The sequence below is a fragment of the Amborella trichopoda genome, chromosome 8 (assembly GCF_054954075.1).
Source record: "Amborella trichopoda isolate Santa Cruz 75 chromosome 8, AtrichopodaSantaCruz75HAP2 v2.0, whole genome shotgun sequence".
Taxonomy (NCBI): Eukaryota; Viridiplantae; Streptophyta; class Magnoliopsida; order Amborellales; family Amborellaceae; genus Amborella; species Amborella trichopoda.
The window spans coordinates 18,291,270-18,435,448 of record NC_142343.1 but is presented as its reverse complement, the minus strand read 5'-3'; the positions used below and the strand labels follow the sequence as shown (position 1 = coordinate 18,435,448).

Here is a 144,179-nt window from a genome sequence, read left to right as displayed (position 1 = left end):
ACATGATTTCATTCTCCTCTTACTTTGCTGCACCTCATGTGATCTTTTTGAATGCCTCTAGACATATTTATCGTCTCATGGGGCTAATACCCTAAGCCTTGTTTAGTCCCATGACGGGCTATCGTGGCTTGGAAAGCTTCGAAATGGGGAGTCATTGCTTTTTCTCCTCTTAATGTTTGATTGGCGAAGGGCTCATAGTTCATTTTCCTAATCATTTGCTGAGCCTGCTCACTATAGATAGTCCAGTCAAGAGGGGCTTTGGCCTCCATTATTGGTGCATTCACTTCAAACCCATCATAGCTTTTGGTCTCAGGCACGTACTCCTTGAGATGTTTTGAAGCAATACACGTAACATCCAATTGGCTCTGTAGATTGCAAACTTCACTTCTTAATTTGCTAGGGGATTCAGCTCTTGAGGGGAAGAAGGTTGTCCTTTCTCAAACTGCTCTCCTCCTGCCAGACCAGGGAAGAATAGAACTTGTTGCTGATCACTGGTGTGAGGAGCATCCTTAATGCTTATAGCAATCGGATTTTGAAGAATCTTTTGTGCCGATTAGTGTGCCACTTCTGTTTTCAAGGCTGCAATAGGGACATTAAGGAATTTTTGAGGGTCCGGCATATAAGTGATGTTCAGAGTTGGGAACTCTATCCCCATGACTTGCTGAATATCAAAAGGAACTTCTGATTCGTCTTTCTCGTGAAGGTGACTCAGAAATGGGGGTAGAGGGCGAGAACTCCACTTAATGAGGAGGGAGTTTCTTCAGGGATGACTGCTAGGTGTTTACTGTGAAAATCAGAGAGATCTTGAAATGAAGGTCTCTTGGATCTATCACCTTAAAATGATGAAAAATGAAGGAAATAAATGGTCAAGAGTGTGGGACAAATCGAATTCAGATCTAAGGCCAGATCTGCCTAAAACTAGCAGATCTACCATCAGATCTATGGCAGAGCCAGCATGATCCAAAAATATCCAAGATATGATTTTTAAGAAGATTAACCAAAACAAAGCAAAATAAAATTAAAGTAACGAAATAAGAATAATAAAACAATAGAGATAAAATAGAAGAGAAGATGATACCGAACCAGGCAAACTCTCGAGCCTTCTAGGGCTCACCCGTATCAGAACTGGTCGTCCTTTGCCTCTCTGATTCGGATATTCACCAGCAAGACTCTGGTTGAAGAAGGGTTGATATGCCCTAAGGGTAGATCTAGGGTGGTTGTGCCCTAGCCTAAGTTTTCTTTTGCTTTGGGGTTAGAGTCTCAGGAAGGTGAAAAGACAACTTGGAGGCCTTTTAAGCTCTCACGATCCCACAAGGAAATCCTTTCATCATCTTTGGGTATAAACTTGATAAAGAAAATGACCACCAAAGGGGCCACAGGTGGCAAAACTGTAAGGCCCGTCCCTTTTGAAAATGTTGTTTCAATTTGATTATTAAAATCATCCATTTTCAAAAGATTTCTCTTTTTATAAGGGACTTCCTCCATCACTACAAGAGGCTAAACTGTTAGTCAATCTTTCCTCATTATCAAAGCCAACTTCATACGCCTGTTATGAAGGCTTGAAACGAATCAGGCACTCCATGGTTGTATCAGTATAACTACCACATATCAGAGATGAGTGAACCTCACAAATGATAATATTGGCTAGTCTGGGAGCGTTTTTCTCTCGACTGGATCTCCTGAGGCAAGCTCATCCCTGTGTGTGTGTATGATGACCCAATAGCAGGAAATTCAAGAAAAAAGACCCTACAACTAGGGGACTGAGTTTGTAAAAATTTAGTTTGAAAAGTGTGTGCAAAGAAAGTATTCCACTATGCTTCGACGAATCAATAGCACATGCACAAGTTAAAAGACCCCCAAATAGGGGCAATAAAAAAAGAGAGGAGGGGAAGGATACTGAGCAAGAGAAAGAAAATGAGGTAGAATGAAAAGTAAAGCAATACATACATATGAAGTTCCAAAGTAGTCCCTACAGAAATAAATTAAAAAGAGCGACGAAGGTAACTTCTTTGATACTGAATCCTCCTCGAGCCCTGTTGTACGACTGCTCGCCTCTCCCTCCAATGTCAGTCGAACTTGCCTCTGACCCCTCGTCATCTGAGTAGACGCCCGAGACTGTGACTGACTCCAAACATAAGATGGTAATGACACCCTCACATAAGGACTCACTTCTGCTAAAGAAGGGTTGCCACCTGCAACCAATAGGAGTCTTGACAGTCTACGACACCTGTCCATATGACCCTTCACGTCCTCCTTAAGCTCGTGACATTCATCTCTAGCCGAATTCTGTTGAAACAACAACATGAAATGAGAGATGTTTAAATATATATATATAAATATATATATATATATATATATAAACAAAAAAAAATAGAAAAGAGATATAACAGCAAAGCATACCATCTCCGAACGGTAGCAGTCTACGCGTCTCTCTAAATCTCTAATACGGTCGAGAGATGGTCCAGGAAGCGTAAGAGCAACAAAAGAGAAGGATGGTACTGATCGTACTCTCTCCAGCTCGTCCCTCAAGGAGTCATGCTCCGCCACCATCCTATCAAAATTCTGGCACAGATTGGCGAAATCCTCTGCTATCGAATCCCACTCCTCGATCGCTGAATCACGCTCAGCACAAAGGAAAGTAACTTCATCAGTAGACGATCGGCCCTCATCAAGATAAGTAGTCCTCAGTTCCTGCATCACCCCCTCACCATGTTCGGTCAGAGTGGCTATATCTCTCAAAAGAGACCTATATCTATCCTCATACTGAGACAGAGAGATACCCTCCTCTTCCTCCTCGCCAATAACTCGGGCAGCCCTACTCCTTCATTCCTCTATTCAAGGAGCCATCTCTCTCAGATAGGCATCCTCATTGGCGGTGCTAACCATAATGGGAGTCCAGAGCAGGGTAATCTCACTGAACCTCTGAGGAAGGCCAAGTTGACGGCGGACTCGACCAAGGAAAGTGGGCATCACTAGAAATCAGATGAACCGTCGTCCTGAAAGCTTGAGAAGAAGATGTGTAAAAAACAAGGACAGCTCAACTCTCATGGGAGTCCAGTCGATCTGAAAATCAAAAAAAGATATGTCAAAGTCAAATAAGAAGGAGAAAGGGGGGAAGAAGAAGAAGAAAACGAAGAACGAACAGATAAAGCACATAACTCACCTCCCCTACGGCCTGAGTGTCCAAGAATAGCGAGTAATACAACCGCAAACGGATCTTCTCAGAATCCCACATTCCATATGACCAGCAATGAATCGTCGAGAATGATGGCACCAGTCAATCGGGAAGAGGACGAGGAATGGTGATGTGCTCCCATGCCCAGACCTGTAGGATGATCGAACAACCCCCCAAGTAGTGGGCTCCTCCGACCACACTACAAAGGTGATGATGCAGCCAACCCACGATTGTTGGACCCCACGCCACTCGCTCCAAGTAGTCTAGCCGTCTGGTCGCCCAAACCATTGACAAATGCGCTCGACCCTTAGATCGATCCACAAATAGAAACTTCCCGAACAAGTACGCAAGGAAGGCCCGTAAAGAATAAATCTCACTATCTGAAAGAGGACCATGATCAATGGTCAGATCCACCTCCCCCCAGAACACCTCCAGCTCGTCCTCGATCATAGCCCGCTCATGCGCATCCCGGATCCTCTCTCTCTCTCTTGTTCTCGCCACTCCACATCAGTAAGCAACGCTTGAGGAGGCACCGTATCCTCATCAAAAATGCGCTCCCATCACCAAGATAGGGGATGTTGTGCCCGACTCCCTTTGCATCCCCTGATGATCGAGCAGCACCTCTGGACGAAGGGCGATTATACTCACCCTGCACCGACTCACATGACCCAACGCCACCCTCTTCCACAGGGGCCTTCCCCATATGGGACGGTCTCCTACCCACAGCAACTGAAACTTGGGGAGCACGACCACCCATCATCCTCTTTGCACGGTGGGGTACTCCAGTAAATTCCCACCTTATCTTCCCAAGGTGGATCTCTTAATCATGCCTTCCCCTGATCTTTTCAAAAGGAATACCTAGTAACTCCTTGTAATCAAAGGCATAACTGGTAGACATCTCCCTGGGGAATACTCAAGAAAGGCTCATCCTCACTCCGAACCCCAAGAATCCGGGTAACATCCTCAAGGGTAGGGGCATGCTCGCCACATCGCAGTGGAATGGAATAGGTCTTCGGTCTATATCAGAGATATAACTCTGTAATAAAAGCACGATCTAAGCTAAAAGGCCTGATCCAACAGACCTCACTTGAACCAATCTGGGCAAGAGCATGTCTCTGCTCAGGAGGCAACAACACCGCCCATTTGTGAATAGCCAATAGATGAGATCTATAGTCAACAAAGAACCCCTGCAAAGATATATATATATATATATATATATATATATAAGAGGGGCGGGGGGGGGGAGTCATCAAGCTCTAGCCATCAAGTTCTCATGCTTCATAAACAAAGAAAAAAAACAAAATCACCTCATTACAAGGGAATTTTCATACATGGGAATTTTGCTCATTCTGAACTCGGGAGTATTTTACACTCAGAAGGGCAGTCTAGTCATCTACTATCCGTAGTTTATGGGGACAGAAACAGTCATTCAAAATTAACGTCAAAAAATAGAGTTCACACTCAAGGGTATTTTGGCCATTCTGCACTAGAGAGTATATACACCCAAAAGGGCAGTATGGTCATTCTATTCTCCCTAGATTATGGGGTCATAGACAATTATTCAAAATTACCCCAAATGGTAGAGTTTACACTTAAGGGTATTTTGGTCATTTTCCACTGAGGAATATTTTGGTCATTTTACACCCAGAAGCACAGTATGGTCATCCTACCACCCCTAGTTTATGAGGGCAAACACAATCATTCAATATTACCCCCAAAAAATAGAGTTCACACTCAAGGGTCTTTTGGTCATTTTGCACTCAAGGGTATTTTGGTCATTTTATACCCAGAAGCACAGTATGACCATCATACCATCCCTAAATTATGGGGGTAGAAACAATCATTCAAAATTACCCCGAGTATTGTTTACACTCTGGGGTATTTTGGTTGTTTTACACTCAAGGGCATTTTGGTCATTTTACATGCAAAGGAGTAGTATGGTCATCCTATCATCCCTAGACTGGGGGCAGAAACAGTCATTCAAAATTACCCATAAAAAATAAAAGTCACACTCAAGGTTATTTAGGTCATTTTGCACTCAGGGGTATTTTGGTCATTTTAAACCTAGAAGCGCAGTATGGTCATCCTACCATCCCTAGATTATGGGGGCAGAAACAGTCATTCAAAATTATCCCCAACGGGTAGTGTTTACACTCAGGGTTTTGTTGGTCATTTTGCACTCGGGGGTAGTTTGGTCATTCTCAATCTTAGCCAATTCTGAACATGTCCACATCCTTGGCTAACCATCCTGACCAAGGCTATCTCAAACCATCTCAACCTAGCTCCTAATGATCTGGGCTTTTAATCGAGCAGTTCACGTGCATGTCAGAAGCATTTTCGAATTAAGATTCCCGGCATGTCTGTGCATCTTTTTCGAAAGAAAATTAATCACAACAAAAGTATTCCATGAAATCTTTAGAAGTCATCTTTTATTTCAGAAATTGGAAAACAAGATCATTGTTTTTGAGGCCCTTGTGCAACCCTCAAAACTACCAACATCCATTAGAGCATTTCATCAAACATTTCAAAAGCTGAAGGCTCACCTTCTCTTGCCCCTTTGTTCTCGAAATATGACCCGATCCGTGTGTCCACTGATATTCCTCCCCGTCCATCCTCGACAATCAGTCCGATTTCCGTATGAAATGGAATTTTGGCAAGAAAACCCAAGAGGTGTAATGGTTGGAAAAAAGGCAAAATGGGGGAGGGGCACCCCCTTTTTAAAAACCCGCTTGGACTTGGCGGCAACCCTCGTGCCACCCGGGCGACACGGTCCGTGTCGCCGGTTGAGCGGCACTAGACGTGCCGCCCAAAAACTTGTTTAAAAAATAAAAATAAAAAGATAAAAAAATTTACATGGGCGACACGATCCATGTCGCCCACTCTCGTGCCGCCCAATTTTTATTTTAAAAAAAAAAAATTAAAAATAAAATATGGGTAGCACGTGACGTGTCGCCCAATTTTTATTTTCATAAAAATAAAATAATAAATAATATATATATATAAATAAATATATGGGTGGCATGTCTCGGGTGACACGGTCCGGTCGCCCAACCCTGGGCGACAGGAGACGTGCCGTAGAAAACCTCACTTAATAAAATAAAATAATTTTTTTTTTTGCATATGGGCAGCACGTCTCGTGTCGCCCAGGCAACACAACCTGTTACGCCCACCTCATTTAATCAAAAAAAATTAAAAGGAATTTTTTTTGGCGGGCGGCACGTTCCATGCCGCCCTGCTCCGGGTAACACGGTCCATGTCGCACAAATCTTTTTCGCAAATTTTGCACAATTTTTTTTGCAAATTTTGTCCTGGTCTGATCCCAGGACATTTTAATTACAAAAAATCATATTTTTTATAAAATGACTTTTTGAAATAAATTGTTTTCAAATGATTATTTTAATAAAAAAATTTCTGTTTTTATAAAATGACTTTTTGAAATAAATTGTTTTCAAATGATTTTGAAGCACATTGGTTTCGGACCTCCTGTCAGATGCTCCATGGTGGCATGAGCCTAAATTGCCAAACAATTTTCAAAAATAATAATTTCAAAAAAAAAAAAAAAACGCTCCTCAATGGCATGAGCCTAAACTACCAACCAATTTTCCAAAAAATTTCAAAAAATTCAATTCAAAAAATAAAAATAAATGGCATGAGCTTAAACTACCAACCAATTTTCCAGAAAATTTCAAACAATTCAATTCCAAAAAATAAAAAAATAAAAATGCTCCATGGTAGCACGAGCCTTAACAACCAACCAATTTTTCAAAATTGTAAAAAAGAATAAAAATGAAAAAGACAATGCTCCTTGATGCCATGAGCCTAAACTGCCAACTCGTTTTCGAAAAATAACAATTTAAAAAATTCAAAACGAAATGGTCCTCTGTGGCATGAGCCTAACTACCAACCAATTTTCCGTAAATTTTGCTCCACGGTGGTATGAGTCTAAACTGCCAAACAAAGTCCGATTCAGGGCACAACCACTCTGTTTCATTGAAAAAACGTCAAACCCATGCGATGCTAAAGAGCCGAGACAGGAAAAACATCAAATTCATGCGACGTTAGAGAGCTGAGATTGGGAAAACATCAAACTCATGCGACGTTAAAGAGTGAGACAGGAGAAACGCCAAACTTGTGCGACGTTAAAGAGCCGAGACAGGATAAACGTCAAACTTGTGCGACGTTAAAGAGCCGAGAAAGGAAAAACGTCAAACTCGTGCGACATTAAAGAGTTGAGACAGGAAAAACGTCAAACTCATGCGATGTTAAAGAGTCGAGACAGGAAAAACGTTAATCTCATGGGGATTTAAAGAGCCGAGACAGGTAACGTCTAGCCCCGTATGACGTAAAATGTCGGATGTGTTCAGGGCACAACCACCCTGTTCAATGTGTTCAGGGCACAACCACTCTGTTCAAACGTCTAGCCTCGTACGACGCTAAAGGTCGGGTTTATCCAGTTCAATGTCAAACTCGTGCGATGTAAAAGAGTCGAGACAGGTAACGTCTAGCCCCGTATGACGTAAAATGCCGGATGTGTTCAGGGCACAACCACCCTGTTGAATGCGTTCATGGCACAACCACCATGTTCAAACGTCTAGCCCCGTATGACGCTAAAGGTCGGGTATATCTAGTTCAACGTCAAACTTGTGCCACGTAAAAGAGCTTAGACAGGTAACGTCTAGCCCCGTATGACATAAAATGTCAGATGTGTTCTGGGCACAACTACCCTGTTCAAAATTGTTCAGGGCACAACCACCCTATTCAATGTGTTCAAGGCACAACCACCTCATTCAAACATCTATCCCCGTATGACATAAAAGGGTTGGGTGTATGGTCCATCATTGCATGACATTAAACTACTTAAAGGCCTCTATGGTTGCAAGATTTAAAACTGCTAACCAACCTTGTTTTTCAATATATCTTTTTCAAAACCGCTCTTTTCAGAATTTTCACTAATGTCTTGTGATTTCAAAAAATTTAATTCCTTTATTAAAATCGTAGCCTATCCCTGCTCCGGGTTCTATTTCAAAATTCCTTTAAGTATTTTAAAATGAAGGAGCTTGTACACCCGTATATGATGAATACCGCGATTGTCGCGTTGCTGCCTCGTCTCTCACTTCGGATTCGGCCAAACAAGTCTCTTCCTGTAGAAAGCCTTTCCCTATAGACAGCCTTAGGAAACCCTAGTGGGATCAAAGAAAACGTTAAAAATTCAAATTGTGAAAACCCCTGAAGTTAAGTGGTATGGTAAGAAAATCTAACTCAAGTTTCAAGCTTGTGTAACTCGTCGAAACCCTAGGAGGAAAAAGTCCTAGGTGGGTGAGCTCGGTGGGCACAATGACTTGGAGGGATAGTTGATTTTCCCTCTGACCACATGATGTCAAGACAAAATTTAAAATGTCTGCTTCATCTTTGACGTTCACCTGCCCCTCGATGGACAGGGAAGGCTAGAGTGTCTACTTCTTTGCCACTCACCTGTCCCTCGAATGACATGGAGTGTCAAAGAGGGGCAACTGTAGACACCCCATTTTAAAACTGGCAAATTCTACTGTTTCTGGACTCTTATGACCACACGTAACCCAAATCCACAGTTCACATAGCCTACCTTGTGATCCGGAACCAGTTTGCCTACCCGGAACCCTAAAGAAACCCTGTTTTGACCAGATTTTTGTAAATTCCCTATTTTACCAAAAACATCATTAAAAATAGTAAAAAACTCCGTTTTGAACCAAATTTTTTCTGAGATCTTCACAAGAGGCTGAAGGACACACCTGAAAAGAAAAAAAAAAAAATCAATTTCGACAAGTTTTGGTTTGGACGACACGGGGCATGCCACCCAGGCAACACGACCCGTGCCGCCTAGATCTGAGACCCTAAAAAACACGTTTTTGACTAAGTTTGATGGTTGGTTAAGGGAAGATATTCTCCCAACAAATTTCCCCTCCCTTTTAGCATCTTTTCGGGACCATTTTGAGGGGGATGAAGAGAGAAACATGAGGGATGGAAGAAAAGAAAACGCTAGAGAGAGAAAACCCTAGCAAAGAAAAAGAAATAAAAGAGATAGACATGGAGAACCTGAGGGAGTTATAGGGGAGAAAACCCTAGAAATTGCATCAGGAAGCCTTAGTCCCCTGAGAGAAACCCGGATATACCCTTAAGACATAGACCAGATCTACCCTTAGGACACAAAACCCTAAATCAAGGCCTTCACACCAGAGACATGCTGATCGACATCTGGACAAAAAGGGAAAGAGAAACCGGTTCTGATACGGGCAAGCCCTCAAGGGCTCGGGAGTCCCGGGCCAACCGGGACGGTCCGGTACTCATTCTCCCTTCATTTATTTTATTTTATTTTATTTATCTTGTTCTGATCTGATTTTGATTTTTTTTAATTAAAAAATCTTATTTTAAATACTTTTGATCAAGCAGGCTCAGTCAAAGATCTGAGAAAAGATCTGCTCATTTCTGGGCAAATCTGGCCTCATATCTGAATTCGATTGTTCCCACTTTCTCTACCACTTGTTTTCTATTTCATATTTATCAGTTTAAAGTGTCAAATCAGAGTGATCTACATTCGCAGATCGCTTCGATTTTGCGCTGTAAACACTTGCGAAATGCTCTAGGCTCGAAGCTCTAGTCACGAAGAAGGTACAAGAAGGCCACATTGTTTGCACCATTCTCCTAGAATGCTTCCAAGCCATCACTCTCGTCAAAACCAAAATCCCACTCCAGGTCCCCTACGAGGATATCTCAGACCCTTCAGAACCCTCGACTTCTCAACTTTGGGAACTCTACCATGAGCAAAGTAGGCTCAAGTCCCTGAAGCGTGAGGCAGTCCACCAAGCTAGGGCTACATATCAGCTCTACGTTAATGGTGAATTACACTCCTGCCCTATCAACCGGATTATGCGGGATGGATGGTCAGCAATCAAACTGATCCCAAGAGGGATCCTCACTCGAATGGGATTATGATCTGGCGACCTCACTCCTACCCACATCACTATGCAAGAGCAACCAATCAGGACAGTTCATCTTCGCCTCAAGATCGGTGACCTAAATGATTGCACCAGTTTCATGTAATCAACACCGATACATCTTACAATATCTTGCTCAGCCGCCCTTAGCTTCATGATCAGGGGGTGGTCCCTTCCACGCTCCACCAATGCTTCAAGTACAGTGGAAATGGGAGACAACACATGGTCTATGCTGATAAGAGACCTTTCCATGTAGTCGAGACTCACTATGCTGATGCTAAGAACTATTTCATAGACCTTCCAGCACCAGAAGGGCCAAAGGATGATGATTGGAAGCCTGTGAGAGAGACAGGACCCTCCTCTCATGAGGATGTTGAAGACCTTCGGCGAATGATTACAGACATGTTCAAAGAAGAGGAAAGACAAGGAACGATCCTCCCCTTGACTCTTATCTACCCAAGTATACCTTCCACCTCTCTGACGGCATGGTGTCATCTCCCGAAGATGAAAACCTCTACTTCTAATTCGCAAAAAAAAAATGATGAGCTTCAAGCAACTCCTAAGACTGAGGAAGCCCTAGAGGTAGACCGTCCCGCATCAAGGGTTACATATATGCCAGACCAGCAAAAGGTCCTGCATGTCCCCATTGCTCTTCTAGAAGCAAAACTGACATACCAACCACCAAGGAAGGTACTCCAAATCCCATCCTCTTTGAACAAGGAGATTACCAGTAGCCAAAAGAAGGCCATACACTTCTCAGAGGCTCTCAGAGAAGTACAGGTGGACAAGAGTTAGCCCTTCGGCTCTTAAGAACAAGCCCCCATGGCAGAGCTGAGAAGTGAGGTTCGCAGCCTCCAGAATCAATTGGAGGTTATGCATGTCGCTTCAAAGCACTTGAAGGAGTTTGTCCCTGAAACTAAGACCTATGACGAGCTCAAAAGCAATGCACCTCGAATCGAAGACAAGGCTCCCCCAGACAGCGAACAAGCTCACCGAATCATGAGAACCATGGATTATGAACCCCTTGTTTAATCAAACTTATGAACCCCCTGTTTAATCAAACACTAAGGGGCGAGGAAGTAACTGCTCCCCCATTTTGAAGCCACAATAAGCTGTCAGACAAAGCAAGGAGTGGGTTATTCTTCTTCATCTCACATTGTGAAAGGGCAGAAGCAATAAAACAGAAAGAGAATGAAGAATAAAAGAGCCACGCATCACACTAAAGCAAAAGAAAGAATTTTATTCATAAAACAAGGGGATATTACAAGTGTAAAAAGTATGGGAAAAAGAAAAGAAAATAAGATGACACTTAAAAATTGATCAATCAATTCATTGATCTTCCCCCTATATGTTGCAGCTGATGCCCTTGCTCGCTTGATTTTGGCTCTCAGTTCGGCCACTAGCTCCACCTCATGCTCCATCAAGGCGGTACTTTCTTCCAAGGAGTACTCGAGGGCCAGAATATCATCGGCAAGCACCTGGTCCTTTCCTTCCCAAGTCGCAATCTCCTCCTCCATCTTGTCAAGCTTTTGCGTCAGTACTAATATCTTCATCCGCAGGCTCATCACCTTATGGTGACGAGCGACAGATTTCTCCGTAAGGTCGGATCTCTAAGAGACTACAGCATGTGCTACAATTGAGATTCTACCTGTTCGTAATGGCACATAAGGGAAGACGCCAAAGGGGGTAACTGCGAGCTCTCCAGCCACTGCACAGTTGTTTCTTCATGCAAAGCCTTTATTCTCCACCCTTCTAGCTCATTTACGACATAATCAAAGTAAGGGACGACCTATGGTGCACCCCCTGCGAGGGCGACCTGCCTCAACTATTGGATTGCACCATTAAGTTCAGTAAGAGGTAGACCCTTCCATCTTTGGGCGCCCAAATGAAGCATGTCCATAATTATGCCGGACATCCCACTCAAGGTAGGCCTAAGCAATGCTGCTGAGGCTGCTGCAATGGAAGGAGTATCAGTCTCTGCAACAGAACTCGAAGGGATGAGAGCCATGTGAGTTACTGGCTCTTCCGAGGGACTGTGAAGCCCAAGCCCTCATCATTTGCTGATGTGAAGGGGGCCCTAGTTTCAACCTGCTTGGCCATCACAGCGTCCTCACCTGGCCTGTCAGCCTCACCATTGACAGGCTTGGTCCCTCCAAGGCCGACCTCTTCTCCTTGCCCCTCGTTTTTTAGAGCAGTTGCAATATGCTCCAAAGTGGCCTCATCTCTTTTCAAGTCAACCCCTTCTCCCTTTTCCCTCTCTTCTTGAGCCCCCATCTCCGTCTCAGCAGGTTCGACACCTTCCCCCTCTTCTTCTTCGCCCTTGTCCTCCACGGCAACCATTTCAGCTAGAGGCTCTCCCATAGGGCCCTCCTCCTCTACAGCTAGAGGTACCACCTCTGGGCCCTCAAAGTCTAACCCCTGAGGATATCCCGCCTCTGCATCCCCTTTAGCTACATCACTTGGGACAGTAACTTCCTACTTCTCGGGTGGTCCCTCTTCAGCCTCTGGGGCACCAGCCTCTTCTATGACCATAAGCTCTACCAAGGCTTCCCTTTCCTTGGTATGCATAGCAACCTCTTAAGCTCTAGAGGCCCTTTTCACCTCGACTGCCTCATCAAGGCCGACCTCATCAACCCCGTTCAAATCCATCGGGACTAGGCCCTCCCCTTCAGCCACGGACGTCACTTCCTGGTCCGAAGCAATTTTGATCAAGGCAGTGGGATCTGAGGCACTGACCTGAGCCTGTAAAGGGCCAAAAGAAGGTTCAATTGAAAGAGAAGGTGAATCCTCAAGAGTAGAGGGCGATGTAGAAATAGCAAGAGCCACGTATGACTCCGAAGAAGCAACAGGCGAAGAGCCATCTTCGGCTTCCGAACCACAAGATGCTTGAGCCCCTTATGGTTCGAAGCCTGATGAGCAGGTGCACGAGGAACGGTCGGGGCAGCCCGCTTCCTCTTTTTCCCCTTCACTTGAGAAGGTGCAACAGTCTCAGACCTCCTCGAGAGGATCCGCCAGTAAGCTTGCTGTGATGGTCGCTCCCTATCAACTCGTTCAAATCCTAGACCAGCACCCTTCACACCCTAGAACCTTATGGCCTTCCTTCCATAGGAAGATAACAAAGAGCTTGTCAAAACTTCTCTCTGTCTTCTCCTCCATATTGAGAAACTGTGGTAGAGACGTGTCCACGACAATTTGGCGAGGCCACCCAACGACGCGCCAATTTCAAGGGAAGCCCAGGGTGAATATCTCCCCCAAAGGAGGAGTCATCGCCATTTTCCTATGCCACACGTCCTGGTTCCAGCGGGTGTTATCCCCTTTCCAAGAGTGGTCGACTTCCCATTACCAAAGTTCGTGGGCCTCAGTTGCTTGCACTATTCTGTCAAAATATGGAATCACAATCTTGTTGACCTTTGAGCATGTGGCCCATGCTGTGAGAATGTGCCTTGAGAGCCAGGTCTCACGATAGATCCCTAGCTGGTCTTTCTTCCTACGGCTGGCTTTATTATGTCGCTTCTTAAAGAACATCGAGAATGGACACCCTTGGTCCAGCCCGTGTTGTTGGGCAAATCGACGATAGAAATACCCCTCAAGCTTGGCACTATGAATGGTACAGTAAGGGATCACCCCGCAGTTTTAGCACATTTTTCAGCACCTTGGTCCCTGATGCGGAATAAAGAGGAAGCAGGTAAATAAAGCCTACAAAATAATAGAAATTTCGACAGTCTTATAATGGCTCCAGAATTGTCAAGATCTACATCAGTATTCCAAAAGGCCATTTGTTAAGTTTCATCGCGATCAGACATGTCTAAAGAAATGAACACAAAGAAACAATTTCAAAAAAATTACCTCTAACACCCTTAAATGAGCCCCGTAACTAAAACTATATTTTAAGTGTGTCGAATTACTGTGAGACCATTGCCATTAGATCTGTCACAGTCGAAAACCCCTATGGGTCAAGTTTCAACTTAATTGGGCACTCCAAGATAGAGTTATAGGTAAGATACCGAAAAGGGGAGGGTTGCACACTATTCCCATGTGGCCACATTACACCAAAACACCATTAAAGGTGGATGGTTTTACAGTTACGAGCAGTGACTTTTGGGGCCCATATCTCACTTGTTCAGAGTCAGATTGCGCTCAAATTTTATGAGCGTGTTCGTCTCGTCAAGACGAGCGATTTGATATGTGATACGCCATGTGATGATGCCCGCGTAGGGATAAAAACTAGAGGGAAGTTGCTGATCCGTGAAGTAAAGTTGCAGAAAATTCAGCAGCAGCATGCCCCACTCCGATGACCAAATCACGATGCTTGCTACCCAATCGGCATGAAACCAATTGCATTATGTGTGTAAGGTCTGTGGCTATCTTTGGCGTGAACCTTGTGTACGATGAACAGTTGGATTTCACACATGAAGGCAACGAAGCTGATGTAAATTTCGGATGTCAGATTTCAAGATTTCGGCCAAAAACTCAAGATGACAAAATCTTCATCCGGACATGAAATTGAGCTGCGTTTGTTGTAACGTGATCGTGACGGAATTCTCAGTGTGCTTCAGCAAAGAAAATGAAAAAAAACATCAAGGAATGAGCACACTATCGATCCAAAGTTTTCAAGATTCATCCAAAATTCAAGTCTCATGGTCGTGGCTTAAAAACAAGATCCATGGCTGAAAATGGTATCAAAACGATCACCATGCCGAGCCCTATAAGAAATAATCGTCTTTCGATCAAACGGGCAACAAAACAACCCCGGATCAGTCATGGAAGATCACGCAAGTTCTCAAGCAGCAGCAGGACTGTTGTGGAATTTCACACATTGTTAGACACGGGCTAAACAGTCCTTTTGCACCCTTTTTTAGAATTTCTTTTAATTCAATAAAATTGTAATTATCTTCAATTTTAAGTATTTTTTGGGCGTCCACCCATGTTTGGTCCCAATTCTATATAAAAATGCAAACCCAAATTATAAAGGGACATTGGATTCATTTCTTCAATCAATCAATAAAGACTTCATTTTTTCTTAAGCTCGTGGGTGCATCTTGGAGAGAGAGATAGGAGAGAAAAGAAAAGGGTCGATACCCTTCGATAAGGTAATTTTTTCTCTCCTCCCCTCTTTCTCTCTCCCTTTCTCATCTCTATCTCTCTTTCTCATCTCTATATCCCTTTCTCTCTCCTCTTTCTCATCTCTATCTCCCTTTCTCTCTCTTCTCTCTCATCTCTATCTCTCTTTCTCTCTCTTCTTCTCATCTTTATCTCTCTCTCTGCTCTCCTTCTAAACACAACCGGTGATGTTAGCGTCGACTGTGTCTTTTTTTTCTCTCTTCTCTTCCTTCAAGCACAACCGGTGATGCTGATGCCAACTGTATCTTATCTCTCCCCTTTTCTTAAGCACATTCGGTGAAGCCTAACGTCGACTACATCTTCTCTCTCTTCTCTATCTAATACAGTTAGTGAAGCCTGGCACCAACTACATCTTCTCTCTCTTCTCTATCTAATACACTTGGTGAAGCTTAGCGTCGACTACATCTTCTCTCATCTCTGTCTAATACAGTCGATGAAGCCTAATGCCGATTGCATCTTCTCTCTCTTTTTTGACTAGCACAGCCGGTGATGCTTAGTGCTGACTGTGTCTTCTCTCTCCTATTTTCTCAAAACACAGCCGCCAAAGCCTAGCATCGATTGTGTCCTTTTTCTCTCTTCTCTTTCCAACCCAGCCAGCGATGCCCAGCGCCGACTGTGTCTTCTCTCTCATCTTTTATTAAACACAGTCGATGAAGCTTAGCACCGACTGTGTCCGTCTCTCTCTTCTCTTTCCAACCCAGTCGGTGATGACTAGCACCGATTATGTCTTTCCTTCTCTTTCTTTTTCCAAAAGGCTAGGTGAGGTCGACTGACCCACCTGTCTTATAACCTTTGCCATATATGTGTGATTACAGAAAACAGGAGAGTACAAGCTAAGGGAGGCGATTCTGAACCAGTTTTATTACTAGTGGGCTTTCTTTATGATCTAAGAGGGCGTCCACGGGAGCCAGTCCTAGTAAGCCTCGAATCCACCTTAAATTCCTCTCTCATCAGTTGGAAATACCTACCCTTGTTCTCGATCGAGGTTCCCGAGAGAGCAATCTCAAAAGTCTCGGGTCTCCCCTGAAACCTGAGACACGTGCCGCCCGATCATCCAGATCCGAAAGGCGAGATCGAGGCACCTAACCAGCTTGGCGACTCCACTGGGGACTTACTACCCTTAATCAGATTGTTCTTGTTTGGCTAGTTTGTTCTTTTATTATCTGCTTTAATTATCTTCTCACACATTACCTATGGCTTGCGGGTTTTGTAACCCATATATCCAGATTGGGGATTTTCTTATCCCTGCATTCGTGAGTGTCCCTAGGGAACAAGCTCCTCCAACTTTATTCCCGACCATCCTTTTGAGTAAAGACCCCTTGTCTACCTCTCAGGTCTTAACCAGGACCAGTGTGAGGTGGGGCTTAAAAGTGCCTCACTCCTCATCTCCTCGCTCTGGTGGAAACTCCACCAAGGCACCCTACATTGTTCTGTTGCCACACATAGCGTGCACCCAGCCACTGGCAAGTCACTTGCAGGTTGTATTCCCGAGGTACGCTGGAAGGCTGCCCAGTCCCTTTCTGTAATGGGCAAGCAAGTTGTCATTGCTTCTGTGGGTCACCACTAGACTACCCCTCACATTCTTGCACACCACTAGTCTCTATCCCTAAGGGCTCGACACATAAAGATGGAGGCCCTGTCCTCCACCTCTTACACACACCACAAGGCTCATGGGTTACCCACTCAAGTCACACCTCGGGGCAACCCTTCTATTACCTCGAATTTGTGTCCAGAATTGAACCTTCCAAGGCCAGGTCCTGCGCATGCTACTCATATGCATCCCAACACTCGGGGCAACGCCATTGCTTCGCCAACCCGAGTACACAGGAGACGACCTCCTCATCCTCCTACTCTGAACGCACAAGCGTACCCTATGAGGGGGGCAGGCATCTATCTGTTCTCTTATAGACATCTGCTCGCAGTTCTCGACCTCCTAAGGCTAAACCACTTGCTCGAAACTGGGGCTCAACCCCAGGTCACCCGTGGCCCTTCTTTACGAGGTGCACACGCGTTGCCACCACAGACAGCCCCTCGCCATCGACTCAGGCCTCCTCATGAGTCAACCCTTCTCTTGCCTGCTCCTACTTCTTCAAGCAAGCATCTTCAACCTTGATATTCAAAGACTTTCCCCAAGAGTACCATCCTGAACCAGCCCCATTATTTTGGTCGTGTCTCTAGAGCCCACAAGAGAGCTCAAGGGAAATACCTGATGGAAGATCCAGTCCTTCATCCTCCCCGGCCTAAGATGGCCTTAGTCCAGGGCCCCCATCCCTTGATGCAGCTGATGGAGACGGCACTCTCTCGTGCAAGAAGATCCGATCAGCCGCAATCCCAATCACAGTTTTGGTGAGATGTCTATCAAAGCCTCAAAGCTAAATGTGACAGAGGTCTGCAAATTTTGACTAAGAAGTAACCAACGCAATCAAAACAATCAGTTTTGACGGCCCTCGTCACCTGAATCCCTTCTACCCTCTATAGACGATGAAGCCTGAAGAAGAGCTCCATGAGCCCCGCACTGTGGTTAGTGTCGTAGAAGATGACCCAGCCACTCAATAGCCACAGTCCCAAGGCCGTCGAGAACTGGTCCTAACGCGATCGATATACAAGAGTCGAGTCGACTCCAGTTGGGGCACGCTGGCCCCCTGCTGATTGACCTACCACGCACGACCCATCAAGTTTGCAAGCCCTCAGCTGCGACTAACACTGACCTCCATAAAGAAACAGTTAATGTAATGGTTGTAAGCAAGCCTGGCGGTGCGTAGGAAGAGCGCATGAACAAATTTGAGGATATGGTGCGTGCGATGATGGAAAAGAACGATCGTATAGATGCTGCACACCAATCAGCTAACCACGAGGTCAATTCCCATCACGCAAATGGTGCACCTCCAAGTCAGCCCCTTCCTTCTTCCTCACAAGACAATTCTACCCCGCACCCCGTCTCTCAGGCGGACATTGATGCTATGGTGACCCATAGCCTAAATAACAGACAAATTCCATGCATACAAAGTGTGACTCCTTAGTAAAGGTCGTAACCTTCATACATTGACCAGGTCCTGTTTCCCTCAGATTACAAGAAAGGGAAGTTTCCTCTATTCAACAAAACCATGTCCCCGAATCAGTATATTGCCCACTTCCAGGCAGCATGTTGAGAAACAGTGGCCGACGAGAGACTTCTTCTTAGTCAGTTTGTTGAAAACCTTGATGGCCCGGCTTTTCAGTGGTACGCTCAACTCTCTAAAAACTTAGTACATACATTGGAGAAAATGGAGAAACTGTTCTATCAGCGCTTCTATGAGGTCGAGACAGAGGTCCAAACCATCGAGCTTCTCACCTTGACTCAAGACCCCAATGAGTCTGTACACCAATTCATATCAAGATGGAGAAATTTAGCTGCTCGCCATCCCAATCTGATGCTTGAGAAGGAAGCAATCCAAACTTGTGTGCAGAACATGCAACCTGAAATTGCTCTACACATTGAGGCCTCTACTCCGACTTCCACGTCAGAGCTGATTTCCAAATCAGTCTGCATAGAAAGTCTATCACACCACCATGGCAGATCATGACAACAGCCTGCAAGCTCTGCAAATAACCGGAGCAATGGTAACCTTAGGCTAACACCCGGGGCAACCAACGAAAAGGAGTAATCAGTGCAGCTGTCACAGTCACTGATCCCAAGAAGGCTCCCTCCCAAACTTTGGATCTCTCCAAAGGGATGAGCACATCGAAAACAATGCCCCAGGCATGCAAGCAACAATAGCCGTACAATCGAGTACCCTTGTTAGTGAATCTTGGTCGGGATGATTATGTCACCATGCATAGGAACAAGGTCTACCCCTTTGAGAAGGAATGGGTCATGCACTGTTGTGGTTATTATTGGAACATAATATGATTTAGCTTCCAAAAGCCAAGTTCCTTGAGTAAGCTAGCCTCGACACTCAGGCAAATTATTCTGCTTCCCATCGAGGGATTAATCATCCTACATATGACTCCTACACTCTAAAAGATATTATCGAGGCTCTGATTCATAATGGTCAGATAAAGCTTGAAGATTTAAAGAAGGCCTTCAAGGCAACAGAAGCCTCCCATGTAGTAACTGTTCAAGAGGAAGACAAAGCTCCTAGTATCCATCATGCCTTCTTTGTTATACTTCTTCAGGAAGGCATAATTGCATCGAAGCCCGCAAGGCAGTCTCGACGCCTTGCTCAGTGGACTGATGATCGTTGGTGCTCATATCACCAGGTATGAGGCCTCTACCTATGGGAATGCACCAGTTTCCATGATATATTCGCAAAGAAAATGCGAGAATTTCAGGATTTTTACAACATCTCAGTACGCGATCCCTAAGCCACTACTCCATCAGTGCAAGAGGAGAACCTCCCAACATGAGACCTTCTCAATAATTATTCAGACTTTGTTGAACCCTCGACTTCCCATCCATGGATAGTTCACCACGGGCAAAGCAGACTCAAGTCTTTAAGGCAAAAAGCAGTTAGCCAAGCTAGGGCTGTTCACAAGCCTAGTGACACCAATCAAGTACCATCCCAAAAAAACAAAAGGAGACGGGCACTGAAGGCTGCTCGTCGAAGAAAGAAGATGGCTCAACTGCCAGTCGAGCAGGAATTTCTCAAGCCCCTTCCCCCACTGCCAACTTTACAGGACTTTCACCCTAGCACGCTCCTTCTTCCTTCCCATCGAGAGGACCTCCCAGAGTCCTCTGCCACTTATAACACGTCCAATGAGGGTGACGACGTTAAAAGCACTCCCCAACGGTCTAGGCAAGGGAAAGACCTAAAAGACCCTCTGCACTCGTCCAACCCTGACGATGATGTAAAAAGCTTCCCAGAGCGGTCTGATGAGAAGAACGACCTTAAAAGTCCCCTACCATCTAACCCTTCTCCTCCTTCTTCGAGGCTCTTGACAGAGAACTTGAGGGATCAAACATAACTAAAACGTAATGGAGGTGGTTGAAAAAGACGTTAGCTCAGAAAGCAGGATTCTTGATAATTGTTGATGCCCTGGCAGCTCGTGCTAAAGCACAGCCATCCTCTTCAAAGAAGAACAAAAGTTCAAAACCAAAGAATCCCCAGTGGTCCCCTGAGCCTGACTTTGAGTAGAGACTGAGAGAGTCAAAGGGGCAGAGTTTTTATTCTCAGGAAGCCTGCCACATAGTACAAGTCCATGAAGCACCAGCTAGAATGGGGCAAACACTGCAAACACCCTTGCAAATACCTTGCGATTCATACGAAGATGCTTTTTGCCCCATCATCATTGAATCTCAATTTCCCTGTAACCTTCAGGACAAGCTCCTACAACCTGATGTGTGTTCCATGTTTGAGGTTGACCTTTCTATCCCTTGGTTCGAGAAAGGCACATAGAGCATGACCTACCCTAGAGACCTATTAGAGGCAGAGATGTCAAGGTCATGGGTCTCCGCACATGAAGTTGATGAAAAGACCTCTGAAAACAACGAGGAAGTGTTGCAAGCAGCCCCAGAAGAATGGAAAGAAGGCGGTCAGGCTACTGCTACCGAACTCGAGGAAATAAATCTAGGGGATGAAGCCGACCCTAGGCCTACTTTCATCTCGGCAAATATGTCTCCTGAAAAAAAAGAAAATTTCACTACTTTCTTGGAAGCAAACGGAGATGTCTTTGCTTGGCATTACCACGAGATGTCTGGTTTTGACCCTCAAGTATCCGTTAACCGTCTCGACATTGATCTGACTGTCAAACCTGTCAAGCAGAAATCAAGGAGGTTTAGGCCTGACCTCGAAATACAGATAGATGCCGAAGTGACCAAGCTTAGACAAGTAGGTTTCATTCGTGAAGTCAAGTACCCGAAATGGCTCGAAAACATTATGCCAATCAAGAAGAAAAATGGTCAAATCAGGGTTTGCATTGACTTCCGCGACCTCAATACCACCTGTCCCAAGGACGACTTCCCATTGCCATGTACCGAGATGCTCATCGAATCTACGACTCACTGTCTCCTTCATGGATGGATATTCTGAGTAAAATCAGATATGGATGATGCCTGAAGATGAGGAAGCTACTGCAATCTTAACTCCAAAAGGGGTCTTTTGTTATACAATGATGCCTTTTGAATTAAAGAATGCTGGTGCCACTTACCAAAGAGCAATGACGACCATCTTCAAAGACATGATGCACAAGGAGGAAGAGTGTTATGTAGACGAATTGGTGGTAAAATCCGAAGAGAAGGATTCTCACATGAGTGACTTTGAAAAGGTGTTTGAACGATTATGCCTTCACCAACTTGAAATGAACCCTCTGAAATGAGCTTTTGGTGTGCGTTCAGTAAAATTCTTAGGGTTCATTGTTAGACACCGAGGGCTTGAAGTGGAGCCAGTCAAGATCAAGGTGATTGAAGAAATGGCGTCACCAACTACATTGCAAGAACTGCGCTCTCTTCATGGACAGCTTGGCGTACATTAGCCGGTTCATCTCAAATCTTTCAGGTCACTGTAAAACCGTTTACTCACCTGTTAAAGAAAGATACCCCGTTCATCTGAGATGAAGCCTGTCAAGTAGCCCTTGATGACATCAAACAATATTTACTGAACCCTCCCGTGCTCTCTACACCAGTGTTGGGAAGACCTCTTATCCTATATGTGACTGCTCTGGACGAGTCATTCGGGGCATTGTTAGCACAAAACAATGACAAGGGAAAAGAAACAGCATTGTATTATCTCAGCCGCAGGATGCTAAGGGCTGAGAAGAATTATTCCCCTATTGAGAAGATGTGCTTGGCCCAGATCTTCGCAGTACAAAAACTTCGCCATTACTTGCTTAGTCATGAAGTGAAACTTATATCAAAAGTAGATCTTGTGAAATTTCTCATGACACGCCCATGCTTGTCGGGATGCCTTGCTAAGTGGGCATTATTGCTGATGGGATTCGACACCACGTATGTCCCACAGAAGGCCATCAAAGGCCAGGCCTTGGCTGAATTTCTCGCAGGACACTCTGTACTAGCATAATCTCCTCTATCAAGCGACTTCCCTGATGAAGAAGTGTTATTTGCTAACCTTGCTTATGTGTGGGAATTGTACTTTAATGGAGCCTTCCAATCAAATCGAGGAGGCGCTGGAGTAGTATTCTTGAAACCGAGAGGAGGAGTATTGCCACTTTCTTTCTCTCTCGCTCAAATCGGTTCTCATAATGAGGCAAAATATCAGGCCCTTATAATCGGGTTGGAGATAGCCTGCAACGTCCACTTGGAGCAGCTCAAGATATATGGCGACTCTGGGTTGGTTATCCGACAGCTCAAAGGGATCTATAATGTGAGAAAAGACACTCTCAAGCCTTATAACAATAATGCAAAATCATATATGGTCCAATTTAAGGATGAATCCTTGAGTCACATCCCTAGCTCACAAGCTGATGCACTTGTGAAACTCGATCCTACAATTCAGTTATCCTCATCAAGACCCACGCTTGTTTGGGTCGCAGAATGGAGACAAATTGAACTAAGATTTGAGGTCGACACGGATGACGAGAGAAATATCTTCCCAGAGTGTCCTCCTTATCCATTTGGAGTGCTTCAATCAGCTAAGTAGTTAAGACTGAACAAGAAATGGCATGGAGTCAAGGGTCGAAACCAAAAACCATAATTCTTTGACCCAATATACGCAGAAATTGAATAGGTAGAAGATTGGAGAGAGCCCATCACTAGTTTCCTAAAACATGGTTGGCTCCCAGAAGATCGTGCCAAACGCAACAGGGTATGTCAAATGTCTACCAAGTATACCCTCCTTGAAGGAGATGCACTCTTCAGACGGTCATTTGACGGTATCCTTCTTTGATGCGTGGACGTCCAAGAAGCAAATAAGGTGCTAGAAGAAGTCCACTCAGGCATTTGTGGACTACACCAGTACGGTCCAAAGATCAATGAATGAACACGCAAGTTGGGATACTATTGGCCTTCCATGATTGTCGATTCCTTAAACTATGCTAAAAGTGACAAGTGTGCCAAATACACTCAAGCCTTGTTCACCAACCTCTAGAGCCCTTACACCCTACAGTGGCATCATGGCCCTTCTCACAATGGGGTATGGACATTGTAGGGCCTATTGACCCTCCTTCGGCAATGGGGCATGTTTTCATTCTAGCTGAAGCGGCCCCCTAAGGCAAGTTCCCAGGACAACAGTGACTAACTTCATTCAACATCACATTATATTCCGGTTTGGGTTCCCTGACCAAATTATATCTGACAATGGTCCCCAATTTCGAATCCACCATATTGATCGTTTGGTCAACCATTTTGGTTTCGAATGGAAGTATTCAACTATGTACCACCCTCGAGCGAATGGATTAGCTGAGGCTTTCAATAAGACTTTGTGCAATGTTTTACAAAAATCTATATCAAAGACGAAAAATAACTAGCATGAGAGGCTTCCTGAAGTGTTATGGGCCTATCGTACTACTATAGGAAATGCTACTAGGAAATGCTACTGATTCTACTCCTTATTCTCTGGTCTATGGGGGTGAAGCAATTTTACCTCTCAGAATTCAAATCCCTTCACTGCGAGTCACTATTCACCAAGGAATAATCAAAGATGAGAGAGGTAAGCTCTGGTATCAAGAATCGGATGCACTCGATAGAAAGAGGCTAGAGGCTTAGCTGAACCTTCAACTAGTTCTAGCCAGCCAAGGGAGAATGAAGAGGGCCTTTGATAAGTCAGTCAAGGTCCACTCATTTGCCCGTGGTGATCTAGTTCTAGCCATTAAGAGACCGATTGTTATGCATGGACGTCGTAAAGGGAAGTTTGAACCCAAGTGGGAAGGTTCTTTTATAGTAAAAAAGGTCACACCAAATGGAGCCTACATATTGGCACATCCTGATGGAGAGGAGGCAACGCCCCCTATTAATGGGCGATACTTAAACAAATATTATCCGTGATATATATTCAAAGGAGAAAGGCTCAATGCAAAAGTACGCAAGATAGTCCAAACAAATTCTAACTCTTTTTATTGTAGTAAAAAGAGTTACAAGATACGAGCTTGGAAGCCCATTATTAGGGAGGTTACAAGTCTCTTGCATCTGAGGATAAGAGGATAGTTACAAACCAAAAACCTGCACTGTGTTTCATGCATCTGAGGATAAGAGAATGGTTACAGGCCCAAAAGAATTTCTCTCCAAGAAGAAGCAAACCCAGGAAAGAATTCCTCTCTTAAAAGAAGCAAACCCACTAAAGAAGCACCCTCATCATGAATAAGAAGAAAAACCACTTAGAGAGTCAGCTTCAATTCATCTGACGAGTGCCTCCATAAGAGGACAGTTACAAGTCAAACAACGTAGCGAAACCAGTCGAAGAAGTTAGCTTTAGTTCATCCGATGTGTATATCAAATATACAAGCCAGAGTTCTCATCTGACGTGTAGATCAAACATACAAGGCAGAATTCATTTGACATGTGTCTCAAACATACAAAGTAAGCTGCTCTGGCAAGGAACTGGCCTATGATGGCGAGCATACCCTGTTCACAGTGGATGCCCTTCCACATAACAACATGGACTTCACTGTTGTGCTGGAGAACTTGGCTTCCAACAGATACTACAAGCCTTGCCTTACCATCATTCACCAGCCTTTGCCGACCCATGACAGCGCCACGCATGAATATCGTTACACGTAGCTCATTGCCGAGCACCACAAGTCCCACGTGTAACTTACGACCACATGCGAGCAGCACTATGCGCGTCATGACGTTCCACATGCGCTGATGAATGCCATCTAAAGCCAGCGCCAACTATGTCCTCCAAAGGCCAGTGCTGGTTGTGCTCCCAATTCCTAGCACCGGCTGCCTTTCTTGAGGATCAGCCCCGACCGTATCAGTGTCGATTAAGCTTCTAACCATCAGCATCGGCTGTGCTTCTACCAATGCCTGCTCTGTCGTGATTATTCGCCTCCCGAAACTCCTTGTTTTCAAGATCGAAATCCCTTTGCTTCCCCAAAATGGTTGCATGATTTCCAAGCGCAACTGTCCACCTCCTGCGACGATTCACCTCCCATGACTATTTGTTTCCCTCGACCCTTTGATGTCTCACCAAAACTTCTCCTACACGGTCGGAAACTCACTGAGAGACTTTTCCCTGCTTGCATCTTGGTCGGGAAGTCACCAAAACCCCGTCAAAAACTTTGCGACTTCCCCCTAAGCTTGAGAAAAACTTCCCAAAGCTTGTGAAAATGCCAACTATGGCTCTTCCCGCCTCTTCTACCTTCAAAGATCATAGCCGGAGTTCTCTTGCTTCCCAGAAAACCTCCTGTTCTAACCAAGAAACTCCTACAACTCTTCCTTTTCTGACAATCCCTTGACAATCTTGGCAAAACCTTCCCTATAAGGCTTGCTAGAACACTTAATCTCTTGTCGGAATCCCTCTGCTTGCCAGAGGTTTCAACTGAAAATCCTTTGCTCACTGTTCAAAAAATTCTGCTTTAAGTTTTTTTATCTTTGGTGAAAATTGAAGGAAATGCGGTTTAACCCCCTTATATAGCCAACACTACCCTCAAACGCCCCTCACAAATTGGGAATCCCGGTCGCATCTAAGGAAATCCAAACAATGATGAGCCGGGTCAGGCTTTGACCCAAGGCTTGAGGCAACTCTCATCATCGCCTGTAAAATCCCAACAAATGGGCTGGACTGGGTCGAGTTTTGATTTGAGGCCCGGGAAAAGTTTCATTTACCGCCTCATCAAGGCTGGGTTGGGCTCAGGCTACGACTCGAGTACCAATCCATATTCGGCACTAGCTATGCGACCGAAGTGACCTAGAGTCGGCTGAGTTTCAACAGCCATAGCGCCTGTCATGTGCTCAATAACCTAGTGTCAGGTATGTTTTTAACAACCCAGCACCGACTATGCAGTCAAAGTGATATAGCGTCGGCTGTGTTTCAACAAACCTAGCGCCAGTCGTGTTCTCGGCAACTCAGTGCTAGTGGTGGCACATTTCATCCTTAGCGCCCATTGTATTTTTAACAACCTAGCGTCAGCTGAGTGGTTAAGAGGTAGTGTTGTCCGACTTCAGCTTCGGGTGTGTTTTCAAAGACTTAGTGCCGGCTGAGTGCTCAAAAAATAATGGTTGCTGCACCTAACACCGGTTGTATTTTAAGCAATCTAGGCCAAAGCTATGCGTGAATTGTCATCTCTAATGGAGTCAGGCGCAGGCCACTATCGCTCATCCCCATTGCGGGTCACACCCGTACTGCAGCCCATTATCCCCAATGGAGTTAGGGTCATTCTTATGTCTTCAATCCCCAGTGGGTCTGTTTCACACCAAGTCATTACTCCTTTTCTATCTTATCCTTAGGGAGTTGGCTTATCTATTCTCCATGGAGTCTCATCTTTCACCCCCCGGGAGTTATACTCGCACCCTAATCCCCAGTGAAGTCTGCTTCTGTTTGCCATCCCTCGTCGGGCCACTATCTCCATTTGAACCCTCTGCTTGTGTGTGGCATTAACCACTTTATCCCCAAGGAGTCAGATTTTCATCCATAGACCTATTTCCTATGGAGTCTCACCTACATGGTGACCTAAACCATGGTCCGTGCTGCATGACCTTAAACTGCATAGCCACGGTTCTAGTTCCATGACTCTAAACTGCATAACCATGGTCCGTGCTGCATGACTTTAAACTGCACAGCATTGGTCTATATGCACGACCCTAAACTATATGGTCCAAACTATATGACCTTAAATTGTAGCAGAGGTCTAGTTGCATGACCTTAAACTGCACGTCCCTAGTTGAATGACTCTAAACTACATAACCATGGTCCAAACTGTACGACCTGAAACCATAGCAGAGGTCTACTTGCACGATCTTAAACCATAGCCGCATGACAATAAACTACTTTGCACACGTCCAAGAGGCATGGCCATAAACTCGCCCCCACATACGTGCAATACTATTACTATCTCCCTAGTGAGTCCATTCATTTCATCATCCCAAATCATTCCCTAGTGAGTCTCAGCCGTGCTCAAAAAATGACGAACCATCCCACCACCTATACTCGTCATAAGCTAGTGGGTCACCACTTTCCACCTTCCTTTCATATATCATCCATCTTTCACAAGTAGCCTCGTGCCATCTCCCCAACAGTGAGCTAAACCACTGCCACACTCACTTCATGGCCCTTACAGACTTCTATCCATCCCCATTTTGGTCCAGCTGTATGACCTTAAACTGTAGTGCACGTCCTGGACGCATCACATTAAAAGTCTTTGCACAGGTCTCGAGGGCATGACCTTGACAACACCTTCACAAAAAAAATAATTAAATAAATGAGCATGGTGTATACCTTAATAAGGCAACACCATGAGTAAAAATGACGGACGGGCATGGTCATGAAACCATGAGTAAAAGAGTTCTATGAATAAAAATCGAGCACGGTGCAAACCCAAAAGTGCATCATGAGTAAAAGAGGATGAAAAGGGCGGACATGGCTAAAAGGTCATGGGTAAAAGAGCCACAAATAAAAGGAATTTGGTGAAAAACATCTCTACGGCACCGCTTCCCAAGTTCAAGTGAAATTTCACAAAGGACGCTTGGACCAATAAATAGGTTGAGGCAGCACTCGCCTCAACATGCAGCTTCAGCCCTCACTCAAAAAGAAAAATCCAAGGTGACACATACCAGGACCCAAAAATACGAGCTTCAAGGAAAATATTTCGACAGCCTGAGTCCACTTGCCAAAAAGGACTTGAAGGACATAATTTGCCAAGAAGGCAAGACAAGTCTCATGACAAAGATCATCATTCTCACAAGGTCACCAACATACTTCCAAGATGTTGAAGAAGCCCCAAGGAAACTAAGTCAACCATGACTTTGGAGCGGCAATCAGATGATTATCGTAGCTACAAAGCAGTGGTTAGGGGTGGTTGTACCCAGAGTTGGTCACCTTAATAAATTGAGGTACCCTACTCGCCAAGGAATAACTGGTCATTCATGACTTTAGAGCAGAAATTAGATGATTGTCGTAGCTATAAAGTAGTGGGTAGGGGTGGTTGTACCCAGAGCTGGTCCCCTCGACAAATTGAGGTTCCCTACTCCTCAAGGAATGACTGATGCACGAAGAAGACGGCGCTGACGCAAGGCCTTTCAGCATACCATGCATGTAATCCTCGAAACATGGCTCAACACCAGAGGATATACACAAACCCAGACCAAATGGGAACAATTCCCTTCGACATGGCACTAAATTGTCAGTCGGGCCTAATTCTAACTGATGAGGTCCGTACAAAATCCTCAGCTTCAAAATCACAAATAGTCCGCATGAGGGTGAGGACTTCAATAAGATCCCTCAAAGAGTCTCTTGTCACCCTAAAGTCTCCATGGATGGACCTGCGAATAATGCATCCCTACGTCTGAGCATCCTAGTTGCACCATTGCATGAATCTCCTCGGCATTCACATGGTCATGTGGCTATGAAGAAAAAAAAAAGTGAAAGCCAAAGTAAATTTTTCGAATGTTGTCCTTCTAGCTTCTCTTGAAGCACAACATTTGGTGGGTTAAGCTGTTTGAATACATTTTTCAACACCTTGGTCCCTGATGCAGAATAAAGAGAAAGCAGGTCAATAAAGCCTACAAAACAATGGAAATTTCAACAGTCTCAGAATTTCCCCATAATTGGTCAAGTTCTTCATCAGTACTCCAAAAGTCCATTTTCCAAGTTTCATCACTATCAGACATGTCTAAGGTAATGAACATAAAGAAAGAATTTCGGAAAAATTGGCCTTCAACACCCTAAAATGGGCCCCGTAATTAGAACTATATTTTTTGGTGCCTCAAATTTCTATGGGACTACTGCCATTGGATCCGGCACGGTCGAAAACCCCTATGAGTCAAGTTTCGACTTAATCGGGCACTCCAAGATAAAGTTATGGGTAAAATACCGAAAAGGGGTGGGCTGCACACTATTCCAGTGTGGCCACCTTACACCAAAACATCATTAAATGTAGCTATTTTTACAATCACGGGCAGTGACTTTCAGGGTCCATATCTCACTCATTTGGAGTCAGATCGTGATCAAATTTTGTGAGCGTGTTCGTCTCATCAAGACGAGCGATTCGATATGTGGTCCGCCTTGTGATGATGCATGAGCAGGGAGAAAAACTAGAGAGAAGTTGCTGATCCGTGAAGAAAAGTTGCAAAAAATTTAGCAGCAGTGCTCCCTGCTCAGGCGACCAAATCACGATGCTCGCATACCCGATCAGCATGAAACCAATTGCATTATATGCGTAAGGTTCATGGCTATCTTGGCCTGAACCCTGCGTACGATGAACGGTTGGATTTCACACACAAAGGCATTGAAGCTGCTATAAATTTTGGCTGTTGGATTTCAAGATTTCGATCAAAAGCTCAAGATTACAAAATCCTCATTTGGACACGAAATCAAGCTGCGTTTGTTGCAACGTGATCGTGACAGAATGTTCAATGTGATTCAGCTAATAAAATGAAGAAAAAACATCAAGGAACGAGCGCACTATCAATCCGAAGTTTTTAAGATTCATCCAAATATCAAGTCTCATGGTCGTGGCTTAAAAACATGATCCACGGCTCGAAATTCGAAATTATCATCAAATTGATCTTCATGTCAAGCCCTACAAGAAAATAATCATCTTTTGATCAAACGGGCATTAGAACAACCCCGGAAGATCACGCAAGTTCTCGAGCAGCAGCAGGGACAGTTCTAAAATTCCACACATTGTTAGGAAAGGGCAAAATAGTCCTTTTGCACCCATTTTTAAAATTTCTTCTAATTCAATAAAATTGTAATTATCTTCAATTTTAGGTAGTGTTTAGGTGTCCACCCATGTTTGGGCCCAAGTTTATATAAGCATGCAAACCCAAATTGTAAAGGGACCATGGATTCATTTCTTCAATCAATCAATAAAGACTTCATTTTTGCTTAAGCTCGTCGGTGCATCTTGAAAAGAGAGCGAGGAGAGAGAAAAAAGGGTTGATACCCTTTGATAAGGTAATTTTCTCTCTCCTCCTCTCTTTCTCTCTCTTCTTTCTCATCTCTATCTCCCTTTCTCATCTGTGTCTCTCTTTCTCTCTCTTCTTTCTCATCTTTATCTCTCTTTCTCTTTCCTCTTTCTCATCTCTCTCTCCCTTTCTCTCCCCTCTTTCTCGTCTCTATCTCTCTTTCTCTCTCTTCTTCTCATCTTTATCTCCCTCCCCGCTCTCCTTCTAAACACAGCCAGTGATGCTAGCATCGACTGTGTCTTTTTTTTCTCTCTTCTCTTCCTCTAAACATAGCCGGTGATGCTAGTGCCGATTGTGTCTTCTCTCTCCCCTTTTCTTAAGCACAATCGATGAAGTCTAGTGTCGACTATATCTTCTCTCTCTTCTCTGTCTAATAAAGTCAATAAAGCCCAGCACTAACTGCATCTTCTCTCTCTTATATGTCTAATACAATTGACGAAGCTTAGTGTCAACTACATCTTCTCTCTCTTCTCTGTCTAATACAGTCGACGAAGCCTAGCACCGAATGCATCTTCTATATCTTCTCTAACTAGCACAGTCGGTGATGCCCAGCACCGACTGTGTCTTCTCTCTCCTCTTTTCTTAAACACAGTCGATGAAGCCTAGAACCGACTGTGTCATTTTTCTCTCTTCTCCTTCCAACCTAGCCAGTGATGCCCAGCGCCGACTGTGTCTTCTCTCTCCTCTTTTTTTAAACATAGTCGACGAAGCCTAGCACCGACTGCATCCATCTCTCTCTTCTCTTTCCAACCCAGCCGGCAATGATTAGCGTCGACTGTGTCTTTCCTTCTCTTCCTCTTCCAACACAGCCGGCGATGCCTAACGCTGACTGTGTCTTTCACCCTCTTTTCTCCTTCCTTCTCTCTTCTCTCACACTCTTCTCCTTCTTTCTTTCTCTTCCTCTTTTTCTTTCTCTTCTCTTTCTTATTCTCTTACTTATTTCTCTTTCTTTATGATTTTCATTCTTTCTGTTATCCTTTCATTTGATTAAGAAGGGTTGAGATTAGCCTCCTATGATAGTCCTATCGTCTAGCCATAATGTTGTTATGCCAAAATTAATGTGCCCGCTTTATCGCCACAACAGACTCACCATCATGTCTAGCTAGTCAGTATCGGTATTGACGTTTCGTAGTAATCCTGTTGAGCTGGTCTGAGTTATCGAGCCCATTTTACTATCATGTCAGGCCAATTACCCACTAGCTTTGTCACTATGTTGATCTCCCCACTTTGTCAAATTCTTCTTTCCCCCATAATTCTTCTCTCGTTCTTTCTTTCTTCTTTTGAATGTACATGCCTGTGTACGTTCACCCAAAAGGCCAGGTGAGGTCCACTAACCCACTTGACTTATAACCTTTGCCATATATGTGTGATTGCATAAAACAGGAGAATACAGGCCAGGGGAGGCGATTCTAAACCAGTTTTATTACTGGGGGGCTTTCTTCGTGATCTAAGAGGTGGCCCACACGAGCCACCCCATGTAAGTCATGAACCCACCTTAAATTCTTCTCTCATCAGTTGGTAATACTTGCCCTTGTTCTCGAACGAGATTCCCAAGAGAGTAATCTCAAAAGTCTTGAGTCTCCCCTGAAACCAGAGACACGTGCCACCCGATCATCCAGATCTGGAGGGTGAGATTGATGCACCTAACTACCCGCCTCTGAGATTCAGCATATACATCAGCTCCTTATGAGTGGTAAGAACACCATCCAGACGAATGCCCAGCTCATCGGCAGAAGTGTGATTCGTGAGGTTTCCAGCTGGGATGGTGGGTCTACTCATATGAAGATGGTCATTGAAGAATAGGCTACGTGCGTAACCAGGAGTATGAAATATCGCTTTCTGCCCAACGATCCTCAAGATAAATGGGTACACTGTTTCATCCAGCACCCTATTTGTGAGGAAGGTGTTGGAGAAATAAGCCCCAAGCCAGTCATACACATAGTGGATGGGGAAAGGCGTCTTGAAGTCCCATCGGAAGGCTTTGCCGTCCACTATGTTGTTCCCTCCTTCATCGCCCTGATAGATTTTTCCCTTGGATACGGCTCCTAAGCCATAATAGATGCTGTATAAGATCGGTTGTGTGAGCGCATACTCTCACCCCCCTGCCATGTCACAAGCTGCATATAAAGTGCCTGGATGAATGGTGTCTACTCCTCCGAGGAGAGTGAACTTGCACAAGAAGAGAACCAGGTACGCCGCCAAAAAGATGTGATCGTTCCCTCTATGCTGCTCAAATATAGGAGGGGCTCCCTCCATGGATGCCTTCTCCTTTCTTATCAAGCTTGGATCAGCCTCATCATCGCAATCTCCATAAAAGTATGCCACCCATTGGTTGAAGGAGACGTGTCCCTTCTTTGACTCAAAGTAGAGTAGCTGGTAAATCCCGAACAACTCTTGTAATCCAGCTGGCGGGTCTTCTTTTTCCACCCGTTTACATTAAAAAATAACCGAGTACGGGGGCACAACCTCGTCATATATAGCACCGATGAGTGGGAGCCCACCAATGAAGTACAGATCTAGCAGAGACATCCCTGCTTCCCCACGACCAAGCAGCCATGTATTACTGGCATGGCTCCAAGTTTCCAATAACACTTTGATCCTGTTTGAACAACGGTCATAGTATCCCACCGAACACAGAATAACGGCCAGCAGGGAAGCGTGCTTCAGAGCGTCCCTATATCGACTCAACACCCTTACAGTCTAGCAAGAATACCCTTTCAAATACTGGTGCTCCTCTTACACTTGGAGACCAGCAGAAGACCACTTCAGGCTGGGTCTTCACCATTCTCTTGCCTAGGGTCGGCAAGTCCCCGCCTGAGGCTATATTCCAATGCAAATAGTGGAGGAGGCCTACCCCTTCTTCTATTCTTACATTCCCGTCGCCGTCTTCTCTAACCTCAAAGCGAACGGGGTCACTAGCAAAGGTGGCGCTCAAAGACCTCCTCGGTTCACACAAAGCCTCGGTGAGCCAAATTGGCTCACCCCTCACTAAGCTTTCACTGGTGAATTTGTTAGTGCCAAGCTCCCTTACTGGTGGGAGGTTCTTCACATCTGGAATGGCACCTGAAGGCAGGGCCATGAAGTTAGAACGATAGCTTAACTGTCGCGCGTAAGTCACTAAGAGGCAGCCTTATCACCGTGCGCAGAAGGTAAGGCTATCACCGACTACGTAAGACTTCCACAAAATGCTAAGGCTTAGTGTCGGCTACGTTCACAAGGGCGTATCATCGGTTGGTAACTTAAGGCATAATGCCTGCTACTCTAATAAGGGTTATCACCGTCGGCTCACTAAGGTGGTATCGCCATGTGCAAAAGGCAGGGCTATCGCCGTCTCACAACCAAAATGGCTATCTCCGTGTGTGGAAGGCAGGGCTACCGCCATCTCATGACTAAGGGGCTATCATCGTCTATCGAAGTAAAGCAGAATCACCTCGCAAAGACCAAGCCGCAAGCAGTTCACACGTGTCACAAGTGCGGCACAGCACATCCCTCGAAATCTAGGCACGCCGCCTAACACTCGTGACGAGGCCTATCACAGCGTGTGCGGAGGGTGACCGCTCGCTGTCCCACAGCCCTTCACCTCCCCAACCGTTACAAGCTTGTGAGGCCTCATGTTCCCAGTGGCATTTCTTCTCCTCATCAGGAATTCACTCCTACTCACCTAGAAACCCTTCCCCGTCTATTCCCTCTCCCCCACCGATGACCGAATCTAACGAAAAACCACCAGAATTCCTGTAGCAGCTCCCTGTGATCCCATGGGTTTCCCTTCTCCCTTCTTCGCACTCCTCTATCTATCGAAAAAATCGCAGAGTTTCCAGCGGAGCAACTGTACCTTCTCCTTCCCTACCATTGAACGCAGGACTGCCAAAAGTCAACCAAAGACTCCCTATTCACACCGGACATAGTGTCACAACCTGATGGCACCATTGTTTCTCTCATGATAGCTTCAACGACCACTATTCTTCACCTGAAAAGCCTCGGAGAAGCCCTGTGAAGCTCCCTATTCCTTACTCAAGAGGCCTTGACACTCTCTGAAACGTTCGCAAAACACTATGTAAGGCTCAAGACTTGCTCAAGTTCGTTGAAGAGCTCCTGAACGCTTGCACGCTGTGAGTTTTGACCCGAAGTTCTTGCCAAAAGTCACTCGACGGAAGCTCTGGCTTTCTCTGAAACTCATTTCACTGTTTTACATTTCGATCAAATAGTAAAATGGGGTTTTACCCCCTTTTATAGTCTGCATTACCTCAAAGTGCCCCTCACAAATTCAAAATAACGCTCCAAGTCCTTGTCTTCAGACGACGATAGGTCCAGGCCGGGGCGGGTCCAGCCCGAGGCTCGATTACGAATCGCTGCCCCCTGTGCCTCATGAACCTGCTTTCATCTGTTGATATCATTATGACTTATCGTCGTGCGTCCTTCGGATGCTATCGACACGCGCCTCACTAGAAGCTATCGTTGCGGGCCTCACCAGAGCTGTCACCGCGTGCTTCACAAAGGGCTATCGCCGCATGCTTCACAAAGGGCTACTATCGCGCGCTTCACCAGAGGCTATCGCCACGCGCTTCACAAGAAGCTATCTCCGTGTGCTTCACAAAGAGCTATCATCGTGTGCTTCACAAAGTGTTATTGTCGTGCACGTCACCAAAGGCTTAAACATCGTGTGCCGCACCATTTACCTTTCCTATGCTAGCACCTTGCGCTTGCTATAGTGCAGCTGATTGTGGATTTTTCCCACTTTCCTAGATCATGACCTGTCATCCCCACAAGTAGGCCACCACTTTGCATCCCTAGGGAGTCAAGTCTCCAATTACGGCTCTCTCCCCCATGGAGTCACATTCCCTACTCACCTAAATGGTTTAGGTGCACGACCCTAAACTGCATGGTCCAAACTCTCTGAGCTTAAACTGTAGCTAAGGTCTATTTGCATGACCTTAAACTGCACAATCCTCGTTGCATGACTCTAAATTGTATAACCATGATCGAGCTATATGACCTTAAACTGTAGTGCATGTCTTGACCGCATGATGTTAAAAGGCTTAGCACCATTGTAAGCACAATTCATTTAAATCGGACCACTAGCGGTAGTGGAGAGAGAAGGAAGTCGAGAAAGACAAAAGCGCGTGCCCAGTGTCAAGAGTAGAGGTTAGAGTCATCTGGGCGAAAGTTAACGCCATGCATAAGGGTGAAGCAAGCGTAACACCGCGAGCAAGCAAGGGGTATTGTAACGAGCGTGATAGGTGTGTCGCTGCGCGCGAAGGGAGTACGAAGAATCATCGCATGCATATCATCTGCTGAAGCGTCACCACGTGCGTGTCGCTGGCTGAAGCATCACCGCATGTGTACCACCGACAGAAGCATTGCTGCGTGCGTATCAGCGGTTGAAGCGTTGCCACATGCGTATTGTTAGCTAGACATCATCGCATGCGTACCGCCGGCTGGAGCATCGCCACGTGCGTACCTCCTGTTGGAGCATCGTCGCGTGTGTATTGCTGGCTGGAGCACCGTCATGTGTGTATTTTCGGCTGGAGCATCGCCGTGTGCGTATTTTTTGCTAAAGCATCGCCGCGTGCGTATCGCTGGCTGGAGCATCGCCACATACATATCGTCGGCTGGAGCATCGCCGCATGCGTCCCGCCAGCTGGAGCATCACCGCATGCGTATCGCCGACTAAGATAATGCCGTGCGCGGTTGGTCTGGTGTGCAGCCGTTAGCGGCGTCAGCGTCGCGCCATGTTTGTTAGTGTCTTGCCAATTTGTCAATGCCAAGCCACGAGTGTGATGCCAGCAACAATGTTTTCCCCCAACCACCTTTCCCCCAACTACCGTTGCTTTTCAAACTCTCTCTCTCTCTCTCTCTCTCTCTAACACTTAGCATGGAGCGTAACGATTGGCTAAAACGGGCAACCTACGCATGAAGATTCAAGTGTGCAGCTGCTGTGGAAGGGAGCAAAGAGCAACAGGCGACCTGCACGAGGGAGTTTGGGAGCGTCGTGACCCGGTAAGTGGATTTAATGCTATGTATGACAGAACGAATGAATGTAGAATGAAAGATAAATGGAGTAGAATGAATGTGGAACATGGCCTACGAACTTTGGGAAAATCATAGAGTCATTGTCTTACCAAACTTACAAGTTCACTTGATATGATTAAGATGAAATTTATGTTTTAAGTTGATTTATAAAATATTGTATAACATGGTGATGACATGTTACTGCTTGAGGGAAGGTGATTTTTCCAGCAACTATGTGGGCTCTCACCCTGAGCTTTGCACTAACTAAACGGCACCCAAATGTGCCCAAATTGGTTTCAAATGAAAGATTCACACGTCTAGTTAAATTTCGATTTTTGTATCATGATGAAATGTTACATGGATCAAAAGATATGGACCAAAACGTGAGACATACCATCGCTCACAGTCACTGTAAATTTTGATGACGGTGACTCCTCTTGTGCATTGCCGCTTGTGTTTTTATATCATCATCTATGTGATGGAGCACCCATCGGTAGTGGAGATTGATACGCCAAGAAGGTGATGCCTGCACATTCCCTAGCCTGCACAATGACAAGAACTGGTTAGGGGAGAAAGAAGGGTTGCTCCTTGAGAATCATGAGATGAGATATGTGATTAACGGATGTCATGCAAGGTAAAGGCCTGTAGAATCCCCAATGCGCGCTGGGGACCATGTGCGTGAGTCGAGGGTATTATGAAGTGGATTAACCTGCTTGACATTGCTCTCCCTCCTGTGGGATGGTGGAAGTCTTAAGCAACGGGATTGGCTTGGCCTGATGAATAGGGCTTCTACTGGCAGGAGTAGGTGAACGAGGGAGTGAGTGCATGATAGATGAATTGTGGATGTGAATTCCTTTAGCCGTAATGATTGCATGATATTGATATTAGCTACAATTAATGCATGATACTGTTCTTAATTGATGCCGCATTACTTGGATACTAAGACTGTATTTGATACACTAATCAGATGACCAAATATGTAGCCACTGCACTACCACCGATCATCATAAAATGAATTGTTTATTGCACATGAGTAGATTCATTACCATTGCATAAAATTAGATATTCTTACTGAGCTTCAAATCTCATTCCATTATTTTTCCTCCCTGTAGACTGAGAGTAGCAGGTTCAGAGCTAGAAGTGCGGGCCATAGCTGAAGACCGAGGCAGCCACCTTGTGAAGGACCTTTAAACCTTGTAGGTAGCTGGTCTCTCAGCCCTGTTTATATTATTTTCTTGGAACTATGTAACTATGGGCCTTGGAGCCCTAAACTTTATTGTAGCACTCTTTGAAAGAAATGTAACGTAATATCTTTTAGTGTATGGTTTGGCCATGTTTTAAATTCTAGACTTGTGTAAGATTTTACTTTCCTTGGTTTGCTTGATTACCAAAAAAAGGCATAGATTCTACTCTAACCCGAGAGACAAATGCTACATTGAGATCACGAAGCCCCGCTCGATCGCCCTCCATTTAGAAGGGTTGGGCGGTCGAGGGTGGGGTTGTGACAATCATGGTCCAAACTATGTAACCTTAAACTGTAGCGGAGGTCTAGTTGCACGACCTTAAACTGCATGGTTCTAGCTGCAGGACTTAAACTGCATAGCCATGGTCCAAGTGACAAGACCTTAAACTGTAGTGCACGTCCCTATAGAACGACGTTAAAATGGTGTGACAAATAGTCCATGCGCATGACTTTAATCTGTGAAATGGACGCACCTCCCTCATTCCCACTAGAAGTCACATCTGTATAGCGACCCATTATCCCCAGTGGAGTTAGGGTCAATCTTATCTCTTTAATCCCCAGTGGGGTTGCACCTGTGCTCCGGCCTGTCATTCTCAGCGGAGTTACATGCATACTTTAGCTCATTATCCCCATGGAGTCATGCTTACCCCTTCAATCCCCTTGGGTCAATCGCGCACCAAGCTATCCTATCCCTAGAACTCGGGTTACTTTCCATGAGCCATGGAGTTCCATCTTTCACCTTGTAGAGTCATATTTATCCCCTAATCCCTAGTGAAGTTTGTTACTCCATCCAAGCCCCTTGCTGGTCTTAACAATTTTATAACCAGGGAGTCGGATTGCCACTCACAAACTTATTTCTCACAAAGCTTTACATACACGGCAACCATCCTAAATGGTCTAAGTGCACGACCCTAAAATGCATGGTCCAAACTATATGACCTTAAACTATAGTGGAGGTCTAGTTGCACGACCTTAAACTGCATGATCCTAGTTGCATGACTTTAAACTGCATAACCATGGTCCAAGCTATATGACCTTAAACCATAGTACACGTTCTGGGAGCATTATGTTAAACTGCTTGGCCCAGGTCTAGGAGACATGACCTTAAAGACATCCCCACACATGTGCACATGCCCTTCACGTGCATCTTCACACACGCTTTCCCTAAGCGACCAGTTCGTATGCTCACACTACCATCATCATTTCCCCAGTGAATCCATTCACTTCAACATTATTATTCGTCATTCCCCAGTGAGTATCACCCATGCTCACAAAATGGCGAACCATCCTTCCATCTACACTCACCGTCAGCTAGTGGGTCACCACTTTTCATTTTTCATTCATACATCTTCCACTTTTCATAGGTAGCCTCATGCCATCTCCCCAAAGTGAGTCAAAACCACCACCACACTCACTCTATGGCTTCCACAGACTGCCATCCATCCCCACCATGGTCCAACAGTACGACCCTAAACTATATTGCACGTCCTAGTCGCATGACGTTAAAAGGCTTCGAGCAGATCCCGAAGGCATGACCCTAAACACTCCTTCACAAAAAAAAAAAAGGAGAGAAAAAAATAAGAGAAGAAAAGAAGAGAAAAAGAAAAGTAACAGGTGTGGTGTATACCTGGATAAGGGAATGCCATGAGTAAAAATGACAGATGAACATGGTCACCAAGCCATGAGTAAAAGAGTTCCATGAAAATAAAAACCCGAGCACGGTGAAAACCCTAAAAGGGAACATTGAGAAAAAATGGATGAAAAAGGGTGGACATGACGATAAGGTCATGGGTAAAAGAGCTCAAAAATAAAGGAGGTTGGTGAAAATCGTCTTTACGGCGCCACTTCCCCGGTCCAAGAGAATACCTGTAAAGGGTGCATGGACCAATAAAACAGGTTGACATAGCATCACAGCCTCAGCTAGCACCCTGCCAAACAGGCATAATCTTGGCTAACGAGGTCCACACAAAATCCTCAGCTGTCAGGAGTCAATCACAACATAAGATGGCTCACCCGGGAGTGAGAGCCTCACAAGATCTCCCAAACACCAAAATAAAAAAGTGTCATTGAGGGTAGGGGTCATGAACAATAGGTCCCTCAAAATAAAAAAGAGTCTTTGAGGGTGAGGACGTTGACTGAAAGAATCCTCCAAAATCAAAAAGAGTCCCTGAGGGTAGGGACGATGAACAATAGATCCCTCAAAATAAAAAAGAGTCCTTGAGGGTAGGGGCGATGAACAATAGATCCTTCAAAATAAAAAAAAGAGTCCTTAAGGGTGAGGACTTTGACCGAAAGATTCCCCCAAAATAAAAAATAGTCCTTGAGGGGGAGGACGTTGACCGAAAGATCCCTCCAAAGTAAAAAAGAGTCCCTGAGGGTAGGGGCGATGAATAATAGATCTCTCAAAATAAAAAAGAGTCCCTGAGGGTAAGGACGATGAACAATAGATCCCTCAAAATAAAATAAAAAAAGAGCCATTGAGGGTGAGGATATTGACCGAAAGATCCCTCCAAAATTAAAAAAAGTCCCTAAGGGTAGCGGTGATGAACAATAGATCCCTCAAAATCAAAAAGAGTCCCTGAGGGTAGGGGCAATGAACAATAGATCCCTCAAAATCAAAAAGAGTCCCTGAGGGTAGGGGCAATGAACAATAGATCCCTCACGATAAAAAAAACGAGTCCTTGAGGTGAGGACATTGACTGAAAGATCCCTCCAAAATAAAAGGGAGTCCTTGAGGGTAGGGGTGATGAATAATAGATCCCTCAAAAATAAGAAGAGTCCTTGAGGGTGAGGACGATGACTGAAAGATCCCTCCAAAATGCTAAAGACGCTTATGAAAGCAAGAAACTGACAAAGCCAAAGCGAACCCGTCAGAGACTTCAGGGTGATGCCTCGTCATGAGGCCACCTCACCAAAATCCCCTTAGCCGACATACCTAGACCTTCGAGAAAGGCCAACAAAAAACCCCCCAACTAGACCCGGTAGGATGGGTCCCACAGAGGTACCTTGATGGTCAATATAAAACCTGGTGTAGCAGCAAACAATGCCTACCAAAGGCTCATAGCACTTGGCCACCAGATAGGCTCGATTCTGACGAACGAGGTCGATACAAAATCCTCAACTGTCAGAATCGTAAATCGTCCCTTGAGGGTGAGGGTGATGAACAAAATTTCCCTCAAACTCTCTTCTCCCCCTAATGTCTCAACAAATGGACCTGTACATTGTATCAAAATGTCAGAGCATCCTAGTTACAGCATTGCGTGGATCTCCTCGGCGTTCACGTGGTCTTGTGGCCAGAAAGAAAAAAAACATAAAGTCAAAGGAAATTTTCCGAATGTTTTCCTTCTCACTTCACTCGAAGAAAAACATTCGGTGGGGCATGCTGTTTGAAGACCTTTTTCAGCGCCATGGGTCCCCGATGCGGAATAAAGCAGAGAAGCTGGCCAATAAAGCCTAACAAACAGTGAAATTTTTGATAGTCTTAGAATGGCCACAAAACTGGTCAAGATCTTCATCAGAACTCTTAAAAGTCTCTTGCCAAGTTTCGTCACAATCCGACATGACTAAGGTAGTGCAAACTGAGAAATAGTTCCGGCAGAATCCACCTCTAACACCCTGAAACGGACCCCTATAACGGGAACCCTACTTTCAGAGCTTCAAATGATCGTAGAACCATCGCTATTTGATCCGACATTGTTGAAAAACCTCAGGAGTAAAATTTTAGCTTAAACGGACACTCCATGAAGATGTTATGGGTAAAATATCAAAACAGGAGGAGCCGCATACTATTCCCGTGCGGCCACCCTGCAACTAAACTCCTTTAAAGGGGCAGTTACGAATAGTAACTTGCAATACTTATATCTCACTCATCTGAGGTTAGATCATGCTCAAGCTTGTTGGAGCGTGTTAGTCTAGTTGAGACGAGTGTTTTGATATGTGGCACGCCCCGTGACGACGCTTGAGCAAGGAGAAAAGCTAAAGAGAAATTGTTGATCTGTGAAGAAAGTTGCAAGAAAATCAACAGCGACATGCCTTGCTCAAGCGGCCAAATCATGGAGCTCGCGAACCCGATCGACGTAAACCCAACTACATCGTATGAATAAGGTCCATGGCTCTCACTGGTCCAAACCTCGCGCATGATAAACAGTCATATTTCGCACACAAAGATGGTGAACTGGCTATAAATTCTTGTGCCGGAATTCCAGATTAAGCCCAAAACTCAAAAGTTGTGAAATCTTCGTTCAGGCACGAAATCGAGCTGCGTTTATTGTCACGCGATCATGATAGCATTCTCAGTGTGATCTAGTGAAGCAATCACAGAAAAACACTATCGATCTGAAGTTTGCAAGATTCATCTAAATTTCAGGTCGCATGATCGTGCCTTAAAAACACGATCCATGGCTCGAAGTTGGTATCATATCGATCGTAATGCCAAGCCCCACAAGAAAACAATCATCTTTTAGACAAACAGGCACCAGAGCAACCCCGGATCGTCCATAGGGCAGCAACAGGGACTGTTCTGAAATTTCCCCAATTTTTAGGAAGAGCAAATCAGTCACTTTTCAACCTATTTTCATATTTTATTTAATTCAATTAAATCTTAATTTTCAACAAATTAGGTTTAATTTTGATCAATTCACGCATGTTTGGGCAAAACTCTATATATATCACGTACTATCATTGTACATGGAATGAACTTTGCTTAATAAGATTTCCATCTCTTTTTATTGCTAGGTCAAGTTTTGAGAGAGACAATAAGGAGAGAGAAACTTTTAGGCCGGTACCCCTGGGCTTAAGGTAAATCTCTCTCTCTCTTTTCTCGTCTTTTCTCTCTTCTTCTCTCTTCTTCTCTCTTCTTCTCTTTCTTCTCCTTCGTCTGAGTTTTTCTCAGAGGCCATACACGGCAGTGGCAGTCCCATGCATGCCTCTTTCTTTCTGTCCTTTCCTGTGATTTTACAGGTCGTGCATGGCAATGGTAACGCCATGCGTGAGTTTCTTTCCCCCTCTCTTCATTCGTCTCTATCTCTCAATGAAGTTCGCAGACGGCGCTGCTCATCGATGTCCGCAGGTGTATCCTTGACGTCCCGCGTAAGTGCAGACGGCGATGCCTATTGCCGCCCGCAGGGGTCTCATCCTATTGCATGGCTATTACAGACAGTGATGCATATCACCACCCGTGAAGGGTTGTGTCAATACCTATCGCCGTCCGCAGGCTTCGTTTACGTCCTGCGCCTATCGCAGACGACAATGCCTATCGCCACCCGCGAAGGGTCACGGCGATGCCTATCACCGCTCGTGAAGGGTCACGGTGATGCCTATCGCCGTCAGCACGCTTCTTTTGTGCGCTTGGTTCTTATCACCATCCGCGAGCTTCTTTCATGCGCTCTGTGCCTATCACCGTATGCAGGCTTCTCTCGAATCCCACGCCTATTGTCGTGTTCTTCACAAGAAGCTATCGCCGCCCACGGAGAGATGTGCTGCCTTCTAATGCTGTCAACGGCGATGCCTAATGTCGTCTGAAGTTCGCTGCCTGCCCCTTTCGTCATTAACAGCAATGTCCGGTGCCTTCCAGGGGCCGCGACACTGATACTCCGTGGTCGTGGGTACCGATCTTAACGCCGTCAGGACCCTCCCTCTTCGCCATCTTACGTCTTTTCTTCGTACTATGCCCGTCTTACTGCCACACCAGATTAGGATAGTCATATCGACCTTGGTTTTGAGTAGAATTGTTGTCACGTCAGTCTGAGTTATCATGCCTGTCTTGCTACCACTCCGAGTCAGTCACTGTACCGGTCCAGCTATCATGCTAATCTCGTCCCTTTATCAAATCCTCTTCTCTTGTCTTTCTTTATTCGAACCTTCTTCTTCATCACCATAACTTCTCATCTTCTCGGCCATATGAATGTGCATTGCCTTAAGGCAAGGGTGGGTCCTTCAGCCCACTTGTCTTGCAAGTTAACCATGATAGTGTTGTACAGAAAACAAGGAGAATGCGGGTCAAGGGAGGTGATTCTGCACCAGCTAAAGCAGCTGGGGGCCTTTTTCGTCGTGATCGAAGAGGGCACCTGCGCAAGTCAGGCTGAGTAAGTCACGGACCCAGGGGAGGTTGGTCCACACTTCATGAATAAAATTACACTCTCACTAATTGGACACTTGCCCTTATTCTGTGAACAAGGTTCCCGAGAGAGCGATCTCAGGTCCCGGATCTTTTGAACTCGAGACACGTGTCACCTGATCATTTAGATCTGAGTGGCGAGATCGAGGCATCAGACCAATATAATATAAGGAAAGACAGCCTCAAACCTTACTTTAATACCGTCAACTCGTTAGTCACTAAACTCGAAGGAGTGCTCTCGTAACGTGTACCCCGGAGGCTTAACGCGCAAGCTGATGCGCTCGCCAAACGAGGGGCTGGTAAGGTGCCTCAATATGTACTTCGGAGGCATGCACCATTGAGGCATGCACCCCTGGAAAATGTACCCCGTAGGCATGCCCTTTCAAAATAAGAAGAAAAGAGTAAGAAGATAGATGAAAGGAGAAGAAAGGAATAGAATAGAAGAATGTGGAAGAGAGGAATTTGACCAAGTGGCTGGACTAACACAGTAGCTCGACCAGCAAGTGATTGACCAGGCGCAGTAGCAAGACAAGCATGGTTATTCAGACTGGCACAGCAGCAATACTACTCGATGACAGAACGATCACCGACCAGCCTGGCATGATGGCTAACCTATCGTGGCAGCAAGATGGGCACGATAACTCAGACCGGTATGGCGGCAATACTGCTAGACGACAAGACTACCATGGCAGTGCTTGACTTAGCCTCCCTTGGTCAAACGACAGAGAAAGAGAGAAGGAGAAGGAGAAGAAAAGAGAAGAGAGAAAAAAGAGAGATAAGAGAGAAGGAAGAAAGAGAGAGAAGAAGAAAAATATAGAGAAGAGCGGTGAGCAAGAAAACAAAGGAGGGAGAAGAAAGAAGGAAGAGGGATAAAGAGAGAGAAGAGATAAAAGAAACATGGACAGCGATGAGGTTCCGTCGTCCATGACAGAGGAGAAAGAAAGGGAGAGAAGCATGGACGGCGATGGGGTTCTACCATCTATGATAGGAAAGAGAAGGAAAATGACAGAACAAATAAAGCATGGACGACGATGAGGCTCTGCCATCCACGATAGGAGAGAGAAGGGAGAAGAAAAAAAGAACAACGATGGGGTTCCGCTGTCCATGACAGAGGAGAGAGAGAAGAGAAGAAGACATGGATGGCGATGAGGTTCTACCATCTATGATAGATAAAAGAGAAAGAGAGAAGAAAACATGAGCGGCGATGACGTTCTTCCGTCCATGAAAAAGGACAGAGAAGAGAGAGAAAACATGAATGGCGATGAGATTCCACCGTCTATGACATATGAGAGAGAAGAGAGAAAAAACATGGATGGCGATGAGGTTTCATCGTCCATGACATAGGAGAGAGAAGAGAGAAAACATGGACGACGATAAGGTTCCGCTGTCCATGACATGGGAGAGAGAAGAGAGGAAAAACATGGACGGTGATGAGGTTCCGCCGTCCATGACATAGGAGAGACAAGAGAAAGAAAACATGGATGACGATGAGGTTCCACCATCTATGACATAGGAGAGAGAAGAGAGAGAAAATATGGACGGCGATGAGGTTTTATCGTCTATGATATAGGAGAGAGAAGATAGAGAAAACATCGATGGTGATGAGGTTCCTCCATCCACGACAGAACGAAAGATGAGAGAAAACATGGATGGCGATGAGGTTCCGGCATCCATGACGGAGGGAAAGAGACAGGGGAACTTGGACAGAGGCTTGGCCGGCCATTCGGGTTAAGGCCCGGTTCACTGTTTATGTTTCAAGAGTAGGAGGACATCATACTCGACGATAAGCTCCATCGTGCATGAATGGAGAAGAGAGATAAAGAAGTGAACAGGGAGATAGAAGGAAGAGAGAGATTAGGAAAGCAAAGAAAGAGAGGAAAGATAGAAGAGAGAAGGAAAGTGGATAAAAAAGATCAAGAAAGAGAGAGGAAAGAGAAAGAGAGAGATGAGAGGAAGAGAGAGAAAGACAGAGATGAGAAGAGGAGAGAGAAAGAAATAAATGAGAATAGGAGAGAGAAAGAGATAGATGAGAAGAATATAAAGAAAGAGAGAGAAGAGAGGAGGAGAGAAAGAGAGAGATGAGAGGATGAGAGAAAAAGTTACCTTCACTAAAGGGTATCAAACTTTTTCTTCTCTCTCCTCTCTCTCTCTTCAAGACGTGCCCAAAATTTCAATGTGAAACTCTCAAATTTTATTCATGAGATGAAAACTGAAGGGGGTCTTTTTACAATTTGGTTCAACATGTATTTATATAATTGGGCCCAAATATGGGTGGATGCTGAAAATCCATCCTAATTGATGATAATTATAATTTATTTGAATTAAAGAAAAATCTAGAAATGGGTGCAAAAGGATTGTTTTGCCCCTGCCCAACAATACATGAAATTTCAAAACCGTCCCTGTTGCTGCCCTAGAACATGCGTGATCTTCCATGGATGATTCGGGGTTGCTCTGGCGCCTGTTTGGCCAAACGATAATTGCTTTCTTATCGGGCTCGGCATGACTATCAATTTGATACCAACTTCAAACCACAGATCGTGTTTTTAGGCCACGATCATGTGACTCGAAATTTGTATAGATCTTGAAAATTTCTAATTGATAGTGTGTTTGTTTCTTAATATTTTTCTTTGGTTTCTTCACTGAATTGCACTGAGCATACTGTCATGATCATGTTGCAACAAACGCAGCTCGATTTAGTCACTAGACGAAGATTTCATCGTCTTGGGTTTTTTACCGGATCTTGAAATCTGACCGTTGGAATCTACAGAAACTTTTACGCCTTCATGTGCCGAATCCAACCGTTCATCATACATGGGGCTTGGACAGACATAGCCTCAGACCTTACGTACATAATGCAATTGGTTTCGCGTCGATCGGGTATGCGAGCTTCATGATATGGAAACTCGAGTGAGGCATGTTGCTACTGAATTTTATGCAACTGTATTCACAAATTGCCAACTTCTCTCTAGATTTTCTCCCTGCTCGGGTATCGTCATGGGGTGTGCCACATATCAAAACGCTTGTCTGGACGAGACGGATGTTCTCACAAAATTTGAGCATGACCTAACTCGTAATGAGTGAGATATAGGTATCCGAAATTCCTGCTCATGATTGTGGAAACCAGTCTTCTTTAATGGAGATTGGTGCAGGGAGGCCGCACGGGAATAGCTCATAACTTTGTCATGAAACATCTATTTATGCTGAAACTTGACCCTTAGGGTCTTTCGACCATGCCAAATCCAATGGTGGTGGTCCCATAGTTGTTTGACACACTGAAAATAGAGTTCTAGTTACAGGGTCCATTTTAGGGTGCTAGAGGCTGATTTTTTCGAAATGTTTTCTTTGTCTGCACGACCTTAAACATGTTGGATTGAGATGAAACTTGGCAAGTGGCCTTTTGGAATGCTTAAGAAGATTCTAACCCATTTTAGGAAAATTCTGAGACTGTCAGGAATTCCACTGTATATCAAGGCTTTATTAACTAGCTTCACTTTTATGCCACATCGAGGACCTAAGGTGCTGAAAAATGTGTTCAAACAGCTTGCCCTACTAAATTTTGTGCTTCAAAAACTTCCTTCGGCTTTATTACTCTTTTCTTCCTAGCCACAGGGCCACGTGAACGTCGAGGAGATCCACGCAATGTTGTAACTAGGATGCTCAAACGTTTAGATGTAATGTACAGGTCAATCCATGGAGACTTAGGGGGAGAAGAGACTTTTGAGGACGTTTAGATGTAATGTACAGGTCAATCCATGGAGACTTAGGGGGAGAAGAGACTTTTGAGGGATCCTATCAAAGTCCTCACCCTCGCGTGGACTGTTTGTGATTCTGACAGTTGAGGATTTTGTACAGACCTCATTAGTCATAATTAGGCCCGTCTAGCAGTGAAATGCCATGCTTAAGGGAATTTTTCCCATTTAGTTTGTGTTTCTTTGTTTTGTTGTTTGTTCTTGATGGTCTGCTGAAGGGCCTTCTGTTGGCGGCCCTCTGTGTTTCGCACCAGATTTTCCTTGGCAGGCAGGGTACCTCAGTTTATCAAGGTGACCAGCTTTGGGAAAAACCCTGCTTACTGCTAGCAGTTTTAACAATCAGGATACCTCTCTTCTTTGTCAGAGGTGACCCCTGAGGGCTCAATCCTTTTGCTACATAACAGGTCCAAGGTCTGGCTGACTTGGCTTTCTTGGGGCACCTTCAGTATCTTAGAGTGCGTTTAGTGACCTTTGTGGAATGGTGCTCTTCTTCATCAGACGTGTCTTACCTTCTTGGCCAGTCTTCTATCCTTCGAGTCCTGTTTGTGAGTGATCTCAGGCTATCATAATATTTTCTTGATGCTCATCTTTTTGGACCTTGGTATAGGGTATTCTGACACCAGGATTTTTCTTCTTACATGTTGCCTGAAGCTGGCTATAGAGGCGAACGCTGCATCAACCTGTTTATTAGTCCAAGCACCCTTTGCGGGTTTTCACTTAGACTTGGGCAGTGGTGTCGTAGAGACAATTTTCACCAACCTCCTTTTATTCGGGCCTCTTTTACCTATGACCTTTTGGCCATGTCCGCCTTTATTCTTCCATTTTTACTCATGGTGCCCTTTTGGCATGCCCAGATTTTTATTTTTTACGGAACTCTCTTACTTTTGGTTCTGTGATCATGCCTGTCCGTCATTTTTACTCATGGCGTTCCCTTGGTTAGGTATACACCATGCCCGTTATTCTTTTTTCTGTGAAGGCGTGTTTAAGGTCATGCCTTCAGGACCTGTGAGAAGCCTTTTATCATCATGCAACCAGGACGTGCACTACAATTTAAGGTCATACAATTGGACCATATTGGAGATGGGTGGCAGTCTATTGAGGCCATAGAGTGAGTATGGTGGTGGTTTGACTCACTTTAGAAAGATGGTACAAGGTTGTCTATAAGGGATGAATGACGAATGGATGGAAAGTGGAAAATGGTGACCCACTAGCTAATGGCGAGTATGGGTGGCGGGATGGCTCGCCGTTTGTGAGAGAGGGTGAAACTCACTGGGGAATGATGAATGGTAATGAAGGAAGATGGTGTGGTGAGTTGATGAAGGTGGTGCGCACACATAGGGAAGGCATGCGTGAAGATACATGTAAAGGGTGCATGCGCATGTGCGGGGGCGTGTTTAAGGCCATGCCTCCTGGACCTATGCAAAACAATTTAACGTCATGCGGTCAGGATGTGCACTATGGTTTAAGGTCATATAGCTTGGACCATGGCTGTGCAATCTAAAGTCATGCAGCATGGACCATGCAGTTTAAAGTCGTGCAACTAGACCTCCACTACAGTTTAAGGTCATATAGTTTGGACCATGGTGCTAAGCCTTTTAATGTCATGCGATCAGAACGTTCACTATAGTTTAAGGTCATATAGCTTGGATCATAGCTATGTAGTTTAAAGTCATGCAACTATGACCATGCAGTTTAAGGTCGTGCAACTAGACCTCCACTACAGTTTAAGGTCATGTAGTTTGGACCATGGCTGTGCAGTTTAGGGTCATGCAGCACGAACCATTATGTGGGTTGCCATGTAGGTGAAGCTTCATGGGGAATAAAAGCATGGAAGACAGTCGACTCCCTAAGAATAAAATGATTAAGGCCATACATAAGCAGAGGGCATAGATGAAGATGGCGACCCAACGAGGGATGGCAAATGGAAGCAGACTTTACTGAGGATTAGGGGTGTGACTCCATGGGGTAAATGATAAGACTCTATAGAGAATAGGTTCATGGAAAGTAAATCGACTACCTGAGGCTAAGATAGGAAAGGGTCTACGTGAGGATAATGACTTGGTGTGAGACAGACCCACTGGGATTGAAGAGGCAAGCATACCCCCTTTTTTTGGCATACTCCTAACTCCACTAACGATGATGGGCTATGGCACAGGTGTAACTCCTACTAGGATGTTGGTGCGACATCGGTGTAACTCTACTGGAGATAGTGGTAGAATACACGGTGATAATAGGGCCCTGCATAAGGGTATGCAGAGTGGTAGCACATGCACGGCGTTAGCATGGGGAGCATAACACACACGGCACTGGTCCTGAACGGTGCTAGGCACCAGTCACACAGACAATGCATGCGCATCATTGGGCACAAATTACATGGGCGGTGCTGGGCATAAATTACACAGACGGTGCTAGTCACAAGTTACACAGACAACACTAGTCACAAGTTATACAGACAGCGCTGGTCACAAGTTACACAAACAGCGCTGGTCACAAGTTACACAGACAGCGCTAGTCATATGTTACATAGACGGTGCTGGTCACAAGTTACACAGACGGCGCTGGTCACAAGTTACGCAAACGACGCTGGTCACAAGTTACATAGACGGCACTGGTCACAAGTTACATAAATGACGCTGGTCACAAGTTACATAAACGGTGCTGGTCACAAGTTACACTGACGGCAGTGACCTGTGTTTAGGCCTCGGGTCTGAGCCTGACTCGGTCTACGTCCTTGATGCATGAGGTTTCATGAGCGACGGTAAACCTCCATTCGGGCCTAAGGCCTGAGCTCGACCCAGTCTGGCCCATCGCCGTTTGGTCTTTAGGGACTTAACTGGCATTCTCGATTTGTTAGGGCCACTTGGGGGAAGCTTCACCTATATAAGGGGGTGAACCCCATATTTACCATTTTACCGAAGGTAAAACAACTAAGGATTTTTAATAGTTGGCATGAACTTTGGCATGAAAGTTTCGGTTGGGAGGCGAAGGCTCTGCTAAGGTGAAGATTCTTGCAGGGGTTACTATTGTTAGAGTAAGAGGAGCACAAAGTTGCAGGCTAACATAGCGACTCTGGTGGTAGTTCTAGGGTAGCTCAAAATAGAGGGAAAGGGGTCCAAGTTGCAAGCAGGGAGCTGCCAGTAAACGTTCGCTAGCTTTCGTGAGTTTTCTGGTGGTTTTTCAGTATTGTGGAGGATAGAGGAAGGTTGAACAGTGGGTTTCCGGTGAGGAAAGTGGTTTCCCGATGAGTAGCTGGATGGTCACGAGGGAGTGAACAGTTGCTTGCAGACGAAGGGTCACTTGAAGATGAACAGTCGCAAAGAGACGAAAGGTCACTGTCAGCGAATGATCATCAGAAGGTGAACAGTCATCGGGAACGAACAGCCATCGGGAGGTGAACAGTTGCGGGGAGACGAAAGATCACCTACAGCGAATGGTCACCGGAAGGTGAACAGTCACGGGGAGTCGAAAGGTCTTTGAAGAAGCTGGATAATCACCATCTAAAGCGTCGCGATTGAACATAAGCGGTGATAGAGAACACAATCGGTGTTAGCCCTTTGTCAGACACAAATGGCGTTAGTCCTTGGCAACACAGCCGGCTTTAGCCTTTAGAAAACACAGTCGATGCTGGGCCTTAGAAACACAACCGACATTAACGTTTGGGAAACGCAGCCGGCGCTGGGCCTTAGAAACACAGTTGGTGTTAGTCTTTTGAAGACACAGCCGGCGCTCATCTCGTAAGGCACTAGTCAGTGCCTTAGTCTCGCATGGCTAGCAACATGACGTGTCCGGTGTTAGTCGCACACGGCGGTTGCTGTTCGCTTGATCCTTTCGTGAACAGAAACAAGTTGTGCCTGGCTATGGTCGTGCTTGACGATGAGTTACGTGCGGTGATTGTTGCGCACTTCGTTGATTCATGCGCGATGATGGTTACGCACGACAATGACCCAGGTAGGCAAAGGGTGGCATTCAATGGCAAGGTCGGGCTTATGAAGTCTGTTGGAAGCCAAGTCCTCCAGCACAACAGTGAACTCCATGTTGTTTTGTGGAAGAGTGCTAACTGTGAAGAGGGCATGCTCTCTATCATAGGCTAGTACCTTGCCAAAAGGTCTGCTTTGTATGTTTTATAAACTTGATCTAAAACCCTTTACCCTCCTGATGCGGGAGCAGATTTTTGGCATGTAAGCGTCCTCTTTTCCTCAGATGCAAGAGCAACACTAGGGTCAACCACTTTATTTTCCTCAGATGCAAGAGCAATGCTGGGGTAACTGCTTTGTTTTCCTCAGATGCAAGAGCGATGCTTGGGGTCTGCCGTCTTCTTTTCCTCAGATGCAAGAGCGACATTCCGATGCAGCTACTCTCCTTTCTTCTGATGCGAGAGCAGTACTGAATGATAGATTTGTAACCTCCCTAATAATGGGCGTTTGGCTTGTAATCCTTATAATGTAATAAAAAGAGTTAACTTTGTTTGAACTGTCTTGCTTCTCTTCTTTTAATCATCATTTTTAACTCTTCTTATTGACATTAAGTCTTTTTGAGCATGTATCATGGATAGTATTTCTTTAGGTGATAGGGGGCATTGCCTCCTCTCAATCAAGATGTGCCAGTATGTAAGCTCCATTTGGCGATACCTTCTTGACTATAAAGGGACCTTTCCACTTATGGTCAAACTTCCCTTTACACTGCCCATGCATAACAATCGGTCTCTTGATGGCTAGAACCAGATCCCCACGAGCGAATGAGCGGACTCTGACTAACTTGTCAAAGGCCCTCTTCACTCTCCCCTAGTTGAGTTTGAGGTTCCCCTGAGCTTCTAACCTCTTTTCATTGAGTGCATCCAATTCTTGACACCGAAGGTTGACTCTCTCATCTTCGATCAGTCCTTGATGTATAGCGACAAATAGTGAGAGGAGTTGAATTTCAAGGGGTAAAACTGCTTCACCCCCATAGACTAGGGAATAAGGAGTGGAATCGGTGGCATTTCGCATGGTAGTGAGATATGCCCACAAGGCTTCAAGAACCTTCTCATGCCATTTCTTCTTCGTTCTTAATACCGGCTTCCTTAGAATGTTACATAAGGTCTTATTGAAAGCCTCAGCTAATCCGTTGGCTCGAAGGTGGAAGAGTTGAGTACTTCCACTCGAAATCGAACTGGTTAACCAAACGATCAATGTGATGACTTCTGAACTAAGGGTCGTTGTCAAATATAATCCAATCAGGTACTCCAAACCGGTATATGATGTGATGTCGCACGAAATTGGCCATCGTAGTCTCAAGGACATGCATGAGGGGGACCACCTCAGCCCGCTTGGAGAAATACTCTATTACTGCTAGAATAAAGACATGACCCATTGCCAAAGGAAGGTCAATAGGCCCTACAATGTCCATACCCCATTGTGAGAAGGGCCATGATGCCACTGTAGGGTGTAAGGGTTCTGGAGGCTGATGAATGAGGCTCGAGTACCTTTGGCACACCTAGCACTTCTTGGCACAGTTTAAGGAGTCAGCAATCATCGAGGCTAATAGTATCCCAACCTGCGTATCCGTTCATTGACCTTAGGGCCAGATTGATGCAATCCATAGATGCACGAGTCTACTTCTTCCAACACCTTATTTGCATCTTGTGTGTCTACACATCTAAGAAGAATACTGTCAAAAGACCGTATGAAGAGAGCATCTCCTTCGAGGATGGTGTACTTGATCGACATCCAACGTGCATTGTTGCGCTTGGCACGATCTTTAGGGAGTCTACTGCGTTTTATTAAATTAATGACGGGCTCTCTCCAATCTTCTACCTGCTCGACTTCCGTGCATATTGGGTCGAAGAACTCTGGTTCTCATTTTTGTACCTTAGCTCCTTGACTCCGTGCCATTTCCTGTTTGATCTTAATAACTTCTTTGGCTGATAGAAGTGCTCTGAATGGATAAGGTGGGCACTCGGGAAAGAAATTTCTCTCATCATCCATGTCTACCTTGGTTCTCAGTTCAATGTGTCTCCACTCTGCCACCCAGACATGCGTGAGCCCTGGTGAGGACAATTGAATTGTAGCCCCGAGTTTTGCTAGTGCATCGGCCTGTGAGTTTAACCTCTTGGGGATGTGACTCAAGGATACATCATCAAACTGAGTCATATACGATTTTACAATATCGTGATAAGGCTTGAGGGTGTCTTTTCTCACGTCATAGATCCCCTTAAGCTACCGAATAACCAACTCAGACTCACCATAGATCTTGAGCTGCTCCAAGTCTAGATTGAAGGCTATCTCCAACCCAATTATAAGGGCCTGATATTCTGCCTTGTTATGGGAACTGGCTTTAGTGAGAGAGAAAGAAAGAGGTAGTACTCCTCCTTTTAGGGTCATGAATATCGCTCCGGCGCCTCCTCGATTAGATTGGAAGGCTCCGTTGAAGTACATCTCTCATGCATGAGCAAGTTCTGCATAGAATACTTCTTCATCAGAGAGATCACTTGATAAAGTAGACTCTATGGGTACAGGATATGCTGTGAGAAAATCAGCCAAAGCTTGGCCCTTGATGGCCTTTTGTGGGACATATGTGATGTCAAATTCCATCAACAATAATGCCCACTTAGCAAGACATCCCGACAAGCATGGGCGTGTCATGAGAAACTTTACAGGATCTGCTTTTGATATAAGTTTTACTTCATGTCTAAGCAAGTAGTGGCAGAGCCTTTGTACTACGAAGATTAGGGCCAGCCACATCTTCTCAATAAGGGGATAATTTTTCTCGGCTCCTTGCATCCTACGGCTGAGATAGTATTGTGCGGTCTCCTTCCCTTCGTCATTGTTCTGTGCCAATAATGCCTCAAGTGACTCATCTAGAGCGGTCACATACAAGATGAGAGGTTTTCCCAATACTCGTGTAGAGAGCACTTGAGGGTTGAGTAAATATCGCTTGATGTCATCAAGGGCTGCCTAACACGCTTCATCCTAGACGAATGGGGTATCCTTCTTCAACAGGTACGAAAAGGCTTACAACGACCTGAGAGGTTTGAGACAAACCTGCGTATGTAAGCCAGCTTCCCTTGGAAGGATCGCAGCTCTCGCAATGTTGTTGGTGATGGCATTTCCTAAATCGCCTTGATCTTAACTGGCTCAAATTCCAACCCTCGGTGTCTAATAATGAACCCCAAGAACTTTCCATAACACACTTCAAAAGCGCATTTCAGTGGGTTCATTTTGAGCTGATGAAGGTGTAACCATTCAAACACCTTTTCAAGGTCTCTCATATGAGAGTCGCTCTCTTCGGATTTCACCACCAAGTCATCTACATAACATTCCACATCTTTGCGCATAATGTCTTTGAAGATGGTCGTCATTTCTCTTTGATATGTGGCATCGACATTCTTCAATCTGAAAGGCATCATTGTGAAGCATAAGATCCCTTTTGAAGTCAAGAATGCTGTGGCTTCCTCATCTTTTAGTGCCATCCGTATCTGCTTGATAGGCTTGACTGATGGATCGATGCTAAGACGATGGACTGCGACTTGAGGATCTAAACTAGGCATCTCATGGTAATGTTAAGCAAAGATGTCTGGGTTTGCTCGCAAGAAGGCAGTAACATTCTCTTTCTCTTTTGGCGACATATTTACCGAGGTGAAAGTGGGCCTGGGGTTAGTTTCATATCCTAGGTTTATCTCCTCGAGCTCATAAGCTGTGGCATGACCGCCTTCTTCCCATTCTTCTAGGGCTTCTAGCAACTCCTCATCATTGGCTTCGAAAGATATCTCGTTAACCTCTAGTGAAGTTACCCATACTCTTGTCATTTCTTCTTCTAGCCAGGCTTTGCTATGGAATATAGTTCTTGCATCCTCATCTTACTTGCCAACAAAAGGGTCAACCTCGAGCAAAGGCGATGTATTGGTCGAGAGGATTCGTTTTGAGGTTCCTGAGAAAGTTGCGACTCAGCGCTTATACAGACAATCAATGTCTCATGAGGACTTTCCTAATGTTCTCCTGTATCCACCATGGGTCTAGGTAATGTGGCAGGTTGAGGTTGAGGCTTAGCAGTTGGCTGAGTACATGGGACCAGAGGCATCCCAGGGAATTGGAGGATGGGTAAATTGTTTGAAGTATTCAGGTGAGGGAGAAGTGGTGGATCAGGAAACTTTAAGATGCCTGGATTTTGAGGTGGAGGTTGCAGCGTTTTCCCCAATCTCAGGCTCATTTGCCCTGTGCTGGGTGATGCTTTTGATATTTGCACCATGTGACAGACTTCCCGAGAATAGAAGTTGTGCCCTCTTAATTCTCCCAGCTTCTGATCAACGTCGGGCTCAGGAGGCCACTGGGGTTTCTTCGTCTTTGACCTCATGCGCTTCTTTGTGGAGGAAGATGACTCTAACTTGACTCGAGCCACCAAGGCGTCAGCAATTGTTAAGAATTCAGCTGCCTAAGCTAGCGTCTTTTTCAACTGCTTCTGTTGTGTCATTGGTTCCTTCGAGTTCTCTATCGAGGGCCTCGAAGTCTGCACATTCCAGAGTTGTACCTGCAGGAGACATAGAAGAGGTGGGGGAAGAAGAAGAAGAAGAAGAAGAAGAAGAAGAAAGGTCAGTAGGTGAGGGACTTTTAAGGTCATTTCCCTCATTGGACCGATGTGGGCAACTTTTTCATCATCACCTGAGTTGGACGTGTGCAGGGAGTCTTTTAGGTCTTTCCCCTGCTTAGACCGTTGGGGAGTGCTTTTAACATCGTCACCCGCATTAGACGTGCCCCGAGTAGAAGATGGCTCGAGGATCTCCTCTTGGTGAGGTGCGGAAGGAAGGATGATCGTGCCGAGGATGAAATCTTGTAAGGTCGGCAATGGAGGAAGACCTGAGAAACTCCTGCTCAACTGGCGGTTGAGCGGTCTTGTTTCTCCAACGAGCAGCCCTTAGCACCCTTCTTCTCATTGTTTTCATTGGAAGTGCTTGATTCGTCTTGCTAAGTTGCGAACAGCCTTAGCTTGACGAACTGTCTCTTACTTTAAGGACTTGAGTCTGCTCCGCCTGTGGTAGACTCTCCATGGTTGGGAAGTTGAGGGTTCGATAGGATCTGAATCATCATTATCGGGTCTTGTGTCAGGAGGTCCTCTCGCACCTGTGGAGCAGCGACTTTTGAGTCTCCCTCTAGAACATTATAAGCTTCTTCGCGTCCCTGTATTATGTTGTGGAATCTGGAGCACTCGCTCTGGTCATGGCCCCATATCTGATGGTATGGGCACCAGTGGTTTTTAATTCCCTGAGCAAGACGTCGGGGCTGCCTTGTCGGCTTTGGGGTGATGAGGCCTTAGTGAAGCATCATGACAAACAAGGCACGAAGGAGATCAAGCGGTTCGTCTTCCTCTTGGACTGTCATTGCGTGGGAAGTTTCTGCTGCCCTGAATGCTTTCTCTAGCTCTTCGACCTTTATCTGATCCTTCTGGATCAGGGCTTCGATGATGTATTTTAGCGTATAGCATTCTTCTATGGGGTGGAAGCACAAAAATTCATGTGGGTTTCGAGTCCAGCTTGATCAGGGAACTTGGTCTCAGGCAACTCAATCATGTTCTGCTCCAATAATAATCGGAGTAGTGCAAGGACCCATTCTTTTTGAAAAGGGTAGACTTTATTCTTATGCCTGGTCCAATAATCATCTCTATTAAGGTTCGCATGTGGGGGTACCCGATTGTATGATTGTTGTTGTTTGCCTGCCTGAGGTGCTTTCGTTGTGCTTATTGAAGCGTTGGTGGAACAATTTCTCCTTTTCCTCCCAAGTATGTATTGAATTTGAGGGCAGTCGAGCATATCACTGAAAAGTCAGGCCATCAAGTGTTTCAACAAACTGACAGAGAATGAGTCTCCCATCAGCCTCTCTCAACATGCTACTTGGAAATGGGCGATATGCTGATGTGGGGAGGTTGTACCATCGAACAAGGGAAACTTCCCTTTCTTGTAGTCTGAGGGAAACAAAACTTGATCAATGTAGAAGGGGTACGGCTTCTGGTAAAGCATTGTACCCTATATACCCCGGATTTGTCTGCTCTTTAAGTTATGGGTTACCATAACATCGATGTCTTCCTATGAGACGGGGTGCAGAATGGAATTGTCCTGTGAGGTAGGACGGGGAGGCTGCCTTGGAGCTGCATCATCCGAGTGATGGGAGTTGGCCCCATGAGGGGATACATTGACTGGGGAACGTGTGCTTTCCATGCGATCAATCTTCTCCATCATTGCTCACACCATCTGCTCGAACCAGTCCATGTGTTCCTCCTGTGAGTCGTTAGGTTCTGTCACAACCATTACGCTAACCATTTTTTCAAGGTGGTCAGCTTTAGATGTTGTTGAAGGCTTCCGAGCTTAATGAGTCAAGCGCGGCAGATCGATCAGCAAGGCCTCGGCACGCACCACCTGTACTCAAGTCTTATATGTCGATCGCATGAGAATCGTTCTTGACAGTCCTGGGAATGGTTGGGTCATCTTCTATGACACTGACCACACTTCTTATTCAATCTCTATGATTCGAAGAGGGTGAAAGGGGTTTTGATAATGAGGGTTACTGGGAGAGGCTGCCCTGATTGTCTTGGTTACTTCCCTAGTCAGGATTTGCATACCCCTATCGCCTTTAGCTTCGAGGCTTTGATGGACCTCATGTCAGAACTGCGATCACGATTGCGGTTGGTCGGCCCTTCTAGAGCAAGAGAGAGCTGTCTCCATTAGGTGAAGCAATGGGTGTGGACCAAGTACTGAGATCAACCTAGGCCGAGGAGGACAAAGGACTTGATCTCCCATTAGGTCTTTTCCCCAACCTCTCTTACGGGCTCCAGAGACATGACCGAGATGATGGGGCTAGTTTAGGATGATACTCTTAGGGAAAGTCCTCGAGTACCAGGGCTGAAGGTGCTTGCCCAAAGAGAAGGGGTAGGCAGAGGAAGGGTCGACTCATGACGACGCTTGAGTCAGGAACGAGGAGCGGTCTATGAAGGCAACGCGTGTGCACCCCTTGAAGAACGATCACGAGTGACCTTGGGGTCAGCCCGGGCTCGAACAAGTGGTCTGACCTTAGGAGGCCAAGAAATGCGAGCAGGTGTTTGTAAGAGAATAGGTGGAAGCCTGCCCCTTACATGGTGCGCGAGTGTGTGCTGAGTAAGAGGACGAGGGGGTCGTCTTCCGTGTACTCGGGTTGGGGCAATGACGGCATTGCCTCGAGTGGTGGGATGCACATGTATAATGTGTACAAGACCTGGCCGTAGGAGGCCTGATCCTGGACCCTAACTCGAGGTAACACAAGGGTTGCCCTGAGGTGTGGCTCGTTTGGATGACCCACGAGCCTTAGGGTGTGTGTGAGAGGTGGAGGCCACAGGGTCTCCACCTCGATATGTCGAACCTCTAAGCATAGAGACCCGAGGTGGTGTAGGAATGTGGGGGGTAACCTTGCGACGACCCACAGGAGCAACGACAATTTTCTTGCCTTTTGCAGAAAGGGACTGGGCAGCCTTTCGGAGTAACTCGGCAATCCTACTGACGACCGGCAAGTGACTTGTCAATGACAGGGTGCATGCTGTGAGTGGCAGTAAATGTGCTGCTAATGCAAAGTTCTTTGGTGGGGGTTCCATCAGAGCTAGGAGATGGGGAGTTAGGGATCTTTAAGTCCCTTCTCACGCCTATCCAGGTTAAGACCTGGGAGTTAGACACTAGGTCTTTGCTCAGAAGGAAAGTTGGGAACGAAGTTCGAGGAACTTGTTCCCAGGAGATGCTCGCGAATGCGACGATGAGAAAATCCCTGATCTGGATAAATGGGTTAAGAAACCCATAAGCCATGTGTGTGCAGAAAAACAAAAACAAATGAGAGACTAGTCAAACAGGGATGATTCGACGAAGGAGTAGTGTGTCTTCAGTGGAGAGGAGAGAGACAGAGAGATTACAGGGACCCCGATGAGGCCCGCCAAAAAGGGTAGGCCCACATCGATATCCCAGTGCAGAGGGAGAGACAGAGAGAGAACAAAGAAGAGAGAAAGAGAAGATAAATGAGATAAGAGAGAGAAAGAGAGAATTGACATAGGTGACAATGATGCTATCGTCTGTGTCAGAGAGAGAAAAGATAGAAAGAGAAAAAAGAGAAAGAGAAGAGAGAGAATGGGAAGATAGAGAGAGAGGAAGAGAAGGGACAGAAAGAGAAGAGAGAAAGAAAAGAGAGAGAAAAGAGAGAAAAGAGAAAAAGAAGTGAGAAGAGAGAGAAAGAGAAGAGATAGAAAGAGAAGAGAGAAGATAGAAAGAGAAGAGAGAGACAAAAAAATAGAGAAGGGAGAAAGAAATGGAAGAGAGAGAAGAGAGAAAGAGAGAATCGACATAAGCGACGGCTAATGTTGCTGCAGTGTCAAAGAGAGAAAATATAGAAACATAAAAGACAGAAAGCCAAGAGAGAGAGAAGAGAACATAGACGGCATCTTGGCTACCGTTTGTGAAGAGGGGGAGAGAGAAAGAACACAATGGTTAGGTGCCTCGATCTCACCCTTCGGGTCAGGATGACCTGGTGGCACATGTCTCGGGTTTCAGGGGAACTCGGACTTGAGACCGCTCTCTCGAGAACCTTGTTAAGAAACAAGGGCAAGTATACCAATCGATGAGAGAGGAATTTTAATGTGCGGTGGGACACACCTCACCTAAGTCCGTGACTTACTCGAGCTGACTCGCGTGGGCGCCCTCTTAGATCATGACGGAAAGCCCCCCAGTCCTACAATTGATTCAGAATCACCTCCCTTGGCATGTACTCTCCTATTTCTACAATCACACATGCACGGTCAATTTACAAGACAAGTGGGCCAAGGGACCCCACCTTGTCTTTGGGCTAATACACATGAGCATGCACATTCAAAAGAAGAAGAAAAGAGTAAGAGGATAGATGAAAGGAGAAGAAAGAGATAGAATAGAAGAATGGGGAAGAGAAGAATTTGACCAAGTGGCTGGACTAACACAGTAGCTAGACCAGCAAGTGATTGACCCGGCATGGTAGCAAGATGAGCACGGTAACTCTGACCGACACGACGACAATACTGCTCGATGACAGAACGATCGCCGACTAGCCTGGCACGATGGCTAGCCTATTGTGGTAGCAAGATGAGCACGGTAACTCAGACTGACATGACGGTAATACTGCCAGACGACAAAACTACCATGGCAGTGCTTGACTTAGCCTCCCTTAGTCAAACGAGAGGGAACGAGAGAAAGAGAAGAAATGAGAAGAGAAAAGAAAGAGAGATAAGGGAGACGGAAGAAAGAGAGAGAAGAAGAAAAAGATAGAGACGAACGGTGAGCAAGAAAATAAAGGAGGGAGAAGAAAGAAAGAAGGGAAAGAAGGAAGAGGGAGAAAGAGAGAGAAGAGAGAAAAGAAACATGAATGGCGATGACGTTCCACCGTCCACAGAGGAGAGAGAAAGGGAGATAAGCATGAACAGTGATGTGATTCCGCTGTCCATGATAAGAGAGAGAAGGGGAAGACAAAAGCATGGACGGCGATGGGGTTCCACCGTCCATGACAAAGTGAGATGAGAAAAGAAAGCATGGACGACGATGAGGCTCCACCAGAAGAAAACATGGATGACGATGGGGTTCCACCATCCATGACAGAGTAGAGAGAGAAGAGAAGAAGACATGGACGGTGATAAGGCTCCACCATCCATGATAGACAAGAGAGAAAGAGATAAGAAAACATGGGCAACGTTGAGGTTCCACCATACAAGACATAGGAGAGATAAGAGAGAGAAAACATGGACGGTGATGAGATTCCACCATCCATGACATGAGAGACAGAAGAGAGAGAAAACATGGACGGCGATGAAGTTCAATTGTCTATGACATAGGAGAGAGAAAGAGAAAACATGGACGACGATGAGAATCTGTCGTCCATGACATGAGAGAGAGAAGAGAGGGAAAACATGGACAGCGATGAGGTTCTGACGTCCATGACATAAGAGAGAGAAAACATGGATGATAATGAGGTTCTGTCGTTCATGACATAGGAGAGAGAAGAGAAAGAAAATAGGGATGGTGATGAGGTTCTACCGTCCATGACATAGGAGAGAGAAGAGAAAGAAAATAGGGACGGAGATGAGGTTCTGCCGTCCATGACATAGGAGAGAAAAGAGAGAGAAAACATGAATGGCAATGAGGTTTCGTTGTTCACTATAGAGGGAAAGAAGAGAGAAAAAATAAGGATGGTGATGAGGTTCCATTGTCCATGACAGAGGGAAAGAGACAGGGGAACTTGGACAAAGGCCCGATCTGTCACTCTGGTTAAGGCCCGGCTCACCGTTTATGTTCCAAGAGTACGAGGACATTATACCCAGCGATAGGCTCCGTCGTCCATGAATGGAGAAGAGAGATAAAGAAGTGAACAGGGAGAAAGAATGAAGAAAGAGATTAAGAAAGCGAGAAAATAGAAAGGAAAGATAGAAGAGAGAGAAAGAAAGTGGATAAAGAAGATCAAGAAAGAGAGGAAAGAGAAAGAGAGAGATGAGAGGAGGAGAGTGAAAGAGAGAGATGAGAAGAGGAGAGAGAAAGAGATAGATGAGAAAAGGAGAGAGATAGAGATATAAGAGAAGAAGAGAGAGAAAGAGAGAGAAGAGAGGAGGAGAGAGAAAAAGAGAGATGAGAGAAGGAGAGGGAAAATTACCTTCACCAAAAGGTACCAAAATTTTTCTTCTATCTCCTCTCTCTCTCTCTCCAAGACGTGGCCAAAATTTCAATCTGAAACTCTCAAATTTTATTCATGAGATGAAAACTGAAAGGGGTCCTTTTATAATTAGGTTTAGCATGTATTTTTAGAATTGGGCCCAAACATGGGTGGATGCTTAAAATATAGCATAGTTGATGATAACTAAAATTTATTTGAATTAAAGGAAAATCTAAAAATGGGTGTAAAAGGACTGTTTTACCCCTGCCCAACAATACATTAAATTCCAAAACAGACCCTGTTGCTGCCCAAGAACCTGCGTGATCTTCCATGGAGGATTCAGGATTGCTCTAGCACCTGTTTGGCCGAAAGATTATTGCTTTCTTGTCGAGCTCAATATGACGATCGATTTGATACCAACTTCGAACCATGGATCAAGTTTTTAGGCCACGATCATGCGACTCAAAATTTGTATAAATCTTAAAAACTTTCGATCGATAGTGTGCTTGTTTCTTGATGTTTTTCTTTGGTTTCTTCATTAAATTACACTTAGCATGTCGTCACGATCGCGTTGCAATAAACCCAAATCAATTTCGGATGAATATTTCGGCGTCTTGGGTTTTTAGTCGGATCCTGAAATCCGACGACCAAAATCTGTAGCAACTTTGATACCTTCGTGTGCCGAATCCAACCGTTCATCATACATAGTGTTTATACCAGACATAGCCTCGGACCTTATGAACATAATGTAATTAGTTTCACGTCGATCGGATACCCGAGCATCGTGATATGGCCACTCGAGCTAGGCATGTTGCTGTTAAATTTTCTACAACTGTCTTCACGAATCGCCAATTTCTCTCTAGTTTTTCTCCCTTCTCGAGTATCGTCACGGGGCGTGCCACATATCAAAATGCTCGTCTTGACGAGATGAACACGCTCATAAAATTTGAGCGTGACTCGAATTTGATGGAGATGGTGCAGGGAGGCTGCACAGGAATAGCATGCGGTCTACCCTTTTTTAATGTTTCACCCATAATTTTGTGCTGAAACTTTTGTTTAAGCCGAAACTTTACCCCTTGGGGTTTTCGATCGTGCCAAATCCAATGGTCTCATAGCTATTTGACGCCCTGAAAATAGAGTTCGAGTTATAGGGTCTGTTTCATGGTGCTAGCAGCTGATTTTTCCAAAATTGTTTCTTTGTCTACGCTGCCTTAGACATGTTGGATTGAGATGAAACTTTGCAAGTGGCCTTTTGGAGTTCTTAGGAAGATTCTAACCCATTTTGGGGCAATTTTGAGATAGTTAGGAATTCCACTCTAGATCAAGGCTTTATTGACCGGCTTCTCTTTTAGTCTACATCGGGGACCCAAGGTGCTAAAAAATGTGTTCAAACACACAAACGATGGTCTGACTGCCGTCTGTGAGGAGAGGAAGGTAGAAAGAACACAGATGATGGCTTGACTACCATCTGTGAAGAAGGGAAGGAGAAACAAGCACAGACAACGGCTTGACTGTCGTCTGTGAAAGGAGAGAAAAGAAAAATAGAGAAAGAAGAAAAGAGAATACAAGAACGACAATGAGGCCGATCAAAAAGGGTAGGTCCACATCATTTCCCTTGTGAGAGGAGAGAGACAGAGAGATTACAAGAACCCCGACGAGGCCCTTCAAAAAGGGTAGGCTCACATCAGTATCCCTATGCATAGGGAGATGTCTGACGATGAACCCCAAGAATTTTCTGGAGCGTACACCAAAAGTGCATTTTAACGGGTTCATTTTAAGTTGGTGAAGTTGCAACCGCTCAAATGCCTTTTTGAGGTCTCTCATGTGGACATCCGTCTCTTCAGATTTACCACCAAATCATCTACGTAACACTCCAGCTCTTTGTGCATCATGTCTTTGAAAATGGTCATCATTGCTCTCTGATATGTGGTGTCAGCATTCTTTAATCCAAAAGGCATCATTGTGTAAGAGAAGACCCTTTTTGGAGTTTAGAATGCAGTGGCCTCTTCATCTTTGGGCGTCATCCTTATCTAATTATACCCAGAGTATTCATCCATGAAGGAAAAGATTTGACAGTGAGCTGTAGAGTCGATGAGCATCTCGGTGAATGGCAGTGGGAAGTCATCCTTAGGACAGGCGGTATTCAAATCGCGAAAATCATAACACACCCTGATTTGACCATTCCTTTTCTTGACTGGAATGAAATTTGCTAGCCATTTCGGGTATTTGACTTCACGGATGAAACCTGCTTGTCTAAGTTTGGTTATCTCGGCATCTATTTGCATCTCGAGGTCAGGTCTGAACCTTCTCGATTTATGTTTGACAGGTTTGACAGTCGGATGAATGCCGAGATGGTGAACAACTACTTGAGGGTCTAAGTCGGGCATCTCATGTAATGCCAAGCAAAGACGTCACGGTTTACTTTTAAGAAGGCAGTGAACTCCTCTTTCTCTTCTAGAGACATACTCGTTGAAATGAACGTAGGTCTGAGGTCTGCTTTGTCTTCAACATTTATTTCTTCTAGTTCATCAGTTTTGGTCTGACCACCTTCTTCTCATTCTTCAAGAGCCTCTTGCAACTCTTCATCATTGTTTTCAGAGATATTTTGATTGATCTCAACTGCAGAGGCCCATGATCCTGACATCTCTGCCTCCGACAGAAGCCCAGAATGGATTATAATTTCTGCACCTTCCCCCACTTAAGGAATGGAGGCATCTTCCATAAACATGGATTGTTTCTCGGACTGCAGGGGTTCATCTTGGAGATTATAAGGAATTTGGGATTCAACGATTATAGTGCAAGAAGTTTGACAATGCAAATCACATGGTCTTGGAGCAGATATCTGTAGTATTTGATCTACACTGGCTGGTGCGTCACAGACTTGTATCATGTGGCAAGTTTCTTGAGAATAAAAACTTTTCCCCCTTGACTCTCTCAATCTCTGCTCAAAGTCAGGCTCAGATGGCCACTAGAGTTTCTTTGGCTTCGACTTCTTATGCTTCTTTGAAGAAGGTGGCTCTGCCTTGTCTTTAGCTGCCAGGGAATCAACAACTGTTAAGAATCGTGCTGCCTGCTCCAGGGTCTTTCTCAATCACTTCCATTGCATCTTAATTATGTTTGATCCCTCAAGTTCTCTATCGAGAGCCTCGAAGTCCGAACATATCAAGGTTGTACCTACAAGAGACATAGACAAGGAAGAATAAGAAGCAAGAGAAGAAGGAGGAGTAGGGTAGAAGTTGGGGGAATTTTAAGGTCGTTCTCCTCATCAGACCGATCTGGGTAGCTTTTTACACCAGCACCAGGGTTAGACGGGTGCAGGGGATCTTTTAGGTATTTCCCTTGCTTAGACCGCTGGGGAGTGCTTTTAACATCTTCACCCTCATCGAACGTGTGCTAAGCGAGAGACAGCACGGGAATGTCTTCTTGACAGGACAAAGAAGGAAAGAGGATCATGCTAGGGATGAAGTCTTGTAACGTTGGCAATGGAGGAAGGGGCTTGAGAAATTCTTACTCGATTGTGAGTTAAGCGGTCTTGTTTCTCCGGTGAGTAGCCTTTGGTGCCCATCTCTTTCTGGTTTTGTGAGGTGATGTTTGATTCGTCTTGCTGGGGTGCCAAAACGCTCTAGCATGACGAACCTCTTCTCACCTTAGGGACTTGAGTCTGCTTCAGCCATGGTAGATTATCCATGGCTGGGAAGTCGAGGATTCCGCAGAGTCTGAATCATTGATAGGAAGGTCCTACTTTGTGAGATCCTCCTGCCCCGATGGGGAAATGTTTCGAGGATCACTTACGGAGAGGTTGTAAAATTCATGACACTCCCGCACCTTCTTTGTGAATATATCAAGGAAAGTTGTGCATTCTGACAAGTAATGACCTCTTATCTGATGGTATAGGCACCAACGATCTTCAATCCCCTTAACAAGGCGAAGGGGTTGCCTTGCCTGCTTCAGTGGGATTATTCCTTCTTGAAGCATTATAATGAAGAAGACATAGAGGATATCAGGTATTTCGTCCTCCTCTTGAATGGTTACGACATGGGAGGCCTCAGCTGCCCCGAAGGCGCTCTTTAAATCTTCAAGCGTTATTTGACCCTTCTGAATCAGGGTCTCAATAGTATCCTTCAGCGTGTAGCAGTCAGCTGTGGGACGATTGATCCTCCGGTGGTAAGCATAATAATTCGCCTGAGTGTCAAGGCCAGATTGCTTAGGGAACTTGATTTCTAGAAGCTGGATCATATTCTATTCCAATAATAATCAAAACAACACAGGGACCCACTCCTTCTCGAAGGATAGATCTTGTTCCTGTGCCTAGCGAAATAATCACCCCGATCAAGATTGGCTGGTGGAGGTAACCGATTATAAGACTGTTGTTGCTTGCCAGCCTGGGATGTTACCTTTGGCATTCCTACCCCTTTAGAGAAGTCCACGGTTTGCGAGGGAGCCTTCTTTGAAACAGTGACCATGACGGCTGCACTGATTACCCCTTCTGTTGGCTGCCCTGTGTATTATTCCAAGAGTTACCATTGCCCTAGTTGTTTGGTGAACTTGTAGATGGTTGTCGTGTCCCACCATGGTGACGTGACAAACTTTCTATACGAACTGAATTAGAGATCAACTCTAATATGGAGATCGGATTGGAGGGTTCAACATGTAGAGCGATTTCAGGTCGCATGCTCCGCACGCAAGTTTGGACTGCTTCCTTCTCAAGCGTAGGATTAGGATGGCAGGAAGCCAAGTTTCTCCATCTTGATATGAACTGATCTATGGGCTCATCAAGGTCTTGAGTCAGGGTGAGAAGTTTGATGGTTTGAACCTCTCTCTCGACCTTATAAAAGCGTTGATAGAATAGTTTCTCCATCTCCTCCCATGTATGCACCGAGTTTAGAGGAAGTCAGGCATACCATTGGAATGCTGGGCCATCGAGGGTTTCAACGAATTGGCGGAAAAGAAGTATCCCGTCAGCTGCTATTTCCCGACATGCTTCTTGAAAGTGGGCGATATGCTGGTTTGGGGAGGTGATTCCACTGAATAGAGGAAACTTCCCTTTCTTATAGTCTGAGGGGAACGGAACCTGATCAATAAAGGAGGGGTATGGTCTTTAATAAGGTGTAGCACCCTGTATGCCTGGAATTTGTCTGTTCTTTAGGTTATGGGTGACCAATGCATCAATATCTGACTGAGAGACCGGATGAGGGACAGAATTGTCCTATGAGGTAGACAGAGGGGGTTGCCATGGAGGTACATCATCAGAGCGATGAGAATTGACCTCATGTTTAGCCGACTGGCATGCAGCATCAATACGATCGATCTTTTCCATCATTACGTGTACCATATCCTCAAACCTGTTCATGCGATCTTCCTGCGTATCACCGGGCTCGCTTACGACCATTACGCTGACCATTTCTCTAGGGAGGTCAACGTTACTGGCAACTGAAAGCTTGCGAGCTTAATGGGTCATACGTGGTAGGTCAGTCAGTAGGGGGTCAGCATGCCCTGACTGAACTCGATTCCTGTATGCGGATCACACTTGGACCGGTTCTCTACGATCTGGGGACCGTGGCTGTTGAGTCGGTTCAAGACGGTCTTGGGCTCGTGGCTGTTGAGTGGTTGGGTCTTCTTCTACGACAGTAACCACAGCATAGGGCTCATGGAGCTCTTCTTCATGCTTCATCATCTGAAGGGGGTAGAAGGCATTCAGGCGAAGAGGATTGTCAAAATTGGCTGTTTCGACCACCTTGGCCTCCTCCCTAGTCAAAATTTGTAGACCTCTATCGCGTTTAGCTTTGAGGTGTTGATGGACCTCATGCCAAAACTGCGATCTAGGTCACGGCTGGTCAGCTCTTCTTTCACAGGAGAGAGCTGTCTCCATCAAGTGCGGCAATGAATGAGGGCCAAGAACTGGAGTCATCTTAACTCGATCTTCCATGAGGTCCATGCCCCAAGCTCTCTTATGAGCTCTAGAGACACGACCTAAGTGTGTGGGCTGGTTTAGGATGGTACTATGGGGAAAACCTTCGAGTACCAAGGCTGAAGGTGCTTGCTGGATGAAGAAGGAGCAGGCAGGGGTAGGGTTGACTCACGATGAGGCCTGAGTCAAGGGCGAGGGGACGCCTGAGATGGCGATGCGTGCGAGCCCCTTGAAGAAGGATTTCGGTGAACCTAGGGTCCACCCGGGCTCGTGTAGGTGATCTGGCCTTAGGAGGCCGAGAACTATGAGCAAGTGTATGTAAGATAATAGGTGTAGGCCTGCCTCTTATTGGGTGCGCTGGTATGTGCATAATAGGAGGACGAAGAAGTCGTCTTCTGAGTACTCAGGTTGGCTCAATAATGGCGTTACCCTAAGCAATGAGACGCATATGAGTAGTGCGCGCGAGGTAACATAAGGGTTGCCCTTAGGTGTGGCTCTTACGGGTGACCACTGAGCCTTGTGGTGTGTGTGGGGGGTGGAAACCGTAGGGTTTCCGCCTCGAAGTGTTGAGCCTCTAGGGATAGAGACCAATGGTGTAGAAATGTGGGGGGTAGCCTTATGGCGACCCACAGAAGCAATGGCAACTTGCTTGCCTTTTACAGAAAGGGACAGGGTAGCCTTCCGACGTACCTCAGGAACACGACTGGCAAAAGACTTGCTGGTGGCTGGGTGCATGTTGTGCGGGGCAACATAAGTGCTACCCATGCAGGACGCCTTGGTGGAGTTTCCACCAAAGTGAAGAGATGGGGAGTGAGGGACCTTCAAGTCCCTACTCACACTGGTCCAGGTTAAGACCTGGGAGCTAAACAAAGGGTCTTTGTTCAAGAGGATGGTCGGGAAAAAAGTAGAAAGAACATGTTCCCTAGGGACACTCTCGAATACGGAGATAAGAAAATCCCCGATCCGGATAAATGGGTTATAGAACCCAGCAACCATAAGTGAGTGTGAAAGGATAATGAAAGCAGAAAATAAAAGAAGAAACTAGCCGAACAAGAGCGATCCGACTAAAGGGTAGTTAGTCCCCAATGGAGATATCAAGTTGGTTAGGTGCCTCGATCTAGCCCTCCGGATACTGGATAATTGGGTGGCACGCGTCTCTGGTTTCGAGAGAAGACCCGGGACACTTTTTATATCACTCTCTCAGAAACCTCGTTCAAGAACGAGGCCAAGTTTTACCAACTGGTGAGAGAGGAATTTTAAAGGTGGGTTCAGGAGTTACTCGAGTTGGCTCGCGTGGGCGCCCTCTTATGTCACGAAAAAAGCCCTCCAGTAATTAAACTGGTTCGAAATCGCCTCTCTTGGCTCATATTGTTCTTGTTTTCTGCAATCACACATATATATGGAAAAGGTTGCAAAATGGGTGAGTCAGACCTCACCCTTTTCCTCTTTGATGGACGTACACAAGCATGTGCATTAAAAAAGAAGAAGAGAAGAAAGACGGGGGAGAGAAGAGTTCGACTGAGGAAGAGGATCAAGCTAGCGAGTACTTGGCCTAACGTGGTAGCAAAATGGGTTCGGTACCAAGACTGGCTCACGGGATCACTACTAGACGTCATCACCAATACCGACTAGCTAAGCACGATGGTCAATCTATTGTGGAAATAAAGTGGGCCAAGTAATCCTGACACACCAACATTACGGCTAGACGACAGGACTTCCATGAGAGGCTAACCTCAATCCCTCTTAGTCGAACGAAAGAATTGTAGAGTGGTGGTTAAGGGAAAAGAATCAGGTAAGAGAAAAAGGGAACAGACAGAGGGAGGGAGAAGAGACAAGAGGATAAAAGAGAGAGGGAAGGAAGATACAGTCGGCACCAAACATTGCCGACTGTTTCAGAAGAAAAGAGATAAAGCAGTCGGCACTAGGCTTCACCGACTGTATCAGATGAGAAGAGAGGAAGGGAAGAGAACCACCCGACACTAGGCTTACACCAGTTGCAATTGGAGAGAAGCAAGGAAGAGAGATCGAACCGGTGCTAGGCTCCACCGACTACAACAGAAGAGAGACAAATCCAACCGACGCTAAGCTTCGCCGACTGTGATGAGATAGAAAAGGGAAATCCAACCGACGTTAGGGTTTGCCAACTGCTAAGGAAGAGAGGAGAGAGAAAACCCCACCCAGTGTTGGGATAAAGTAGGAAGAGGAGAGAGAAAACCCCACCCGACGATGAGAATGAAGGAAGAGGAGAGAGAAAACCCCACCCGATACTTGGATGAAGGAAGAGGAGAGAGAAAACCCCACTCGATGCTAGGATGAAGAATAGGAGAGATAAAACTCTACTCGGTGCTAGAAATGATAGAAGAAGAAAGAGAACCCCACCCCGTGTTGGGAATGAAGGAAGAGGAGAGAGAATCCCACCCGACACTGGGAATGAGAGAAAGGAGAACCAATCGATGTTGGGAATGAGAGAGAGGAGAACCAACCGGAGCTAAGCTTGCACCAGTTGTGATGGGGAAAAGAGAAAGAAATGAGAGGAGAGAGAAAGAGGGGAGGAGAGAAAAAGTTACTTGTCAGAAGGGTACCGACTCTTTTCTTCTCTCTCCTCTCTCTCTCTCCAAGACATACTCATAGGCTCAAGCAAGAATGTAAATTTCTATTGAATGATCTCGCGAATGAACAGAGGGCCTTTTACAATTTAGGTTTGCATGCTTATATAGAATTGGGCCCAAACATGGGTGGATGCCCAAAACCTACCTAAAATCGACGATAATTACAATTTAATTGAAATAAAATTAATTCCAAAAATGGGTGCAAAAGAACTGTTTTGCCCCTGCCTAACAATGTGTGGAATCACAGAACAGTCCTTGTTGCTGTTGGAGATCTTGCGTGATCTTCCGTGGCTGACCCAAGGTTGTTCCGATGCCCGTTTGATTGAAAGATTATTATTTTCTTGTAGGGCTTGGTATAGCGATCATTTTGATACCAACTTCGAGCCATGAATCATGTTTTTGAGGCATGATCATGAGACTTGAATCTTGGATGAATCTTGAAAACTTTGGATCAATCTTGTACTCGTTCCTTGATGTTTCTTCTTGATTTCCTCATTGAATCACACTAAGCATGCTATCACGATTGTGTGGCAACAAACGGAACGCAATTTGGAGCCTGAACGAAGATTTCGCAACTTTTGAGTTTTGGTCGGAATCTGGAATCCCCGAAATTTCAGTTACGTCGTCGGCTTCGTGCATGAAATCTGACTGTCCATCATGTATGGGAGTTCAATTCAATGATAGCCTTGGATCTTACACATACAATGGAATTAGTTTCGCATCGATTCGTTGTGCAAGCATCGTGATTTAGTCAATTGAGTGAGGCGTGTCGCTGTTGAATTTTCTGGAAATTCTTCACGGATCGGCAACTTCTTTCTAGCGTTTCTCCCTGCTTGGATATCGTATCGAGGCATACCACATATCAAAGCGCTCGTCTCGATGAGACGAACAGGCTCACAAAATTTGAACGTGATCCGACTCGGAACGAGTGAGATATGGGTCCTAAAAGTGACTTTTCGTGGCTGTAACAATAGCCACTTTCAATGGTGTTTTGATGCAGTGAGGCCGCACCGGAATCATGTGGGGCCTACCTCTTTTTAGTATTTTATCTATAACTTTGCCCTAGAGTGCCTGATTAAGCCAAAACTTGACCCATAGGGGTTTTTTATCGTGCTGGATCTAATTGCAGTGGTCCCACAACTGTTTGACGCCCCAAAAGTATAACTCTAGTTATGGGATCCATTTCAAGGTGCTAGAGACCGATTTTGCTGAAATTGTTTCTTTGTGTTCACTGTCTTAGACATGTCTGATTGTGATGAAACTTGGCAGGTAGTCTTTTGAAGTGTTGATGAAGATCTTGACCAATTCTGGGAACATTCTGAGACTATCGAGAATTTCCACTGTTTTATAGGTTTTATTGACCTGCTTTCTGACAGGGACCAAGGTGCTGAAAAATATATTCAAACACACTCTTGATTCCACTCTTGAGCTTTGTGCCTATATTGACTCTGATTTTTCAGGGGATACTACTGATCGAAAGTCTACTACAAGTTTTTGCATTTTTCTTGGTGACTCCCTTCTTACTTGGAAGAGCAAAAAGCATAAACGCATTGCTCAGTCAACAGCTGAAGCTGAGTATCAAGCAATGGTTCAAACAACAACAGAGATTATTTGGTTTTGCTGGTTATTAGCTGATTTGGATGTGGAGGTTTCTAAGCCCACTCCCTTGTATTGTGATAGCAAAAGTGTAATTTCTATTGCAAATAATCCAGAGTTCCATGAACGAACCAAGCGTATTGAAGTAGATTATCATTTTCTTCGACATGAATATTTAGCCGGGACATACATCTCATCTTCCATACAGTTGGTGGACTTCTTTACAAAGTCCCATAATGCTCTTCGTTTCTCAAGCCTTGCTTCGAAACTCTCAATGGTTCACTTTTAGCCATCACGAGTTTGAAGGGGAGTGGAAAATTATGTATATTTACTTTTTTATTTTTATTAAATAGGACGATCTTTCTATAATCATGCGGACTGTATTCTTTCTTTTTTTGTATATCACACAAGTTGTGCAATATAACCACCCTTGTATACATATATGGGATTTCTCCCACATATTTAATACAGAAAACAAATATTTCTCACATGGACTACGTAGTCGTTTCCATTAGAATAGATTGCATCTTTGGTTAGAGTCAAAGGAAGTTCCTAAATCCATTAGCATAATCAGACGTGCAAAGTCCCCACCAAATTAATTAATTCGAACACTAAGTTAAACCCTTCAAGTCATCATAAGGAGATTATTTGTGCAGATTTCAAAGTGGGGAACCAAAATGATGAAGGGCAGTCCAAAGAGTTAAGAATGAATGCAATGATCACAACAAAGAAAAGAAAACGAGTTAAGTACGCATGCCCCGGATTAGTAAATCATATTTTTGACAACTATTATGAATAAGGATGATCCAAACTTATTGGATGCCATGATTGCTATAACCACTTACTTGCATAAGGATTGAAGATATTTAAAATTGATAACTAATTGAAATAGTTATTTGACACATTCTCTCACTAGAGGGCAGTAGGGCTTTCAATGGGCCGGGTGGCCCGGCTCTCAAAAAAAAAAGGGCCTGAGCCACAAACAATCCTGAGAGCCGGGTTAGGCTACAAACTATGTCCCAAAGGCCTGGCCAGGGCCAGGGCCAGGGCCAGGACTAAGGCAAGCTTAGCCAATTTTTTTATGAAAGTAAAGTATATAGGGAAAGGTTTTTATGCTTCCCCTACCACATAAAAGTTCTACCATCCTCCTACCATCCAGCCGTCCAATTTTGATCAAGAGAGCCACTCATCGTTTGGTCTTAGACCCGACGTCTCAAAGTATTTTATTTTTAGTTTTTTTATATACAAATTGTTTGAATATGAAATTTGGTACGTGTCATCTTCTCATTGGGGTGCACCTATAAAAAATATTAAAAATAATTTTTCAATAAAATATAATGATCAAAATATCCTTTAAAATTTTTAAGGGTATTTTGGTTCTTGTATTTTATTAAAAATATTTTTTTATATTTTTCACTAGTGCGAGTTTAATAGAGGAATGAGCGTCCCAAAATTTGATATCAAAATAGTTTATAGAAAAAAAATTAAAAATAAAATAGTGTAGAGACATGACATTGTGATTGGGGCAATCTTACCCCTCCATTCAAAATAGACGGTTGGATAAGGGAGATGATAGAACTTCTATGCTATAAGGGAAGCATAGAAAGCTTGCCCTACCCAAGTATATATTGTCTACAAGGTTAATATGTGGAAGGTGTATACTATAATTAGTATACATACGAAGGGTAGGCACAATATCTTGTATTTTATAGTAAGTCTGGGTATAGTAATGGTGTTGTATATTCATATTGATTAATGAACACAGAGAGTTTATTTAGATAAACATAGGACTCTAGCATTTCCGACCTTAAGTCCCTATGCAAAATAGGGTCCGTCTCCTTAAAAAAATAAAAAATAAAAAATAAAAAATAAAAAATGTAATAATAATAATAATAATAATAATAATAAATATGGTGGTCACTGGAATCCGTTGTAGAAGCGACCAACAAAGGCAGTCAGCCTCATCCGTTGCTCAAGCAAAAAAAAAAGAAGATGAGATACCCGCCATCATTGCACCAGTTGATGCTCATTCAAAGCACCACCACACCATTGCCATACCCTATATTTTCTTTATTAAATCTCTTCTTCTATTCTCTCTCTCTCTCTCTCTCTGTTTAAATCTCTTCAAATATTCTTTTCCAAGGAGCAAAATTCCTTTTGATGGAGACGTCTTGGACACGGACACGCAAGGGTTGAAACTTGAAAGCAAACTCTAAATGAGTGAACAGGAAAGATCGAAGCATCTGCTAAAGGGATCCAAGAAAAGGGATTTCAATGCCCACAATAATTCGACTGTGAAAAGACCGAGTGATTCATTAACAAATTATAAGCCCAACAAGATTGAGAAATTATTGAATGTCGCATCATGTTGATGAGTCTCAACAATGGACCTATTTCCATCAAAGTTGAATGCTGCAAATAGGTGAGGCCTGCATAGAAATACCTTAGGTAACTGTGGTTTGCACATACATATATGCATATATTTATATTGGACGCGGATAGCATGTTGTTAGCCCACATATTATAGAAATACAAGATTGTTAATAGATATATTTTTAAATATAATTTGATCATAATTTTTAAAGAATATGTAATCTTTAATATGGAGATCATGAATATGAAAAAAAATAAAAAATTGAAAAACTAAAAATAATAATTATATGAAGAAAACATTTAGACTATTAGTTGCAATTGTTTTTTGATGGACCACCTATTTGCATCCATCTTTAAAATAGATGCTTTATACCTCGGGACTGCATACTGTAGAAATGCGATCTACTCCGCATGAAACAATTGTTCATAAATATTATATGGATATAGTTTCTACAAGGGCTAGGCTTTATGAATATAAAGTAAAGTCTCACCTCGAACTTTCGTCCCGACACTTTGGGCAACAAAAATCTCCAATATGGCTCTAAAATCAATTTCCCACACCGACTATGAAATTTGAAAATTAAAAAGTAATAAGATCTCACCGATCTATGAACAATTTTTTTTAGGTCAAAATGGACAGTTTATATAGTATTTTATTATGTAGATTATTTTTAGAGCTTGAATTTCTTTTTCTTTTTTTTTTGTTTTTACAAACATAATAGTCAAGACAGAGATGATAGATTTCAAGATTGTCCTACTTCATAGCTGTAATTTTCGGTGAGTTTTGAGTTGAAGCTTCACTTAAGACTGCAACCCTCTAAAAACATTTTCCTTGCCATATATATCATGTATGGAAAATGGTTTGGAAGCCATATATAGTACCATCAATTTAGATGGGATACTTGCACTTGCAAAAGATGTTTGCTTTGGAGGATGCACGCGAAAGTTGCAAAATTGCTTTTGGAAATCGTATCTTATTCTTCCCACCACTACATGTTTAATAATAAAGAAATATAATAATGATTAACCACAACGATAACGATTCGTAGAAACCTTGCATTATAATAAAATATATAATCCATACTATGCCGCAAGGAGTCCATAATTATTACAATAAATATATATATATATATATATATATATATATATATATATATATATATATATATATATGGGTTTGTCTACAGTTAACAACTCCTCAAAATACAAAGGCCTAAGTTAAAAAGCTTGTGATGGGTGTATTTATTAAAACAATCATTATTTTGTTTATTAAAAAATGATTTATTAAGCAATGACACATTTGAAATTTTCAGAAAAATATAATGGCATTTTGGAAGTTAATGTCTTGGAACTTTATTTGTAGAGTGCATTTGTCCTTTAGTTAAAATTTCAATTTTACCCTTTATGGAGATGACAAAAATACCCCTTGTCTTGTAATAATATTTACAAATTTATCCCACAAAAGTAACTTTTTTAAAAAAAATAGACAACAAATTTAATAAATCCACCCTTCATTAAAATTGGCACAGATCTTTGGAAAAGTTATCACATAGGTGTGGGACTTGACTTTACTATAGATCCATGCTAAATTTAATGGTGATCCTTTAAGGTCCTACACACATGGGTAAGGGAGGGTCTTATTGGATCATTACTCATATATATATATATATATATATATATATATATATATATATATATATATATATATATATATATATATATATATATATGTGTGTGTGTGTGTGTGTGTGTGTGTGTGTGTGGGTGTGTGTGTGTGTGTGTGTGTGTGTGGGTGTGTGTGTGTGTGGAAAAAGCTGGGGCTAGCCCACTAGCTCATATGAACATATGAGCCTGACGGCCCAGATTAAATCTGGACGGATCTGACGATCATGAATGTCTAGTAGTGTTTGATTTTTTTTAAAACAAAAAATCAAAATCATTGAAAACTTTAGACGTGTGTTCATAAAAACTAAGTGAATCTTCAAAAAATATCAAGAAAATATTTTACATAAAATAAATTGACCAAAATATCCCCGAAAATTTTCGGGGGGTATTTTGATCATTTTATTTTATACGAATAACGTTTTTAATATTTTTATTAGGTGGGCCTTGATGAAAAGAACATACACCTAAAATTTTAAGTGATTTGGATTCTAAAAAATAAATAAAATTCAAGAACTACTAGACATCTGTAATCGTCAGAGAAACCCAGATTCAATCTGGCCCGTTGGGCGCATATATATATATATATATATATATATATATAGGTTTTCATTTATGTAAAATCAAGTGTTAAGTTTTCCTCTTTTAGGGGCCGTTTGGATACCTGGAAATATATTGTCTGTGAAATATATTACTGACGTAATACATTGTTGCATAATACATTACCTACAAATGGATTGTCATTGTTTGGGTAGTACTTAGATGGAACTTGGGAAATACATTGCTACTGTTTGGCTATGTCTTGAATAAATATAAGAAATACGTTACCAACGAGATATGACAAATATGGCTATGTTTGGCTAACATCATTAGACTTTGGTTTCAACATGATAAGTCCTTGAAATAATATGATTGGAAGAACATGATTTTATTTTGATAAGTCTTATTTTTATTAATTTTTTATAGAAGTCTTTCAAATTTTTCTCTATATATAATTTCAAATAAGCAATAAATTTATTATACCAAAATTTAAATCTTTATGGTACAAGTTAAAAAAATAGGGAGAAGTTTGATTAGTAAACTAGAAGATTTGGTAATTTCACTAGAAAATTTTGAAGCATTAAATGAGACTAAAGAGGTATCTTATTTCAATTGAACTTTTACTAAACTCTTATGAGGATTATGTTGGGTGAAATTTTTTATTATGATTGTTTTATGTAATTTCTCATCGATTATCAATTATTACTTGTATTATTTTTCTTTTTATATGAGAGCTGACGGCTTCAAATGAGGGCTACAACTGGGGATAGAGGGATATAGAAATTTTTTTATTATGATTGCAGTAGAAAATTGTCCCTCATCAAGTTCTACAATTGTTCAAATCAATTTAGATTTTCCCCTACTTTCACTTACTAATTATTAAAAAAAAAAAAAAATTTATATGAGAGTCGGCTACAACTAAATTGGGGATAGAGGGATGTAGAAATTTTTGTTATTATGATTGCAGTAGAAAATTGTCCATTCATACACGTGTTCAAATCAATTTAGATTCCCTTTTTCATATCTCCTACTTTCACTTTCTATTTACCTTAATAATTATACAATACAGCGTAGACACACGCCAAAGATTTCCAAAGATTATCTGTCAATCCCCGTAATAGATTTTTTATGCCTCACCGTATGTAATGAATTTGTTGATTTTTTGAGAAATCTAGTGTAATATCTTTCCATTTTCTTATTATTAAAGTGTACCCAAACATTGAAAATGTCATATTTCCTTGTAATCTATTGTCATATAATAGATTTTCAAGTACCCAAACAGCCCCTTGGTATAAAAGGGCATCTAGGACAATCTTTCCGATCCTATTAATTACGTTGACTCTAAGGGCTAATCTAGCAAAATGGACTTTCACTCCACTCTCTAATATCTATCATCTCTAGCTGCGTGTTTCCGTCTACTGCACCGTTATACTAAAGATGTCATTGTTTGGCATCTAGACCGTCTGATTTTCTTTCTATTGCATTATCACGATGTGGCACAACTTCTCTATTCTACGGTTGTTAAACTATGAGTTGTATTTTCTTTTTATCATTAATAAAAATTGTGTACGGGGGCCTTCTTTCCATTGACTTACCAAAAAAAAAAAAACCATGATCATCCTTGAAAGGAACATTATGCCAACAATAATATATGCAAGAAAGTTCACATCCAGTAAATATTGATCCAAAAAAAAAAAAAAAATTAAAAATATAAAATATATTACAAAATAAACTATCTGCCTTCGTTTAGCATGTCAAATTCATTAAAACTTGAAAATCTAACAAAAAGAAACCAATCAAACATTGGATTCTCAACTAAACCCAGTTTCACTTTGGACCAGAATAACCAAGGAACCAACTCATAAGAGACCTTCAATATAGTATTTGATGAAGTCTCTAACTCCATTATCACCAAAAGGTAGGAGCCCAAAACCCCACTGACTAATCCTCTTGGGAATGGGGTTGAAGTCGTAGTGATAGCACCCCTTGAGCCTCAGCTACCGGTCTAGGTTTCTATTCCTACTAAACGGCTAATTATTTCTTAAAATGGGTAGGGGTCTATACTCCCTACTTATCTACTCGAAAAAACAACGCACTAAAAAAAAAGGGCTTCTCATTTATATCCTTTTCTGGGAAGCAAAACTACGAGGGACTTAGCTTCAATTACAACCACGAAGATCCCAAAACAACACTTTTGCAATGTGCCTAGACTCACGATCAACCACGGAACTTGCCCCCTAGTAAAGGCAAGTTACTTGGCCGAGTCCTCAAGATTCAGCCGAGTTCAACACAAGGCCATTTAGCCCTTCAAAAGTAGAAAAAGACAAAAAGGAAAAAAAAATTAAAAAATTAAAAAAATAACTTGTATTAAAAGTACATTGAAACCTCAATCAACTTTAAAACATTCAAATGTGTTTAAAATAAAGAGAAAAATGGATTTAAAAAAGTCGATTTGTAGTTTGGGACATTTTTAAAATTCAAAAAAAAAGAAAAAAGAAATGACGATTGTGGCAAAAAAAAAACACTTACCAATTTTTGTCAAGTACATCCAAATCATATACAAAAATATTATGAAACAATCCAATATTTTTTTAACAATTTTTAGTATTTCTTTTGAAATTCTTTTAATCCCCAAGTTGTACACTCAAATTAGACAAACTCAGCCTTGCCCTAGTTACTAGCCCGAGTGCACTCGGACTCAGGCGATTTACAATTCGGCCTAGACTCTCTCTCTCTGTGTGCGCGCGCAAAGGTCCCCGTTTGAATCCCATGCTCACCGACCCAAAAAGAAGAAAAGGAAAAATTGATACCATCAATATGCCTTTGAGATTTTATTAGGAAATCACATAAGCTTATTAGGTTAGAAGGCCCTACATTTATTTAAGGAGATAATTGGTTTCTGGATCAAACTTTGGAATCCGAATTCCCTTTATTAGTGTATGTATTGTACAGTGATTCAATGAACGACTCGAGCCGAGTATTAGATCCAAGCTCGAGCTGACTGCTTGGCCTGAGTCCAAGTAAATTCTGGGTAACATAAAAATACATATTACAAATAAATTTATTTTAAAAATAATAATAATTTTTTTTTAATTTGTTTTAAGATCCCCAAGTTACACACCTAACCAAGTCGACTCGGTTGAGTTACTTGCCTAAATTATTGCTTTACATCGTAAAGAATCCAAGTGCAATATCCTCTTTAAACAACAATTAGTACAAAGTTGATGCATTTTTCTGATTAGTTTTTGTTTGCTTTTTAATGGAGAAACAATGGCTTCTTAAAGTTACACGAAGATAGTGGCATAGATATAAGTTAGGTATGCTACAATTCTAGGTAAAGCATTCCAAAGTTCACCTTCTTATGTCAAAATTTGAAAGGTTTGCATAAGAGAGGGAGGGGGCATAATTAATTTAGAGAGCACTTGCTTCCCGACCAAGGAATCATTTTTTACTCATTACCATAGGAAAAGCAACGACACAATTGAGACTTCTCCTTCTTGCATGTCAAAAAGCATTGCCTTTCTCATTTATAATTGATTAATATTATGATCCAGCATTTGCAAATATCTTTCCTTATTGATCGGTTTGCTTAAAATAGTTTGACAATAAAATATTTATATATGCAAACAATCTACAGGGAAAGAATTACTCAAGTTTGTTTTTCCCTATGTTTGGTCAACACACCTGGAAACAGGCAGGGATTGAGAGGCAGGAATACTTATAAATATTGCATGAATATAATCAATTGGTCATGATTGATAGAATTTATGAGAAGAAAAAAAGAAGGGAACATGATAAATACCCCCTGGACTATACTTCTTATGCAATGCTCCCTAAGTACATTCTAAACCACACCTTTAATCTCAATGCATTTTATTTTTATCTCTAATCTCCAAAGAAGAAGCACATGTAACTAAAATTTAATGTAGTTTCTCTCTAAACATTTTGTGATATTTCTTTCTTTAAGTATTTTAAGATATTTTTACTCTCTAAAACTTAGAATATAGTATATCTTTTAAATTTTTTGAGATAGTTTCGCTCTATAAATTTTCAGATAGTCTCTCTCTAACAATTAGGTGGCAACTTTTTTTTTCTTTTATAGATCATATCTTCATATGGTTTACATGGAGCATACTATGTGTATGTTACATCTGTTACAAAAGGCTGAAATTTCATTTATATTATTTCAAGCCAACTTTGAAACATCCCTGAGCGTTTGGCGAGATAAAAAGAAGAAAGAATATATGGAAAAGTGGTGGGTGGACCCATACTCCTCCCAACAACTCTCCATCTTCCTCTGGCCTTTTTGTGTGCTCTTCCCGTGGTCGGTGGCATAAATCATGTGTCTTCAATCCCTACCCAAAGTCTCGTGAGACATTATAACATCGCACCACGTCTAATTTTTTAATGGATTATATCTAATTGACCAAAAGTTCGATTTTTTTTTTTCAACAATGATTTTATTTTTTTTTTATTTTTTTTTGATAATTTGAGAAAGTGACATCCCAAAAAATATGATCGTTAAAATACTCATGGACTAGGTTTAACCCAAGGTAGTTAATGGATTATATGCTCCCACCGGAGCATATAAGTGCTTGGCATAATTAGCCCGGTTGAAAAAAGAATGAAAATAAATTGAGTGAGGATCAATATATGAAAACGCCTATCGGTAATCCGGACCAGCCATCCACGACAGTGGTCCGTATCAGAGATAACGATTCAGCTGAGAGAGTACGCCAACTAAAAGATTCAAGATAAATAAAAAGTAATAAAACAATAAAAAATAAAGGGGGATGATTGGCCGGTTCTGTAAGAACCGGCCAGATCCTACTAGGAACCACCCGTTCTTGATATATAGAGGAACCTTACCAGCTCCACTACCGATGTTTTGAAACCCCTGATCGGTGAGGTTCATCATTCCTCCCCACAAATCCTTGTCGGGTTGTTGGATTGATGATCCAATGTCCGGATCGGTCTAAATCGATGGCCCAAAAAATATTAAAAATATTATAAAAACTAAATAGGAGTTTATGGGGTGGGAATTTATAAATGGCTAAAGAAAACACATGATAAGCTTTAAGAAAATGTAAAAAAATATAAAGAGGGCTTTTGGGGGGACCGGGCCAAGACTCACACCATCGTAGTTCAGTCTTGATTGATTCTTATCCCCATTAACGGTTCAGCTAAAAATCGTGCTGGTTTTAAACATTTTTTTATACCTTGGTTAGGATCAACATTTCAAAACACAATTCAGAGAACCATCCCAAAAACTAATCTAACTAGTGGATTGGCGATCTGACTAAGAGAATCAAGGAAAAAAAAATTAAAAAATTAAAAATTAAAAATAAAATAAAATAATGGAGCCTAATTGACTAATTCTATTAGAAAACTAGCATGTTCCCAATATATTATAAAAACTGGACAAGCCCTATTGATTTCAATATGGATCGATTTCTAACCAGGATTGCCACTTTTCCCAATACACACCGAGAACTTTCCCATTATATAGTGAGAACTATAAAAGCCCCACCGATTTCAATCTGGATCGGGCAACACCACTTTTAAAACCTTGCTTGGGATAGATGAGAGAAAGCGGGTGGGTGCGGTGCTAGAGAGAGAGAGTTGGACCGACATTGATTTCAAAACCCAAAACGGTTGACTGCCGCGTCCCTGGAGAAATGATAAACAAATTAAAGACAGCAAAAACCCAAAGAAGGATCTGAGGCTCCAACTTCAAAGTTTCCATTCCATGAGGACATGATGAAACACACGCACGCACGCACGCAATCTCCCTATCTCTATCTTTATCTTACAAACAAAGGGGTTTGAGAGAGAGAAGAAAGTCTTGTTGACAAGGAAGAAAGTAATAATACAGCGATGATTGGGAAGCAGTCTCTCTCTCTAACTTTTTCTGTGTATTTAGGAGGAGGGGGAGGACCAGAACTGTGCATTCTTGACTCTGGCAACGCTCTGAAGCACACATTGCGGGGATAGGTCTCCAATCACCGTCACCTTCTTGTTTGCAAAATCAATACTGAACGAACTCACACCTGCAAAATAAATATTTGATTAATAACCCTCCTTTTCCTATTCACAAAAACGAGAGAGGAAAAATAACCCATTTGCCATTATTCATATGATATAATATTTGTTCTAGCCTCTCTCAAAATTGAGAGATCACCATTTCTCATCTTTCACAAGCTGTCTCTCTCATTTCCTCCCAAAAAAACTAATATAAAGAACCTCAGTTTCAACATACAAAACCTTTGTGGATATGTAAACAGGAAGCCATTACGCCATCTCTATGGGGAAAAATGAAGAGTCTTTTTGCTTATAGGCTTAACGCTTTCCAATTTTTTCGGACGGCGGGATTAAAAGACGGCAACGGATACAGTAGGTTCGTTGTGGTAGGTTTTACCCAAAAAAACACGGGTAACTGCCGTAGCTCCCATGTATCCATAGCTATTTTTAAGGTAAAACCGCCGCGAACATAGCATGTCCACATTGGGACAAACTACTATTCAATTTCGTGTAGAAGCATTTTTTAGAGTTTTTCATATATATATATAAATGTTGGTGTAGGCCCATTAGCCTACCGCTATATATGAGCTCAAAGGCTCAGATTCAATTTGAGCCAATTTAACGGCCTGTTACGAATGACTGAGAGAGGTGGTGCGAATTTGTTAAGTTCTATTGTTACCTTCCATTCTTGAGATGTGTTTCCTCACTTTCCCTTCACAGCCTTTGCAGTGTAGAGACACCCTCAAAACTACAACCTGCCACGAGGATAATGCACCATCTCACATATTTTCTCTCTCTCCCTCTCTCGCTCTCTCTCTCTCTAAAAAAAACTTAAGCGTTTTCAACTAATAGCAACTAACAAAACGAAAGCCACAAGGCAGACCTGGTCCGGCTGTGAATCAGATGATGACCTTGGAGCTTCATATTTTTTAATTTGAGTACTGGGCCTTTGCTGTTGCTGTCCTTGAAAAGGAACCAAGGCTCGAACCGGTTCAAAATCCGGAATTAGATCAAGGATGCTGCTTGAATCATTAAGAAGATACCTCGACGAACCAGGTGGGCTCCTTAGGACTTCTCTCGACTTCCTCGGAGGCTGCAGGGGTGGTGTTTTCTCCCGAATTTCTCTAGCGGTGGCACTAGAAGAAGGAGATGACGAGTGTTGCTTTGCCTTGGTTCTGTGATGGTGAAATCCTCTTGAACTGCTCGATGAATTCGGTGGCTCCAACGCTTTGTTTCTTCGTGGTGCGTCTTTCAAGAGAGAGGCCTGTTGGTTATGGCGGACTAGGGTTCTGTGATCCAGGCTTGTGCATATTGCAGTGGAAGCAGGAGAAGCGCAGAAGATATGGATGCCCTTCATTTTCATCATTTTGATTTTCTATTCTTTTCCTCTAAAAAAGATGACACCCAACAAAGTCATCAACACTCCTCAGTCCATTACTAGTTTTAGAGATAGAGAGAGAGAGGAGGCCAAGGTCCTAGTGAGAAGTTGCATGATACGATGAGGAAGAAGGTGGATAGAATGGAAGCTCCTAGGCTGAATCGGTGGTCTCCTTTTAAGAAGCTGGTAGAAGAGAGAGAGAGGGGCATGGAAATAGGGGTAAGGAGGGGTAGAGAGAGATAAAGGTGAATGGCCCACAAGAATAGAAGAACCAAAGAATAAAGACATATCATCTTTTGGACTAAGTAAAATCACCAAAATACCCTCAATTTTTGCATAATGTCGTTTGGGAAGTATAGGTTAGAAGTGGAACGGGTCGAGTACAGGTTGGGCTCCGCTGGACCCGAAGACAAAATTTGGATCCATATCTAGATCTGTCGGGTCCCGGTCTAGTCGAATCTATTGCCACCTATTATTATGAGTTTTTTTCTTTTTTATCTTGTTCTGATCGTATGTCCTATGATTATGAGCTTCTGTTTCCTTTATTTGCCAATAATACATAAAAGTTGTCAATATCGTGACAATATACACCTAATTTGCACTTGTAGACACATTACTATCTGTTATACCCTATGACTATGGGTACTAATCAGGCTTGGCTGGATTTATACTCAGACCCAAATAGTATCTAGGTCTAAAATTTAGACCCATATCTGGATATTCGGATTCAAGATCAGATCTATTTGCCGGATCTCGAGTCTAATCGGATCCATTGCCACCGCTAATTTTACACGTAATTAAACTTACTCGGAGCTTGGGTGACCCTATTGCCCTTTTTTTTTCCTTTTTATTTTTTAAATGGCCGTTCAAGCTGCGGTTTCAAGGGGCGGAAAATTGCATCTTTTGCCTCTTGTTTTGTCGCGACTGAAATTAAATACTCAGGTTTCTCTCTTTGTTTGGGCGGTTGGTCTTCTGTAAATATTTAAAGAAACAATCTACAGTAACGATTTGAAGTTTGTTCTTCTTTGTTTTTTTTAATCTTTATTAAGGGGTGAGATTTTGATGGGCTCCACCCCTCCAAAATCAATATGGATTTCGGTAGATAATCTTGACCACCGCCATCTTTGGAAAAACAAATACGTTTTTAATTATAAAAGTATGAAAGACCATTTATCTTTGATGAGTTCACCATCACTCTTGTTGGTCAAATTTCAAATCAACTAGTTATATCATATTGTTGTCTAGATTCAAAGATCAAAAAAGAATTTTTTTAATTTTGTGATGAACCTATGCCATCCAATTTGACATGTAATGACATGTAATAAAGATAAATAATTTTTTAAGATACAATCCATTCTAAATTTATTTATTTATTTATTTATTTATCTATTTATTTATTTATTTATTTATTTATTTATTATTTATTATTTATTATTTTTAACCGTTTTTGTTTTACCTCTACACATATGATTTGATATTGACATTTTTTTGGAGCTGCAAAAATATGGATTTGCTGGACTCGTGAATATGAAACTCATGGTAGACTTTTTTATGCAGCAAGATCTTTTACCTCTGGAACATAGAACAACAATCACGTGATTGGGAGATTTTATTGATTTCATTTAATGTCTAAGAAATTTTTTTTCAAACTTCCCCCAACCCGAAGATTTTTATTAAAGTTTGTGATATATCCTAAGTGGTTAAGATTGATAGTGACTTCTTTATATCAAAAATAAATAATCTCATAGCATACGATCCCATATCTCAAGTGTACCAACAAAGGGTAAAACCGTTGCCTTCCATCTATCATTTACGTGAGTATCCGGTGGAATAATGTACATCCCTTACCCCATCAAACCAATAAAAAAATAAAAAAATCTTTAATCCTTGGTATGGTTTTATTTTGAAAAATTTGTCATCAAAATATCATCACGTGGATGCCTGGCTCAGCTGATCATTTTTCAAATGCAACATCTATCCCCCATTATTTTCTCCAATGTTTCGATATTATGATTAACAACAATTTAGACAACTTAATGACATATCCTTAATCTTACCTCAGTTTATCTTGTGGTTAAGTGTATTTCTCTCATGTTTGTAAAATCGAATCGGAACGGTTAACCGGACATGGGCTTGGAAGCGGTTTAACCGGTCTTACCGGTAAACCGGCTGATTCAACCGCTCTAACCGGGCAAGTCCTAGGCGGTCAAAAAAATGTTGAAAAAATATCAAAAAAATACAAAAAAATCTACTAAAATATGAAAATCATATAAAAAATGATTAAAACAAAACACATTCAAATGAAATTAAAAATTAATGAAAAAAATAGATTTTAACCCATTTTATATTTTCCAATATCTATTTTTAAACTTTTCTAAAAAATATAGGAAAATCTAAAAGTGAGTATTAATGACCAAAACGATTTTTAATCTTTACCATAATGTAAAGAATATTTAAAAATGCATTACAACTAAAATTCTTTATTTTTGAGAATTTATATACATTTATTTGAAAGTTGTTTTTTTTTAAAATACTGGTTGATCACCCTAACCGGCGGAAACTGGAACCGGCCACTTCCAATCTAACCGAACAGTTAGCAGTTAGATCGGACGATGCAGGGGCCTTGGAATCTTTCGGGGATAGAAAAAAATGAAAATCACATGAACATCATTAATGGCGAATATTGAGATCAGCATTTTCTAGTGTAGTAATTAATACTATACTAGTTGAGAAATTTTATGCTCCTGTTAGAGCAAAATGTGCGTTTGCTCCTTTGGTCAAACTCTAGCCACGAGTATTTTAAGGGCAAAGTATAAATTTTCTCCTTTGGCAAGACCCTAGCTTGGAGTGTTTTCAGGACCCCCAAACTTGAAAATGTGATCTACTTAACCTAACAACCAATCTAGAAGAAAGAAAAAATAATAAAAATCAATATTCACTTAGAGCTGCATGCAAAGCCCTAGGATTGCTCATATATGGTCAATTTTTTTGAGATCAAATCTTGGTGTCTAAGTACTCAAATTGGTTTCTTTTTAATACGAATTTGATGATTCTAAAGTGGATCTAAAAATTTAAGATAAAAGAGTCTTCTTAAGTAGGTCATTTGAGGAGATAGACATAAAATTTACTCAAGGGCAATAGCATGAGCACCCTTATATAAAGGGACATGAAACTATACTTCCTATTGCTAAGGCTATTCGAGTACTCATATCCAACATCCATTGCACATATTTTCATGAGTGGTGGACTTCAAAAATAGATCCTACTGAAAAAACAAGCGGTTATAAAGGGTGGGAAACCAACATCCATTGTTTTGGATAGCCCAAAACAATAAAAAATATATTTGTTCAACATATGTCCCTGTAAATACTCAATGTATGATGGTTTATGGTGGCGTGTTATCAAGATAAGCACATTAGACATTGATTGTATTTAATGAGACTATTTACCTTTAATACAAGGAAATCACAATTACCTATAATTGCTGGATATGAAATCTGACAGCTTGGATGTGTCACAAAGTTTGAAATTTTTTTTTTGAGCTTGGTCAATAGAACAAATACAACTGCCCAATTTAAAATATAATGATTAAAATTCATTGTGACCTCCTTATACCAAAAAGTAAAGGATCCTATTGTATATTTTACCTTGTTGGATTTGGTGGTAATCAAATTATCATACCTATATTTTCTTCTAAAAATAATGTATACGGAGCTAAGGTTTATATGAAGAAAAAGATGAATGGTGAAGTTAGATGGGTACATAGTTTGAGATAAAGAAATTCGAAGACAAAGAGTTTGTGAAAATTCCACAATCAAGGCAAGTGAGAAGAAATTACTTCAATGATGGTAGGCAGAGCAATTATAATGATTTTTCTATCAACGTGGAGATTGTTGGATTTTGTAATAGCCAAATCACAATACATATATGTTTTCCTAAAGATTAATGGTACTATAGTAAAAAAAAAAAGATTTTTTGGAAAGAAAGAAAGTGATCTCTATATAAAAGAGTCGATAAAGACATAATATTCATCCTTTTAAGGCCCACCCCTTTGAGGTTATAGGAAAGGATATCCAAGATGGAGATGTGTCTCCAAGAGAGACAAAGACAACCTCTATAAGGGAGGTGGTATTCTCATGGGTATTTGGTTGGTAAGGTTTCCAATTTTAGAGAGAGAAAATCTCTTGATTGCTCTCAAGGTGCTCCTTCTTATGGCAGTATTGCAGTAGGAATGAAGATATTAATCGAGATATTATGGCTAGTTCGGGAGAGCAGATTTAGAAGGTTAGATCACTAAAGATTTGATTTACCAATGTTTAGAGAGATGTATATCTTTTGTAACCCAAAGGTGTAATCTTTATTGTGATAGTGGATTTCTAATCGTCAAGGCCGTAGATGTAGCCCTACAAGGTGAAATGCGTAAATCGTGCATCATTGTGGTGTGCTTTTAGTGTTTACTTTATTTCTTGCACTCTATTTATAGTTGTATTCATCTTATTTCACACTTAACCAATTATGTAAACAATCTTGGGAGGGATCCCGATTTTTGAGATTCCTAGTTCCACAAGTGAGGGGTTCCCTATTATCTTACATTCATTGAGAAATGATTGAGTTTGTCAAATTAAATTTTTTTTAAGAATGGCAAAATGGATTGTGTTTCAAAATTTGGATGAGTACGCGTGCCTAATTCATTTTCTCTATTTTAATTCTTCAAAATTATAGGATGTATGCCGTTTTTGGAGCTTTACATTTGGGAATAAATTAATTTGCATGACCTGAGATGTATTTAAAGTCCTTGATCTCTCGAAAGCCACAATAGATGCATGAGTTAGTTGTCTCTCCTCATCGGATAAGTCCCACTGGGCATATATCCTACATGAAATGGATAAAGCAAAATAAACCCTAATTAAACTTGATTGCTTATTGATGCTAAACGGATGGATAATAGTAGTGGCCCGTAGTGGTGACATAAAGCAATATTTTTTACGAATAATTTAAGTCCTTGGGGATCGCTGCCTGCAAGACCAGATCGAATCTGATGCCCCCCCCCTTGCTTTACCGGCCTCACCCATTAATATCCATTCCCAATCTCCCTCTGCAAACCTGCGACTCTCTCTCTCTTTCTCTCTGGGGGGCAGTGGAAGGGGTAGTCTTTGCTTTATTTTTTGGTTGGTAGTCTAATGTTTGGAAACTCAGTTTGATGACCTAATGACTGGCCATCTAGGAAACCGGTCTAAATCAGTGAATCATCGATCCAAATTGCAGATCCGGCTGAGAGAATTGGCTAATAAATCAAAAAATTTAACAAAAATAAAAATTATCAAGATTTATATATAGAAAGAACTAGATTGCGACCATCAAAAAAATCGATATGGATTGTGTGATGCCGAACCGAATGGTCTTTTTTTAAATCCCAAATGTTGTTGTTACGTTGATCGTGGATGTTACTTGTGACTCTAGGATGAATCTCCACATTTCTTTGGTTAATCCAAGGTCTAGTAAAAATCTATAACATAATGAAATGGGAGGGTCCATTTCCATTGTGGGACAGCAATACATGATGGTATAAAGGAAGGGTGCGGTTTTCCATAAGGATGCAATCTTAAACAATCTAATTAAGGCGCATCTTAAAATTTTATCATGTAATTTTGTTATAAAAAATTGTTAGTATTATTTTAAAATCTATTTTTATATTTAATTAGAAATTTTAAAATTCTAAAAATGATTAAAATCAAGTAGATTTATAAATATATGAAAATCTTAAAAATGGACGGTCTAGATAATGTGCTGCAAGATGCACTATTTTCAGGACTCAAAAACTTGTTTTTTTTCATATTCATACATCTCAATATCGAGATGATCAATTATAGGGTTTATTCAACATTAAAACAATATTTCCGATAGATTTTTTAGGTGTATATGTGATTCTACATTTTAAGGTTGCAACCTTACATAAACTTTTTCCATAAAAAGAAACATTAGTTTTCTACTGTAAAAAGGCCAAAACAAGAAATCCAAAATAAGGGGAAGCAAATTGCAAAAACCGATAATAGCTGGGAAATATTATAAAGATCAATTATTTAATTTTGATAAAAAACTATTATAAGGGAAACAACAGAGAATTTCAAAAATAATGGGAATTTAACTGCTTTTTAAATTGGAAATTTGTTTCATGCGAGCTGGATCGCATTTCTATATATGCGGTTCAGTGTAAAGCATCTATCTTAAAGATAGATGCAAGTAAGTGTTCCATCTAAAAACAATAGAAACTACCGATCCAAATGTTTTTTTACTAGAATTATTATTTTAAGTTTTTAAATTTTTATTTATTTTTTCATATTCATGATCTCCATATTAGAGATTACATGTTCTTAAAAATTAAGCCTTAAAATTCATTTCAAAAATAGATTTATTAAGAGGCCTACATTTCTACATATATGGGCTTGGCCACACAGAAACTAGGTCCTTTTTAATTTATTTTTTAATTAATTTAACTTAAAATCCAAAGACTGCTGTCATTACATAATCGCTATTATATAGTGAATAACGGCACCATTCCTTGTACTGACCGTCTTTTAACCCCCCACTTTTAACCTTTACATATAACGGATGTTTCCTTCAAAATGGAAGATATAACAGCTATAACAGCTGTTTTCAAAAGTTGCAGTGAGCCTATTGTAGCCCGCTCTCATGAATTGTCATGTACAATCCGTATCAGAAAAATACGCCACTCACCAAATCATAGCCCTTTTTTCTTTTATTCTTTTTTTTTTTAATATATTAACTGTAGAAATGGAGGATAGGACGTTATGTTGAGACATCCATCCCCATAATCATTGATGCCCCAACCCCATTGAATCATATCATAGACATGAACTTGGATTGGATAAAGAATACCTGAGGTCCATCCAGGAAAATCGACTATCGATGTTGAAGAATCGAGTTTGGGCTTAAATGGTTTGCAAATCAAGTTTGTTTCTTTATCAGGGGTGGCAATGGGTTGAGTGGTTCAGCCCAACCTTAAAAAACTAAGGCCTAGGCCACAACATGTGGTGAGGGCAAGCCAGGCTCAAGCCACTAGGGCCAGCCCTGATATGGTTAGAGCCATGGCCTGTCCTATTCAAGCCTGGCCTGTTGCGAGTCCTACTACCATTGAATTACTAAAAAAGAAGAAGAAGAAGAAGAAGAAGAAGAAGACTGTAAATGCCTCCTTGTACTATACACTGCACGTGCACTATTGGTATGTGGTATTTTGAATTTTCCGTTTTTTATACACTCGGAGAAAGTGAAAGTCCCTTGTGAAATTTTTTAATGTTGGTGGGCTTAGGCCGGAGTAAAAGTGGGTGTTGGAAGCGTGAACAAACACGGCTACTCCTGCTTTGGTTCCATTCGAGGGGCGGTGGTGGCTTATGCTTTACCATCCTTTCTCATCATAAACATTTTCAAGAGATTCTGTACTCCAGCGGGAGCATTCTCTTATATAGTTCAATGAAGGCTCTCTCTCATGTCACGCTTCTCTAGGATGCCATCATCTAGATTGAGATATCTTAAATCTGTCGATTTGGATCGAACACCGACCTTAATCAGCATTGATGGCAAAATTTTCTTCCTGTAGTTGAGAATGGGCCAAAATGATTCATTTTTCTGTTTTTGTTTTTGGTAATAAAAACTATAAATAAACTATTAAAAATATAACAAAGATCATTTTAGACCGTTTAAAAAGCGGATCAACGAACCGGATCGGACACCTTAAAACTGATCCGGATCGGCGAATCGGCGATCCGGATAGAGAATCGGGTGAATCGGTCAGATTAAAGCTTCAAAAAAATCCGAAAAAATTATTAAAATTCATTATAAATATTGTTTTTTAGGAATTGAATAAAAAATGAGGGTGCTCCATTAAAAATTTTCATTTCTTTACATGAATATGCGAATATTGATATGTTCTTTCCCCGTATGAACTACTATTTACCATTTAATTTACGTCACACAAAAGGATAAACATAGAATTATCATGGAATAAGTATATCAACATACATGGACGACAATAAAGCATACAATTAGTAACATATGATCTAAAAATAAAATGACAGGCGACGGTGTTCTTCTTCTTGGTCACGCTGGTGCCATTGATTGAATTCGTTTGACAATTCATTGATTCGATCTAAAAACGAATCATCGATATTAACAGGTATCTGACTATATCTAAATCCCTGAGTGTTAGTGTTCTGTTATGTTCCCAATCTAAAATCCCCGAAGCTTGTCCATCCTTCATGCTCACCTACACTGTCGTGCTCATCCCTACCCTGTTGCTATTGGGACTCGATATGTGAATAATATTGGTTTAATACCTCATGATAATCAAAACCTTGTCACAATTTTCACATCTTTTCAGAAAATCATCATTTTTCAAAAAATTCGATCATGGATTACAAAAAAAAGTTCGATCATGGATTACAAAAAAAAAACCACAAATTTTCAAAAAATTCGATCACGGATTACAAAAAATTCGATCATGGATTACAAAAACTTCGATCATGGATTATGGATTACAAAATATTCGATTATGGATTACAAAAAATTTGATCATGGATTACAAAAATTTCGATAATGGATTACAAAATATTCGATCATGGATTATGGATTACAAAAAATTCAATTGTGAATTACAAAAAATTAAATCATGGATTACAAAAAATTCGATCATGGATTACAAAAAATTCGATCATAGATTACAAAAAACTCGATCATGGATTACAAAAAAAATTTGATCATGGATTACAAAAAAAATTCAATCATGGATTACACAAAAAAAAAAAAAAAAAAAAAAAAAAAAAAATTCTGTTCTTCACATAGCCACCTTACATCAGCCATTTTAACTAAAAAATCCACCTCCAAGCGAATAAATTACATCCAATTGAGTATAGTTTTTGATAAAATACAATATAAGGAATCAAAACCCTAAATTATGAAAATTATGAACATATTATCATCAATAAATCAAATCAAATCGATTAAATTCAGCAACAAAAAAAAAAACGCAGTTCTTTACAAACAACAGTCATTAAATTTAAAAAATGAAGCTCAAATTGAATAAATCAAATCAACTTGAATACATCTGATTATAAACAAGACTATAACGATTAAAAACCTTAGAAGTCTAACACATTATTTGTAATATATCGTAATCAAAAAATCGAAAGGCGGAAAAAAAAAAAAAAAAACAGCAGAAATTTTTTTTCATATACATCACTGTGTTCATCTAAAAAATCAAGCTATAATTAAGCAAATTAAATAAAATTGAATATGTTAAATGATAAAAGACACAATAAAAATTAAAAACCCTACAAATGTAACTCATTAGTTTCAAAATATGCAATGAAATTGATCATATGGCGGAAAAAAAAAAAAAAAAACCCGAAGTTCTTACCTGGTTTCGTGAACCCGAGCCTTCAATCTCCAAATTACTTTGTTTTTCTCAACGATTATCACAAATTCGTAACAGAATTTTTTGATGAACAACTTTACGATCAAAATGCCTACAAATTTTCACAGATTCATGCCCTATTTGGCATGAAACACAAGGAAAGGCGGAAACCCTAAAAACGCAACTTTCATGATCCAAAAACATGAAATTTCTCCTCCATTTAATCCATGAAAAGGCTGAAAAAAGATGCATATTCGATCACATGGCAAAAAAACAAGAAAAATAATAAAAAAAATGACAAATTTTGAAAAATCCCGTGAAAAATACTGTGCAGCCCGTGTTCTTCACGGGACTCGCCGATTCCGTACAGTGAATTGGCGAGTCACTATACAGAATCGCCCGGTTCTCTCTGGAACCGGGCGATTCCGTGTAATTTGCCCGAATTGGCACGTCCAGTGCCGATTCTCGAGTCAAACCGGACGAGTCCGGTTCGAAGTCAGTGTTTTTTAAATCACTCCTTCAGACAATCCTTTCTTTTAATTTTAAATTTTTTATGAATTACTGATTTAGTCGATTCAAATCCTTCGTTCGAGTTTGACGGATAACCGTAGGCCCACCCAACTGGCCGTAATGTTTTTCTTAATCCATTTAACTCACCGCCGGGTTCCACTCAATGCATGTGCGGGTTGAGCGTTCACTAAAAAGCGTTCACTAGAGAGAAGAAAAAGGGGGTCCATTGTGTCACGGCCATCCTTACTTTCACAATGACCACGTGTCATCGTACAAACCGCTTCTTTTCACAAGAATCTCAATAGAACAACTTTTCAGACCCACTCTACATGGCTAAGAAACGTCACCTTAATCGCACACCACACCTTCCTCAATTCAACTTTCTTCAATCATTTACAAGGTCAAGGAGACCATGCATCTCTCTCTCGGTTTCCTTGCATTGCCTTTAAGTCCTCTTATACAATTGCCCTTGTTGGGCTGGCAACGGGCCGGATCAGACCGGGTTAGCCCTAGCCAAGGCCAGGCTAGGCCTGGCACTCACCAAGACCGGCTCAATGAGGTATTGGCCCAAGATAGGGCCGGGCAGGCTGTGCCAATAAAATTTTTTTAAAAAAAAAATGAAATAACGGCTGAGCTAAGTAAGACCAAATCGGCCTTGCCCTAGGCTCGGCCGTTGGACCACATTTTATAGCCTAAGCCCTAATTTTTCAGGGCGGGACCATACGGCCCGTTGCCATCCTCACCCCTTAGAGTATGTTTTCAGGGAGCACATCCTGGGCTACTCATATTAGACAACAGGAGAAAGCCTCCACATTTTCTGGTTATCAAATTATTAATATGTTTGTGGAGATAATTTGTTGATATGTGCAAAGGGGCGGAATAAAATAAAGCGTATAGAAAGTGCTAGCACCTGTAAACTCTCGTGGGTGAAGTTATTATGCATGGTGGAAAAGTGATGTTAATCAATGTATAGTTGAACAACATACATTTTATTAACCTTCTCTTACCAAACCATGATGCTTTTTTTCATTGCCTACTTTAGCTATGGTATTAAATGCAAAAGCATCTTATTTCTGTATACTTCATATTAAGGATGTGAGTTTCACGATTTAACTACGGAAAAAGTTTATATAGAGCGGAGGCTCTGAACAATCAAATTAGAGCTCACCTCAAAAATTTCACTAGAAGTGGCTGTTTTGATGCTCAAATACCCTCAAACCGATCATCTTGACATCAAGATGCATACACATGAGAAAAAAATGGATTTCAAGTTTTCGAAATAATGCATCTTATAATGCATTTTTGGACAATCAATTTTCAAGATTCTCAAGTTTTTATAGATTTGTTTGATTTACACTATTTTTTAAGCTTTAAATTTTATAATTAAAAGTGAAAATATATTTTAGGGCTATTACAAAGATTTCCAATATTAAAATCACATTTATCGATACTATTTGAAGGCATACTTTACTTTAGAGCCCCAACTCTATACAAACCGCATCTTCATGAAATTGCACTCTTTGCATGTTATGCGCAGGTAAGGAAAACCAATGGACCGCTTTATTATCAAAACCAGAATTGGCAAATCGGACTAATTATTCATAAATCCTAAAAAATAAAAAATGTAAAATCCTAAAAAGCAAAAGGTAAAATTACGTAAAAAAATCCGCTTTATTGTCAAAACCTGGGTTTTGAAACCAGAATTGGCAAATCGGACTAATTATTCATAAATCCTAAAAAATAAAAAAGTAAAAACCTAAAAAGCAAAAGGGAAAATTACATAAAAATCCTTTTTATTTTATGTTAGTATGAAAATATCTAATAGTTTCCGTTATTATAAATATATCTGTTTTTTCAACTTCATACTATTTTTGTAAAACAAGACAAAACTGCTTATTTTTTGTTTTTTCAAAAACCAAACTTTAAAAAATTTTAGTTTTTGAATAGCGCAAATTTTTAGGAGATCCATTCACTAAGAAAATAAAGTGTAGAGAGAGAAACTGTGAAAAAAGATGAGAGAGTACGGTAGATAAAGAAAAAATGGCAGAAAAAAACCCAAATTTTTGGGAGATCCATTCACAGAGAAAATAATGTTTAAAGAGAAAAACTGTGAAGTAATATAAGAGAGAACGGCAGATGAAGAAAAAATGGCAAAGAGATAAAGAGACCAACCGATAGAGAGACCCACGGTTAATTAGGAAGGAAGACTAACCCCACTTCAACCGAGAGAAAGAGAGATCGATTCCTGTTCATCAAACTAGGTGGATCAAACTATGGCATGTGGTTCACTTACCCAAAAAAACAAAATGTACTGGGGTTTGATTTTCTTAGTGATTTTATGAAGGAGATGGTGATGGTTTGGCCACCATAGCTGAAACCTCTTTTAGGAACGAGCTTCTTTCGCCAATGCAGGTCACATGGCGATTCAAACAAGAGTGAATGCAACATGTTCTGTTTGGACTGCATCAGTGGCACTCTTTGCTCTTCCTGTCTCCTTGTCCACTGCCATCATCGCATCATTCAGGTCCCCTTTCTTGTGAGAAAGGTAAGAGATATAGATTGGGATTTTTTGTGAGAGACGTAAGAGTGAGAGAAGAAAAAATGCAGAGGAGAGAGAGGATACCAAGCTCCAAAGTACATGGAGAGACTGAAAGGTGTTAAAAAAGACAGGCTCAATTTCGGCTGAAATAGGCTTTGATTTTGGTTTTTCAAAAACCGAAATAGGCCTGATTTGGGTTTTTCTAAAAAAAGTCCTTTTTTAAAAAATTGTTACGAAGTTGAAACAATGGACATATATGTAATAATGAAAATTAGTAGGTATTTTCGTAATAATAAAAAATAAAACCGATATTTACATAATATTTTCAAAGCAAAAAAAAAAGGTGCGGGAGTAAGGCGATCTGGCTGGTCCAAATAGGAAATAGGCAAATCCAAGGGAATTGGATCGAATTTCAATTCCAACAAGGAACTCAGTCAGTGACCTGCGAGATAGGCAATTCTCAATCCAGACCATTGATTTTCAAAACTCTGATCAAAAGAAAATGTTGGATAGATCGATAAAAAAAAAAAATTGGCCTCTTCAACTCTAACGGCATGTTGCCGCAACTACGAAATGTTAGCTAAATTCGAGTAGATGATAAGCCAGTACAATTATTTCAAGATGAAACAATATTTCATGTTCCTATTTTCCTATGAAAGGAAGAAGTGCCATCCATTTGTCCACATGGAGAATGTAACACACACTAATGTATGGTATGCACCAGCGAAAAATCGAACTGGCCTTCGAAACTGACCAAGGGCCAAGTCTGAGTAACCAGTAAGTGGGCCGGTTCAACCAGCAGAATCAGGCAGGTCTCTGCTGGTCCAAAAAATGTAAAAATAAAAATAAATACAAAAAAATATGAAACTTATATTTAAAACTTGATTGAATAAGGACAATTTGGAATGTTAAAAAAATATATAAAAAAATACAAAAAATATGAAAAGTATATTTAAAACATGATTAAACGAGGCACATCCAAATGAAATTGAAAAGTAGCGAAAAAATAGATTTTAAAAACCAATTTATGCTCAAGGATATTTTCAAAAAATTTCAAAAAATATGAAAAAAAGTAAAAATAAATATTTATCTGCAAAACGCTTTCCAATCTTTTTCAAAATGATAAAAAAGACATTTAAAAACACATTACAAACAAATATCTTATTTTTTTGAAATTTTCTATTTTTGTTTTGAAATACCTTGTCGAACCACCAAAACAGCCCAAAACCTAATCGACCACTGCCCGGTTCCAGTTTGACTAGATGGTTCCGAGTTGGATCGGCCGAGTTTGCGATCACTGGTATGGATTACACCATGAGGACATCCACCATCCATACAACTATAACTTTACCAGAGATGATAGTGGTCATGGAGAACGCATACCATATGCATTGTCAGGCATACTTATCCAGACAAGATGGACAATCCAGATCGAGTGGTCCAACTAATGCCTTTGGCTGGTCCAGATCAAAGCGAAAAGCAGGTTTGGTAGAAAATTGATCAAACCAATGTTTGACCAATTGGATTGGCAGGTTTTATCCATTTGGACCAATTAAGCAAAGTTGGACATTCTTTTATAATATAATTTATGCTTTAGACAATAATTTCTACCTTTTATTTTTTAAAATCCATTACAACTAGTTCAATTGACAATCAAATCAGTTTTAATTGGACTAGACACCTTATAGATTCCATGGCCAAACTTATCTTGATAACACTATCGCATGCCAGACATTTTCCCAACACTATTGCACTTTTTTGCATAATCCTAATTAGATTTTAGGGCGAAAATGTCAAACCAACTAAAAAAAATAAAGGGAAAATTTTGCATAAAACCTTAATTCCTCATCTTATTTCATAGTAGACCCTCATTCTGTTTTTCTTTCAAGAGGCATAAGGAAACCTCTAAGGATTTTACCGTACCCCCTCATATCTTATCTCCCTCGTTTATTCACTTTTGACCATAAAAATTAGCCCCAACAAATCATTTTTTTCTATCTCAATCCAAAAGTCTTTTTAACCCAATTTTGTACCTTTTCAACCCTATCTCTCTCGTCTCTTTTTTCCTGTTTTCATTTTGACTGCGATGATCTCTCTCTCTCTCTCTACTACGGCAAGGACTCTCTCTCTCTCTCTCTCTCTCTCTCTCTATTCACTACAATGGCAAAGCTTGCTCACCTCTCACCCTCTCACGATAAGTTTTTGTCTCTAAATTTTATAGAAGAGACTTTAGATGGAGAGACCTAAATGCTCCACTCTTTTATATTAGTTTTAATGGATGAGTTCCCTCTGAAAAGTTTCAAAAGAATGTGGAGAAAGGATGGTTAGGGCCTATGGGAATAACCCAAGAGCTTCATTTTTCAACCATGACTGTCTTCCCAATGCTGGCAGGTATTTCCATGGAGTTCCTAATACAAAGCACCCTGTCTTTTTCTTTTTTTATGGAAATTGTGTCTCCGTTTATGGAAATGGTGTTTTTTATAAGAAAACAATGGGATTTTAACGATTTAAAATCGAGTTTTAAGGTGGTTTAAGCTGGGTTCTAAACAAAAAATGGTGACTTTTTCAATAATGACAAATTTTTAAACTTTTATAGCCATTTCCCACACTCACTACTTCAGAACACTCTACTTTCAACCCCATATCTCTCGGCTCTTTTCCCCTATTTTCATTTTGATTGCGGTGATCTCTCTCTCTCCACTGCGGTGATCTCTCCCTCCATTTTTCATTTTGAATGTGGGGAAAGGGTGGTTAGGGCCTATACGATTTACTCAAGAGTTTCATTTTTCAACCATGACTCTCTTTAATCTTGTGTTTTCACTGCTCTCTAACCAACCTTTCCCTCTTTAACCCTAATTCCCAATTTTATCATTATATTAGAATATTTGGCCTTATGATTTGGGATTTTCATAGGTAGAAGGGATTTTGATTGTTTTTTCAAATCATCCCATTGTTGGTTGAAATAACAATGCATAATTCTATTACATTATTTATTTTGAAGCCTCTTTGATGTTTTGAAATTTGAATATAATGTTAATATATGATACCTCCTCATGAATAGCTTACGTTTAGCATTTCGATAAGCCACTATTTTTTTTTTCCTTTTTCTTTTTTTTTAGCATTGGTACCATTATAAAAATTATATTATTAAAAAAATTTATTATTTTTGGTCCTATATTCATAGGTTAGTTGAAATATGATGAACACAAGTAGTCGATTGTTCTTGTGTATCTATGGTGCTGACCTTTGCTCTAGCTCAGATGGCAGCATGGAGTATATTAGTGGTGATTCAAGTGCATTCTCTATTAACCAACACACAAAGTCAAAGGAGATAAAGGAACATGTAGCAAAGTGATTCTCCATAGACTCATGTGCAACGTCACTGCGTTATATTTTCCCGAGTAATAAGAAACGCCTTGTCACCTTAATTAGTGACAATGATCTAGAAACGATGCTACTTGCACATGAAGACTCCAATGAGCTTGAAATATATGTCTTTGATAGATGTAAACAAATGAGTGGTGCTCCTCTGGTAAACATTCATACGACGTATGTTTATGATTTGTTTTATATTTATATCTGTACATTTTTAAGTCAGTCTAAACATTTTTGAATGGTAGCATTTTATTTAATTTGATCTTTTAGGGGCAACAACGGCTTGAGGCTTCAGCCCTCTACTTCGAATTTTGGGGAAGGCAATAATGATCAAAATAATATGCTTCGCTTGCTCAACACATGGGAAAATCTATTAAGTGGCATTGGACAATAATTTCCTCGTATAAATGGTATTCGTTATGCTCTTAGCAAGTATGCGATGGCACATCACTTTGAATTTGTATACATAAGAAATGAGAACTATCGGGTAAGAGCAAGATGTAAGAGAAATACCTGTCAATGGGAGATTTTGGCCTCTAAAGTTGGACAACGGAAAATGTTCAAAATCAAAACTTGGAAGAGAGAGCATTCATGTGATATGGGGGCGAGCATCAATGTCCATAAGAGAGCATCACAACAATTTATTGCCGACCTCATTAAAAGTAAGCTAGGTGATACCCCAAACTATAAACCCAAAGATATGATGAAGGATATAGCTTGAGCTTATGGGATAGAGCTTTCATATCTTAAAGCATGGTGCGGCAAGGAGACCACGATAAAAGAGTTACATCATTCCCAAAATGAGGCTTACAATCACCTCCCAGCATACCTCGATTGCCTTTTAGAGACAAATCCTAGAAGCCATGTGGCACTTCAAAAATGGCCAGATAATAAATTTCGACGAGTCTTTATTTCCTTCGCTGCATCAATATATGGCTTTAAAAATGGGAATCGCCCACTCATTTTCCTTGATGGAACACACTTGAAAGCTTGATTTCTTAGAACATTGCTTGCTGCCACTTCTATAGACTCTGAGGATGAGATGTTCCCAATTGCATATTCTATCGTTGATGTAGAGGATTCTAACAATAGGTCTTGGTTTCTAGAAAACTTGAAGAGTGCTATAGGAATAGAGCGATCGATCACATTTATGTCTGATAGACATATTGGGCTGGTTAACAACGTCCAAAAAATATTTCAAAATGCTGAGCATGCCTTTTGTGAACGCCTTATGATAAAAAATCTTAAGAAGGAAATGAAATATATTCCTAGTGATGTTAAAAAGGCTATTATATCAGCTTTTCAATATGTCACACGTACATTTATACGAGATGAATTCAACCAAAAAATGGGAGAGATTCAGAGCCATTCTCAAGAGGCTTATAGATGGGTAATAGAGTCATCATAAGAGCATTGGGCTACTGCAATATTCAAGGGAAAGCGGTACAGACATGTTACAACTAATGTAGCCGAATCCTTTAATAATTGGATTCTAGAGCCTTGAGAACTCCCTATATTATAATGCCTAGATCGAATTAAGATGCAAATAACACAATTGATGGCCGAGCGCCTTTTGGAGTCTTAAAAGTGGACTACTATTCTCACCCCCAATGTAGAAAAGAGATTGGCTGCAAACATAAAGAGCTCTATTTCTGCAAGTGTTATAAGGGTTTCAAGTGAGGAATTTGAAACAATTGGAGACCACAAGAGTTGCTCTGTGAACATAGTCACACGAGAGCGTGAGTATTGGGCATGGAAGATCATGGGATTGCCATGCAAGTCTGCATGTAAAGCCCTATATGTGGCAAAAAGGGATTTGTATGAATAGTGTGATGAGTGCTTCACATTTACAAAGTACCAAGAGACATATTCTAAACTAGTTAGACATGTCTCACTATTTGATATGTCATTGCATGGGGAGTCATTTTCAGATGAGCCAGATGTACTACCGCCACGCACAAAATGCCCTCCTAGTTGTTCTACGAAGAATTGCATTGAGTCAGAAGATGTGGAAGTGAGACATATTCTTTGTAGCAGGTGTGATCAATCATGATATACTAGGGCAAGTTGTAGGGTCGCTCTTCAATAAGATGTTAGTAAATTTCCCTTTGTTGTTTGCATTTACAATAGACTTGCTCTTGAGATGGCATTTAACTTTTTATGTACCCAAAAGTATTTAACAAATTATAGCCTTTTATTTGTATATTTTATGCTCAAGTATTTTATTATTAGCAAATATATACTTTAAAGAGTTTCATTTATTCTCGCTTATGGATATCTCTTATTTGCTTCTACAGGCTTGGGTTTGCTTGACCGGTCTTGCATAATCATTTGGATCATCTGTTGAGAAGTTAAATGAATTACATAACCATGATCATGGATTTAGAATCATATTGTACTGGCATCAGTGTGGAGGCACAACAAATGCTTTTGTTTGTCAATATTTTGAGCTTAAATTCTTTATAATGTGAACTATCAGTTTTGATTTGTTAAGAGGAATGCCTCTATGTGATTGTTTGTTATAGTACTCGACTACCATCCAGATCGGCGCATTATGATGTCAAAGCACAAAGAGCCTTTTCAAAGCCTTCTGAAATTTACTATGGGAATGGCAAACTTTACAAATATTGCGGAGGTGCACATTCTACAACTAAAATTTAGGGGTGTGTTGGATCAACTCTACAAATTCAGAGAACAAGGGCTCATCATTCTTTCTAACTATACTCATCAATCGCAACAATCGCATTTCCTTTTCTTTTTGACTAATATTTGTGTCAGATTTTCTCCTCCCTCATCATTCATGTGATCTCTGAACATATTGTTTTTTAGTGAGGAAAGCCCCTGAAAGTAACTGATTTTTATCTCTGTAATAGTCACCCTTCTAAATTACAATTTCTTTTTTGAATATCATTGAATTCAATTGTGTTAATTTTGCCCAAAAAAAAAAAAGAAGAATTCAATTGTGTTTAAATTGTGTGTGCACACATGTGTGTGCATGCGAGTGAGAGAGTTTACATAATATAAAAAGAAGTATAAAACTCCACATAAATTATGATTGTAGTTACATCAATCGTTTTAAAACAAGAATCTCACAAATTTAAAATAGATCACAGATTAACCTGAGAATCCAGATCTCTTTTAATGAGCCAGATAAACCTCAAAATTTTGCAAACCTTCAAAAGCTAAGGTCAATTCCTCATGTTCAGTAATACCCATGATAAAAATCAAAAGCTTTTCTAGAAAAGCAATATTAATACATGGCTTAAGAGGGGAAATGAAAGAGAAGGCTACTGATCTTTGTTTAGCTAAGTTAATCATCCACTATGTCATCTTCAGCTTCAACTCCATTGAGTTCTTCCTCTCTTCTCAATTTCCGACAAACATTGCATTCCATTATATTGGATGGTGTGCCTTGTGAAGGGGGTAGAGGACCCATGCTTCCCCCACATTCTTCACTGGGGCATAAGTACCTCATAAAGAAATAAGCATGAGGAAACTCTTGTTCGTCTTCTTCATTCTCTAAAGTCATTTCTTCATCTTCTTCCTCATCATCCTCCTTCCAAGTCTTCTCAACCATGCAACTATCACACTCACCTACAAACCCATAATCCTCACTCTTTTGCATGTTTGCATATTTCCAGTTCACAGGGAAGTAACTTAAGCATACTCTTTCCCCTCTGCAACATCATGCAGAGCTCTAATGACAACATTAGTATTCCCATGTTCTGGTTTATCAATATAGTCGAACCTGCAACACCAGGCGTAAAAAATCATTCAATTCTAACGAAGAAACTGTCATTTGTTCTGAAATATATGTTTTGGTTGAATCAATTGTTTTGAAAAATATCAATTGTATTGAAATGCCACACTCTTATTCAGAAAATTTTAAAATATTGACGAGAAGACCTTGAATTGATTCACATAGTCTAGTTGACTATTACTAAACCCACTATTAGAAGAAGAAGATAATAAAAAATAAAAAATAAAAAGAAAGCTGGCTCAACTATGAATGAACAAACTTGTGAGCTGCGACAAGAGCAACAAGACCCCATGGAATTTTGATAGAAAAAGAACCACATCTATTTTTAAGAAATCAAACAAAGAAGCCCAATGCTTATTTTGAGATTGCACTAAATTCTTCCAAGAAGATCACTGGCTAAGAATCCCAGATTTCATTATGACAAATCCAATATGTATTTTAAAGAACAAATAAATTTTGATAAAATAATTCCATATAATGACCAAAATCGTCAATGTCATAAAAAACCATAAAATTTATTTCTGAACCCAGTTCCATTCAACAAAAAGCACAAAACATATTAAAATCCCATTTGTTTCAGGAAAAAATACAATTCTTTGGAAGAAAAATGGACTGTTCTGAATCAGTGAGTGTGAGAAATGCTTATAAAAGTTTAGAAATCAGTTATTATTGAAAAAGCCACCATTTTTTGTCTAGACCCCAGCTCAAACCACCTTAAAACCCACGACTTTAAATCCTTAAAATCCCATTGTTTTCTAATAAAAAAAACCATTTCCATAATCCGAGACACAATTTCCATCAAAAAAGAAAAGGACAGGGTGCTTTGTATTAGGAACTCCATGGACATACTTACAAGCATAGGGAAGACAGTCATAGTTGAAAAATGAAGCTCTTGGGTAAATCCCATAGGCCCTAACCATCCTTTCTCCACATTCCTTTGAAACTTTTCAGAGGAAACTCAGTAATTACAACTGATATAAAAGAGTGGAGCATTTGGGTCTCTCCATCTAAAGTCCCTCTATAAAATTTAGTAAGAGAAACTTACCGTGAGAGGGTGAGAGGTCAGCAAACTCTGCCAATTGTAGTGAATGGAGAGAGAGAGCCATTGCCGAAATATAGAGAGAGAGAGAGAGAGAGATCAGCGCAATCAAAATGAAAATAGGGGAAAAGAGACGAGAGAGATGGGCTTGAAAAAGTGCAAAATAGGGTTAAAAAGGCTTTTTTATTGAAATAGAATAAAACGATTTGTTGAGGCTAATTTTTATGGTCAAAAGTGAATAAACGAGGGAGATAAGAGATGAGGGAGTACGGTGAATTCTTAGGGGTTTTCTTATGCCGCTTGAAAGAAAAATGGAAGGAGGGTCCATCATGAAATAAGATGGGAAATTAGGGTTCGATACAAAATTTTCCTAAAAATCAAATAGATTTTTTGATAAAGTGATGACTTCAATATGATGATTTCGCTCACCTACCTTAGGGATTTTTTTAAAAAAAATTTAAAATACCCCATGTTTTGGATTTAGAATCCTGAACAAGCAAGGTCTTTAAATTAACAGGGCACATGACATGTGAATCTAAATTACTAAATTGACCCTTCTTGGTACAAATTCCAAACCCGGCATAAGATATTTTAGAAGAAAGTTACGTGTCACTTGTTTAAGACTCAGAAGAAAGGACGTAATATTGTCATTTGGCTTGGGCCATTTAAGTTGAACCAAATGACATAAACAATAAATATTCTTGCTTGATCTAAATTCTAAACCTGAAACAACATATTTTAATAGAAAAGAATACTCTAAAATTCGGAACACCATAATAAGCACGGTCATTTACACCATTTGGCATGTCATTATAGGATTGTATATTATGTGACTATTTTATCTTTGTTACAAAGAGGTCACAATTATATCTAGCCATTGGATGGCTTGATGTATGCTACGAAGCTCAATAAATTTCTTTTTTAACTTTGAGTCTAGTCAATAACACAATTATAACTATCCAATTTGAAATTGGACAAATAAGTGTGATTGTGATCTCCTAGTTCTAAAGTTCAACTGTTTCCTTATATACTTTTCCAGACCATTTTAGCAATATTTTTGCAGTGTTCAAAACATTGGATTGTTGGTTGAAGTAAGTTCTTACCCAACAAGCTGATGTGGCAAGGCATATTAGTGGTTTACATTATATAAAAAAAGGAAGACATTTCAATGAGGCTTAGGCCTTAAGGCCAACAAAATAAGCCTCACCTCAAATCTTTGTTCAAAAAGTCCTTTTAGTGAAAAAATCTTTATGATGGCCTAAAATTAATTTTAAACACTGACAATAAAATTTGAAACTAAAAAAATAATACAGATCTTGCTGATTTGTGAACTCTTATTTTTAAAGAAAAATAGACGGTCTAGATAATTTGTTACAATATACACTATTTTAGAGCTTGAAATCCTTTTTTTATTCACAACCATAGTGTTCAAATCGAGATGATCGATGTAAAGATTTTCCAATGCTTGACTTACAATTTTCGATGAGTTATGAGGTAAAAATTTACTTATTTTGATAGGGCTGTAGAATGTAGAATTATCATTTCCTTCTTTTTTGTCACAAAATTCCACTAAAATGCTGAATTAAAATCATCATCACACCATTCCAAAAAGATTTCTAATAATAACATTATCACCATTCCAAAAAGATTTTCTAATAATAACTTGTACCATTTTACAGTCATGACACTATTTTCTACTTATTTTAAGTGCCTTTGGCACTTATATGCAATCACATGTTTTATAACATGACATTGGTTTCAACATGATAAGTCATTGGAACAATATGATTGGAATAACATGATTTTATAATCATAAGCTTTATTTTTATTTATTTTTTATAGAAGTCTTTCAAATGTCTCTCTCTATAATTTCAAATAAACAATAAATTTATGATACTAAATTCAAAATATGTAGGCTACGAGTTAAAAAATGGGAAGAAGTTTCATTAGTAAACTAGAAGGTTTGGTAATTGCAATATAAAATTTTGAGGTATTGGAGGAGACTAAAGAGGTATGTTATTTCAATTGAGATTTTAGTAATCTCTTATGAGGATTATGTTGTGTGAAATTTTTTATTATGATTGTGTTGTATAATTTATCATTGATTACTGATTTTTATTTTTATTATTTTTGTCTTTATATGACACTGATGCCTTCTGATGAGGAGACAAGCTTTAAAAAGGAGATTCTTATTTTTATTATTATTTTTTTCATATTTTTATTTTTATTATTTTTGTTTTCATATGACACTGATGCTTTCTGATGAGGGGAGGAGCTTAAAAAGGGAGGGTTCACATTATGTTTTGGGAAATTTTTTATTGTGATTGTGTTGTGTAATTTATCATTGATTACTGATTTTTATTTTTATTATTTTTATTTTTATATGACAGATGATGCCTCAAATAAGGGAACGAGCTTAAAAAAACAGAGGGATCACCTAGTTATTATAAAGAGAGAGGGCTTAGAAGATTTTTTTTAATCAGGGATAGGGTAGGCAAAAACACGAGAGATCTATCAAAATTCCCTGTCACTCTCGTAATAAATTTTTCACCTATGACCGCCCGTAAAATTCCCTGTCACTCTCGTAATAGATTTTTCTGTCACTCTCGTAATAGATTTTTCACCTGTGACCGCCCGTAATGAATTACCTGATATTAAAGAAATCTCGCATAATCTCTTTTTAGTTTTTGAGAAAATCTCACATAATCTCTTTCTATTTCTTTCCATTTCTTTACTATTAAGTGTACCTAGTAGAAATGTCATATTTTTACTATTACGTGTACCCAAATAGTAGAAATATCATATTTCCCATTAAGTGTATCCAAACAGTGGAAATGTCATAGTTCCTTGTAATCTATTGTCACGTAATAGATTTCCAAGTACCGAAACGACCCTTAAAAGAAATAGAGAAAAATAAAAAATTGAGGGATAAAATAGCAAAACAGAAAATGAAAAAAAAAAAGTTCACAATCAGATTTTTTTATTTCATTTAATATGAGCCATAAATCAAAACCAACATAAAGAACAAAATAAAAGAATATGTAAATCAAATTCACAAATCAAGCTAACAATGGAAAAAAAAATTCCAACCTGTGTATCTTTTTATTTCATCCTATGGGAGATATAGACCCAAAAAAATCGATTTAGATCCGATTTTTGTTTTGAAAAAACTCCTGAAATTTGGCTGCATAGATACAAAGAGGATTCAAAAACAAATATTTTGGGACTAAATTTGTGATTTTTATGGAAAAATGAGGGAAAATGATTGAAAGCAGAAGATTTAGGCTCTTGAACATACAAGGCTTTTAAACCCAACAATTTTCACATCTGGGAAGGTTTATTGTTCACATGTTATGGTTTCACTACGTAGAAACCACCTCAAACTCAAACCTTGCTTTAGAAAACTCCGTTGGCAATGCCATAATATTTTAGAATGTTCCTGGGAGAGACATGCTGATTTCCATTCCATTCCAGAAAAATCGACGTTTCTTTCTCTTGGGTAAACTAGAAATTGCTTGCAAGGGTGTATCTATCCAAGAGAACAATCCATGTATACACATATATAGGTAAGCTTTACAGTTTTAGCGGTAATTGCTTCAGTTTTGAATGGATTGCCCTTCTAATCAGCCCCAGAATGGGACTTGAAACTCCACGATCACTTGATAATCCAACTGCGAGTTGAGAGGACAAATTTTCAATGCAAATGGTTGGCCTATATTAATTTTTGTGTCCAATTGAAAGGTAGCACCTGTACCTCGTGTTTGCCAGAGCTCCTAAAAAATGGTCGGGTCCATTGCCACCCTCACTATGAGCTTCCTCTTTTGTAGCCTAATGATGAACTGATTTTTGAGGGGTGGGCAATTAGAGAGAGGGACATTCGACATCTAAAGAGAGAACACTGTCTTCAAGAAACTGAGAGAGAAAACTGCAAAGAGGGAGGATGACGATGAAGTTTAGTCGTTTGGGGAATCAAGGAAAGACGAAAAATATTGAAACGATTTTACGGTTGAGGCTTTGACCTTTGGGTAAACTAAAAATTTGGATCCGGGTACCCGTCAAGTTGGGTATAACAGGACCCGTACCCGATCCGGGACTATCCAGGTATCCTTTATTGGACCCGGACCCTACCCGCGGGTCCAAAACTCGAACCCATATCAGGACCCATGTCGGGTATACCCGGCGAGTATGAGTCACGTCCAGGTCCATTGCTACCCCTAGAACCAGCTCATCCCACTTGCAGAAAAGAAAAAAAAAAAATTACAATAGCACATAACTTGCTCAATCAATTACTAGAAAAAACATTTACAAATATCAAACAGTAATTCAAAACCAATGAAATATCAAAATTAAATTAGACATTGAACACAGGGATGACACAACACTCTAATAAAATGGAACCCTTTTTCTCTTGATATTGCAATTTTATACAAGGACAGGATAATAGCGCTTATTAACCACTGTTATTACCATCATTGAGAACACGTTTCCGGAAATCAGACACCATGAGCGGTAGTCCTTCCCTCAAGGAGATCTTTGGTTCCCAGTTAAGTAAATCCTTTGCTTTTGTGATGTCAGGTTTCCTCATATGTGGATCATCAGCCGTATTGGATCGGAATTCAATGGTTGCACTGGGATCCACCGTCTCTTTAACCACCTATATATGTTCATATAGTCGACCACACTTCGTCAACAATTATATAACAAAGCACATTCCATTTCGGTACAAGATGGAAATATGGAAAGGAAGCAAAGCAACGGTAACAAGAAATAAATTCAAGACCTCAGCTAGCTCAAGCATCGTGAACTCCCCTGGATTACCTAAATTGAAAGGCCCCACATGCTCACTTTCCATCAGCATGATCAACCCACTAACCTGGAAAAAGAAATCAAAGACAGATATTTTAAGCTTATTATATGTCTTTGTTTTCTTCGAAGTGCTTCATATGTTACTTCATAAACATTAACAATTCATTCAGCAAACAGCATTTGTACGCACCAAATTGAAACTAACATCAAGCCTGTCTTTTCCCTATTTAACAGGTTATTTCCTTCTCTCTTTAAGATTTCATCATTAACTAGCAAATATTAGGAATGAAGATTCTCAAGGATGAAACCTTGTTATCTGATATTATATGAAAACCATTATGTTCACATTACTAAAATAAATAAGGAATGATCGTGGACATTTAAGCTAAATTTCTAGTTCTGTCCATCTGACAGAAGTAAAATTTTCTCATGGTTACATATTCTTCCCTATAACATATTTTATTTGCAATTCTTCACTGTGTTACTAAAATGAACTGTTTTGGGTAGAGTAAATGTAACAGAGCTAAACCATTCTAAAATGTGGTTCCATTTTCTCTAATCTTCTCCTTTAAGGTTTTTGCTAGTTTGTCTCTTTATTTCTACTGGAATTTCTCCAGAAACAAAATGCATTCCTCACAAGCCAAATATTGAATTCAGCCAGGTCACAATATCGAAAGACAATTTTCATCATGCTAAAGAAATGAGGAGAATTTATTATGTCGGCATGCTAAATCTGAACATGCTCCAGTATGTCATTCAGAAAAATCTACTTGATATTGCAGGAATAAAGTCCAGGGACACTCTCAAAAGAAGCTCTTGCAATGCAAATCAAAATAAATGGCAAGTTTACGGGCTTATTAACTCGGACTCATAGCAAGTTTTGGTTCACAACCCAGTTAATTTTATTTGCTCCATAAAAAACATAATCATTATAACGATAGTAGTGGATGGTGTCATCATGTCATGCAAACAATAAAGCAAGGTTTTCAAACACAGTATTGGGTATTGCATGGGCCCTCAACTTTGGTGATCTTCAAAATCTGTATCGGCAACTTTATGGGGTAAAAACAAAATCTAAAATTTTTAAAAAAGACATAAAATTATGTAAAATGAGAAGTGCCTGTGTCTTAACAAATTCAGTAGAGGCCAACAATCAGAGGATGCTAGGAAAAAGAGACCACGATCAAGTGTAGAGCAAATATATCGAATGATGTGATGAACAAAACCATATGAGTTGAGCTAGGAGCCAATAGAATGAACTGCAAAATCCAGTATAATAATGAGATACCGCAGTCCAGAAACTAGTTGCGAGTATGGATTTGGATCAGGTAATGGGTCGCCCATCGAATGAAGGAAACAGAACATTAGGTTTTCCTGGGGTACTTAGGATATTAGTGTTAGTAATGGCTTGGGAGATAAGATTACAAGCATACTTGCACTTAGTAACAATGATCCCCCATGTACACTGAGTAATCTCTATTCCAAGAAAATATGATAAGTCCCCTGTATGTCACTTGCAACTGCTGCTGTAAAATGTTTCACATGAGGTTGAGGGATGTGATCAACATAGAGAAGAAATCTGCCTTCCCATCTAAATTATGCACAAATAAGGACAGGTCTGCAATGCAAGAAATAAGAGATGCAGAAAGAGAGAGAACACAAGGTAGGGCTGCAAGTACAATTCCACATTGTTTATTTGTGAAGTGACAAATCACACTATAACTTACATATTACAACTTAGGGCACAATATCACATTAATACCCTTTACATGTATAAACAATGATAGCCCTTACATGTACAACACATGACTTTACATTAAACTGAACATTACAGAAATACCCCTGCACATCAATTCTTAACACAAGAAGCTGCTATGGCATGAGTCAGAAATGATTTTTCTATTGAGGAACTATCGATAATGGATTCAGAGGAGAAAGTTTGCGTGGTTGCACTGAATGCTCCAGAAGTGGGCTCCGTTACTCAACAAAAAGCTAAATCCAATTTATAAAATTCAAAACAAATTAGCAACTGATTTTCAAGCAAAGCAGTCACAGGTCAAAACACATTTCATATTGAATCAGGAGGCAACAGGCTGAGTGTATGTGAAAAATACAAAAAACAGATAGAAGTCAAAGTTGAACTGAAGAGATAGCTGACATGTACAACTCATGACTTTACATTAAACTGAACATTACAGAAATACCCCCGCACATCAATTCCTAACACAAGAAGCTGCTATGGCATGAGTCAGAATTGATTTTTCTATTGAGGAACTATGGATAATGGATTTAGAGGAGAAAGATTGTGTGGTTGCACTAAATGCTCCAGAAGTGGGCCCCATTCCTCAACAAAAAACTAAATCAAATGTTTAAAATCCAAAACAAATTAGCAACTGATTTTCAAGCAAAGCAGTCACAGGTCAAAACAAAATTCATATTGAATCAGAAGGTAACAGGCTGTGTATGTGAAAAATACAAAAAACAGATAGGATTCAAAGTTGAATATAGCTGAGACTAAGATGGACCAGACTACATATGGAGTTTGCACACAATGATATCGTTTTCTTTTTCTTTTTTTGGCAGATTTTCTTTTTTTCATTTTTTTCCCAGAATATTCCTAAGATAAACCTGTGATACTGGTACAATCTTGAATGAAGCCCCAAAATACTTGATAAATAGATCAACAATAGCATCTAAGAGGATTTTAAAATCTTAAAACTCAAGACAATTGAAACTTCTTTGATTCAGCTTCAAAAAGCCCAAATGGTTATACAAATGGAACTCAGAGAAATAGACAAAGAAGAACGCTACAGTAACCCGAATAATTCTCCTAAAATTTGAATTCCTCACCCTCAAACAAGTATCAAAATTGCATAAAGCCATACACCAAAACTCTCAAATTCTGCTAATAATGATAGTTAAATTTAACCCCATTCATTTCATAAAACAAATTTCCATACAAAAAGATGATGAAAGTATTTCATCTGAAGGCATGTACCACGTCAAACAATTTCACCTTGTATACAGGCTTACTCTGGAACTCATTGATTATTTAGCTTAATAAGAAATGGTATATTAATGTACTATAGAGGAAAAATATTCATATTCTACAACTGACACCCTGATATTGTTGAAGTAAATAATACCAGATCAGAAACATATTGGAAGCTTCGTGTCTGCTTTCCATCACCATAAACTGTCAAAGGCTCCTTACGAATTGCCTGAAAAGGCAAATGACACCATATAAATAAGACATCTTACCAAAGTTCAGATCCATTTCATAACTAAAACAATCAACGCATAAAGCTAAGATCAGCAAATTATCAAATCCAATAGAAACAAAACCTGAGCGACAAAATTGCTGACAACACGCCCATCATCTATACACATGCGGGGCCCATATGTATTAAAAATGCGTGCAATACGTACCTGATAAGAAAACAATGGCTCCATATCACTTCAAAATTCACAAGAGCATTCTCCACATAAGTGACTGCTGGAATATGCCAGTCAAGGGTGAAAAGACATAGGAAATAGACCAGTATCATAAGTGATACCTGAAGCTTAAACCACATTCTAAGACAGCCTTTCATAAAGACAAGGCAAAAAAAACAATTTTAGCCATTGTAGACACCCCAAAACTAAACATAAAAAAGAAGAGGATGAATGCTGAGGAACAGAGGAAAAAGAAAGTCATTAAAGCGTACAGAATAATCATGAAAAATTCCACACTAAAGATGTCAAGGAAATTTCATTTCAGATGAATGAGTAAATTTAGTTATTGTAATGCCTTTTAGAATAAGTTAAAGTCATTAAAAGTTGTAGGTCATCTCAATTTGATTAGGTTGTAGATATATAAAACAGAAATGAGATCCACAGATTCAATTTCAGAGATCTCCAGCAGCCAAAGTAGCCCAAGAAAGGCCAAGTAAGTGTAGAAAGAAATGACTAAGGATCATAAGCTCCAAGTTCTCATCACGTTTTGAGCAAAAAATGTAATTAGTGCATAAACACATGGATGGTGGTTGGACTGTGCCTGGGGTCCTGCACTGGTGCTCTCAGACCTGCACATTTGAGCAGAACAGTTGTGCTAGTTTTAAGTGGGAAAACAATTAAAAGAGATCCTAAAGGCTCTTCACCACGTGGATAACAATCTTGAGCCTTCTAAAAGAAGCACCAAATGATTGCCATTATGGATCAGCCCAAACTCGATCATGATCAGAGTTAAGCTTTAAATCTGAACCACACATTTCTATCGGGCCCCAATACATGTATTTTTACATTGGTCAAATCACATTCACACAAAAGCCCCTAAATATGTTCTCTTCAACTCATCTCACAATGAGATAACCATATAGAGAAACACCTTCAACAAACTAAGGCAAGAGTCCTATGGAGCAAACAGAAAAGCCACAGGAAACACTGAGTAACCATGAAAAATTCCCTGAAAACTCTTTAACCTATGTTCTCAAGCCAAAAGATCAATTTCCCATAGACGTCATATCCACTACATTGCATTTTCCCTCCTCAATAAATGCGTTCAAGGCTCTTTCTCTTATGAAAGGCATACAACGTACCACAATATTCTTCAAAGCCTTTCGTTTCTTTTTCTTTTTCTTCTTTTACTCTTTTTTTTTTTTTGGATGAAGTCCTTTGGTTTTTTAAGAGCATTAGTTTCATGTAACATATGCTGGGTTACACCATATAAATTCCCTTCCTTGAATTGTTTAGTTCTGGTTTTATGGATCAATTACTTAAACAGAGCCCAAGGTTATACTATCAGTAGATTAAACATACTGTCCTCGTGATGCAGCAAAGCCATTGCATAACCTCCTGTTTCATGGCACACTGTGCTTGTCCTCACATCAGTGATTGCAGAATAACAAGCCCAATCAACATCCATTTAAGTAACCACAGGAAACAGCAAACTAATCAACTCTTAAAGACATTTGTGACCAAAGTGCTCCTTTCTCATGTTTATCATTGCACTGGTGAATATTTTGGCTCATTAACATGTAAGCTGGTGCATGCATAGACTTGAGATTAATTTTGAAAAGGAGTTGTACACTTGAGATATTCATTTGGTTTTTCGTAACTCCTAATTAAGACAAACCGTCAACATTAAAAAAAAATCATAATTAACACAATATAAAAAGGAGTTAACACTCAGTAGTGGTTTAACAAATTGAAAAATATTGACAGAAAAGCAAGCAATCCCTTAACACCTCAAGAAGATTGAGAGCCTTCTCCATAATCCCGTTGGTGACCACATCTTCAAAAGGGAACTAATAAGAGAACTAATAAGAAGTCACAGAATGTTCTTGTGAATTATGGCCAATACCAGGTATATAAGCAGTGATTTCAAATCCAGAGGTTAATCGTACTCTGGCAAGTTTATGTAAGGCAGAGTTTGGTTTTTTGGGAGTGATACTAGAAAAGTCAACAGATAAAGGGCGCGCTGATGACTCTTAAGTCTGCAACAGCAACACATACAGAGACATGCTGTACAATAAAACCTTACTCTCACAGTGAAAATAAGGTATTTTGGAGCTGTCAAGGTCAAGAGGTGGAGCCACAAAGGGAAGGGTCAGGAAAATAAGTTGAAGTTTATGACAGCTTCTGGGCCACTTATAGGGTTTGGACTTTGACCTATTCGTGGAAAAGTACAAGACCATGTAGCAAAGAACAGGGTGAACATCATGGGCGATGGATGGGAAGACATAAATGAGTGGATATTGACTAATTTCTTATTATACTGCCCACGAGGAACAGCCTTCCATACCTGTGGAGATGCCACAAATAAGGTCAAGAGCACCAAACTGTTGCTCAAGTCATAGATGGGTTTGGGAGCAAGGTCAGATCTCGGATTGGGATTGGGACTGCAGGATCGAGAGACACACGAAGATCCATGAGATAGGGTTCGAGATCCGTACACTGAGTTAAAGGGATCGCGATACCAATATGAAGGAAGCGCGATACAAAATTGTCCAAGATCAAATGATTAAGTATATGAGATCGCAATCTGTCCAGCTTAAAATCGAGACTCCCCAAAAGCGCTTAACTAGGGTACTCTAGCTCAAGAAAGAAGTCCATTGAACGATAATTAATGTTTTTTATGAATTCAAAACCAAAGTATCATTAAATACAAAAAAGTTCAATCTTTAAAATATATTAAACTTTTGTTATCATTGGAGTGTGTTTCATAAGTGAGAAGTGAAACTGAAAACCCAAAATAAGGATTCAAATTTCATTCCTCAAGCATGAAAGAAGCTCTAATTTTTTATGAAAGTGCTTACAACAACTCAAGTATGGTGGTTATCTATGCTCCTATTGTAAATGAACCTTGAAATGCGCTGGTGATCTTCAGTACCAATGTAAAAGAAACTCGATTCCATGTTGGGGAGGCTCGATTCCACTTACTCATGGACCCATGATTTGGATGAGATGGATCAACCAGGGATCTAGATCGCCAATTTTGAGGATTGAGATCCCTAAATTCAATAACCGTTTGGAATCCAGCTACCTTGGCTCCTTTGGAACCTGTCAAGTGGAATCGAGCTACCTTGTCCATGACCGCAGGATCAAGCATCCAAAGTTAGAGCTAAAACCTTCTTGGGTGATCCCGGTGACTGTGGTTCAAGTTAGGGGATGATGCAGTGAAGGCCGTTGGTGAGGACTACATGGTCCAAATCATAACAGACATTGCCAAAAACCACATGTATAGGAGAGAGACTGGCGCAACGAGAAATCATTTGGTTTGAAGTCCATTTGCAGCCCATGGCTGTGACCTGATGCTCTAAGATATTTAGGAAACTAGGCTAAAGATTATGTTGAGAGGAAGAAGATCTTAACAAATTTTATGTACAAAACATTCAGGATACTTGTCATGATGAGATGCTACACAAAGAGAATGGAGATAATCAGGCCAACCATCACTTGATTCACTATGTCATTCTTATTCATACACTACCTCACTCTTGCCTATACACTGCGTCATTCTTGCCTCTACAATCACTAAATATACTACCTCAGTCTCATCTATATAATTTATATTGAGGTTGCAGGCTGGCTCAAAAAAAAAAAAAAAGTTCCTTAGAAGAACTTGTCAATGCCTATATCTTAAGGATTTAGATTGCAAGACGAGTTGAATGGATAATAAAGAGCAAGAGGTTCTAGAATAGACACAAGTACATAATCAATGCAATGCTCAAAAATTTTCGGCCACCCAGCTGCCTAGGCGGCGGGAAGACCAAAACACCCAGGCAGGCTTCCTAGGCGTCATGCATCTAGACACCAGCCTCGGTGGAGCCTCGATGCAGGCAGGCCAAGGGCAAAAATACGCCCTCAGCCAAGGGTATTTTGGGCATCCCTGCCCCCCGCACACACAAGAAAAAAAAAAGGGGCAGAGGGGGGAGGGAGGGCTTTGAAAAGGTTAATGCATTACAACATTTGAATTAGAATTTGGTATGTTTTTGTATAATGTGTTATGATTTGATATTCTAATATTTATTTATTTTTAGTTTGTGATATTTTTACATGTTTGTAGTTGGAATATTTCGTGATTATTTTTGGGCTTACCTTTCGTAAATAGTTCGAAACTTCCAAAAAAAAAATTGTGAATATTTAGATTGCATAACCAAATCTTAGCGATATTATGTTGTCTTCTGTGATATTAAGTGATCATTATTTTTTAAAAAATTGATATCATATTATGTGATTTTTGTTGATTGGAAAACCAAATATTATGAGATATTTTATATTTGATTTGGTTTCCACATATTATGAAGTTCATTTTTTTATTGGTTTCCATATTCTCCACATATTTTTAGCGAACATTTCTAGTTTGTTTTGTTTACTTCATAGTCTTCATTTAAAACTTGAATTTCTTTCATTATTTTTTGTTAAAACTTTCATCTTGTGTATTTTTCATGTTTGTTGATTAGGTGATACTTCATGTATTACTATGACAGTGAACTATGTTGTAAGTCATGAGTCGTGATACTTTCATCAAATGGATCAAGTAAGCAAAGTGATCCAGGTTGGAAGTAAGGATCTTGTTCAAATCCTATTGACAAAAGGGTGGAGAGTAAGTTTGGCAAGAAATCATATAATGCTAATAGTAATAGATTAAGGAAACATTTAGCTAGCATTAGAGGGGATGTGGCCCCATACACTCAAGTGCCAACAGAGATTAGGAGAGACATGTTAGAGCACTTGAAGGGGCTAAAAACAAGAAAGAGGAGTTGAAGAAAAGGCATGAAGAAATTGTCAGAAGTATAGATATTTTTAGAGTTGGGGAAGAAGAAGAGGATATATATGCTGAGGTTGGATTCTAGTAGGCCAATGGGGGTCACACATAAGAGGCCTCGAAGAAGAGGGTCTATGGATTCTATCCCCCGCGCGCCCCCCAAATCCTAAGATTTTACCGCACAAAACGAGGCAAAACAAGTTTAAAGATCCACTTAAAAAAAGAGGATAGAGATAAGGTATCACTATATGTAGCCAGGTGGTTCTACCCTGTAGCCATTTCTTTGAATGCTGTTAACTTGAAAAACTTTCAGACAATGTGGAAATAGTGGGTCAATTTAGGGTAGGGTATAGGGCCCAGCTACTTCTGAGCTTAAGAAGTCATTGAAGCCCACTGAGATGCATGGGGGTATACAGTGGCACTAATATGACTACTGGTAGGAGTGATAAGCGAAATAGAAGCATTATGAATTTGATGGTGAATTGTCCATTCGAAACAATGTTCTTAAGGTATATTGATGCATCTGACAAGTCCCGTGATGCGACTTTCATATGTGATTTGGTGGACCAGTGCATAGAGGAGGTGGAGGAGGATAAAGGGATCCAAGTAGTGAATGATATGAACTTAGCCAATATGACAGCAGCTAGGTTATTGATGGCAAAGAGGCCCCATATTTTTTAGTCATCCTATGCAGCACATTGCATAGACCTCATCCTTGAGGCGATTGGCAAGAGGAAGTTGATGAGGACAACCATCAAAAAAGCACAAACGATCACAATCTATATATACACTCAGTTAAGTACATAAGTTTATCCTATGCCTTGTTGTTACTTGTTTTGATTCCTTTAAATATATATATACATGTTATGCGATGTCGTTGTAAATTTGTAACTTAAGAAATCAAAATTGGCCCAAGTTTCCAAGTTCTAAATAAATTTTATCAAAAAACAAGTTTTTAACAAAATTATAAAACTCTCTATTGTAAGCCACCTACCACCATTGCATGATCACCCTGTAGAACAAATAAAAGAGTTCAATTGTATTACAAATATCCAAGTACCTCAACATCTGCACCTCTATGGTAATCCATAGCCAAAGTCTCAGCAGTCCTTTTTCCTTCATCATAACAACTCCTCACACCTAGGAAGAAGCACTAGTTAGATTTTTCGACATATGATGACAAACCAGCTATGTAACAACAACACAGTGTTGCATGCATTAAGGATAATCTAATATGCCAATGCTAGACACATGTATTGACACGCAAGACGCGCATACAAATATGGGAAATTAGTAACGACATGCATGCTTTAAAATTTCATTCTTTCTTTTTTTCCCTTGTTATTAGCAGACAGTGTGACTCGAGGCTATGGCCCTTGATAGAACGAAATGGCGGAGAGGGCTCATGTAGTTGACCCCAAATAGTTGAGGTAAGGCTTAGATAATTATAATGATGATTTGCAGACATGGCATGTCTACTTTGTGGATTCTCAAGTCCATAGATTGGACAAACAAGACACGAAGTCCAATTAGCATGACACACTTTTCTGTATTGTAACACACATCCAGTTTGTAATTCACCTATGGAGCATGTGCTTGATGATTTGCACATGCATGTAGTTGATTTGGACCTATATGTTCTGTTTTTTAAGTTAATTTTATTATTAAAAAGTATAGACACCCATATGTTAAGTTAATTTTATTATTATAGAGTATAGACACAGATGTGTTGTACGAACTTGTACAGGCATGTTGTACAAGACTTGGAAATATATAGGTAGGTGAGTCGAATTCTTCAAATCAGTATTAAACACTAGATTCTCATATCCATGTCCATGTAACATAGCAAACAAGTCAATTGGGCTGAGCACCTCTCTGCGTAAACATAACCATACAGTAGAGGTAACTGGTAGACAAAATTAACAAAAGGAAAACTTTCACGAATGCTGGAATCATGTTGTTATTTAAAATGGAAGTTGGCTTATTTTCCCAATTATCAACAAAAGTAAACACAATGGGTGAAAAGAAGCCCACCTATAGGGTTGACATTACCCCAGTATGTCTCCTTTTGTGGGTGCTCAAGAGGGTCTCCATAAACCTCGCTAGTGCTTGTCAATAGAAACCGTGCCCCAATTCTTTTAGCCAGGCCCAACATATTCAGCGTTCCCATTACATTTGTCTTGTTAATATTAGTTAAAGAATGCATCCTGATCTATACTACTAAATTATAAAAATGAATCATGAATAGTGCTCATCCACTCACATGCATTCATCAAAAACTCCATAATAGAACCAGGGTTATCATAAATGTATGACTCACAAATTATACATTTTCTTGACCTAGTTAAGAGTAAAATAGGCAATTTATGTAAAACCTATTTTCCACATAAAGAAAGTTCTTAATTACTGTTTACAGCTAGTAGCCAAGTTAATCGAAATTCAAAGACTCAATCACACTGCCGTGATACAAATATATTCAGAATGGCCGATACCAACATCTTGCGGGTTTTTGTAATTATACCCACTACTTTGATATAATGCCACTATTTCTTTAAAATGTGCACGTGTGTGTGCAATGTCTAGTAAATAAAAATCACTTGTCATAGCAATGGTAACCTTTAGTTAAAGCAATAAACATGAAGTGTTCAATGAAAAGCATAAAGAATTTGAATAAGGAAAACATCATGTATCCCCCAATAGACATGCTTGATATTCATGACGGCCTGGAGCATAAACAGGCTAATGCAATGAAAACCAAAGAAAAATAATGAAAGGAATAGAGCATTCAAGCAACCAAAGTCCAAAAAAGGGAAGCAGGTCCGTAATGTTCAGATTTTGCACAACGCCACAACCAAAAGTCCTCCAAAAAAACTTATAAAAAAAAAAAATTCCTCCAAAAATAAAAATGGACAAAAACTATTCAGAAACTCCAGAGTAACTTTAGATTAGCCAAATAAAAACTATTAACTATTACGAATTAAGGATATGATGGTCTTGATGGGATTATACTTGTAGTGCACAGGAGAAGCAGGGCATGCCAAGTGATAAATCTGATCGACCTCTAGCAAGATTGGCTCCACCACATCGTGCCGGATCATCTCAAATCTAGGATTTCGAAAGTGGTGCACCACATTCTCCTTCCTCCCAGTAAAGAAATTATCTATAATTATCACATAATCCCCTCTCTCTAGCAACCTATCAACCAAATGGCTCCCAACAAAGCCAGCACCGCCAGTAACCACTATCCTCAGAGCCTTGCGCCTCAAGCCCACTGTTACCCTACCATTTGACCTCTGTGGCTTAAAATCATGAGACACAACCTGTGTTGTTTCTCTCTCATGATCCTCATTTCCTCTGATGTTTATGGAGTTGGGGTTGTTTACTCTCTCTACAACCCCGAGCTTAGAGAGACTGGGCTGGAGCATGAAGAAAGTGGAGGCGATGAGCATGCCCACAAGAACAAAGAGGAGCCTCTGCTCTTTGAGCATGTAGTTGATGGATCTGGGCCATGATCTGGGTTTGTGGGAGGATTTCATGGGGAGAGAAGGGCTACGGTGAGAGGGGGTGTGAGCTCCTTCCTCATCTCTCCTGTGGTTCAGGCTTGCCTGCTTGTGGAGCTGTTTCATCTTGATTCCTAGAGAGAGAAAATGGCTGCCTTCTGATAAACTTTATCTCTCTATCTCACCCACACACATGATCTGTAGAGAGGGGATTCGTGAAGGTTGCAGTGAAGCAGCGATTCGTTTGTGAAATCTGCAGTCTCTTCCAGCGTTTTAAAAAACGCCGAGTCGAACCGGACTCGCCCGGTTCGACTCGGAAATAGTGAAAAAGGAAACGGATAGCCCAAAAATCGGAAATCGTCCGGTTCTAGAGAGAACTGGACGATTCTGTACAGTGAATCTCCGATTCACTGTACGGAATCGGCGAGTCCGAACAGTGAATCGGCGATTCCGTACGGAATATTTTTTTTTTTTTTTTTTTTTTTTTTTTTTTTTTTTTTTTTTTTTTTTTTTTTTTGGTAATCCATGATAGATTTTTTTGTAATCCATGATGGAATTTTTTGGTTTTTTGTAACCCATAATAGAATTTTTTGTAATCCATGATCGAAATGTTTGTTTTCTTTTCTTGTAATCCATGATCGATTTTTTGTTTTTTTTTTTTTTTTTGTAACCCATGATAGAATTTTTTGTAATCCATGATCGAATGTTTTGTAATATATGATTGAAATGTTTGTTTTTTTTTTGTAATCCATGATCGAAATGTTTGTTTGTTTTTTTTTAATCCATGATTGAATTTTTTGTTTTTTGCTTTTTTTGTAACCCATGATAGAGTTTTTTGTAATCCATGATTGAATTTTTTGTAATCCATGATCGAACTATTTTTTTCTTTTTTTGTAATCCACGATTGAATTTTTTGTTTTTTTTGTTTGTTTTTTTTTGTAATCCATGATCGAATTTTATGTAATCCATGATCGAATTTTATGTAATCCATGATCGAACTTTATGTAATCCATGATTGAATTTTTTGAAAATTTGTGATTTTTTTTGTTTAATCCATGATCGAATTTTTTTTTGTAATCCATGATAGAATTTTTTTGAAAATTTATTATTATTTTTTTTAATCCATATTATTCAAAGAGAAAACGAGAGAGATGATGATTCTGAGGCCACCCTATCCCAGCCATATTATTCACATATCGAGTCCCAACAGCAACAGTGTAGGGATGAGCACGAAATACTGTAAATTAAATGCTGAATGGCGGTTCATGCAGGGAAAGAACATATCAATATTCGCATATTCATTCAAAAACATGAAAATTCTTAATGGAGTACCCTCATTTTTTATTAAATTCCTAAAAACCAATATTTATAATGAATTTTAATAATTTTTTCGGATTTTTTTGAAGCTTTATTCTGACCGATTCACCCGATTCCAATCCGGATCGCCGATTCGCCGATCCGGATCGGTTTTTGAAAAGCCCGATCCGGGTCACCGATCCGGTTTTTAAACCATTGATGGGGATAGAGCGCGTGCGTTACCGACTGCTAGGGAACTAAGCTCCGATTTGACATTAAAGCCCACCACGGCCACTTTGTTGTTTAACCAGACCCACTCTTGTTTTGCCATGTTTTGGGTGGGTCATAGCCGAATCGCCACTTCAAACATTTTGCAAGGCTCTATCGAAACGGAATAAAGCTCCAACTCAATCTTTGACCAAAAAAACGTATTTTGGGCATTAGCAATCTTCGTAGCTTTAAAAATTAATTTTCAACATTGATTATAAAATTTGAAGCCAAAACTCTCGAACAGATCTTGTAGATTAGTGAACATTTATTTTAAGACAAATTGGATAGTTAGAATAATGTGTTATAATATACATTATTTTAAAGCTTGAAATATATATTTTAAAATAATGTGTTATAATATACATTTTTTTTAGAGCTTGAAATATATATATATATTACCATAACTATATGATCAACGCCGAAATGATTGATTTGAAGGTTTCTTGTTGCCAAAACTGCAATTTTCGATGAATTTTGAGGTGAGGCTTTACTTAAACATTTTCCTTTAATTAAAGGATGTGGTTTCATTAAAGTCCAATCCTTATGAGAAAAAGAAAAGCCCCATCTTGAAATCTTGTCCAAAAAATGCTTAGGGCGTCGGAAATCTCTAAGATAGCTCTATTTCTACTACCGATTATGAAATTTGGAGCTCAAAAAGTAGGACAGATCTTATAGATCAGCGAACAATTTGTACCTCAAAAAATGAGATCAATTTTATAGATCAGTGAACACTTGAAGATGAATGGTCTAAATAACATCTTACAATATACATTGTTTTTAGGGCTTGAAATCCTAATTTTTTTCACAATCATTATAAATAAGGGTCGAGATGATTGATTTGAAGATTTTTTTATGTTGGAACTATAATTTTAATGAGTCTTGAGGTGACGCTTTACTTTTTTTTCCATATAGCATTGGTCTTATGTTAATCTTTCCCTAATTTAAACATAGATAAACCCCAAACCTCAATGTTTATTCATATATCTCATCTAGTGTTTTAAAAACCCTGGATTGGTGAGGCAGGTCGCTCACCCACAAATCCGTGGCAAATCATTAGTTCGGTGATCCAGATCAGGTATGCATTGATCCGAATTTGTGATTCATAACTAAATAAAATACAATAAAAAAATAAAATATAGTTTTATGGGACGGAGATTTAGAGGTGGCATAAAAAATTATGAAAGGAGCTTAAAAAAATGAAAAATATAATATGTAAGGGGGTTTAGGAGGAACTGGCCAAGACCCACCATTCTGGAACCAGTTTGGCTCTGACTGATTCCCATCTAAAAGCATAATCTAGATAAAAGTTGTTGAACTTTAAACTACGGAACTGATCTAATATGTGGAGTATGGGGCCTTTAGGCCGCTCCCTTGACTGAGAGTACGAGGGTAACTCAATTCTAGTGACAACAAATTTTTATTTCGTAATTGAAGTCGCTAGATTAGTCTAAGAAGGGTGATGACCTTAAAATTTCCCTTAACCCATCCCATGCACAGGTAAAGGGGTTGGGTTATGTTAGATATGTAGAAACATAAAATTTTGCCAAAACTTATCATGAATCTTAAACATTTAGAATATGCTTATGCTAGGGTGTTCCCTAGAAGCAATGCACTATACCGGAAAACCATGTATATTGAGAAATGAGCAAGGGGTAGCACGGCATTCTCTAGAAGCAACACATTGTACCGAACCCGGGTATATTTAGAAATGAGCAAGGGTTAGCTAAGGCATTCCCCAAAAGCAATGCATCAGAGTATCCCCGGTTGCAGTGAAAAATAGGCAAGGGTTTCCACGACATCTTGAATGAGCGTGGGTAAAAAAGGTAGTCCAAGAGAATAGGATTCATCTAGCCACATGGAATGTAAGAACACTTACAGGTAAGAGTATTAAGTTAGCTGAAACAAGGTGACGAATGAAAGTAAAAATAGCTTATCTATAAGAAACTAAATGGAAATGAGAAAAAGCTAAAGAAATAGATGGGTATAAACTTTGCTATAGAAGAAAAGATAATAATAGAAATGACGTAGGCATAATTGTAGATAAAGATTTAAAAGATAAAATAATTAATGTCAAAAGAATAGGTGAAAGGCTCTTATTAATTAAACTGTATTAGGAAAGAGATAATAACGTAATTAGTGCTTATGCACCACAAGTAGGATTAGATGATAGAATTAAGACGTAATTTAAGAGAACATAGATGAAATAGTCTAAGACATACTAAATGGAGAGAGGATCTTTTTAGGAGGGGACTTAAATGGTCATATAGGAAGGATAGTAGAGGATATGAAGAGGTAAATGGGGGATATGGGTTTGGGGAAAGAAATGAGATGGTTGAGACTATTCTAGAATTTGTTATGGCCTACTACCTAGCAATAACAAACACTTATTTTAAAAAAGCAAAATGAACATTTAATAACCTATAAAAGTAGATCACATAAAAACCAGATAGACCTCTTCCTAGTTAAGAAGGTAGATTGACTATCATATAAAGACTACAAGGTTATCTCAGGCGAGTGTTTGACTACCCAATATAGGCTCGTAGTTATGGACGTCTACATAAACACATAGAAGAGAGGGGTGAAAGTAATGGGGGTCCAAGAACTAGGTAGTGGAATCTAAAAAATAAAAAAAACATATTATTTAAGGATAAAATAGTTGAAGAGGGAAAATGAATATGATGTCAATGTAATATGGAATGAGATGGTTGATTGTATCAAGAAAGTGGCAAAAGAAGTTTTAGGAGAATCTAGAGGGAAAAAAGGTCCTATAAAAAAAAACTTGGTAGTGGAGTGATGAGGTTCAGAAGGCCATTAGCGAAAAACGATCTTGTAATAAAAATTGACATTGTAACGACATGAATATAAAAATACTAATAAAAATACTAAACAAATAGCTAAACTTAAGACATATGATAATCTATATAATAAACGTGGAGCAAGAGAATGTGAAAAAGATGTCTCAAATTAATAAAAATAAGAGATAAAAAGTGTAGGAATCTAAACTATATTAAATGCATTAAGAGTATGGATCAAGGGTTTTGGTGAAATATGATGAGGTCAATGCAAGGTGGAGAGTTTATTTATTAAATAACGAATACAATGAGAACATAGGAGTAAAAGGAACTGACAGTACAAATGAAGGTGGAGGTGATTGAGAGAGAGAGAGAGAGAGAGAGAGAGAGAGAGAGAGAGATCAAGAGTAAGAGAGAACGAGTTGAGAGGGAGGGAGAGAAGGAAAGCCGGACCTACGCCCGTGACTTGGTGAGAGAGAGAGAGAGAGAAAGAGAAGAAGGAGGGAAAGAGAAAGGTGAGAGAAGAGGGAATCCGGGCTCGCTTTTAAACATGGGTCCGTGATTTTGAACGAGAGAGAGGGAGAAAAGAGAAGAGAAAGAAAGAAGGGGAGAAAGCCATGCCCACGCTTAGGTGTGGGTTTGTGATTTTAGACGAGAGAGAGAAAGCGAGTGGGAGAGAGTAAGACTGAGAAAGAGAGAGGGAGAGAAGAGAAGAGAAAGAAAGAAATAAGGGGAGGAAGCCGGGCACGTGCTTAGATGTGGGTCCATGATTTTGAACGAGAGAGAGAGTAAGATTGAGAGAGAGAGAACGATCAAGCGTAAGAGAGAGTAGAAATGAGAAAGAAAGAGAGAGAGAGAGAGAGAGAGAGAGAGAGAGAGAGAAAGAGAAAGAGAGTGAGAGATCAAGAGCGTGAGAAAGGGAGTAAGATCGAGAAAGACAGAGGAAGCCGGGCCCGTGCCCTGACGTGGGTCCATGATTTTGAAGGAGAAAGAGGGACAAAAAAGAAGAGAAAGAAAAAAAGAGAGGGGCGCTCAAGCCCACTCTGAGCCTAAGCAAGAGAGAGAAAGAGAGAAATAGAGAAGAAGAGAGAGAAATGGAGTAATGGTGGTTACCTAATGGGGCTCTTGGGTCCGGATCGGGGGCTAGGTCGGTCCTAGCCTTCTTGATGTATCTTTGAAGGCGGGTTGAGTGCTTTGGTGTTGAAGCGAGGGTGTAGGGTTAAGACTTCCGAATTAGGGACTATGGAAAGTGGACTAAGGCTTATGGGGTAGGAACTATGGGAGATGTGACTAAGGTGTATGGGAGTAGGGATTGAGGGGGATGGAAGTAAATGGTTCTAAGTTTGGTGTGGGAAGTTCTAAGTTGGAAGTGGGAGATTCTAGGGGTAGTCTTCAATGAGTGAAAATTTTCTCTCTCCTCTCTTTGCGGTGAAGAAGATAAAATCACAAACCAAAGGGAAGTTCAATGTATTTCATTCACTTTTTTGCCAATACTTTGAACTTACATCCAACTCCAACTTCTTAGGGTTACAAATTAGCAAAAGGTGCTTATATAACATCCCCTTGAAACAAGGGTGGATGATTAAAAGCAAGCCAAATTGTCCAAACTTACAATTTTTGTGAATTGAAATTAAATCCCGTTTTCTGGGCAAAATGACCACTTTGCCCAACACCCAAAATCTTGGAAACAATGAGATAGTCCCCAAAAAGAGACCATAGACAATGGTGATTGTTCGGGGCCTATTTCGAGCTCTTTCAACAACCTTCTGGTAAAAATAACATCATAAAAGTGATGGTCTTGCGAGATGATCATTTTGGTATATGATTCGATCCTTGAATCAAGGTTTCGAACCCTTCTTGAAATCCGGCAAAAGATGAGAAACTTGCAATCTTGAATGCTTGATCTTGTCCGTTCCTTGATGTCTTGGGTTGATCTTTTCATCATAGAATGACGAGGAAGTCGCCATGATCTTTTTGTGATAAAAATGGCTCTATTTGGTTGTCAGGACATCACTTTTCGAATTAGGGAAGTTGTTGGTGTTATACGTCACTTTTGAAATACTTCCATAAGCCCAAGTGAATAAGGAGAGAGCTGGCGACAGTCTGGTCTCACAGGATCATGAAACAGCCGCAGACCAAGATTGTGCCTAAAATAAAGCCTTCAGCCTAGTGACCTGGTTGCGGTGCCCTCGCACTAAGAAATGACTTTTCACTGTAGCCCTATGCTAACAACGGCTACCACAGGGCACCAGACCACCGCCATTGTGCTCAGAACATCGAAAAACCCCCGAGGACCAAATTTGGGCTCAATTGGACCTCCCTAGAAGGGTCTACACTCATGCGGCCTCGCAACTCATGGGTGCGACGCGGCTTCACCAAACCAGCCCCGGAAATGGGGATTGCGACAGCATGTTTTGGTAGTAACCTCGCCAACCCACTGTGCCTTCCTCTGAAGCCAGACAGAGTTTAAACATTGACATGTTGTAGATCACGTCAACCCTGTCATTTTGACCTATGGCACACACTTTGGCATGACTAAGAACCCCCATTGCTCTGAAGAGGAAAGTGACTGGAGACACCGAGGAATAACAAGGTTCAACAAGCTCTAGATTTGGTGAAGCATAGCTCAATGTTCAAGCTTTGGATCAATGCGAGGAGGAGTTCAATAGAATCACTTCACGTAGAGCTACATTTTGGTACAACTCTTGCATTCAATCTATGGTTCGATGAATGCAAGTCCCCAGGTCGCCAAAGACATAAATCCAGCCAGTTGCCGAAATCCCTTTCTCCGACAACTTTCCAAATTAAGCAAATGCACAAATTGACATGAGATCAGCCCAAACTTGTGCAAAACGACTGTAATAGCCTTCTCTCTGACTTGCAAGCAGAGCCAAGAGCTAAAACAACGCAGCTCGAAGATGCATTGACAAACAAAGTTCACCAAACTGGCCAGACTTTCACCCTGAGGGAAAAGGCCACCACATCTCCATTAAAGGGCATCAAAATTCTCACAATCGGGAGAAGAACGAAGATATATTGCTGAAACAACTGAACAATTGTCGTAAGTTGCAGGACCAGCTTTCAAGGTCTTCTCATGGCGAAGCAGCCTGAATGTAGGGACGGTCTCATCATTTGGGCAAAACATCATAGGGATATTTCAATCATTTGCACCTAATTTTTGGATTTGTTTTGAATATCTTTAATTGTAATTAAGCTTAACTTTTGAGCATTCACCCTTATTTAGTGAATTCTCTATATAAGCAAGCTTAACTCACTTGGAGAATGACCCTTTTTTTAAGCTCCAATACCCCTAAAGGCTGGGAAGAATCAAGGCTTAGATTTCGCTTGTTAGCATGTCTTTCTTTGTGAGCCCCTAGTCTCTACGAGAGAGGAGAGAGAGAAAAAACTTTGAGAGAGTGAGAATACCCCTGAGTGTGTGGTCCTGCGGGAACCCCGATCATGCATGTCACCTCCTACCTCTCCTAAGCTAAGTCGCTTTTCCTCTGTCTCTCTCTATCACTCTTACCCCCACCCATGCGGCAGCCCGCGGAGGTGAGCAAACCTACGGGACTCGACCCTCGGGTTTCCCCATGCCCCCCTTAGCAGTCAGCAAACCCCTACGACAGGGCAACCAAGGAGGAGGGACATTCGGATCCCACCCCAATAGTATAGAGAGAGTGAGAGGAGAGAGGTTGTGAGCTTGAAGAGGGGTCTCATTCAAATTGTGCTGACAAGCAGCCGGAGGACTTCGTAATTGCTCTAAGAGGGCCATCCTCCCGAGTGTCCTTGAATCCCCAAAGCGGCGTAAGAGCAATTGCTCTCCAGTGGTAAAAATCTCTTTCACCATCGGCCTCCTATCCACTAGTAGGAGGGCCCACAGGTGCAACACGTGTCAGATCGTCGCGGTTGTTCGAGAGAGGGTTTCCGCCTCCCCACTCGGAGGAAAACCAGGACCCCACCGACATCAATTGGCAACTCCACTGGGGACTCGTCACCCTATCGTTGGCCCAAGCTATCTCTAGGTGCCAACCTGTCTTTCTCTTCTCTTCACTTGTGCTATGGGATCTATTTATCCCTCCTTCCTTCGGGTCGGGGAGTTCTACATCTCCATACCCGCGACTGCTCATGGGGGGACTGGACCATTCGGTCCTCCCTCCCTTGGGTCACCCATATGAGGTCATGCTGGTCCAACCATCCCAACATTGGATGGGAAAGTTCGGGGCACGGAGCGTCAGGCCCTCCCCTTGCCACTTCCAATGTTGGGGGGAGACCCCTTAATGCCCACCGCACGGGCGACTCTACCGCCGCTCCCTCACTAAAATACCCTGTTGCTAACGAGCACCCCGCATGCCATAGATCCCAAAGCGGCCCCCGTGACGCCACTCCTCCTCACTCTATTGGTCTTAATGGGACTGCCGTCGTCCCGGGTGGCCAAAAGGCAACCCCATCTATGTCACACAGGGGCGTCGCTAACACTGGCACCCCCGTGCACATACCACCCGCTAGCAATTATAACGCTCATGTGGTCACTCCATCGTGCATACCTATGTCTATAGACTTCCTGGCGGCTCGACTTCCATAATAATGAATCGGGGCAAGCGACGGCCTTCCTCAGTCTCTCAAATTGTTTCGGCTCACTCTCGACCGGCGTAGTGCAGATGGCTCTGACGCCACTTGTGCCATGCATGTCAACTCCGCGACTCGAGGCAGCCTAAGAGCCGACCCCCGACCGACATGCAGCTTTCGAGACAAATCGGAAGTCCCTCGAAGCACATGCATCCAGGAGTCCTCACCGCCTCACCAGCTAGATGGGAGGTTGTCACACGCACCCCACCCCTCACCACACAAGGGACTGGCCCTGTGGCCACCCCAGATACCACTATGGATTGTGCACACACATGCAGGTCCAAGGACGCTCTCAGCTGCAAGGAAGGATGAGCGCCCATCATCTTGCCCATCACTCCTGTACCACTCACCGTGTGATACTCGAAGAAGTTCCCTCCAAGCACCATCCTCTCCACTCCCTTCCCTGTGCGAGCATGAGCCGACTCTCGATGTAGGGCCCAAAATGAGAGGGTGTCGCCTCCAGAACCGTCCATTCCCGGGTATCTCACCTTGCTGGATTTGATTAGTTCTGCCCGCGTATCAGTCGAGCATGCTAGGTAGGAAAGAGACAAGAGTCGCTTTTGGTTTTGGAAAAGCATCCATCGCAACCTACGAAACAAACAATCGAGGCGTACGGAGGTCCCGCTCTCGCGGCGAAAGGTGGAGGTCGCCGCCTTGAGGAGCCGTAACAAATTCAGGCCATTGCGCGGCTTAAAGAAGGACGAAGCCTATAATGCCACCCACTACTGCATAGTCGTGGCATGCAACACGATGCCTCGAACGACCAACCTACGACTCTAAAGCCATCTAGAACCTGATTGACTCGGGGTACACCCCCAGCACCCTCAAGTATTAAGGTCGATGACGACGCGGGACCAGCAGCCCCTCAGGTCTGCTCAAAGTGGAGCAGGAGCAAAGTCTGACAGCGCCTCCCCCCTCAATCATGAGGTGTGTCACATGCTGGACTTTCACCAGGGATGCGCAATAACCCAAGCGGGTGGGATGCACATATGATCTGGAAGGAGACTAAAGTTTGATTGGAGGCCCTGCCCTTGAAAACCCTAAAGCATCTAGGGCCACCACCGACCCCTTACCACAAGTTAGCCTACCCCCGCGCGAAGTCTTCTTCTCCCTCAAAACAACCTCATGTGGCCCCAGGCCCCCCTCAGGCTGTTGTGGAGGTCGTCCCTTTCCAAGCAACCACGCCTGCAGAGCTTCGGTGCTGCCCCACTCCTGCTGCACCTCCTCCACTCACACAGTATGACCAAACTCCCCCATATGAGGCCCCTAGGGAGGTCATCGTCCCCTCAACGTCTGGGGCAAATCTCCCTCGGTCGGAGGCCGTCCCGGCAACACCTGCCCCCCTAAGGCGAAGAAGCAACATGAGGCCGCCCTGCCAGAGGCCGACAAAGTCAAATGTAATGTGATCAGGCACCTGAGGAAACTCCCTACACTCCTAAGAATCTACGACATCCTTATACGACTTGGGGTCCTGGTTTCCCTTTGAGGAGAGGCAGAAACCCTCTCTCGAACAACCACAGAGGTCCCACGCATGGTGCATGCATGGGCCTTGTGCTAGCGGATAGGAGGCCAACAATGAGAGAGATTTTTACGACTGCAGCGTGAAAGCTCTTACTCTGCTTTGGGGGTTCGGGGACACGTCGGGGGCGATGGCCCTCTTAGAGCAATTACGAAGCCCTCCGGCTGCTCATCAACGCGGTTTGGATGGAAACCCTCTTCAAGCTCACAACCTCTCTCCTCTCACTCTCTCTATGCTATTGGGGTGGGATCCAAATTTCCCTCCTCCTTGGCTGCCCTCTCAAAGGGACTTGCTGGCCACTAAGGGGGGTGTAGATAAACCCAGGGGTTGAGACCCTCTTGTTTGCTCATGTCCACAGTTTTGGGGATGTTCTTGGGCATCCATGCGGACGGGGTTGCGTGAGCGAAGGTGAGAGTAAGAGAGAGAGATAAAGGATGACTTAACTTAGGAGAGGTGGGGAGGGGTGACCCACACGACCGGGGCGCCTACTGGAATGCATACTCAGGGGTATCCCTTTTCTCTCAAAGTTTTTTCTCTCTCTCTCTCCTCTCCCTCAAAGACTAGGGGCTCACAAAGAAAGACAAGCTAACAAGCAAAATCCGGCCTCGATTCTTCCTAGCCATTAGGGGTATTAGAGCTTCCAAAAGGAAGGGTCAAAAAAAGAGAAAAGGGGGTCCTTTACAAGTGAGTTAAGCTTTCTTATATCAAACAAGGGTGGATGCTCAAAAGTGAAGCTTAAATAAAATTAAAAAAATTTGAAACAAATCAAAAAATTAGACATAAATGATCAAAATGCCCCTGTGATCTTTTGCCCGAATAACGAGACAGTCCCTACATGCAGATTGCTCCACCATGGAAAGACCTTGAAAGCTGGTTCTATAACTTGCGGCAATGTTTTAGCTATTCCAGCAACATATCTTCGTTCTTCTCTCGATTGTGAGCATTTTGACGCTCTTTAATCGTGTTGTGGTGGCCTTTTCCCCTGAGGTGAAATTTCGTTCAGTTTTGTGAACTTTGTTTGCCAATGCATCTTTGAGTTGCGTCTGTTTGAATGCATTTTTCAGCACCTTGGTCCCTGATGTGGAATAAAGAAGATAGCATGTCAATAAAGATTACAAACTAAGTGAAAATTTTGACAGTCTCATAATTACCTCAGAATTGGTCAAGATCTTCATCATCACTCCATAAGGCCACTTGTCAAGTTTCATTGTGATCAGACATGTCTAAGCCAGTGAACACAAAGAAATAATTTCAAAAAAATTGGCCTCTAACATCCTAAAATGGATCCCATAACTAGAACTATACTTTTGGTGTGTCAAACAACTATGGGACCACCACTATTGGATTTGACACATTGAAAAACCCTTTGGGTCAAGTTTCGGCTTAATCAGGCACTCCAGGACAAAGTTATGGGTAAAATACCGAAAAGAGGTAGGCCACACACTATTCCCGTGTGGCCACCCTAAACTAAAACACCATTAAAGGTGGTCACGGGCAGTGACTTTTGGGGCCTATACCTCACTCGTTCTCAAAGTTGGTGAGCGTGTTCATCTCATCAAGACAAGCAATTCGATATGTGGTACGCCTCGTGACAATACCCGAACAAGGAGAAAAACTAAAGAGAAGTTGCTGATCCGTGAAGAAAGTTGTAAAAAATTTAGCAGCAACATGCCCCACTTCAGCAGCCAAATCATGACGCTTGCATACCCGATCGGTATGAAACCAATTGCATTATGTGCGTAAGGTCCATGAAAATCTTTGGTCCGAACTTCACGTACGATGAATGGTTGGATTTCACACACGGAGGAATAAAAAATGCTATAAATTCTGGCCGTCGAATTTCAAGATTCCGGCCAAAAACTCAAGATGATCAAATCTTCGTCCGGATACGAAATCGAGTTACGTTTGTTGCAACGTGATCGTGATGGCATGCTCAGTGTAATTCAGTGAATAAATCATAAAGAAACATCATGGAACGAGCACCAATTGATTCAAAGTTTTCAAGATTCAAATAAATTTCAAGTTCCATGATCATGGCTTAAAAACATGATTCATGGCTCTAGTTGGTATCAAATCGATTGCCATGCTGAGACCCATAAGAAAATAATCATCTTTCGGTCAAACGGGTATCAGAATAACCCCGGATCAGTCATGAAAGATCACGCAAGTTCTCAGGCAGCAGCAGAGACTGTTTTTGAATTCCATACAAGCAGGGGTAAAGCAGCTCTATTGCACTTATTTTTAGAATTTCTTTTAATTCAATTAAATTTTAATTATCTTCAATTCTAGGTAGTTTTTGGGTGTACACTCATGTTTTAGCCCAATTATATATAAGCATGCAAAGCCAAATTGTAAAGGACCTTCGGTAAAGGACCACGTGGGTGCGTCTTGGAGAGAGAGAGGAGAGAGAAGATAAGGGTCGGTACCTTCAATAATGTAACTTTCTCTCTCCTTCACTCTTTTTCTTTCCTCCCTTTTTTCTCTCCTCCTCCCTTTCTCTCTCCTCTGCTCTTTCTCTCTCTTATTCTTTCTTTCTCTCTCCTCCTCTCCTCTCTCTTCTTCTCATCCCTATCTCTTTTTCTCTCTCTTCTTCTCATCCCTATCTCTCTTCCTCTCTTTTCTTCTCATCTCCATCTCATTCTCTCCCTTCTTCTCATCTTTATCTCTCTCTTTTTCTCATCTCTATCTCTCTTTTTGCTCTTCGTCTGACACAGTCGATGAAGCTGAGCGTCGACTGCATCTTCTCTCTCTTCTCGTCTAACATAATCGGTGAAGCCTAGCGTCGACTGCATACTCTCTCTCTTCTTGTCTAACATAATCGGTGAAGCCTAGCATCGACTGCATCTTCTCTCTCTTCTCGTCTAACACAGTCAGTGAAGCCCAGCGCTGACTGCATCCCCTCTCTTCTCGTCTAACACAATTGACAAAGTCTAGAGCCGATTGCATCTTATTGGTTGTTCGTTTAACATAGTCGGTGAAGCCTAGTGCCGGCTACATCCTCTCTCTCTTCTTGTCAAACATAGTTGGTGAAGCTTAGTGCCGACTGCATCTTATCTCTCTTCTCCGTTTAGCATAGTTGACGACGCTTGGCGTCGACTGTGTTACCTCTTTCTTTTTTGTCTAACCCAACCGGTGACGCTCATCACCGACTGAGTCCTCTTCCTTGTCTTTACTTAATACAGCCAACGACGCCTAGCGCCGTCTGTGTTTTTCTCTTCTCCCTCATATTCTTCTTTTTCTCTCTTTCTCTTCCCATTCCTTCTTTCTTTTCTTTTCTTCTTTTATCTTACTCTTCTTATGTTTTTCTTTATGATATCTGTTATTCTTTCATTTGATTAAAGAGGAGATTAGCCTATAATGGTAGCCCTATCGTCTAGCCGTAATATTGTTGTGCCAGAATTACTGTGCCTGCTTTTTGCCACGACAAACTAACCATCGTGTCTAGCTAGTCAGTATCGGTATTGATGTTTAGTAGTAATCCAATTTAGCCGGTCTGAGTTATCGAGCCCATTTTACTACCACGTAAGGATAATTACTCATCGGCTTAGTCACTGTGTTGATCTCCCTACTTGGTCAAATTCTTCTCTCCCCCTTCTTTCTTCTCTCATTCTTCTCTTCTTCTTTTGATTGTGCATGCTTGTGTATGTTAACCAAAGAGACAAGGTGAGGTCTGTTGACCCACCTGTCTTATAATATTTTTCATATGTGTGTGATTATAGAAAATAGGATAATACAAGCCAAGGGCGGCGATTCTAATTCAGTTTTATTATTAGGGGGATTTCTTCGTGATCTAAGAGGGCACTCACGCGAGCTAGCCCGAGTAAGTCCCAAACCCACCTTAAATTCCTCTCTCATTGGTTGGTAATACCTGCTCTTGTTTTCGAATGAGGTTCCTGAAAGAGAGATCTCAAAAGTCTCGGGTCTCCTCGAAACCTGAGACTCGTGCCACCCGATCATCCAGATTTGGAGGGCGAGATTGAGGCACCTAACCAGCTTGGCGACTCCACTGGAGACTTACTACCCCTTAGTCAGATCGTACTTGTTTGGCTAAGCTTTTCCTTTTATTTTTTGTATTCACACATCACTTATGGCTGTTGGGTTCTGTAATCCTTTCATCAAAATCGGGGATTTTCTCATCCCCGCATTCGTCAGTGTCCCAAGGGAACTTCGTTCCCTTAACTTCGTTCTCAACCCTTCCTTTGAGCAAAGACCCCGGGTCTAGCTCCCAGGTTTTAACCTGGATTGGCGTGAGGTGGGACCTAAAAATCCTTAACTCCCCATCTCCTTGCTATGGTGGAACCTCCACCAAGGCACCTACATAGATGGCGCACACACCATCGCTCACAACATGCACCCGGCCATCGGCAAGTCTTTTGTTGGTGGTGTTGCCAAGGTACGTGGGAAGGCTGCCCAGTCCCTCTCTGTAAAAGGCAAGCAAGTTGCCATTGTGTCTGTGGGTCACCGCAAGGCTACCCCCCACATTCCTGCACCAAAACGATTCTCTATCCATAGAGGCGGAGACCCTGCAGCCTCCAGCCCTCACACACACCACAAGGCTCGTGGGTCACCCACTCAAGCCACACCTTGAGGAAACCTTTGTGCTACCTCGAGTTAGCATCCAGGATCAGACCTCTCAAGGCTAGGTCCGGCACACGCTGCTCACATGCATCTCACTACTCCGGGCAATGCCGTTATTGCGCCAACTCAAGTACACCGGAGACGACCTCCTCGTCCTCCTACTCAGCACACACAAGCGTACCTTGTAAGGGGCAAGCCTCCACCTATTCCTTTATAGACACTCGCTCGCAGTTCTCGGCCTCCTAAGGCCAGACCACTTGCTCAAGCCTGGGCTGACCCCCAGGTCACCCATGATCCTTCTTCAACAGGTGCACATGCGTCGCCATTTCAGACAACCCCTCACCCTCGACTCAGGCGTCCTCATGAGTCAATCATGCTTGTACCTGCTCCTCCTTCTTTGAGCAAGCACCTTCAGCCTTGGTACTCAAAGACCTTCCCCAATAGTACCATCCTGAACCAGCCATGTCATTTCGCTCATGTCTCTGGAGCCCACAAGAGCGCTCGGGGTAAAGACCTAATGGAAGATCGAGTCCTTCATCCTCCTCGACCCAAGATGACTCCAGTCCCTGGTCCTCATCCTTTGTCGTACCTAATGGAGACAACTCTCTCTTGTGCATGAACAGCCGTCCAGCTGCAGTCTCGATCGCAGTTCCGCAGATTCTCATCAAGCAAGTCACCAAGGCTATCAGGGTAACCAGCTCTGATGACCCTCTTCGCTTGAACCCCTTCTACCCCTCTTTAGATGACGAAGCCTGAAGACAATCTCCATGTGCCCTGCACTATCGTTAATGTCGTAGAAAGTGACCCATCCCCTCATCAGCCACGGTCCCAAGACCGTCGAGAACTGGTCCTCACACGATCAGTATACAAAGTCGAGTTTAGTCAGGCATGCTGACCTTCTACATTCTGATCTACCGTGTGCGACCCGTCAAGCTCCCAAGCCCTCAACCGCAGCTAGGGTTCACCCCCCTGAAGAAATAGTCAGCATGATGATTATAAATGAACCTGACTCGCAGGAAGACTGCATGAACAAGTTTGAGGATATGGTGCGTACGATGATGGAAAAGATCAATCATATAAACGTCGCACACCAATTAGCTAACCATGAGGTCAATTCCCATCACTTTGATGGTGCACCTCCAAGGCAACCCCCACACATTGTTAAGGGGGTCGAGGACCGTAGGTGCCCGTATCACTAGATATGGGGTCCCTACCTGTGGGAATGCACCAGTTTCCATGATATATTCGCAAAGAAAATGCAAGAATGCCAAGAGTTTTACAATGTCCTAGTAATCCCCAAGCCACTGCTCCATCAATGCAGCAAGACGACCTCCCAACACAAGACCTTCTTAATAATGATTTAGATTCTACTAAACTCTTGACTTTCCATCCATGGATAGTCCACCACGGGTGAAGCAAACTTAAGTCCTTAAGATGAGAAGTAGTTCGCCAAGCTAAGGTCGTTCGCAAGCCTAGTGAGACGAATCAAACACCACCTCAGAAAACCAGAAGGAGACGGGCACCAATGGCTGCTCACTAAAAAAACAAGATGGTTCAACCGCCACTTGAGCAATAATTTCTCAGGCCCCTTCCCCCACTACCAACTTTACTGGATTTCATCCCTGGCACTATCCTCCTTCCTTCTCATCGAGAGGACCTCCCAGAGTCATCTTCCACTCAGAGCACGTCCAATGAGGGTGCCGACGTTAAAAGCACTCCCCAACAGTCTAAGCATGGGAATGACCTAAAAGACCCCCTGCACACGTCTGACCTTGGTGATGACGTGAAAAGTTGCCCAGTTATTTTTTATGAGGGGAACAACCTTAAAATTCCCCCACCTTCTAACCCTTCTCCTTCTTCTTCTTCTGCTTCTCATCCTTCCTCTTCTATGTCTCCTGAATGTATAACCTCGATATGCCTGGACTTTGAGGCTCTTGATAGAGAATTCGAAGGGATCAACATAAGCAGGATGCAACGAAAACGATTGAGAAAGACCCTGGCACAGGCTGCAGGATTCCTAACAGTTGCTGATGCCCTGGTAGCTAAAGGTAAGGCAGAGCCACCTTCTTCAAAGAAGCACAAAAATTTGAAGCCAAAGAAACCCCAGTGGCCCCCTGAGCCTGACTTTGAGCTGAGACTGAGAGAGTCAAGATGGAAAAGTTTCTACTCTAAGGAAGCTTGCCACATGGTACAAATCTTATGAGCAACACCCATCATGGGGCAGATAAATCTCAGATCGGGGAGGACGCTGCAACCTCCACCACAGAAGTCGGGCACCTTGAAGTTCCCTAGTCCACCACTACCCCCTAATCCAAAGACTAATCTGCCAATCTTATAGCTCCTTGGGCTTCTTCCCAGTCCCAATACCTCAAATAATCCACCCATTCTCCAATTCCCTAGGACACCTTTGATCCTATATACTCAATCACTTTCAAAACCTCAAACCTCCATCACCTGAACTAAGCCTGTTGTGCAATCGAGTCAGCCAACAGGCCAAAATTAACCTCTTCCACCAAACCTGCTCCTCAACCCAACATACTACTCAAACCAATGGCAGGACTAGGACTACAAGGCCTTGATCAAGAAAAGGTGAAATATGATGTGATAGGGGCATCTACGAAAGCTTCTAGCTCTCCTCAGTATCTACGATGCCCTCATGCTCTCAAAGGATTACCGGATGGCTTTGGTTCAGGCTCTCTCTAACCTGGAGGTGTACGAGACTGAAGCAGAACTTATCGAAGTGGACCCGACAATTTTAGAAGGATGTATGCTAATCACCTTTTCAGAGGATGATCTGCAGTTGGGAGAAAAGTTTCATAATCGCCCTCTCTTTGTCACTGGTGAATTACATGCATGCCCCATCAACTGAATTATGTTAGATGGAGGGTCGACAGTCAACCTTATTTCGAGGAGGATCCTTACTTGATTAGGGTTAAGGTTCGAAGATCTTACTCTGACCCACGTCACAGTTCAAGGGTTCAACCAGTCAGGAGAGAAGATAGCTGGCACAGTTCGTCTTCGTTTTAAGATCGGTGAGCAGAACGATTACGCCCAATATCATGTAATAAACGCTGACACTTCCTACAACATTCTCCTCGGTCGGTCATGGCTCCATGACCAGGGGCTGGTTCCATCGACATTGCACCAATGCTTCAAGTATGGTCGAGGTGGGAGACAACATACGGTCTATGTTGACATAAGATCATTCCTTGTAGCCAAAACTCGCTACGCTAATGGTAAATATTACTTCACAGATCTGGTGTCTCCTCAGAAGCTGAATGATGGAGGTCACAATTCTACAATGAAGACAACATTTTCAGCTCATGAAGATGTTGAGGATGTTGGGAGAACATTGGTGAACATGTTCAAAGTGGAGGAAAGGCAGGGCAGAATTTTACCTCTAACCCCTATTCATTCAAACGTCCCAACCGTCATCCTTGAAGAAACTCCTTCTTCACTTAAAAAGGAGTCTTTGCCCTCTACCCCCAGTTTTGAGCCACCTCGGTTGGAAGATGAGCCAGAGGCCATTTCTAAGATTGAGCAAGTCATGAGGATAGAATTCCTGGCTCCAAACATCACCTATACGCCGGACCATTAGAAAGTCCTGCATCACTCTTGAAAGTAGAAGTGGCGCGTCAACCACCATGAAATGGTTTTCAAAATCCGGTTGCTATAAGTATAGAGTATGCTCCTCGGATCAATGACCAGCTAAAAGTTCTACTTTTCCCTAATTTGGTAGGAGGAGAATAGTTTGACAAAGGACAATCTTCTTCCCCTCAAGAGCAGGATCCCCTAGCAGAGTTAAGAAGTGAAGTTCGCAGTCTCCAGAGCCAATTGGAGTTTATGCGTATTGCTGTGAAACATCTTGAGGAGTTCGTGACGGAGACCAAAAGCTATAATGGGTTTGAAGTAAATGCACCACAAATGGAAGTCAAAGCCCCTCCTGATTGGACTATCTACAGTAAACAGGCTCATCAAATCATGAGGAAAATGAACTACGAACCCTTGGTCAATCAAACATTAAGAGGAGAGAAAGCAACGATTCCCCATTTCGAAGCTATCCAAGCCATGAGAGCCCGTCATGGGATTAAACAAGGCCTAGGGTATTAGCCTCTTGAGACAATAAAAATGTCCAGGGGCATTCAAAAAAAAGGGACACATGAGGTGGAACAAAGTAAGAAGAGAATAAAGTTATACAACAAAGTTAGCCAGAAGAGAAAAAGACATATTTTATTAATGAGTTCAAACTTTTTACAAAGTACTAGCAAAAGAAAATGACATGTTCAGAAATGACCAACTATCTTGTTGATCTCTGCTCTGTATGCAGCGGAAGAAGCCTCGAGGTCTTGGGCAAACCAAAGAGGCATCCATGGCCCTCCTCTAAATCATCTCCGTCTCAAGACCAGTGAATTCCTGCCTCAATATTCGCATCTCCTCTCTGATTTCGATCATTCTCTTATAGTTGCCTTGCACCTCCCTCTTGAGATCCTGCTGATGGCCAATTAGCGTGGCCTTTTTCTCAATGCAAGAATCTATATTCTCACGACGAAGCAAGATCAACTGCTCCAAGGATGCTAGCTTGCTAAATTCTTCCTCATGATGCACTATTCTCGATCACCTGCTCTCCAGCTCATTTAGCGTTGCATCAAAACGGGGAAGGACTTCTGGAACACTCCCAACCATAGTAGTCACGGCAGCAAATTCCCTAAGCTTTACTAAAGCCTCGCTCTGCTCATTGAAAGGCAACTCACTCAAGCCCTGAAGGCCTACTTGAAGCATGCCTGCAATCATATCAAAAACCCCGCTAAAGATGGGCCTAGATGATCTTGCTGAGATTACAACATCTGAAGAAACTTCGGCTTCAAGGACCGGGGTTGTCGAAGTAATAGCCATCTGAGCCACTGGCTCCTCTGAAATGATGGCAAAGCCTAGACCCTCGTGTACTTCAAACTCAGAGGCTGCCTCAGCCTCAACTTGCCTAGATTCTTCAACACCAGTCTCGTTGCCTTCACCCTCGTCTATGAGGGCCTCCACTTCTTTCCCAGCGGCCTTCAAAGAAACTCCCCATGCTTCTCACCCTCCTGAACTGCCACGTCAAAATTGGCAAGTTCAGAAGCTGCCTTTTCCCTTAAGCCTTCGCCAATCATCAATTCAGCCCCAGCCATGGTTTCGTCCATCTAGCTTGCACCCTCAGCAGCCAGACCTCAGCCACGAAAAATTCAAATCCTTCATCTTCACATTCTGGGCCTTCAGGGGCATCACCCTCTTAGTACTCAGGGACATCATTAACTATAGGCCCTTCTTCTTGAATCATAGCCCCTGCCTCAGTCGAGACATACAACCCCTGAAGCACAGAGGCCACATCGACACCAGTTTCCTTTCCTGGAGCAGTTTCTTCCTGACCTCCAGTCTCGTCAGCCTCCATCAGAGCTAGCTCTGACTCAAGAATGGCCCTTGGACTCAGAGGAGCCTCCCCAAGATCAGGAGTCATTTCCCGGTCAGAAGGAATAACAATGGGCTCAAAAGGGCCGAAGTCGTGTGCTTCAGTCTCTAAAAAAGAAGAAGATAATTTAAGAGAGACAAAAGATGGTGGAGAAAGTGCAGAAGGTGACACAGGTGGAGTTGCTAAATTATCAGAGAAGGAAGAGCTACCTCCTAGTTCTGAGATCACAGGAAGATTAGCACCCCTACGCCTCTGAGTGTGCCCACTAACTAGAGATGACACACGAACGTCAGAAGCAGTGGAGTGTTTTCTTTTCTTTCCCCCCACCAGAGAAGGAGCAGTTGCTTCAGAATTCCCCCCTTGAGGGGGGCCCTTAGCCAGTCTACTATGAGGACGACTCCCAATCAACTCGTTTTGGTCCTATGTGGGACGCTTCTCATAACCAGGGACCTGTCGGCCCTCCTCTCATTCAACTATGGAACTGAGTTTATCAAAGACTCTCCCTATTCTCTATTTCATGGCTAGAAATTCCAATGAAATGTCATCAGGCACTACCTAGAGCTTGCCAGTTCGAGGGATATTCTAAGGTAAAGACTTCGTCAGGGTCAGGAGGGTCCGCCACTCTCCTCTGCTTGGTCTCCTGGTGTCAGTTGCCATTCTCTGCTTTCTAAGGGTGATCTTTATCCCAATATCCCTTACAGGTGATTCTCCATCAGTTCGCATAGGCCTTAGTCATTTGGATCCTCCTGTCAAAGTGAGGTAACACATATTTGTTGATTTCTATCTTTTTTAGACACGCGGACCAAGCAGTCCATATATGCTCTGACAGCCACTACTCACAGAGAGTCCCAAGCTCTTTCGTTCTCCCCGTGTTCACCTTGCCCCTATGCTTTTCAAAACCACGGAGAAAGGGCAACCTTGATCAAGCCCATGCTGACGGACTAAGCGATGGGGGAAATGCCCCTTTAGTCTGGCATTGTGAGGAGTCCAATAGGGTAAAACTCTCCTCTAATGCTTAGGATAAACATGAGTTCCTTCATGGTTGTTGGGCACCATCTAGCTCCTTCCCCAGTTCATCAACAAAGGCACGATCAGTGAAGGTCCCAACTGGAAATGGGATCCGTCTCATATTCAAAGAGTCATTCTCAAATAAGCCTCAAGCTTCCCTTGGGCTGTGAAAGATAGCCTTTTGGTCAGCAATCCTCATCAAGAAGGGCCACAATTTGTTCCTTGTGCCGTGGCTCCTCATATAAGTGGTAGGGAAATAGGCCCCTAGCCACCCGTACACGTAATGGATGGGGAATGGAGTTTTAAAATCCCCAGGAAATGCCTCTCCTCCTACAATGTCATTCCCTCCCTCTTTACCTTTGTAGGCCTTTCCAAGGGAGATGGCCCCCAAGCCATGGTAAATATTACAGAAAACGGCTGAGCAAGGGCATACTCATGGCTTCTTGCCATGTCGCAGGACACATACAATGCGCCTCTTTGTCGGCTTAGTGCATGAAATCTGACCGTATATCCTGTACGGGGTTCAGACCAATGAAAGCCCTAAAGCTTATGCACACAATGGAATTAGTTTAGCGTTGATCCATTGCGCGAGCGTCGTGATTTGGTCCATCGAGCGAGGTGTGTCCCTGTTGAATTTTCTGTAATTTTTTCATGGATTGGAACTTTCTTTCTAGCTTTTCTCCCTGCTCGGACATCGTCTCGAGGCATGCCACATATCAAATTGTTCGCCTTGATGAGACGAATAGGCTCACCAAATTTGGGAGCGATCCGACTTAGAACGAGCTAGTTATGGGTCCCAAAAGTGGCTGCTCGTGACTGTAAAAACAACCACCTTCAATGGTGTTTTGGTGAAGTGAAGCCACATGGGAATAGTGTGTGGCCCCTCTTGTTTTAATGTTTGCTCATATCTTTGTTTTGGAGGGTCTGATTAAGCCAAAACTTGGCCCATAAGGGTTTTTGACCGTGCCTAATCTAATGGCGATGGTCACACAATGATTTGAGACACAGAAAATGTAGTTCAAGTTGTAGGTTCAGGGTGCTAGAGGCCATTTTTTCGAAAATTGTTCCTTTGTGCTCATTGCCCTAGACATGTTGAAATGCAACAAAACTTGGCAGGTGGTCTTTTGGAGTTCTGATGACAATCTTAACCAATTCTAGTGCCATTCTGAGACTGTCGCGGATTTTCATTGTACTTGTGCCTGCTTCTTACTACGGACCAAGTTGCTGAAAAATACGTTCAAATAATGGCACGAGGCTGCCTGTGAAATATGGATGATGTATGAAAGGTGGGTGAAAATGGTGACCCACTAGCTTATGATGAGTATGGGTGGCG

At 41.6% G+C, this 144,179-nt stretch overlaps 2 protein-coding genes, 2 long non-coding RNA genes and 1 pseudogene across 9 annotated transcripts; 1 reads left to right on the top strand and 4 right to left on the bottom strand.

The window, feature by feature from the left end:
• The first annotated feature begins 31,293 nt into the window (after positions 1-31,293).
• Positions 31,294-37,596, top strand: LOC148780934 (uncharacterized). The gene is made up of 2 exons (XR_016060076.1): positions 31,294-36,262; positions 37,387-37,596. It is a non-coding gene; the product is annotated as an uncharacterized LOC148780934 (long non-coding RNA).
• Positions 37,597-82,431: 44,835 nt separating this feature from the next.
• Positions 82,432-84,311, bottom strand: LOC18440428 (protein SODIUM POTASSIUM ROOT DEFECTIVE 2). Its single transcript, XM_006850572.4, has 3 exons — positions 83,616-84,311; positions 83,412-83,487; positions 82,432-82,761 (listed from the first exon to the last, which is right to left on the bottom strand). The coding sequence occupies exons 1-3, from the start codon at positions 84,096-84,098 to the stop codon at positions 82,631-82,633; spliced, it is 690 nt and encodes a 229-aa protein (XP_006850635.2). The 5' UTR covers positions 84,099-84,311; the 3' UTR covers positions 82,432-82,630.
• Positions 84,312-103,021: 18,710 nt separating this feature from the next.
• On the bottom strand, positions 103,022-104,827 carry LOC148780933 (histone-lysine N-methyltransferase ASHR2 pseudogene; annotated as a pseudogene).
• A 3,373-nt stretch (positions 104,828-108,200) lies between these two features.
• LOC148780932 (uncharacterized) lies at positions 108,201-108,685 on the bottom strand. The gene is made up of 2 exons (XR_016061227.1): positions 108,515-108,685; positions 108,201-108,431 (listed from the first exon to the last, which is right to left on the bottom strand). It is a non-coding gene; the product is annotated as an uncharacterized LOC148780932 (long non-coding RNA).
• Positions 108,686-109,023: 338 nt separating this feature from the next.
• Positions 109,024-121,556, bottom strand: LOC18440430 (UDP-glucuronic acid decarboxylase 1). 6 transcript variants are annotated; one of them, XM_006850574.4, is made up of 7 exons: positions 120,802-121,556; positions 119,849-119,996; positions 118,875-118,954; positions 112,912-112,995; positions 112,713-112,787; positions 109,541-109,633; positions 109,024-109,414 (listed from the first exon to the last, which is right to left on the bottom strand). In XM_006850574.4, the coding sequence occupies exons 1-7, from the start codon at positions 121,438-121,440 to the stop codon at positions 109,211-109,213; spliced, it is 1,323 nt and encodes a 440-aa protein (XP_006850637.2). In that variant the 5' UTR covers positions 121,441-121,556; the 3' UTR covers positions 109,024-109,210. The 6 variants fall into 6 exon arrangements, with proteins under 6 accessions (XP_006850637.2, XP_088730591.1, XP_088730589.1 ...); XM_088874465.1 differs by having other exon boundaries at positions 109,579-109,633; positions 119,849-121,432; XM_088874463.1 differs by having other exon boundaries at positions 119,867-121,432.
• Between the last annotated feature and the right edge of the window lie 22,623 nt (positions 121,557-144,179).

Coding starts and splice junctions, on each gene's coding strand:
- LOC18440428 (XM_006850572.4), bottom strand. CDS start 84,098: ATGATGAAAATGAAGGGCATCCATATCTTCTGCGCTTCTCCTGCTTCC. Junction 83,488..83,615: donor CTGATTCACAGCCGGACCAG/GTCTGCCTTGTG, acceptor TCCTCGTGGCAG/GTTGTAGTTTTGAGGGTGTC. Junction 82,762..83,411: donor ACACATCTCAAGAATGGAAG/GTAACAATAGAA, acceptor TTTATTTTGCAG/GTGTGAGTTCGTTCAGTATT.
- LOC18440430 (XM_006850574.4), bottom strand. CDS start 121,440: ATGAAACAGCTCCACAAGCAGGCAAGCCTGAACCACAGGAGAGATGAG. Junction 118,955..119,848: donor GGGTAATGTCAACCCTATAG/GTGGGCTTCTTT, acceptor GCTTCTTCCTAG/GTGTGAGGAGTTGTTATGAT. Junction 109,415..109,540: donor CGATGCTTGAGCTAGCTGAG/GTCTTGAATTTA, acceptor GAACATATATAG/GTGGTTAAAGAGACGGTGGA.